At 43.2% G+C, this 126,984-nt stretch overlaps 3 protein-coding genes across 3 annotated transcripts; 1 reads left to right on the top strand and 2 right to left on the bottom strand.

Moving 5' to 3' along the window:
• The first annotated feature begins 19,273 nt into the window (after positions 1-19,273).
• LOC147614345 (actin-85C-like) lies at positions 19,274-27,651 on the top strand. The gene is made up of 2 exons (XM_086780508.1): positions 19,274-19,577; positions 27,122-27,651. Exons 1-2 carry the CDS (start codon positions 19,274-19,276, stop codon positions 27,649-27,651), a joined length of 834 nt encoding a protein of 277 aa, XP_086636634.1.
• A 4,805-nt stretch (positions 27,652-32,456) lies between these two features.
• On the bottom strand, positions 32,457-34,126 carry LOC147614346 (uncharacterized). The gene is made up of 3 exons (XM_086780442.1): positions 33,441-34,126; positions 33,234-33,326; positions 32,457-33,115 (listed from the first exon to the last, which is right to left on the bottom strand). Exons 1-3 carry the CDS (start codon positions 33,553-33,555, stop codon positions 32,742-32,744), a joined length of 582 nt encoding a protein of 193 aa, XP_086636568.1. The 5' UTR covers positions 33,556-34,126; the 3' UTR covers positions 32,457-32,741.
• Positions 34,127-53,740: 19,614 nt separating this feature from the next.
• On the bottom strand, positions 53,741-120,168 carry LOC147614347 (transcription factor E2FB-like). Its single transcript, XM_086780899.1, has 14 exons — positions 119,548-120,168; positions 56,945-57,143; positions 56,787-56,846; positions 56,620-56,705; positions 56,359-56,447; positions 56,152-56,203; positions 55,951-56,003; positions 55,771-55,821; positions 55,423-55,471; positions 55,205-55,270; positions 55,009-55,085; positions 54,666-54,885; positions 54,461-54,527; positions 53,741-54,336 (listed from the first exon to the last, which is right to left on the bottom strand). Exons 1-14 carry the CDS (start codon positions 119,824-119,826, stop codon positions 54,221-54,223), a joined length of 1,464 nt encoding a protein of 487 aa, XP_086637025.1. The 5' UTR covers positions 119,827-120,168; the 3' UTR covers positions 53,741-54,220.
• Positions 120,169-126,984: the final 6,816 nt, after the last annotated feature.

Below are 126,984 nucleotides of genomic sequence, written 5' to 3' on the forward strand. Positions count from 1 at the left end.
GAAGGTATGGATGGATTTTGCATCTCAATTATTGGATCATTATCCATTATGGGTGGGGATGTATTTTGAAATAGCTATGAACAATGCAAGGCTGCCATGTAAACGACTATGCATAGTCGATAGCTCCTACCTATCACATAATGTGTATCAAGAAAAGGTGTACAAAATCATTTCATTACTTAGAGAGAAGATGCCTACTATGACTTGGACTTAGCATGGAGAAACTTTACAAGACGGATGCAATCTATCATTATAGAGTATGGCAAATGATATAGGGGACATCAAAGAGAGAAAATTAACCGATGTAAAGTGGATGTACAAGCTTTGCATGAGGTTACACAAACAAGGCAATTGAATCAAAAGGAGGAAGAAAAGTTGTTAAATGCACATTATATAATAGATTGCAATAATCGGAGGGAATTAAAAAAGTGACAAATACAAGCAAGACAAAAGCCTTTACTAGATAAAGGTTTCTCGTCAAAAATAACTTTTCAAAAGCTTGCATGCTAAGAGACAAAAGCAAAGCATATATCATGTGCAAAAGCCTAACGGTCAGTGGACCAATGATATAAATGATCTGGAAAGGGAATGTGTGGCACATTTCTAATATGTCTTTGTTGCAACAAGGGACTTCTCGCGGGAAGAGTTGAAAGCGAAACCTAGGATGCTTATAAATGTGACCAATTCTTAATCAACAAGAAGTTGCACAGATGGAATCCCCTTCTCACGAACAATATGCTCTTGCTAAACTAGATAGATGAAAGTAACCGAGATGGGATGGATTCGCTATGGAAATCTTTCAACATTTTTGAGAAGAATCGAAAGACATTGTATTAGCAATAATAAATGGTGCATGGTTACAAAAAGTGATGTCTGCTTCCACGAGAGCCTTGTGAAATAGTATCCAAAAATGAATGTATGCCTAAATTTGTGTGATTGAAGACCTATCACTTTAATGCCAATGCTGTACTAATTGGTAACAAAGATGATCTCCAATAAAATAGCCAATGTGCTTAACAAATGCTTGCATCCTACCCAATAGGGTTCAATCCTAGACAAAAAATAACATACAACATTTGTAATGCTTGTGGGGAAATGGAGTACGCCAAATATTATAGTCAAGAGGTGTTACTATTGCAAGTAGATGTTGCCAAATCATTGGATACAGTGCACTGGGACTTTATTGTTGACACCATGAAACGTCTGGGATTTAGTCCAAAAATGAGAGAAATCATCTATTGGTTGTATGCAGGCAACATAGCTGGATGTATCATTAGCAAATGATTATCATCACCTTCGACTTTGGGAAGATCGTTTATGCAAGGCTGCCCCCCACTGAGCTCCATGTTGAATGCAATTACCACGCACCCTCTACTGATGTACATGGATATTCTTACTACGAAGGAGAATTACATACTCGTATTTTTTTCTTCTTGCCTGACAGATACTTGAAGGAAGTTAACAGTGATTATGGATGTTCTACAGACCTAAAATGCACGACGACGAGCTGAATATCTTAAATGCACATTACCATGTACTGGCTCAGAAAAGTACCATGATAATAACTTTAATGAAACAATGACAACCATGGACACGAATGTTGATTGTGATGTGTGCATGTTACAAGGTTGATTCTTTGGGCATTGGAATCTCTTATTGGGATATCTTGGTAGGTCAAGTACAAGGAAAAATCCCAAGCTATCCCTACTCTTCCAAATTGGTGCAAAACTGGAAGTTTGTACACATTTGCATTGGACACATAGACCAATGCCTCCTAGAAACACACTTGTAGCTAAAAATGTGCATTGGAGCAAAGAATTGATATTGTCATTGGTTGTGGTTGAACTAGGAAAAGTTCATTTTTAGCACAAAAAGGAACTTACAGAGTAGGAGATGTCATATCAAATGAAGGCAAACCATTATCATTTCCACAAGCACGAAGCCGGTGGCAATTTGGAGCCCATTATTGTCCTATATGGAGACGACTTGTTGCTCAACTAGCAAGACATGGGGATATGTCGTAGATATCCGTTGGGAAACGACAAGATGATTAGCTACTAAAGGACAACCAAGACCATGCCATATTAAAGAGTCTCCTCTTTGTGGACTAACGGCAAGGACATATAGATCACTACTTTCACAACCATGAATAAGAGAACATGCAAATCGAGGGTAGCATATGAACCAATCCCTAGGGTGGTGTAAAGGTAATTTGAAAAAGGTATGGTAAAGCAAATTGCCTTTAAAACAAAAAGTTTTTCTATGGAGATGAGATGCCTCATGGAAATGCTCTCAATAAAAGAGTAATTGGCAAAGCGAAAAATTGCAACTCCAAATTGTTTGTGTTGTCATCATCAAACGAAAAGTACTTATCATTTGCTATTGGCATGCAGCACTGACACAAGGGATTACCTGAATCATCTATCTTCAAACATGCAAACAAGATTCCCCTGGATGACATTTGGAAAAATGTTTCGAATGTTTGGAAGATATCCTTCCAAACTACAAGAACATGCTCTTTTCTTTGACTAGGCAACATATTAGGCTATATGGACCACTTCATATCGATTACAATGCGTTTGAACAAACTTGGAACAATCATAATTACAAGGTGTTTGCACAACCTCATATCTACAAATATGTAGACCTCCATCAATCAACGCACGAATGATTACATGGTAATTTCAAGCTATAGCAAATTCATCAATAGGACAATGAAATGTTTTTCCGTTGTTTTTAGATGTGCTTTAATGAAAGACTCTTGCTTTGAGGATTCTCGAATGTAAGATTTGACACTGATTTCACAAAGAAGTGTACCACACACACACACACACACACACATATATATGTATATATATATATACACACACATGTATGTATATATGTATATATGTATATACATACATGTATGTATGTATATATGTATGTATATGTATATGCACATATATAGACATAAGTACAAATATGGGCGCCAAATTTTGTTTGGGTATTAATTAATTAGTTTACAAGGAGAAGTGATGGGACCTTAGTGAGAGGGCCTTGGGCAAAAAAATCGAGTCTTAGACTTGTAAGAAGGGGGTTGGTGTGAAGGCAACCTTCTGGATTCTTCCATGGAGGCAATAAAAATGGACTCAAGGAGGCTTTTGAACCCGAGGCCAAGAGCCCTCTGACGAAGAGAGAGAAATAAAGAAAGAAAGATATATTAAGCGTCTACTAAAGACCTAATGGGCCTATAAGACCAAAGTGATACAATAATATCCATGGCATATCTCATCATGGAATGGAAAATAAAATAGAAAGAAAACATAAACATAGCTATCTCACTGGGGTGATACAAAACTGTCCATGGAAACTCATCATGGAATACTAAGAACATAGAAACATGAGAGCAACATCAGCTCTGAGTAGATGGTATACCACTCTCCAAAATATCAAGCATGGGGCTAATGAGTATGGCCGAGAGGTCTCCCTCAGCTATGTCACGTGGAAAGGTAGCTCGATGGCGGTTCCACCGCCCTAGATCTGGAGCGAGAGACGGATCAACGATTTGTGAAGTGAAAAAAAAACCACGTTGCTCTTGCAACCGATACAGAGAGACAGTGTTTGGTATATGCAATATATAACATGAGAGCGAGAGAGATTCGAACAAGCACCATAATGTCTTTTAAAAAAGAGTTACAATTAAAAGAGAGAGAGTTCTCTTTCCTTGAACCTGCCATAAAGAGAGAGAGAGAGAGAGAGAGAGAGAGAGAGAGAGAGAGAGAGAGAGAGAGAGAGAGAGAGAGAGAGAGAGAGAGAGAGAGAGAGAGAGAGCACAAATGTAGAGACTGACAGACTAAATCGTTTTCAAGTCTGAGCTAGTAAAAGAAAAATCATATTAATATATGTATATGCATATGCATATGCATATACTAAGGCTGATTCTAAGGTCATAACCTTAACATGTGTTAATTAATAAGACGATAGCTCACATTAATTAATTAATAAGACGATAGCTCACATTAATTAATTAATTAATAAGAGATGTAGACTAATATATACACACACACACACACACACACACACACACACACACACACACACACACACACACATACACACACACACATACACACACACATATAAAGACATAAGTACATATTAATACGCACAAAACCATGTCCAACACACATATATACATACATACATAAGTAAGTATATATACACAAAAGAGACCACACAAGGTCATAGAGAAATTGATTTTTTGGATTTTGTGCAAGTTTGGCTCGTTTTACTTTTTTTTTCTTTGGGATCAGAGTGACGCCTCGTATATACATTATGAATATGCCACACACATGTATATACATGCACACATGCAAGATATGTGTTTGTCTATAATCACACGTGTATTCATATACGTATTTACATGTACATGTACATGTATGTATATGTATATGTATGTGTGTACAATGATGTGTGTGTGAATGCGTATGCATACATGTTTGTGTATGTACATGTATAAATATAAATATATGTATGTATAAATATAAATATATGTATATATATAAATATAAATATATGTATGTATGTACACACAAACACTCTCTCACATATATATGTGCATGTGCACACACTGGTATATTCGCACATGTGTACACATATACATATGTTCATAATTAAGACATATATACTTATATACATACATAATTAATATATGTATATATGTGCACACACAATACATATATATGTTGGGCACGTCATGAGAATATTTGCATGTTTACAAAATCATAGTTGATTATTATCAACTCTCTTATCTTCAAAAAGATCATTGGCCCTAACGAAAATATCTATTTTAAGGAAAATCTCTTCATCTTCGAATTGCGTAGGACTAGAAGATGCATCTATGTTGATCTTTAAATCTTCTAGCTTTGGCCTTGGTTTCTCATTTGATACTGGCTCTTCGTCAATATATATATATATATATATATATACAAGTGTGTGTACGTGTGTATAAATAGAAGTGTGTGTATATATATCACTACTATAGGATGCTTGACGGTGAGTTCCGACATCTCCACATAGTCTGAATTTTGTCTGAATATGGGTCTAAATTTTCGTCTATAATATCGTTGAAATATTGGTCTAAATATTGTCGATAATATTGGTCTAAAATATTGTCTATAATATTGATTGAATAAGCGTTGACAACTACGTCAAAAATTTATTTTTCCCCAATGTTTTCTCTACTAGCCTTTTTTGTATTTAAATCAATATATATATATATATTCTCACTTTTGGTATACATAAATACATATAAGCATACATGAAACCAACAAAAAGAGGAAAGTTGGGCACGTCATGAGAATATTTGTATGTTTACAAAATCATAGTTATGAACTATCTTATCTTCAAAAAGATCATTGGCCACAATGAAAAGATCAATTTCAAGAAAAATCCCTTCATCTTCAAATTGCATAGGACTAGAAGATGCATCTATGTTGGTCTTTAAATCTTCTAGCTCTGGCCTTGGTTCCTCATTTGTTTTACTGGCTCTTCATCAATATCACCACCTGCAGTATTTGAGGCATCTCTTGTGTCTAATTTTATGATCTCTATACCTTCGTTTAGCCCTTGCTCTTGTTGTACTTCGATATGCAAAGTAACTTGCTCTTGTTGGTGGGGTCTTGCACCAATCTCTACTTCATCTTTTGTTATTTTCATGTCTTTATATATTTGTTTACTGCGTGGCGACACTTGGATTACAAACCATCATCGACGATCTCTTGGGTCCTCCTTAAAGATCACTTGCTCACAATGCTCCGGTAGGATAAATGTGTCCTTTTGGTTTTTCCATATCTTTGTGGAGGCCACTTGAACTAATCTAGATTTGTCTCTTCAAGCGGTTACATGTGTTGTGACTATCTTGAACCACTTAACATTAGAGATAAACATATGAAACTTTATAAAGACAACCTTGATGATAGCTTGGATAGTTCCAAAAGTGGAGTGCACATGCGTGTGCACATGTTAGCATGCAAAAGAATATGTGTGCAGTGCTGCACAAGGAAATGTGTGGTGAAAGTGTGCGTACGTGTAGGCAAAGGGGTGCGTGCTTTTCATGTGCACGTGTGATGTGTGAAGGTGGTGGTGTGTGTGTGTGGCTGAATAAATGTGCATGTGTGTGGGTTCCCTTGTGAAAGTGAATATTTGTACATGTGCAGTGTAATTGGGAATACAAATGTGGGTACACACAAGTTATGGGCATGTGCGCAAGAGGTGCAAGTGAGGGGTGCACCTACCAATGTATGGGCATGTGCGCAAGTACGTATGCAAAGGGGCATGCATGCACGATTGTATGTGCATAGGGTGAAAATGGGAGCGTAGTACACGTGCATGATGTGTGCACAGGGCAAAGGGAATGCGAGTGTGTGTATGTAAATACGTATAAGCATATATAAAACCAACAAAAAGAGGAAAGTTGGGCATGCCATGGGAATATTTACATGTTTACAAAATCATAGTTGATCATTATCAACTCTCTCATCTTCAAAAAGATCATTGGCCACAAAAAGATCTATTTCAAGGAAAATCCCTCCATCTTTGAATCAATGTAGGACTATAAGATGCATCTATGTTGGCCTCTAAATCTTCGAGCTCTGGCCTTGGTTTTGTCATTTGTTTCTAGCTCTTCGTCATATCACCACGTGTAGTGTTTGAGGCATCTCTTGTGTCTAATTTTTTTTATCTCTATACCTTTATCTAGCCCTTGATCTTGTTGTACTTCGATATGCAAAGTAACTTGCTCTTGTTTGGTTGGGGCCTGTACCAATCTTTGCTTCATCTTCTACTATTTCCATGTCTTCATATATTTGTTTACTGCGTGGTGACACTTGGATTACAAACCACCATTGATGATCCCTTGGGTCCTCCTTAAAAGATCACTTGATCACAATGCTTTGGTAGTACAAATGTGTACTTTTGGTTTGTCCATATCTTTGTGGAGTCCACTTGAACTAATCTGGATTTGTCTTTTCGTACGGTTGCATGTGCTCCTATTGTTAATAACTTGAACCACTTAACATCAAAGATAAACATACGAAACTTTCTAAAGAAAACTTTGATAATATCTTGGATGGTTCCAAAAGTGGGGTGCACATGCTTGTATGTACACTTGTGCACTAAGCACAAAGGTGGGTGTACATGCAAATGCAGATATGTGGAGAAAATGTGTGTGCACATGTGTATAAATGGCTAGGTGTGCAAGTGAATGTGTACGTGCAAGCACAAACGCATGTGCATGTGCATATTTTTAGTTGTTTTTAACTTTTCTTCTTAAGTTCTTGGTTTTTTATATTTTCTTTTCATTCCTGATGAAGGTTGTAACTGTACACTTGAGAAGGGGGACTATGTTATATGTATGTACACATTGGCTTAGGGTATGAGGCTTATTGTGTGAGGCTTATTGTGTGCATGCTCAATGAGAATCACTTTCCATCAGTGATGAAACCTTAGATACCACCGTGCCTACCTTTGGTGGTGTGCTTATCAAACATTGGCCTTCCATGTGGCTAGTTAATGTTGTGGTGAGGCATACGGTGGTGTCATGGGGGGTCATAGGGATTCCTCTAGGATTGGTTCATCAAAAATTATAAACGTCTATGATGCATCCACCACTATGCACGGATTTGGTGGCACAACCAAAGCTTTCCTCGCCTACTTCATTTTGGTAGTTTTGGCATGCACGTCGAGAGGCCACTTTGCTCTCTATTTTTTCTTTGACTTTGGGGGTGGTGTTGGAGGTAGGACCTTGGGTCTCCACACCCACTTGGATTTGACGTTCGAGGGTACATTTACGTTGGGGGTTCAAAGGCGCGTGTTTCTTTGATTTTGGCACCGAGATGTGGGGGTTTCCTTCATTGAATCTTTGTGCTTCTAGTAGTTTTATTAAGATCCAATGAGACACACATGTTTCTTTGATTTTGGCACCAAGATGTGGGGGTTTCCTTCGTGGAATCCTTATGCTTCTAGCTATTCTATCAATCAATGTGGGGTGGTGCTTGGTACTAAGGTCATCGCTTGGATCTTTTTGGTTTCAGGGGGTTAAGCGAAATGATGAGGTTTTTAGGACCCATACGAATAGGATCCCTTCGTAGAAGCTTTGCACTTCTATCAACTCGACGAAGATCCAATGAGCCTCAGGGTTTGAGTAGAAGTCTATGGCATGGGGATCTCGCTTTTGGCCTATCTCTGCTTTTGGTTAGGATTTGGTCCAAATGGTGGTTTTGCTAGGTCTTTGTAGGGACATTGTACTTTCCTTGGCTAGCCAAGGTACTCTTGGGTACCCATTCCTTCTTGGTGAAGGGTTGTTGAGGTTAAGGTTTGGGGGGCTCTTGCTTTTGGGGGGCTAGCCAAGGTAATCTTGGGTACCCATTCCTTCTTGGTGAAGGGTTGTTGAGGTTAAGGTTTGGGGGGCTCTTGCTTTTGGCAGATCTCCCCTTCTGGTTAGGCTTTGGTCTAAATAGTGATTGTTGCTAGGTCTTTGCAGGGGCATCACACTTTTCATGGCTAGCCAAGGTACTCTTGGGTAACCATTCCTTCTTAATGATCTCCTTGAAGGGTTGCTGAGGTTAAGGTTTAAGGAGTGGTCTTCATCTTTATTTGCAAGGTTTTAGTTCTCCCATAGAGTTAGAGGGAGTGGCTGCCATGGCAAGGCAAGAATGCTATGCAGTGTTAGAGGTTACCTCTGAAATGGTGGCTTGGAGGACGAGGCTTGAGATGGTAGCCTGTAAGTGGAGGATAAGGCTTGAGATGGTAGCCTGTAAGGGGAGAATAAGGCTTGAGATGGTAGTGTTAGAGGTTACTTGAGATGGTGGCTTGTAAGGGGAGGACAAGGCTTGAGATGGTGGCTTGTAAGGGGAGGACAAGGATTGAGATGGTGGCTTGTAAGGGGAGGACAAGGCTTGAGATGGTATCCTATAAGTGGAGGACAAGATTGGGATGTTGAAAGGTTTGAGGTGACCTTGTTCACAAAGGTATGATAACCATTCTAAAGGGGAGCTCAAGCATTGTGGTCCTTCTTTGCCACAACTAATGACGATACAATCCATGGCCTCTCCAGGATGCTGCTCTCCCTCATGGTACCTGTGAGGGTCACATAAAACTTGCATGGTGCATGTTTAGATCCAATAAGAAACTCCACTTCAAAACAACCAGTGGTCATGGATTAGGAATTATTTACCACAAAAAGAAACTCAATTCATACTAGAAAAAAAAGACACACACATATACCATTATAATTTTGCCAACCTACAAAACAATACCAAACATCACTAAACACATCAAAGGCTCTCAAATAGCCACATTACATCACTGGTGCATAGTCAAAGTATCATATCCACATCACACCATAACCACAAATTCTATGATAAATTTCTCATCACAACGTAGCCACAAGCATAGCAAATATTATTAGACAAAATCCTATCACATATACTATCATAAAATCTTGGCAGAGTGACATCATGAATCCAAAACATGTCTATGAGATCATGAGATTAAAAAGTCTACGAGATTAATGTAGCCAAGCATAAGAAATACTATCAAATAAAATCATGTCACATATCTCAACAAAACGACATCACAAAATCCTATCACAAGTACTATCATGAATCTTGACAAAATGACATCATCAACCCAAAACATATCTATCAGCAGATGGGGCAAAAAGCCTATGAGATCATGGGTCATAAAAGCTATCGCTATCCTTAATCCCCTCATCTTGCCCAGGCAACATGCACTTTGTATTGAACTCTTTGAGATGGGCATCAAAAACCATAGTGTCATAATCGACACACAAACAATGCTGTCCCATCTCTCTGCAAACAACCCCAAGTCCTCCGCATCTTGCACCTGCAAATATGTCAATAATAGATTCTCCTTCCACAATGAAGGTGGAAATCAACCATTTGCAAAAGGAACTCAAATATGATATTGGCATGTATACTATAAAAAAAGACTAATACAAATATAGCATTATAATCTTCCGCTAACCTATAAAACTCCAAAGCACGCTCTTTGCAGGACCACGAAGTCTACCTTGACCATGATATGTGGCTAATAGAGGCTCCATAATTACTCCACTATTGTCCTCCTCGAATATCTTTTGGTCAATACCCTCTCCGCAAATTCTATCATAGAAGGGTTTATTGCCCTTCCTATAGAACATCCCAATCACAAGCCCCTCCACCTACGGAGGATATAAAGTAATAAATAACCATTTGCACATGTATGTTTTGAAAGATACCTTTTGAGAGGGATTCTCGCTGACTAAGGAGTGCAGCTTATCCTTTGTTAATCTAACCAACTCCTTCTATTGTTTCCAATTGTAGTTAAACAAGATTGAGAAAAAGTCTGGCCCATTGCTTGGATTTGCAATTACAAGCATCTTACATAGAAATAAAACATCAATTTTGTGTCTGCATGATCACACAAAGACAATTGAAGGAGGTAATTATCACCTTATAGGGCACATTCTTTAAATGTCCTTTCCACCTTGGCTATTGCCGCACTCTTCCTATCAATGATAGAGGTGTCAATGGTCGTGTCTCTAGAAATCTTCTCAAGCTCTTTCTCCATAGAAGCATAAAACTCATTCTACCAATTCAAATACACAAGAAGTTCTTTACTTAACCATAAAGAAACCTTTCAATGTTTAAAACATGAAGATTACCTTCCAAACTAGTTGGGCCAATGTAGCCACTGGGTTGGGGAATTGTAATGTGAAGTAGACTTCCTTCCGTTGTGTCAGTTGACACCTCTAAATGCTCAGACCACTCTCACCACACAAGGATCCAACCTTATAAGCACTCAATTGACAAACAATTGAGTCATGGCTGCCATAGAAACACCATCAAAACAACCCTTTTGACTTTTGGCTACTGAAAGCCCCCAGACTATCAGACCAGTCTCATAAGCACTTCACACCCACTTAGATAGATCAGGGCAAGCCCTCTATACCCACAGCTGATAGTTTTGATGCTTAGCTGATTCAGCCTGACTCTATCCTCACCTTTGAAGATGACTAACTTAGTTCCGACACAACAAATAATAGATTTGTCCTCACAAGGGTTTTCTCCTCCATCATCTCAGCCACCAACACAACACAAATAAAGCTCCATGGCAAAGAACTCAATAGCAACCACCTCTGATTGTCCTCCCAAGTTAGCAGCACTGACCTCCAAAAGCTCTGACCATCTACCCAAAAGCCTCTCTTGACCTCAGCTGACCAAATTCATTCCCAGTGTGACACAAAAATGCTTAGATTCTGCCTCCAAATGTCTCCACTAGTTTCCAATCAAAAATAGATCCTCCAAGATCCTCAGTTGTCCTCTATCATAGTTGACTTGACATATACAACCCCAGGACCTTCCTTCACACTATGCCGACCCTCTAATTGAACCTGTTCGAAATTTTCCTCAGTAGTGTGACACAGAACCGATTGACTCATGAGCCTTAATTGAAACAGAAATCCTCTCCAAATGTCCTTTAACACCCACAAGCCCCTTAGGCACTTTTAAACTTGAAGGGATCTCATATTACAAGCACTCTATTTACTGATGCAGTTGACACACAACCAAACCTATTATTGAACTAACCTAGTTGATGTAGATTTTCACTTGTGGCTTTTTCAATGATAGTAGAAATGGAGCAGACAAAACAGAATATCCAGATGTTCTAAACTTAGTTGCCAAGGTATCGACGCCAACCCCCATTGCTCTAATTCCCTCATTTGGTAGAAGCCTAAACAAAGGAATTCTCAGGGGATCACTTTGACGCTTCTCTCTATGAACCCTTCTATTACCTCTCTCGGGAATCTTTTTCCCGAAGACAAGTGGATGATTTGGAGGTCAATTAGCAACATTGACACTATTTTCCACTATAGGTGCAACATCCTGATTCACCTCCACCTCATGACTCACATTATCTCCCTCATTCTCTTGATTCTCTGCATTGTTTCTCCATTTTTTCCCTCCGAAATAATGGGCATCAAACCACTGTGCTTACGTCTTTTGCTTGAGGTGGATGAGCCCATTGACTCATGGGCAAGATGCCTATGGCATGTCCGTCCCGATCTGAGAGCATAGCTCATAGTGGCCTCTATGGTGTATAAAAAAACCCAAATTATATTTGAAAACATTTCATGCATGAAAAACCTCATGAATGTAACAACAATAAAAATCATCACTTACGTTGAAGATTCTGCTAGGAGGAGATGGAACCAAAGATTCTTGCTAGGAGGAGATGAAACCATTCTTATATGCTTGCTAGGATGATTTGCAAGGTGGAATGAAAAAACTCTCTAAGAAACTTGTAAAGGCAAACACACTTCATATGTATAACAAGTCTAGCTGCATGTGGATACCACCAACTCTTTCCAAATCAAAGTTGAAATTAATAATGCTTACAATTCCAGTTTAATCGTCTGACTAAAATTTGGAAGCTTCATACTGTTTGTTTGATCTAAATAGTTTTTCACCTAGATGTGGAGTTTACTGTTTTAGTGCCCTATCTCTTGGCCCACAACCATCTACTCGTGTGGAGGCACTTTTCCAACTCATTCCAACACCACTTTTCATTGCCTAAAATGGTGCAGATGTATGTTGTCTCCCTTGGTTTCAACTTGCCTTCTTAGGGGCTTGGAACCCCTTCAGAGGCAGCATGGACCTAATTCTACTATTATAGACATAACTAAGTTAGGTAAGCTTTATGATTCTTGGGCTCAATGTAAATTGATTTTAGAGTGCTTTCAGTAGTGGTCGCTATTATTGCTGACTTCAAATTGAAATAAGATAATCATAAGATTACCTACCCTGAGGGGAACCTATTTTCTTATCTCCAGTTTACAGGATTGAATAGGTTATGTGCAAGATGGTGAACAAGATAACTACCATATGGTTGCCTAACCTCCTGAAAAAACTATGATGAAAACATATTCGCTTATTATCTCTAGTTAACAGAATTGGATAGGTTTTATGGTGTTTGAGGGTTTTCATGGACTTATATGAGCCCGATGGATGTAGGAGCCTTTTTTATCTACAATGTGCCTAGCATGAACCCTATGGATGTAGGTACCCATTTTATCTACTATAAGACATCAACAATGCATGTCTTCAAAGTATTTCAACAATCGACAATCGAACTGCAGAAACCATAATAGAGATATAATATATTAACATTAATCGAGCCCCTGCTCTTGGGGTAGTCGAGCGGGCTACCAATTGGAGATGAAGAGCTCTGTGGTCTCTTGAGGCTAAGGCCAAGCCAATGGATAGGATGGCCACCTGTGGTTGGTGCTCATGTGCATGGAGAGAGCCATTGATGAGCACTAGAGAACATTGGATGGACAGGCTGGAGCACCTAAGGCTAAGCTCTATGTGCCTAAGGGGTTGGTAGCCACCTTTTTTGCACACCATAAATTGATGATGTACTTGACATGTATTACAACTCCTAGCATGTTAAAAAAAAACCTATACTACATGATGGCTACAAGCCAATGGCATGATTGAAGCATTATAATAAAGATTATGGCGGTCTTAGATTATCATTTAACCTTGGTAGTTTTTTTAGTCTCCTTGGATAGATCCCTTGAGCCCACCTGAAGGCAGCTTGAGCTTGCGTGAGCCTATGTGATTCAAAAATTTGTGATATAGCTTTAGTTCATTTCTAAATACTATTAAATCTTATCACATTAAGCTTTATAAATACTATAAAATCTTATCACATTAAGCTTGTCTTGACCTAATTTATTCTATCACAACTTATCGCCAAGTGGGTGTGTGGAGATGTCCTGAAAGAGATGGAAATACCACTAGATTTAGGAAAGATGCTGGTAAGCTAAGATTTTCTTAAGCAACATGTTTCATCTGTGTATTGCTTCAAGAGCTTCAATGCAATAATTCAATGTGGTATCGAAATGGTTTTAGAGGCATTAACATGTTAGATAGTTCATCTATACTGACAATAGAGTTAAGTGATAGTAGCAATTTTGAAAATGAAGAACTGCAAACAGAGCTAGTTGGTTCATCAACCATGTACATGTTAGTGAGTGACAATAGTACAGGAGATGATATTAGTGAGGATTTCCCTCAATGTCCTCTAACTATCCTGGGGGATAAAGGTAAGCAAGCTCAAACTCACAAGCATGATGAGAAAAGCATTCTCCCTATTTTGCTAAAGCAAAAGGCAACTACCCTTCTTAGGAAGAACCATGGAATATAAAATAACGCTTTATTCAAAGGATTTTTTACTAAAAGAGTTGATCGAGGTACGAGAGCAGCAGAAGGAAACAATAAGATTACATGTACCCATTGCAAAGAAAAAGTCTATTGTATAGACACTTGTGATTAGTTTGTATACTATGCGATGCCTGCTGATCGATCATATACAAGGTTGATGGTGCATGTTAGAGAGCATAAGCTATTCAGCCAAGTCTTCTTAAGTATTCATTGGATGACACAAAGAAATTGGTATATGACGTTGTTAGAATGAATAGGTAGGCAGGTCCCAAGAAGTTTCAAATGACAATTATAAAAGAGCGACTTCTGCAGAGGTATTCTTTAGAGACGAGGATGTAAAGGACTTTGACATGGTGGGTGATAAGGAGTTGGTTGGTGTATTTGATGCAATAGTGCCACTTTTCCAAGAGAAAAGGTATTCTACTAATATATGGTTTTAATATTCCTGTGACTCATTGCATGGATGAAATGTTTTTGACTGCACTATTTTGCAGGCTCAGAAGAATAGTGTCCAACACCAAGAAAAATCACAGCTAGTTGGAAGTGGCTTTGATGCAACTATGTTCCTTTAAAGGTGTGTGGCTTATCCTTTTATTCATGGTAGTAGATTTCCACGCCAAGGACAAGATGACGAATGACGCTTTCTATTCAAGATGTCAACAAAAGTCTTTGCTTCTGGTGTGGACTTGGTAAATAGAATGCGTCAAGATGGCAATGGAGACCTAAAATATGCTTGAGTCATGTTTGATCACACCCATAGAATCTTAGATTGGAATACCATGGGAGCTCATGTTTATGTCCCAAGGTTTGTACATTTTTCCTTTCATTTGGAGTGGATGTTAATATTAATTCATTGGCAACTCTAATATCATCTATTTATTTTTAACATCAATAGTTCTAGAATGATGATGACAATCGCTACATGCGAGATGAAAGAGGAGGATACAACAAGCCAAATTCTATTCTGGGATATGATAAACAACACCATGAAGAAACATGGATTCCCAAAAGCTAACTTTTATGGCTTTATGGCTCATAAAGCTCAAGGAAATTGGTTAGTAGTCAGAGCTGTCTTTAATAATGGTCACACAATGAATGAAATGTCAGTGCGGGAGAGATCATGCCTCTTCCATTGGAAGTAGAGCTCGAATGAGCACACCAAGAATTATATCACACCACGTATGGCGGACGTATTACTTTTTACGTCATATAATTATTTTACGTATTTTAAGTCATGGGCCGGGCTTGTCGGCACCACATGTAAAGGGTAAGGGGATTGGGTGATTGCCGATGAGAGGCGCACCTCAAATTTCATCAGGATAAGGGTTAGGGGGTCGGCCAGCCATGTGTGGGCGCCCATGTGTGAACGGCCAGGTCACATATAAAAGTCAAATGTAACCTAAAACCTCTCATTCTCGGAGTGTTGAATACAAGGAGTGCTCTTGCTTCATCTTCTCCATCTTCTTCCCCAGCGTGTGTGTGTGTGAGAGAGAAAGAGAGAGAGAGAGTGTGTGTGTGTGTGAGAGAGAGAAAGAGAGAGAGTGTGTGTGTGTGTGAGAGAGAGAGTGTGTGTGTAGCGATCGAGCATTGCATGGTGGCACGGTGGCGGCGAGGCGGTAGAGCGATGGCAGTGGCTCCTTTCTCATCGCGGCGCGAGAATCCTTCACACGAACGGCGGTCTAAACGGTGAGTGACACACCATTGCTCCCTGTTTTGAGCTTGCTGGTTTCCTGGTTATGTGCTTTGCAGCCATTCGTGGCTTGCACATGGTGCTTGGTAAGTCCCTAGCTCCTACACGTGCGGCAAGAGCGCATAGCCTCTGAGGAGTAGCTTGTGGGGTAAGATACCTCCAATACATAGCCTTGTTTTAAGGTAGGGAGGGCCCAAGCTTTCTATGAAGATCGCCTAATCGGGAGATAATCCTTAACTATCCGCCGATATATGAATATATTCATGGTCTTGGGGGTCTTACCTAATATATTTTACTTGGAAAGTACCTGACTAGTCAGGTCCACCACTTTAATTACTAAGCCCCCTACCTGACCAATCAGGTCCACCCTACTGCCCACTTTCCAGATTTGGAATACATTTATCTATGAGGTTTTTTAATTACTAAGCACATTGTTAATACATATACATCACATAACGAGGTTCCTTACTTTAATTCCCTTCATTGGTTTCTTTATCCCTTAATGCCAACAAATCGTGTAAAAAATAATACATTTATAATCATGAACCTGAATTAGAGTAAGAGAGTTACAACACAATCTAGAAAACATTCCTCGGTTTACTGAGTTACATATAGTCTTAGCATTGTGACCATCGGGCGATAAATTCACATATTACTAAGGTGAAATGTCCCATCACTCACCTACACTAACGTGAAACCTATCAAGATCAGGTTTGCAATCATAGAAGGAACCCTTGCTCTGCCCTATGGTTATCCCTAAGAGAATACGTCCTTTGGATTATTTTACAAAAAAATTAGAATATATTACCAGTCTTGTTATAATATAACATCCATATTTCAAGCAACAATCCATGCAATAAAATAAACATTCTCACATAAGAAAAATAACCCTTTCTTTCTTCTCTTTATTTAGTCAAAAACTTCCTAGCTAAATGCATAAGATAATCCTTTCTTAATCCAAAACTTCTAGGGTTTGGTCCGGATAAAAGAGAAAAAAAATAAAAGGTAGTTTATTTTTTCTTATACTATCCTATGTGGATAGAGGGAGTGGAAGCGATATGAGAGAGAGAGAGAGAGAGAGAGAGAGAGAGAGAGAGAGAGAGAGAGCGGTGAGGGAGAGGGAGAGAGAGTGTGGGAGAGAGCGAGTGAGGGAGAGGGACCAACAATAGCGAGAGCGGGTGAGGGAGAGGGAGTGAGTATGGGAGAGGTTGGTGAGAGACTGAGAGATCAGGATTTTAAATAGGGGAGAAGGGAGAGGGGCTGGTATGTGTGCGTGTGTGTGAGAAAGAGAGATAAGAAGTCTAGGAGAGGGGAAATGGCATGGCTAGCCTGTGGGAGAAGAAGACAAGCGGGAGAGGGAGAGTTGCAAAATCATAAGTGGTGGGGAGAAAACAACGAGGGAGAGATAGAATAACGTGGGGGGGGGTGGTCAGCAGGGTGTTGACTGTCTCGTCCCTTTTATATATATATAAAAGGTCAGCAGGGTGATGACCGCCTCCTCCCTTATGTGTGTGTATGTGTGTGTGTGTGTGTGTGTGTGTATAACATGGGGAGAGATAGAATAACATGGGGGGGGGGTGGTCAGCATCCTCTATATATATATATATATATATATTTATATATGGTGGGGAGGGGAGGTTCTCACACAAGCCAGGGAGAGAAAATCGAGAATTTTACATCATCCCCCCCTTAAACAAATCAAGATGTCCTATCTCGAAAATAGGTAGGGAAAATCTTGATACAACTTAGGCCTATCTTCCCAGGTAGCATCTTCTATTGGGAAAATCTTGATACAACTTAGACTCATCTTTTGAGATAGTATCTTGTGCTGAGAAGTCTTTCCACTAAACTAGATGTTCCCTAACGACTCAATTTCTGAGAGTCCTTTCTCTAGAACTAAGAATTTTGTCTGGTTAAATTTCTGAAGTGCTTTGGGATGGCATTACAATTTTCTCATCATCTAGGATATGGTCAGTAAAGATAATACAAGGGAGAGGGAGAGCTTGAGTTCCTTGCAAAAAGCAAAACATACACACAAGAGAGAGAAAGACACAAGAGAGGAATTGATGGATGAATTTTCTTTTATCTTCTTCTCTTCTCTATAACTATACAACTAAATAGATAAGAGTACATACTATAAGAGAAAGTACTCTACTACAATAACATACAATAGTCAGACCATAGTTTGAACTCAAATATATGAGCTAGCACTAACTATGCCATGACTCCAAAGTGGCTGTCACACAACCTATCATCCACCTGGAGGCATATCAAACCATAATCTCACAAACCATGCCAGTGGCATAAGTGCGGAAGAAGCTATCACACAAGTGGGTCATCAATGTCCACATCAGCACTAGTTAAGTTTGATATCTTAACACTCCCCTCCTCAAGCTAAAATCCACACATTGCACTCCAAGTAAGCTCCTAAACGTATGGAGCCTCTGTGTGCCCAGCCACCTGATCCTCTGTGCTTAACATATACCAGAACTACATCACCTACTAGAACCTTCTCCCTCACAAAGTGTGATAATGCACCTCAATTTGCTCTGTGTGCCCAGCCGCCTGATCCTCTGTGCTTAACATATACCAAAACTACATCACCTACTAGAACCTTCTCCCTCACAAAGTGTGATAATGCACCTCAATTTGCTTTGTTCTAGCATGGTATATTGGGTTACTGGCCAACTATATGCTAGTAATTTTGTCATAATAAATAATAACTGCCCTATCCATGAGCTCACTCATATCACCAAGTAGCTTTTAAAACCATCCTACCTCACAAGCTGCCATAGCAGCACTCTTGTAGTTGACAAAGCAATTGTCACCTATTTCTTACTGCTCCAACTCACAGAGTAGCACTCCCAAACAAAAACATAAAACCATTGGTGGTAGACCTTCTATCTACAACACTACCAACCCAATCATCATCTATGTACCCATGTAGCTATATCTAGGTACCAACTACATAAAAAAGTCCATAATCAATTGTGGACTTTATGTACATGAGAATCCATTGAGCAACATCCAAGTGTGGCTTCCGAGGAGCCTGCATAAATTGACTCACCAATTCAACATCATAGCTCATGTCTAGATTAGTAATAGTCATGTAAATCAAGCTACCCACTCTGCACCTTTACATAGTGAGGTCCTCCAAATGATCACATGTATCTATTGGAAAGCTTTGTGCTCTACTCCAATGGCACTGGAATAGGTTTATAGCCTTTCATATCATACTTGGACAACATGTCCAAGCCTTACTACCTCTATAATAACAAAATGCCATAAGGTGATAACCAACTGGGATGACATGGAAAAGATTTGGCACCATACATTCTTTAATGAGCTTCGAGTTGCTCCTGAAGAGCATCCAGTCTTGCTCACTGAAGCTCCTCTCAATCCAAAAGCTAATCGAGAGAAGATGACTCAAATCAAGTTCGATACATTCAATGCACCAGCTACGTATGTTGCTATCCAGGCTGTGCTTTCATTGTATGCCAGTGGAAGGACAACAGGTATTGTGCTGGATTCGGGTGATGGTGTTACGCATACTGTTCCTATCTACGAGGGCTATGCTCTGCCACATGCTATCCTTCGTCTGGATCTTGCAGGCCGTGACTTGATTGGATGCAATGTGTGAAGATTGCTGCGCTTAGCAGAGGCAACAGCTGGAGACATATTTGAAGGTGGCAGCTTACGTGGCAATATAAAAAAAGGAGATATCCGAATTTAAAGCTACAAAAAAGGTGGCGCAGTGTATTGGGAACTAGGGAAATTTCGATAATATAGCTGCAAAAGGGATGCGCGCCCGAATTCCTTGCGGGAAAGAGAGAAAAACCAGAAAGGGGGGCGCATATCGTCAGGGTGTGTGCAGAAAATGGGAAGCAGAGCGTCATCTAACGAGGGATTTTAAAATCAAAACGGCGACTACTGTTTAGGGCTTCTTGGGGTTAGAATTAAAGAGTGAATGGAGTACTATCAAAGGAGATGATCTTCACATTATATGTATTTTGATCCTTGCGCAGTCGGCAGTGAAGCAGCCGTATGGGGAATAGCGAAATCAAAAGAAAAATTCACTTTTTTTTACTTCAGATAAGTGAATTTTATTTTTGTCTATTATTACTTACGATTTGAAAAATCGTATAGCCTATGAAACCTTTAAGGTTTTGGAGAATGAGAAGGTTTTGGTTTTGGAGAATCTTGGAATAACAAAATACAATAAGATTTCTGGGATTTGGGTTTTATTTTCTACTCGATTGGATTTTGGAATGCTAGACATGGAGTTTCCTAAAATCACATGAGTATGTTATAGATATGCCATATGTCATCTTTTGCTTGTGAGTTGTTGGAATCTGAAAGCAGGTTTTTTAGAAGAGAAAGAGACACCTTGAAATGATGGAATTGGTATCACTTGATATATGTGATGTGAATGGTCACATGTATATGGGAATTTTTTGAAGATTATGTTGTGCCTACATGTGATTGGTTTGAGGCATTTGGAAAAAGAAGTCAGGAAATCTATGCTTGGAACTGGACATGCTCTGGATACACAATTTATGTGCAATCATCAGGCTGAATTTGGGGATGTATTGAAGTGAATTGGCACATGTATATGTCATCAAAAATGGAGATGTCTTATGCTCCTTGGAGAGTTATGTGTGTGTGTTTCCTTGTTGGGATTAGAAGCTACTCTCACAGCTAGAAGTCTCGCACTTTCCCAGCGACACCGTCCACGTCACGACAGCTTTGGTGAACCCGACATGAAACTACTGGGGTGAGAGTTAGTGGTGAAATACACAGAGAGGCTATGGCTGAGAATGCTGAGGGGTCAGGGGGTTCATTTTGACCCCGGAGTTATGCAAATGTTTCAGATGTTTACTATGTATATGCAACAGCAGCAAGCTGCTGAGAGGGGACAAATTTCCACGACCAAAGCACTGCAGTCAATTGTGAAAAAGGTGGATCAATTTGATGGTAAGGACATCACAAAGTACCTGCGCAATTACACAAAGGAAATGGAGCTAAACAGGGTGACTGAGGAGGATATGGTTTGAAGCTTTGAGCTGGTATGTGTTCCTGAAATAAGAGAGCGCATAAGAGGATTACAGACAGGACATGGTGGCAGAAATTGGGAAGAGTTCAAGCTTGCTTTAAAGGATGAATATTTCATGGAGGATTCCGAGCGGGTGACCAAACGAACTTTCTTGGAATTGGTCACAAAACCCAAAATGGGAATTTTTGCCACAGAGTTGCTAAAAGAGTTTGAGAAGCGCTATGCCCAGCTGTCAAGGATTGAGCGCACAACCTTGGACAGGGAAAAAACAGAGCTCTTCTTACAAGCAGTTGGGAAAGATCTCCAAGAAAAACTGGAAATTCTCCTTGAGGATAAGGATACAGAGCAAGGACTAAAGAGTGATTGGAATGATGTCGAGGATGCGGTCACCATGCTAGCAAAGCGACAGCGAAGGAGGGATAAAATGGTGATGAGCTCGGCAACTCCTATAACTGCTGTTACCCCTGAGAATCTACCAAAACTAGCTGCTGCAATTCCAAAGGTAGAAGGGCCGATGGAAGAGCTTATTAAGGGCATGTGAGACCTAAAATTGAAGATGTCCAGGATTGAAGAAAAAGGGCTACCATTAGGGCAGGCTTCTATGCAAAGGCCTCAAAGCAAAGAAGGGTTTACATTCAGATGTATATGGTGTGATGACCCAGAACATGCAAAGAAAAACTGTGCTAGCTATAAGGAAGCCCTCAGAAATCAACTTGTGTTTTTCAAAGATGGGAAAATCCACCTTACAGAGACTGGTCTTTCATTAAGCACAAACTTTGGGAAAGGAGGGATGAAAAAGCTGGTTGAGGATATGGCTGCTAGCCATGCCATCTCTATGGTTGAGGCAGCAACCTATGGGTTAAAGGCTGGTCAATCTGAGAATGATGAAGATTATGAGAATGAAGATTTTTGGCCATCAACAATGGAACTAATTGCGTCAAAAAAGGTGTCTAAGCAGGCTTTGCATGAGGCAGGTGACTGTATACGTCTTGAGACTGGCTGGGAAGAGCCTATGGATTCTTTATCTGTTCATGCCTACATTGCAAAATGCCAGAATAATGAGGCACATGTAGAGGAAAAGCGTAAGAGGGAAAATGAGGAAGGAGGGCCATCAAAAAGGGTCACTCGTGGTAGTGAAAAGAAGGATCCTGGGCCATCACATATGCCTCCACCGCATAGCAGACCTCCACAGGAAGTATCAATGGAAGAAGTGCCAGCAAAAATGAAGCATGAGAAGGAGAAGGGTAAAGGGAAAAGTCCACTCTACAAGCTTCAATCTGATATTGAAGCCGCAAAACAGACCTCAAAAAGATGCTTGAAGAGAGGATTCTAAACAGTAGGGTGGAATTTACACTAGGGGATTGGGGATTGCAAAGAAAGAATTCCATGATGAGATAATTGATATTATACGAAGGAAAAGGCAGTCCATAATTGAATCTATTCCATCACAAGGGGAGGCAAGCACTTTCAAGACTCATGGAGTACAGGTACAACAAAAGGAGGAGAGAGAGAATGTGGTGGAATGTAATCACTCTGCTGAAGGGGCACGACAAGTGCGCTTTGCGGATGAGGATGATGAGAAAGAAGTTCTTACAAAGAGTCATTATTCCAGGAGCCATTGGGCAAGAGCAACCATAGAAACCCTTGTCAAGATAGGTGACTTGGAAGAGCCGTATGTTGCTCTAATTGATCATGGGTCTGAAATAAATCTTATGGCTAAAAATCTCTACAACAAATGTAAGTGGCCAATGGATGTAGATCATGGGTGGATGATTAAAGCAGCTAATAACTCATCTGGAGAGCTCTATGCAGCCTGTCCAAATGTAAGGGTAACTATAGGGGATGTGAAAGATGATCAGAACTTCTTTGTTCAGGAGATGTCATCGTATCCCCTCATCCTTGGGCAACCCTACATTACAGCTGTGAGGATGGAAACAAAGGTTTTGGATGATGGTGGCTCGGCATATGTAAGAATAAGGAGTAAAGATGGCAAAAAAGCTGTTCAGTTCTTGACAGTTTGTATTAACCATGAAAGGAACCGTGAGTCTCTTCGAGCCCAGTCACTCCCAAAGATAAACAGAGAATTCATGAACTACAGGGAGATGAGGGATTTTGGCTAGGTGCCATTGTAAAGCGGGATTCCAATGGTACAAGGGAAAAGTGTTCTCGCAAGACTCAATCAATGTAAATAACTTTTCAGCAAATTTTCAGGGATTTTCTAGCTATGGGTCACTGGTCTTTGTAAAAAGCAAGGATTTGAAGCGTGGCATGCGTAGACATGTACAAAATGAACAAAAAAGTCTTGAGCAATGTGGTCTTTTGGAGAAGAATGAGTTTATTTCAGGGGTGCTTGATGAGGTGTCATTTGTGGATACTATGGATGTGCTTTTTGATATGGGAAGAGCATGCTTACAGGGTGGAAATGAGATGATAGAGGTGTCATCTGTGGGGATGTATGATATAATCCGGGAATTTGAGGGGATGGAATGTAAAAACATGAATTGTGAGATGGATGCTCATGTTGATACAAAGTACAAAACAGTTGCAAAGAAGGTGAAACCAGTTGCCTTGCCTTTGTTACCAGGAAGCAAGGAAAAATTAGGTGAAGCCTCTATGCAACCGAATCTCAGAGATCCGAAGAAAATTGGGCATAAGTTTACACAGGAAACCCTAAAAGAGTTGAAGATTGGTGAAAAGGATTTTCTGTTGCTAGTTGAAAAGGAATGCTTTGAGGAGATGCTTGTAGAACATGGGAAAGCCTTTGCTTTTCAGCCGCATGAGATAGGCTGTGTTGATCCAAGTGTAACAGCGCCGATGGTGATCTTCACTGTTCCACATGTGCCCTGGAACTTGCGGCCGATTCCAGTACCAAAGGCTCTCTTGCCAAAGCTGATGGAATTACTAAAAGAAAAGATCAGGATGGGAATTTTGGAGCCATCATGTGCTCCATACTCCAACAGATGGTTTACCGTGCCAAAGAAAAATGGAGCATTGCGCTTCATTCAAGACATGCAACCTGTAAACAAGGTCACAATCAGGAATGTGGGAGCAGGTCCGATTGTGGACGAGTTTGCAGAAGCATTTGCAAGGAAAGCTATATACTCTATGGGTGATCTGTATTCGGGATATGATCAGTTCCAGCTGGATATACAAAGCAGGGACTTGACCACAATGAAAACTCCTTTGGGATTGGTGAGGATGTGTACCTTACCCACAGGGAGCCACCAACTCAGTGGCGCATATGATGAATGGAATGAATAAAGTCTTGCGAGACTTCATACCACAAATAACTATGCCTTTTCTGGATGATGTACCAATAAAGGGCTGTGATGAGAAAGACAAAGATGGGGATTTGGATTCGAAGGGGTGCCGCAAGTTTGTGGCGAATCATATAAAGGATTGTGATATGATTCTATCCAGGCTTGAAGAGGTGAATCTTACTTTATCTGGACTGAAATCAGTGTTTGGGGTTGGTGAAGTGCTAATAGTGGGGCATCTTTGTAGTACTAGTGGACGCCGACCTTGTCCAGCCAAGATAGATGCAATACAAAGAATAAAAGAGATATGCATTAATGTTACAGAGCTGAGGAGATTTCTTGGTGCATGTGTCTTTTATGTTATATGGATCCCACATTATGCACATGTAGCAGATCCTCTTTATCAACTTTTGAGGAAAAATCAAAAAAAATTTGTGGAGTGCAGCACATACTAAAGTTATGCGGAAGCTGAAATATCTGCTCCAATCATCACCTACTCTAAGAAAGGCGGATTATGAGTGTGGCAGGCCTGTGATTGTTACAGTTGATACTAGTCCTACTGGGATAGGATGGGCAGTAGGGCAAGATGATGAGGATGATCACAGGTATGCAATCAGATTTGGAGCAAAGGTATTAAGCATTCGTCAACGAAAATATCCGCAGATCAAGAGAGAGTTATGGGGAATAGTCACTGCTCTAAAATGTGAAAAAGAATATCTTATTGGGGCATCTGTACTTGTGGAAACTGATTGCTTGCCACTTCTTGGGATGATTGCGAGCTGCACCACTCCAGATATTGCTATGCTTAGGTGGATTGCCTATATCAAGTCACTAAATCCTGAGTTTGAGCATATTGCAGGAAAAGACAACCCAGTTTTGCAGATATGCTATCAAGAGCCAGGTATGAAGATGAAGAAGGGATGATTAGTGACATTGATGATGTAGGTACAAAGTTCTACACTACTGCATATGCAAAAGGGAACCATACTTGCCTATCAAATGCACTTGAGTCTTTTACTGAGGAAATGTATGGAGATTGGTTGCTTATTGGTCAATACTTGAGTACTCTGACAAGACAGGAAAATTGGTCTGACTCAAAATTTAAGAGGATCCGCAGAAAAGCATATGGGTATTTTCTAAAGGATGGGTACCTGTGGAAGCATCCTAAGCAGAGGAATGCTATGCCACAGAGAGTCATGTGTGATAAAGAGACTCAAGGGAAGCTCATGAAAGAATTCCATGAGAGTCTCTGGGCTGGACATCGAAGTGTGTGGGCCACCTTTACCAAAATAAAGGAAAGATATTGGTGGAAAGGAATGTACAAGGATATTTCCCAATACGTGGAAACATGCATGGTATGTCAAATGTACTCAAATGTGCGACATCGTGATGGCTTGCAACCAACCTACCCACCTGCCATGCACTACAAATGGGTAGTGGATCTAGTTACAATGCCTTTGGGAATTTGGTAGATGCGGTACATAGCACTTGCAAGAGAAGATTTGACAAATCAGGTAGAAGGGCGTGCTCTTAGAACAAAGAGTACGGAAACAGTATGCAAATTTCTCTTGGAAGATGTGATTTGCCGGTATGGTTGTGTTGGGAAAATAACAGCTGATAGGGGTGAGCTAGATGTTGAAGAAGCAAGGGAATTCTTCTCTAGAATTGGCATCAAACTGTCCCTAACATGTGCTTACAATCCTGAGGGCAATGGTAAAAGTGAGCGAGGACATCCTCCAATCATTAAAGCTTTGGCTAAGGCATGCAGAGGAAGAATGCGAGAGTGGCCAAGGCTGCTACCATATGCTTTGTGGGTTGACCGTACAACTCATAGCTCAGTGACAGGATACATGCCTGCAGAATTAATGTATGGCCAGAAGCCAGTAATGCCAGTTGAAGAAGTAGTTCCGACTTGGAATGTATTGCCCTGGGTGAAAGGATTGAACAGGGAAGACCTCCTTGCATTGCGAATAAGGCAGCTGGAGAGGAGGCCTGAAGATGTAGAGCTTGCTAAAGCTCGTTTGAAAGATGCAAGGTTGAAAAATAAAGAAAGATTTGATAGAAGACACAGACTCCGGCCAAACCTATTGAAGAAGGTGATTGGGTCCTAATGTATGATAGTAGCCTTGACAACCAGTTCACTGTTCAAAGAAAGTTTGCAAAAAGATGGTTTGGCCCTTACATTGTCAAGCATGTGCATGGAAATGCCACGTATACCCTGTGTGAGCTTGATGGAATAGAGATAAAGAATCTTGTAGCAGGCAAAAGGATCAAGATGTTTAAAAGAAGGCATGACAGTGATCCTTTTGATTCACAGGAGACTCAGGATGAGAGGCTTAACAGTGATAGTATGGATATGGTTGAAGACGAAGTGGATGATCTTCCTAGTAATGTAGAAGATGAAGATGACATCCAGTTATATGTGGATCTTGATGATGATTTGGCACATACCAGAGGATGTGCAGGTTTAGAGGGGGTGGATGTCGTGCCATGGCACGTCTATGGTGTGAAACCATGCATATGAGGCCATTAAATGCAAATCCAGATGCATGGGATTAAGTGCCATGACTTGAGTCATTATATGATGCCTAAGTACATATGTTCATATTGTAAATGAGGTTCAATAAGACGAGCTGAGGCTGAGTCAGGTCTCGAAGCTTCTGTACATGAGTGTGGTGTGAATTATGGAGCTTTATGCTTATGGTAGACCTTGTAGTAGGGAACACCCTTCTCGACATGTATGGAAATGTGAGAGCATGTATGATATAAGGTTTGGTTTTCAAGAATGCCCTTTTGAGATATCATGTCTTGGGATACCATGATTCCTCTTCTTATTCGGAATGAGCAGATCAAGGAGGCTCTGGGTTTGCTAGAGATGATGCTCCTAGGGCAGTGTTTCCTAGCATTGTGGGTTGTTCTCGGTGCACTAGTGTTATGGTGGGTATGGGACAGAAAGATGCATATGTTGGTGATGAGGTCCAATCTAAGTGGGGAATATTGACCTTGAAATATCCTATTGAGCATGGTATCGTAACCAACTGGGATGACATGGAAAAGATTTGGCACCATACATTCTTTAATGAGCTTCGAGTTGCTCCTGAAGAGCATCCAGTCTTGCTCACTGAAGCTCCTCTCAATCCAAAAGCTAATCGAGAGAAGATGACTCAAATCAGGTTCGATACATTCAATGCACCAGCTACGTATGTTGCTATCCAGGCTGTGCTTTCATTGTATGCAAGTGGAAGGACAACAGGTATTGTGCTAGATTCGGGTGATAGTGTTACGCATACTGTTCCTATCTACGAGGGCTATGCTCTGCCACATGCTATCCTTCGTCTGGATCTTGCAGGCCGTGACTTGATTGGATGCAACGTGTGAAGATTGCTGCACTTTGCAGAGGCAACAGCTGGAGACATATTTGAAGGTGGCAGCTTACGTGGCAATATCAAAAAAGGAGATATCCGAATTTAAAGCTACAAAAAAGGTGGCGCAGTGTATTGGGAACTAGGGAAATTTCGATAATATAGCTGCAAAAGGGATGCGCGCCTGAATTCCTTGCGAGAAAGAGAGAAAAACCAGAAAGGGGGGCGCATATCGTCAGGGTGTGTGCAGAAAATGGGAAGCAGAGCGTCATCTAACCAGGGATTTTAAAATCAAAACGGCGACTACTGTTTAGGGCTTCTTGGGGTTAGAATTAAAGAGTGAATGGAGTACTATCAAAGGAGATGATCTTCACATTATATGTATTCTGATCCTTGCGCAGTCGGCAGTGAAGCAGCCGTATGGGGAATAGCGAAATCAAAAGAAAAATTCACTTTTTTTTTACTTCAGATAAGTGAATTTTATTTTTGTCTATTATTACTTACGATTTGAAAAATCGTATAGCCTATGAAACCTTTAAGGTTTTGGAGAATGAGAAGGTTTTGGTTTTGGAGAATCTTGGAATAACAAAATACAATAAGATTTCTGGGATTTGGGTTTTATTTTCTACTCGATTGGATTTTGGAATGCTAGACATGGAGTTTCCTAAAATCACATGAGTATGTTATAGATATGCCATATGTCATCTTTTGCTTGTGAGTTGTTGGAATCTGAAAGCAGGTTTTTCAGAAGAGAAAGAGACACCTTGAAATGATGGAATTGGTATCACTTGATATATGTGATGTGAATGGTCACATGTATATGGGAATTTTTTGAAGATTATGTTGTGCCTACATGTGATTGGTTTGAGGCATTGGGAAAAAGAAGTCAGGAAATCTATGCTTGGAACTGGACATGCTCTGGATACACAATTTATGTGCAATCATCAGGCTGAATTTGGGGATGTATTGAAGTGAATTGGCACATGTATATGTCATCAAAAATGGAGATGTCTTATGCTCCTTGGAGAGTTATGTGTGTGTGTTTCCTTGTTGGGATTAGAAGCTACTCTCACAGCTAGAAGTCTTGCACTTTCCCAGCGACACCGTCCACGTCACGACAGCGTTTGTATCTAATGCTGCCATCTCCTCATTCATGGTGTCTTCCCATTTTTAATTTCCAATTGCCTACTCAAAACAAGTGGGCTCTCCAACTCCTATATTGCTTTAACCATGTAAGCATAAGATGAGCTATATATCCATCATATCTCAACCTGTCTCAATAGAGTACCTAACCCTCATAGACCTGCTACACCTGGATCATTGCTAGGTGTCCTCAAAACAACCCTGGTTCTCCTTATACCAAGAGTAACCACAGATGGAATGCCAAGCTCCTCATCAAGGCTCTCCTCAAGGCCATTCCAATTGCCCTCTACCAACCTGACCTTGAGGTTGTAGGCTCACTGGCAACTGAGGACACATTCTATGAATGCTTATATGATAGTCCCAGACACTAGCACCTTACCCCTCCCCGTGGTTTCTTGCTCCTTGTCTAAAAGAAGAAAAACTAGAATTGGGTTTCATGGTGGTAAAGATGCTTCTATAATAGGCTCCTAAAGGAGAGCATGACTCTTGCTTGCACTGTGTGCACTTGCTGTTGGGTGTATTATGTGGGACTCTTGCTTACATTGTGTACGCTTTCTATGGGTGTAGTGTGGTATAGCAAAAGACACATGTCCCATTTGCCATAACTATGATTATTAGGTTGCTTGCTCGTCATAGTCTGCTTCTTGGGATAAGCCACCCCGACACCAAATGTTTAAAATATTATGGTGCAGGACATGGTTTGACTGTTTCCTATGGGAGCAAACCTTGAGGTTCTTGGTCTTGGTCTTGCTTCTTCACACTAGAGCGTCACCCAAAGATAGGGCAATTGCCTCTTGTTTCTAAGTTAGACGGTCCTCAATAATGTTATATGAAGGGATTTTGGGTTTTTAGGTTTGTTGCATCATCCTGTGTCTGATTCGAAAGTTCCTCAACAATGTTATATCAAGGGATTTTATGTTTTTAAAACATATCTATGATTCATGGTTGGTGAATGTGTATAAAAAGATATTAAATAAATACAGAGTTAAATATTGTTGATTCTATATAAGAGAAAAGTGGTGGTGGAGAGCTTTCAAGCATAGAAAAAGTTTTTTTTAGAGAAAAAAGCAAAGACCTAAAAGCTTGTGAAGAAAGCTCACCCCAATAATCAAACACTATGTCAATGAAGGTCCATTGAGGTGTCATTTTTTGCACTAGATCAAGGGTTATCAAAACCTTTGTAGATCTTCCTTGGAAATTTTTTTTGTCACGGTTTAACTCTTCTTCTGACCTCTTGCCTCAAGTAACAAAACAAGAAATTCTACTTTCTTATGTTTTGGATCTTCCATATTATTGTTGAGTCTCTGTCTCTAAACGAATAAGAATGAGAGTAACATATGACCTTGGGCAATGATTTGGTAGTGAAGCAGCATAAAGTTTCTCTCATTATGGAATCCTTAAATATATTCCCAAATTCGAAATGTTTGCATAAGGGTTGACATTAACCTTGTCTAATCTAATTTGGATAATCTGCTACACTATGGGTTTATCACAATATTTTCTCTCATTAGAGAATCTTTGATTATATTTCGAAATCCAAAATCTTTGCATAAGGGTTGACACTAACCCTATCTAGTCTTATTTGGACAATCTACTACTCTATGGGTTTTATCACAATTACATACACATGGGAGCAATTTACCCCTTCATTCTTCCTTGAATAATATAAGACACTTTTGTCTTGTATTTGATCTTCCAACATGTTGCTCTTATATTCCCTAGCCATGTCTATTTCTAGCATTTCATTTCCATGCCAAAGGAATATTAGTAAGGGGTTGGTGTTCTTGATGGATTAGCATACATATCAAGATTAATTAGCCCATGTAAAGGGTATTAATTCCTTTTAAAATGGAACACCACACATAATCTCTTCTCAGTAGGATGAACCCAACCTTTGATCTTTATTATCAGTAATCTTTATATATTCCTATATGATAACCACAAGCTTCTTTGTTCCTTCGGCCATCATTTTTTATTCCTTTGTGAGTTTTTTTGGACATGTTTCATGATACTTATCCTTGATGATGTGGTAGGAGAACTCATCATCCTTGTTGTTATCATAGTAACATAACTTGTCTTCTACTTTCACATATGTTTCAAAGTACATGTTACAAAATTCTTCTAGTTCTTGCATTGTTGTTTATCTCTCCTTATTCTTACATTGTTTTTTATCTATCGTTTAAGCCTACAGTGAAATTAACCCTTTCATCTTTAATATCTTTAGCCATAAAATCAAAGTCCTTATTACTTCATGGAGATTCAAAAGCCGTCCATTTTGAAGTAATTTGATTTTAACTAATTCATTTAGTTTGTTGAAGATATTAGATATAGTTTTAGGCCCTTTTTATGCCAAGGATGAGCTTCTTTGTCTCCCTCATTAGTCTGAACATGAACTTTTTCTTTTTTATTATGTCTTTCCTATGTTGAACCAATGTCTTACCATGTCACATGAGGATACCTCTACCTTTTTTAATTGTTTTGTTTTACTCTGTATGTCTTCATATGCTTTAAGTAAATCTCTAGTTTTTTTGAAACTTTATTCTTTGTTCCTTTTGTTTTGCATCTACTACTCTTGTTGATAATCTTATACATATTATTCTAACCAATATCTAAGGTCACTTGTCCCTTGAAACTTAATTATCAAGTTAATGACACAACTTAGATTCAATAGCTTTTTCCTTGAATATGGAGTATGTAACATCAAAGACCAATTAAAGCAATTTTTAATTTTTGGGAGAGTTTCACCCTAAAACTTCTCTCAAACTTATTAGTATGTTATCTAGTATGTCATACTACTTATTCTTGTTGCCTAAAGCACAAAAAAGAGGGAATTTATTCCCAAATATTAAAAGTGGAATTTTATCCCAATCTATCACAACCATAGTAAATACCTCAAAACTTTCATTAGTGTGAGTTTAGCTTTTTATGGCAGGACATGATTTATATTGTAAACATCACAATCATATCAAGTATATGACACGTTTCATTATTATGAGATCTAACAAGAGGCTAGATTTTTATGTGGTTGGGGACAACTTTTTAAGAAAGGTTCGAGAAATAAGTTTAGATTTTTATATGTAGTTTGGGACAACTTTGCAAGAAAGGTCCAAGGGGCAAGGTCTCGTTATGTGTTTCATAGTTAAAAGTTTTTAGAAGTCAAAAAGTTTGGTGCTATTTTTTGGGCATAGTACGTAAGGAAACAATGTAATATATCCTTTGTATACAATATTTCTTGCCTCATGTGAAGACTAGTGCACCATGTCCACCTTGATGGCACCTCGATTTATTGATGATTTAACTAGCCAGCTGAATTTGGTTATTTGAAAGATGACACAACCCTTTACTAGGCACTCATTTTGTCTCTTCAAATCTCTAATTTAAGAACAATGTTTGGTGGATGTTCATAAATCAATAGAGTATACTTTCATTCTTCAAATCACACCATTAGTCTTTGTTTTCCCTACCCAATATAATCCTATAAATTAACTCTCGATGTGGGGTGCTACTTAATTAACACTTCAGCTCTTAATGACACTACAAAACAAAGAATTTACTCCATGGAAAAATATTAACTGTAGATAACATTTTGAACCTTGTAACTGGTCTTAGTGTGGTCTTTACATGAACTACTGTCTACATAAAGAAAACGAGTTGATTTCTGCATGCTAAATCACCATCTCCGAGTAAGATCTTATAATAGCATAAGTAAGTTGGTTTATACAAATGTGAGTGGGTCACTGCATGTATTCTTATGAGAAGGAAAGATAAATTTGTGAGTGTGTGAGCCTTACAAAAGTGTGATTGCCATGCTATACAAGATGATTACAAAACCAATGAATTATGTGGGAGCATTAGCCCAGAACTCTAGTGAGTAACCATTGCAAAGTGAGGGAGCTCTAGTAGTAGCTCCATGGCAATGACTTGAAAGGGAGAACTACTAATAATGACTTAAAAGAGCGTTGATTAGTAACCTCCAAGGATGTAAGAGATGGTTGCATCCGCGTGGTGTCTTTGCAAAAGCTCATCCGCAGGGTGCCTTTCCTCCTCCTCCTCCTCCTCCTCCACCACCACCACCTCCTCCTCCTCCTCCTTCACCGCCACCTCCTCCGCCTCCTCCTCTTCCTCCTCCTCCTTCACCACCTCCTCCTCCTCCTTCGCCTCCTCTTCTCCCACCTCAATTTTGTCCAAATCTTCGCTCCCAAATCGTGGGCTGCCACGCATCTCTCTTCCCAATTGTGAGTTCTCATGGATTTCTCCCTCTACCTGCTGCAGGGCCTGTACCAACCCTCCGTCTCCCTGCGCCGCTCCCCTCAACCTAGACCTCAACCCTTCCCACACTGCATTGCCAAAACAAGCACCCACCACCACTCACAAACTGAGTCAGGCTCAAGCTATTAAGCAGAAAAATAATTGAGCTAGTTTACGCTGATGTTGATGAGGGGGGTTTAGGTTTACCTGCGGCTTGGTCTTGAAGGGATCCTTCGTGGGAGGACAGAAGAAGGGAAGGTTGCCTGATTTGCAGAAGGCTAGGTTTACTGGCTCCACAGTCTGGGGGAGGAGAAAGCATCAAATTAGTCCAAAAGAATTGTGTGTGGGGGGGAGGGGGTGGGGAGGGTGGGGGGGGGGGGGGGGGGTGAGAGAGAGAGAGAGAGAGAGAGATACCAATGCTAGAGAGACAAACCATAGCCATTATCACAAGGAGAGAAGGTGCAGAGAAGCCCATTTTAGTAGTAGAGTGTGGAGACAGCACACAAGCCCCCCTCTCCTTTGCTTTCATGGGAAGCTCATCCACAAGCCCCTTTTGACAGGGTGGATCAAACCCTTACACAAGAGCAACTCATGATTGTCTTCTCCTTTGTATATATAGAATCTTGGCTTCCCAACAATACAAAAGCCTGTTCCTTTGTTGTGGGCAAAGTAGCCCCCTTGTGTAAAAGGACCCTTTTTCCCAACCCATCCAATGAGCCCACCTTAAGCCAATCAATTCATGTGCCCCTTCTTAGCCTAGTTACCCCTTGGGCATTTTCGCCAGGAAAAATTGTCCTTTCGCGTATTTAGCACCGGTTAAAATTCAAGAAAACCAATTGAATTTATTCTTGCCTTTACAAAAACCGATAAAATTTACAGGTTTTTAGTTATAAAAACCGGTTAATAATTAGTTTTTGAATAGGGGAAACCGATTGTACTCCAACTTGCCTTTTTTAACTGGGAAAAAAGTTTTTCTCTAGAACTACTCTACACCACTCCTTGTAGTGCAACCTTGTATATATTTTCCAAGTCAATGCATTTTTCCCCACATACTTTACTTACTCCCCTAAAATTACTGTTTCCACCCCTTCCCTTCCAAATACCTTTGCCATGCCTTGTCCTTCTCCTCATAAATTTATGACCCCCTTTCCAACATTCTTTAGAAATTAGAAACATGCAATCTTTGCACCACTTATTACTGTTCAATAGTATTTAATATTAGACTCAACCCCTCGTTCCATGGGCCATGACCCATGTATGCTCAACGGTCACTCATTTCTAGTGCACTCTCCCCTAAGACATTAAGATTTCGATGTGGTGAATGGCCTTTCAACTTATTCATGATTGAAAAGGTGTTGGGACAGACACACTGTGGTACTAGAAGCCAAGGTCAAAACAATTGTGGTGGTTATAAATCACTTTATTCTTTATTGTGGTGTATGTCAAGCTAGAAAATGACAACACCATGCCACAATAGTAAACAAAACCCTTAAACAAATAGTCTATGAGTTTTTCACCATGCTTAAACAAAAGTATTTCAAAAAGAAACTTCAATTGATCTAACCTCCATCATGCTTGACAACACCAAGAACATGGCAATTTATTGGTGTAAAATCCAAACAATATCCACCATCAACTTTCCACTAATTTCACCTTTTTAATTATTTCTTATGCTTATGACATGGATCTTGCATGAGAAAAGAGGATCGTTTCCCTATATCTTTTAACTTTAAACTCCAAAATATTAGTCATTTTTAAAGGAAAAAGATATTAACAAAAAATAGACCAAAAATTTAATATTTCTTCAGAATTACAAGCTATCTAAAGTCAAAAACATCCATAAATATAAAAAATACACTTTAAAGGAAAAATACTTTAACAAAATATAGCAAAAAGTTTTTGTATTTATTCATAATTACAAGCTACCTACACATTCATAAATATAAAAAATATTCATGGGCTTAAATTTTTATACTCTTCTCATCATCATTCACCTTTATGGTAGATGCACTTTGCTCACCACCATTAGGTAGTCATAACTCCCTTCTCCTTTCTTCACTATGTCTCATCCATGATGATGGCTTTGTTGTCTCTAGTCTTTTCACTACCAACCACACCCATTTTGCATATAAGTACTCAATGCTCATTATCTTATGTACCCACGTATCTCAATTTCCTCTTCACATATGCAAAAAAGGGACTTCCATTTCTTTTCTTTTTTTGAAAATCATAACGTACTTAGCGAACTTTTCTCATAATTTTTCTATAAACTATTAGTTATCATAATTCCTTCTTATCTTTTTGCTACACTACCATCAAATACAATTTCTCTTCATAAAGTATCAGCATATGAAATTAAAAATTACTCATAATCAAATGGTTTTTTTTTGTTTCATTACTAGAATTAGTGGACATTTGAGAAATTTGTTTTTACAAGGTAAATTGTACATATAAGTGATTCAATATTGCAAGTAAATTACTTAATCCATATCCAAGTGCTCCACCTACTAACAAATCTCATGCCGACTGTATATTTTCTAGACTTCTTTCTCAACCTTTAGAATTTCCCACTAACACTCTCGCCCCCAAAAGGAGTTGCCGGCCGACCCGTCTCCACCATGGCCAACTCAAAAGGTTAGTCACACTCTACCACAAGATACTCTTGAGCCATTTACTGATGATTCTATTCTTAAGTCTTTGTTTACTCTGCACAACAGTATGAGGGTTTAATAAGAGCTGGGAATCAAGTTATTATTCAAAGTGTTAATGCAAATAACACCTTTTGAACCTACTAGGTGAATTTTGCCGGAAGCCTATTTGGATGTTACTCCAACAAAGCAGTCATATGTACCAAACCCTCTCTGAGCACCCAAATCAGAATTAGAAGAGTTATTGCCTTTGGTTGGAGAGGGCACGCTATGTTTAAATGTGGCACAACATACAAAATTGGCAAACCCACACTTGGCAGATCTACTGGAAATCAGAATTGTTACATTTATGATCAGTTTACTGCTTCCACAGGTGGAGAAAGGCACACGAGGGGGTTATACAGCCATTGTCACAGATGATGCCAACCCCAAATCGGAAGATTGCGGTATACAACTGGATTGGAGGAAAGAGAAACTTACCATTCTAGAATATAGCCACCAATATATGTGTGCACCACCAACACAGAGAGTGGACCCTTTGTATACATGCCACTGAAAAGAAGGTGGAAACCATTGGAGTTTCAAGAGGCAAAGCAAAGAGATTCACATGTCTGCTACAACTTCCCTATATTCTTATCACAGCAACATTTACAGATATAATAGAGCAAAGAAAGCAATTGCTGACTTGGATACATGCATGGCACCGCATTCCAGACTTTCCTTGACTTCAGCTGGGCCATCATATGATGTGGATAAGCCATCTTCCTTAACTCTTTTTGTCGTTAATCGGACCATATTTCGTACGTCAATTGTGTATGTTTTGAAATGCTCTGGTACTGAAAGTAGGTCTGGTTTATCCTCATTCTCACTTTTTGTTTTAGCCATAACTTTCCTAGCCTCTCACTTAGCTTTTGCCAAAGCTTTGTTTCATTTTCAGTGTGCCCAGCTTTTGTAAGCTTAGGCATTTCCGGTTCTCGAAGGGTGACTTCCTCCCTATGTTTCCCTTCAAGGGATATATTACTTAATTCCTCACCCCAATCCTCAGAAAACTCGTTGTATACCTTAGTAGCTTCGAGGTATCTAAGCCACTGGGCATCTATGGGTTTTTTTCACTCAAGCAGGGCACTTCGTCAAGCGATATATCGTTTCTGATTTCACCATCTTCGAAGGTGTTGGATGCCGATACGACCTTGTGATCCGGTCCCTTATATGCTAGAAACTTCCTCCTCCGATTCCTCTCATCCATGGGTTGCCAATTGACCATACAAACAGAGGTAGTGGAAACAATCCCAGATTCCATGTATTGGGTTCCTCGAGGTTGCATCACATCTATGGTGGCTACTAGCACATGCATCCAGTTTTCACTAAAATCCGGAGGAGGAAGTGATGCATATATTTTTGCTTCCTCTTCCTCTTTAGAAATTTCCATCGTGGGCTGGCATATCTGTACAAATGTGGTTCGCTCAATTGTTTGTGAACGAATCATTACCAAAGAGCTACCCTTCTATGGGGTGTGCTTTACATGTTCTTAGATCCATCTTTATAATTTGTGAATCCCTTCGAACATACACATGGTCTAATGCCCAATTGTGCACCAATTTGGATTCCTTCATGAAGGGTCTCCCCAATATTATGTCATATGAGTTTGGTTGGCGCAAAAAGTCCATTACTACAAATGTATGATGGTAGCAAAATGTGAAGAGTTTGAGTCACACATTCTCTAAAAGCCCAATGTCTTGAAGATGTTCCATCTACCATTTTAATGATAAGATTTGCTCTTTTTAGATCAGGTTTTTCCAATTTCCCAACATCGTTTTATGATGATGCTAACCCCCGCCCCACCATCCAGGATAGCCAGTGCCTAAATGTGATGAATTGGGATTGTAGCATTAGTGTCATCACTTTCATAATAACGCCCCACTGATTTCTACTTCACCACCATATCCATATCCTGATGGCTCTTCAATCAATACTTGGTTGATTTTAGCCTGTGATGGATGTGGTGGTAGAACAGGTGGTGGCAGAGCTAAAGTGTCCTATACTCAAAACATCCCCCTAGGTAAATAGGAAGGGTTTGGCTGTCCTGCAGCTACAACAATTTGCTTGAGTGGTGCTGGTAAGGCCAATGGGGCTCTAGGTGCCTGCAACTATGCTACGGTTTGGAACCTTGGATATCTGTACATGGAGGTATCATGATTTCCTAATTTTACATAGTGTACACAATAGAGTAATGGCCTTGCTCTTAATTTAGGCATACAGTGGTAGTGTGATTCAATCTGCACATAGTACACTAAATCAAATCTCTATGAGGGTAAAGATGGGTATGCCCATGCCGCCCAAATGTTTCTCTTCCATCCTTCACCTTCAATTTTTCCAATACGGCATTACTGATTTCATCCACAATCATGTTCCCAACTTACTTACTCCGAGTTGTTCCAATCTCTTAGTGACTCGAAACTCGCAAAGTCGTTACTGCTACTACCGAAGATATTTTGACATCTTCTGGTTGTGGCAATTCCAACATATTGTCTTCATATTCAATTGCCAGCTTACAACATGCATCCAGAGTAGCCGGCTAGGCTAATAATAGATAATCATGCATCTTATGGTCTCGGACTCCTCTCCGGAAGCATGGCAATAACTGATCACACATCAGTTAGCCTCCCATAGTTTGCACCTTGAATTCAAGTGCTTAAGCCGAAACACAGTCTCTTGCATTGACTCAATTTCTTTTTGTTTGATGTTGTTCAGTTGTGCCTCAGGACTCCATCTATCACCACCTCTGGAAAAGCTTGGCACAAACACATTCTTAAGCCACATGAAATTAATCTTATCTTCTAGCTTGAGGGTTTGGAACCATTGATGAGCTTTTCCTTCTAGGGTCAGTGAGAGAAGGCATGAATCATGGTTACATCACTTACTGGCCCGCAGGTTTTGCATGTGGACTTAAATATCTCTACATGTTGAATTGGATCCCCATCCCCATAGAATTTTTGTATGAGCTTTGAAATGATATGTGGCTTCATTTGGGATGGTCTAGATTCTAGAGCAATGCCTAGTTCCTTGACCATTCCTCGGTCCATTTTCATAGCCATATTCAACAAATCCGTCCTTGTGGCCATATTAAGATCTATGTTTGGATCCGCCCTTGGTCTTTGAGGAGCTACTCCCCCCTGCCTAGACCTCGTCCTCTTCCAACATTGGCTCTTCTAGGAATTTTCGGTCTATATAGGACGGTTCGGCCACTTCATTCTAGATTGGCTCATCTCATTAGTAGTCTCCGTACACCTTTGTAGAATTAAGAGCTCCATGTCTTGTAAGAACGTGGGATGATGATCATTTGCTCGATGTCCTTCTTAGTGTACAGACGGTCTTCTACTTCACCCATTTCCCTCGGTAGATTATCTCCTTGATCTTGCGCGTTACAAACCCTTCCTCCACTCTTGGCTCTTCATTAATGGGCTCTAAGTTTGGAATTTCTCCCTCACTCCTGCCCATGACTATTTTCGACTCTTTGCCACGTGATTGAAATAGGTTCACATTTCCCATCTCCTTTTGTTTGGCCCTAGCCCTTCGAGTACCGAGCTCTTGTTTCCTTAAGCTCAATTCTCGTAGAGCTGCCGTTCAATTCTCTTCTCATTCAGGGGGTGCCAATGTTAGACAGCCTAGAATTTGAAGGTTGGATTGGTAATTCTTGCCTTGGATACCAAGTCCAGCACTAGTTGACAAACCCTTGCCGGTAGATTGTGCCTCCTAGTTTGGAGACCAAAAAATCCCCACTGGATCTGGTAGGGGAGAGTGGTTTCTCCTCTTTTCCAAACCCATAGTATCGCAACCCTTCTTCCATGGATTCTTCGCTACTAGTCTCAATGGTGGTTAGATTCCTTAAGACACTCAATTGAGTGCTCACTAAGTGGCCTAAACCAACACTCTTTTGATAGGAAGATCTTGGGTGATTTGATACACTATCTTCGGGAGTGAGGCCATCTCTGGATGAGATTTCCAAACCTCAAGTGCATGTGAATATGATTTGATAAGCTAATTTTCTACCCTAATTAAATTATGTTAAGATACTATCAATTTGTTTTTTGAGGCCATGAGAGAACAATTCACAGCGTGAAAAGTCAAAGAACCGTTCATGTTTCGTGAACATATTTCTATACTTTCACATGCCCAAAATTTTTACTTCGGACTCAGAAATCCGCATTACCTTATTATAATTTTTATCAGTCTCTAAAGCACTTCCTTAACCTTAATCTCACAATACCAGGTTCCTAGGCTAGATCTGGTTAAGTCATGAAATTGCAAAAATAGTTCACATCGTGAGTTCCTATCTAGTTCACGTCGTGAAATGAAATTGGTTCACGCCCTGAGATGTGCTGAAACAATTCATGCCGTGAAATGTAAATCATTCACGTCGTGAACTATTTAATGTTTCACGTCGTGAAATATTTTTTGCTAGTTCACGGATTACAATTTTGTCAAACCCATGGTGTTAGAGGTGTCAGGATAAGACAACCTACTTAAGCAAGGTAATCCCGTGAATTGTGGTGCTAATTGCGACGGCGATGATTTGGGGAGTGTTTCATGCCATGAGATTGCAGGGAGTAGTTCACATCGTGAACTGTTCCTGCAGTTTCACGTGGAGAATTCTCGCATCGACAGAGAGGAGTTAGGGTGCAAAATACCTATCTAGATGCTTTCAAAATGATTGTGCCACGCATAAAGAATGTAATACGAGTTCAATACACAACCAATGGCTCCTTATTTTTACGATTTTTGTAGATTTTTTCAAGGAAAGAAAAACAGAGTATCACCCTGCTCGTTCACGTTCATGATTCTGGTGATACAAACATTAAAATTGAAAGAAAAAAACATTGGAGCTTTCCTCCAAGGTCACTCCAATACACAACCACACAAAAAAAACAACCAATTTCTGACAACTTTTCACTTTCACTCAAATCTTATCCATTCATTCCATACACAATGCAATGGCAATGATCCCCCCACACTACTAGAATGCAAAGGCAATGATGAAACTTATGTAATAGGAGCTGAAACTCAAAGAGAATAGAAGAAACAAAGGTGTTTCCCCGACAGCGGTGTCAAAAATGTTATGGGCTACCACATCTCCAAGAAGGAACTCAATGTATTCACCTTTGGAAAGAGGAATAGAACACAACTGTTGTAGGGCACTTACCAATGCTTCTAGCTCGTGTCCCTTGAGATCTCCAAGCTCACTTGAGAAGCTCCAATCCTCCAAGCTCCACCTCCATGTGGTCACCGTAGAGTCGCTCACACCACCACACAAGGCAATCACTCTCTCTCACTCCTCCATACAAGCATACAACATACAAGGATAGAGAAGGCACATGTGCTAGAGTATACTCTCTCAAGACAAAAGCAAGAACTCTCATAGCACAAAAGAGAATTGCGTCCATTCATTATGAGAAAACGCCTTATATACAATTGGCCCTTATCACACTTGGGCGCCCAAAACTTACTTAACTAAGGCCTTGGGTGGTCAATATCTCATAATGTATAACTTTATAGTGCCTTTGCATGACATTAATGTTCTCAAATGGAGGAGCATATTTGTTAATCCAAAATGGGATTAACATCGTGTAAAAGAAAAACTAGAAAAGCACCATATTTAATGGATATGATGACATAGACACTCGCTATGGTTGTAGTTTTTGACAATGATATGACACATTGAATAATCCATCTTATTCTAGAACCAAGAAATCATGATGACAGCCATGAATATTAAGGCATCTTCTCTCCAACTGAGCTCTCAAGCAACTGCCTCTCGTTGGATCCAACTACAAGGGGTATGGCTAGATAGTTTGGGCATGGATAAGTTGGCAGCCTCTAGATGGCGATCATTTCCTGTAGAGCCGTTTTAAAGATAATGAAACGATTTATAATTTTGAGAATGATCTATTTCCTTGGGTGCACTCCAAAAAATGGTACTCTTATAAGTATCATTTAAATACACATTTAAATATAGAGTACTTAAGCAAGAAAATATTCTTATAATACCATCAAGAGATCGAAACACTTGTTCATTTAAACTTTATTTGAAAAGATCACAACTTTTACTTTAGTCCCTCCCATGGATTTTGACTCACTAATTGAACTTCAGATTGAAGAAAACATTTTGGATTTTGTATTTCATTGATTGGACTTTTGGTACATCATTGGTATAATTCCAAATAAATCATTCATCATAACTTTGATATACTTGAAGATCTCCATGTTTAAGACTTTGAATTTGATTCTTCAAGGCTCTTTGAAAGTTTTTGCCTTCAAACTTTACCTTTGTTTATATGTCTCCAAGAGCACCATTAGCACTAATCACATCATTGATGATGATTGAGGACTAATAATTGAATATGAGGGAGAGAAAGTGCTCATGGGCTAGACATATGGTTGTGAGGCTATCACCTATGGATATGGTGTGTCAAATGAGCTCTCCATCTCTTCTATTTATAGTTTTTCAAGGGATATGTCAAGGGTGGCCAAGGGGTGCATTTTCCCAAGATGCAAAAAGGTACGACACAGTGAAGGGGAACCTTTAAGAATTTTCCATGAACAATGTAGAGTGTATCATTCGACAAGCCCTTCACTTCTAAGTGTGAGAAAAATGTGATGATATGGGTAAAAACAGTGAAGTATAGTGGAATAACACTGTTGAGAAACAGTGGGGAATAATGATAGGATAGGCAATAATAGGAATTCTTTATGAAGGAACAATGACTATCAAAGTGTTTATGGATAGGATAGGATGAAGTTAAGGAAGTTTGTAGGTGGATGTAAATATAAAAAATGGAAAACATTGAGGAATAGGGATAGTACAACATAGGGTCATTGTAGTGAAATATACTGTATAGAGGGTCACTGTAGTGAAATATAGGGTATAGAGGGTCACTATAGTGAAATATAGTGACCCTCTATCCATAGTGAAATATAGTGTTGGGTAAATGATGTGAAATATTCAGAAAGGATTGTATTAAGGATACTTATGTGTATGTGGTATATTCTTGTATCATTGTTTATGAGAATAGTCTTAGTATAGGCTCAAAACATTGAGAAAATAGTGGAGGTGTAAGAGAGGTAAGAAGGCATAAGGTTATAATGCAGACTATAGAGAGGAAAAAAAAAGGAATAAGGAGTTTATGTATTACAAATGGATGGAATTTGGCTAAGCATTAGAAATACAATGATGGTTATATTCGCAAAAAAAAAGAGCCAAGTTGTGTGTATGGGACTTGGTTAAGGCAAATATGAACATTTGACATCATAGATGTATTTAAGAAACATTAATGTGTTATTTAAAAAATAAAAAATGTTCAAAAATGTGACTATTTATGGAATTAAAATGATTGGAACAAAATCTATGTTGAGGTAACCTGTCTTTATTAGACAAGAAACCTTCCACTCTTATTTTACTCATCTTACCACAAGAAATTCAAGACATCGTCATTTTTATCTTTTTCATTCTCTATAACCATGCCAAGAAGAAAAGAGAATACAAAATGCTAAAAGGGAAGGGGGAAGTGTCATGCATAAAGAAGGAAGGAGTGGCTAAAAGGTATGCGCCCCCATCCCAACCATCATGCATGCACCTCTTGATATCTATATTATGATTAATGATGATTCCTTTTACATGTAGTAAGGCTCTAGACCTTATTCAAATCAACAAGCCCACAAACATAGAACCACCTAATCACAACCATTTGAAGATATCGAATGAGGTTATGGCTTTAAATGTGTAGACCCACTAATAGCCATGCCTTGTTACATTAATACATGGTTTTTTATGAGAGTTAACCACCAACATATAGTGATTTACTTCAATGAAGAAGGTTTCATCATGCCAACATTTTATCAAATGATGGCGTTATCATTTACTCCTCCACTTAGTTGTGAAGTGTCCCTACGAGCATAAGAAAGAAGAAGAAACTTACTTTGCTACCTTGATGAAGAAGCGTTGATGGCACTGTAGAGCCTCCGAAGACCACCCAAGGATCACCTCAACTAGCACTCATCCCTCCAAAGCATTGATGGCATCGTAGAGCCTCTGAAGACCACCACCCAAGGATCACCTCAACTAGCACCCATCCCTTGCTAGACATGAGCTTGTTTGGCCAAGAGCTTACATCCTTGAAGTTGCTTAAAAACACCATCTTGTCCATTGTGCTTATGAAGATCACCTTGATATAAGATGGGAAGTACATGAAATTACCCTTTGAACCTCTGCCATCGAGCTATGTGCCCACTTATATTGTTTTTTAATTTTTATAACTACTTACAAATATATTGCCATGATGCCACGCATGCCTAAAGAGAGAACATATGAAAGGAGTTGCTACTGAGTCTCCACCTACTAGAAGAAAAGCCAAGATGAGGTTAACTTGGAGTGTTTGAAGGATCCAAGTGATGCAAGAATCTCGTTGACTGAGTTGCTATAGCAATATCCACCACCAATTCTTGAAGAAGAATCTATCATCTTCATGTTGATTTCTTTTAAAGGTTATGGCTGTAAATGTGTAGACCCAATAATAGCCATGCCTTGTTGCATTAATATACATGGTTTTTTATGAGAATGAATTGCCAAAATATAGTGATTTGCATCAACGATGAAGAAGGTTTTACATGCCAAATTACGACATTATCATTAGCTAAGACTTTTACCTTGCCGAGACAAATGTTGTGGGAGCTTCACCGAAGAATCAAATCAACTTCCTAATTTACATGCACTAGCACTACTTTCAATCTGTCACTCCATTGTCACATCGGATACATCCATGGGAATCGGGTGTAAACCTACCTAACGGAGGCAAGAAGAAGTTTCCTCACCTAGTTCACTCAAGTAAGCAGTGGAGAGAAGAAGCTCAAACCATGAGGACTCCCAAATCACTCCCAATAATGCAAGAAATCCATCAAGCAACACATGGATCAATCCAATACATGCAAGAGAAGAAGGGAGAAAAAGAAGAGAGCTCACATGAATTGTATTTCTTGGAGAATGGCTTCTCCTATTGCTTAATATCAAAATTGCTTGTAAAAAAGAGGCTAATATTCACATTTTGCCTTGACTAAAATAGCCAAGGCTTACTAGTCTAACCTATAACAAGTATGTACATCAAGTCTTAGACTTCCTTAATTTCACATTAAGCTTTTGAACATGGGATTAAATGATCCATTGCCCTTTTTACAAAAGTAATCCCATGTTACAAAAGTGATGGTACAATGTCTTACAAAGCGAGGCAATGTTACTAGAGTGGTTAGCATACCCCCCTTCCTAAAGGTGACTACATCCTTGTAATGTTTGGCACATCTTTAAATGTGATAGTGTGGTGCCTTTCAAAGTATTTAATCACATTATAATATTTTAATTATTTTCTAAAGCAAGGGCTTTCATTGAGATTAAATACAAGGGCTTCATGCTTGGCCCATGCCTCTTTTGGCACCATTTCTAATGTGAGTACAATTAGTTTAAAAAGTTGACAAGTAGCTACGATCTAGCGATCACACTTTGCCATAGTACTCGTTGATGAAGTTCTTTATTCTGAGCCGCATTTGTTGTGTTGAGTGGTGGTGTAGGCCCCTCTCAAAGCATGGGTAGTAGTAAAAGGGGTCGACCTTCTTGAATTATAAGAATTTTCTCTAGAACCACTAGACGAGGGATCATCATGAACATCGGGTCCATTTGAATCTCCCTTGGAATGACGGCATAGTACTCCCACATCTATGGGTCCTTTAAGTATGGTCCAAACAAAAACCCTAAAGATCTCTCTAGCTAATAATCATGCAAAACCCTAAAGATCTCTCTAGCTAATAACCATGCATAAACATCTATGGGTCCTTTAAGTATGGACCAAACAAAAACCCTAAAGATCTCTCTAGCTAATAACCATGCATAAACATGCATGAACCAAGCATATACTCATCCACCCGACCACCCCCGAGCCCAAGGGTGCACACATAAATATAATGAAGTATCACATATCTTACCTTAGTATTCCATACTACCAAGAGATATGACTTCACTCCAGCAGCACATAGCTCTAGCTTGAAATGGCAAGAGAGTAGACATAATGCTCTACACAAGAGAACATCCCTTAAGGGTACCCCATGTCCCTAGTATATAGGAGGGCCCTCAAGTGACTCTAGACTCTCCATTTCCATGTGTGACCCTTGGTTGCCTGAGCCTGACCCTAACCTCAACCCAAGGTTAGGCCCTCAAGTGACTCTTGACTCACCATTTCCATGTGTGATCCTTGGTTACCTAACCTTAACCTCAACCCAAGGTTAGAACTAACCCTTGCTCCACTACAGCATGTTCCCATGCTCCCATGTTCACATGCCTAGGGTGGGTTAGCCTCCTAGTATATGCACATATAATGTGCACATAACAGAACCAATCCACAAATGCATCGCCCATGCGTGATTCAATGCACACCACAAATACATTCATTTTGAGTTCCCCAGGCTCAGGCAAAGAACCTTCATGATTTGGGTGAGAGTACACATCCATTTTAAGGCTCTTCATGGCCTGGGTAGGGCACCCTCATACATATACAAAATAAATCATGTGACACTCATGGTCACCCTCATAGCTCAACAAGGCTACGTTAACACCTTTTGTGTCTCTTGGACATGTCAAACGATGGGCTCCTCATGGTCCCATTGTGGTTCCACATGACCACCAAAATGCTAAGTATACCTCCGCTTGGGCACCTTCACAGCAATGTGACCACCACATGCATTTTCATAAGGTGCATGTGAACAGGGGCTTAATTAGGACCCTTTTACACCAACCCATTTTACAAATTAAGGCTTTTTAAAACCTTATCTTTTAGGTGCCAAAAGAGCCGCAGCCGGGGTGGTTCGGTGTGTGTGTGTCTTTGAGGGTGCCTGGGTTCGAAACCCCTGAGCACAGCTCTGGCGGCACTCCTAACCCTTCTTCCCTAAACTTCCTAAATAATAATAATAGATTAGAATATAAAAACTATATCCACTTTTTTTTTTAAAAAAAACCAAACCTTTTAGGTCAAGATTTTCAGTCAGGTGGGATGAAGGTGAGCTCATTGTCCCTGTTGTTAAGCTCGTCGCCTCGTTGTCGTGATATGTGTTGTGGAAGCTTCCTCGCAGACGTATCACATGTTGTTGCTTGCTCTCTCTTGCTTCTACGTAAGCTCCTGTGTTTGCCCAGCTTCGGAGTTTTTGATAGCACTCGATGAGTGGTGTCTCTCCTCTCTTCGTATCTCGTACTGTTGTCACCTCTCCCTGGTGCTTTCATCATCATAAATGAGGTTTTTTGTTGATTATGAACTAATTGCTTCTACTTATTTCCTCTGACGCTACTCACCACAGCGCCTCCTGCAGGCTGGCAAACTTTCTAGTGGGCACCTTGTGTGGTTCTCTTACCTGCGTGCCTCGTCTTTCCTTTGCTACCGTTTGTATCACTCTAGTTGCTTTAGAACACCTTACGTCCACGCTCTTAAAGGCCTTATTGCCTGCTCTCTCATCAACGAAAGCTATTGCCAATGGCTAGGCTTTTGTTACTTACTGTGAGCACACTTGTGTGCTCTTCTTTTCCTATTCTGTGTTAATTCTCTCCTGGTTGATTTAGATCGGCCCCTATGCAATTAACACATTAAACGGGTTCTTTGGCTGCAGACTTACTTTTGTTTGGTTGCATCTCCAAAGTCCTCCTTTTGGGACCAAGCTCCATGAGCTCCCAAGGCTTCTCAAAGCCTTCCATTTGCAAATCCCTTCACAAGGCTCTCACTCTTGGCCTAATCCAAGGTTGCTAACCATCCATTCTTTTGCTTCTTTTTGCTACTTGGAGAGACCATAACTCTCATACAGAGCTTGTTGTCCAAGCTTCAGTTGCACCCTATTATGCAACACCATGTGCTTCCTCACCACATATGCTCAACCTTCTTGAGCACCCAACCAGCACTGTATTTGCAACAATATTGTGATTCTCCCTTCCAAGAATACTTTCACATATGCCCCAATTCATGGGCAATTACTTAAAACAGTTCAGCAACCAACATTAACTTGCAACCATACCAATATTTTTTCCTGTAGCAACTCCTTGAGATTATTGATGATGGTAGCTCCCCCTTCTTCTTAGCATTCCAAATGATGTAGCCTCCACATGATAATAAGTGTGCCATTTTTTCCTCTCTCAAAACACTAAAAAAAAACAGAAGGAAAATACCCACCACAAATATCCTCGGGCTGGCTAAGCCCTGCTTTCATACCATGTTAAGAATATGAGAGTATGCTAAGCCTAATCTAATCACATGATTTCATACCATGTTAAGAATATGAGAGTATGCTAAGCCTAATCTAATCACATGATTAGCATAAAGGTTAAAGAGGCTCAACATAATCAAGATAAGCCATGATGTTAATTAGCATACTAATGCAAAGTAGACAAGAGAGGCACACTCAACCAATCTCTATTGCAATATGTTATCAACCATATAATGAAAGGCTTCTAATATAGATAGCCGCTAGCCCAATCTCCTTTACACATCTTTCGACATTCTTTTATGTGGCTTTCACCATTCACATAATATCTCATGTGGTATTCTTATCTTTCCACAGTACATAAGATAATATTGGTTGGTTCACTTGACAAAGTAGGGTGAGATAGGTGTATTTCTAGTGTAGTCCATGGGTTGGGTCAGGTGGAAGAGAGTGGAGGCGAGGACTATGTTAGAGATGGGTAGTCGAAGGTTAATAGGCTGCTGAGATGGGGGTGGGTGCTTGGGTCGGAAGGAGGTGGGGGGAGAGGAGGTGAAGGGCCTTGCTTAGCTGGGTGTACTTGAGGAGGAGGGTTCATCTTTAGGGCCTCCTTTACTGGTGTCTTGATCCTTTCTTTAGCCTTCTTCTTTTTCTTCATCCCCATACCCATCCTCCTTGCCTTTGGCCTTTGTTATCTTCATCATCTTGGAAAAAATTTGAAGAAAGCTCTTGCTTACTTTTGCCTTCTTTCTCAGTGAGGTTGAGAGGATGATATGCCACATGGATTTCATCAATGGTGGTGGCATTGCCAGTGCTCTGGATGTGTTCAATGTACTTATACACATCTCAAAGAGCTTGAGGATGTTAGCAAGGGGATACAAAGAGTTTGCATTGTCTTGAGAATGGTTGAAAGCACTACGCACACATCTCCTTACATAGGAGATATATGCATAGGGATATCAAGTGTTTGCATTGTATTGAGGATGGTTGAAAGCGCTATGCACACACCTCCTTACATAGGTTTTTAGGATGGTGAGTGTTGTGTCTAGAAGAGTTACATTAATGGGATCCAAAATGGCAAAAGCATATCGGCTGCAAAAAGTTCTCCTCTAGAACATACAATTGTCTACATTAGTAATCAAAAGGCACCATTTGTGCAAGTTGAGTAGGGACTTAGTGGCAGGGAAGACTTGGTTACACAAAAAGAGGGTGGCATGGCATTGAGAAAGAATGGAATGGAAAGTGGCAGGGATGGGATTAGAAAGGAATATGTCAAACTATAAGACATAAAGGGAGATGTTTTTATGGAGAAGATCTAAGGTTTTATAATAGGTAAAGAATCCAAATTTATAACTACTAACATCAAGGTGTTGCTCTGGGTCTTCTAAGCCCTAGCTCATCGTTGTGTCCTCTTTGAGCTCTTTGATTCTGTATTGAGATGCCTCCAAGATTTGGTGTTTCTAGTTAATCAAGGCTTTATAACTACTAACATCAAGGTGTTGCTATGGGTCTTCTAAGCCCTAGCTCATCGTTGTGGCCTCTTTGAGCTCTCTGATTCCCTATTGAGCTACCTCCAAGAGTTGGTCTTTCTAGTTAATCAAGGCTTGATAGGAGGCCTCTTTGTTGTGCCACTTTGCTTTGCCTTCATCATAAAGCTTTTTGTAATCTTCAAGAGTGGCCATTTTCTCATTCTGAGCTCCTATCTCATTACTTCATCTTTGTAATTTAGCTTGGTGGCTTGCCAAACTCTTTAGCATGGCTCTTTGTAGCTTCTTCACATGTGTTGCCAACACTAGATTCTACTTACCCTACTCCTATAGTTTCTCACTTGTTTCTGTCCTACCTAGTCTAGCTGGTGGCTAGACCATCCTTGAAGTCTTGTGCTACTCATAGTCTCAAAAGAATCTAAGCATTCAATTCCATTGACTTGCTTATTGTTTTCTTATAACTTAGGTGGTGGGGTGTGTGTGTGCGTGTGCACGTAAAGTGAAGTGAAGTGTGTGTGGGTGTGTGCATATATGTGTGTGCATACACAAAGTATATGTAAGAGGTGTGTGTGTGCACATGCATGCATACGCGCGCATGTGTGTGCACACGCAAAGTAAAGTGTATGTAAGAGGTGTGTCAATATGAAAGATGTTCAAGTAATGTATGATGATGTGGTGGCATAAACTTTTTGTGGGTGATGTGATGTAGCACATACTTTTGTGTGATGATGTTTTGCACAGTTTTGTGTGGCAATGTGACACAATTTTATGTGATGATATGGCACAAATTATTGGATATGTAGGTGATGATGTGGCACACAGTTTTGTGTGTTGATATGGCACACACGTAGATTTACATGATGTGTCACATTTTTGCGTGTGATGATGTGGCACACTTTTGTGGAGAACCGAGAAACCCAAGGCTCTTCCACTCTCCTCTGTCCCTTCACCTAAGACAATGCTTCCTTGAGCAATCCCTACTGTAAGCTACACAAGGAAAGTAACAATGGAACACATTTCTTCGTCCTACTATGTACATCTCCCTAACTCCCCTCCCTTCCATGCCCATGCTTCACTCTATTCTAATCTTCTAATTTCATCCCCAAGCTTTGTTCCTTCACTCAAGAGAAATCAATGTGAGCTTATCCTACTTATACAAATCTCAAATATTAAGCAAATCCACAAGTTCAACCTAAAACAAACAAGGTAAGAGTTCATATGAGAGCTCGACACTCACAAGTACCATGGAAGCTAGAAATTCCAAAGAAGCATCACATAGAGAGTACTAAGAAGGACCCACAAGAGGAAAAGAGGGAAAGACAAATCCATGTAAAAGTGTATTGAGTGTAAAGATTTTGACTTACATACAAAAGTTATGGACGTTCTCACTTGTCTAGTGCCCATTACTCAGTTGTTCTCTAGTCTAGTCTAGTCTCTAACTCTTTATTCTCTGAGCTGGTCTCCAACTCCTTATCTTCTAAGCTCGTAATTCAACAAATAATACCTAGACACATCCTTGGGCATAGTCTAGTGCCATAATGGGTGTCTAATAATATAACATTTACCTATGTGCATGAAGCTCCAAGCCAAAAATGACTTTCCATTATATGCTGTTGGGTGCTAATCTTTGGGCATTGGGAACCTATCCTTGGTCAATGTAGACCTTGAATCCACCTCTAATCAACATAATTGACCTCTGTATTGGCACTTTACACCATGTAGAACCATCTTAAGATCCCATCCATGAGATAGAGACCATGTGCTTAATTTCTTTGCTAAAGCTTTAACTTCTAGACACATTGTCCTAATAGTTGATCCTTGTATCCATCACACTTATGTTGACTACTTTCATTGTTTATTATTGACCCTTGTTGACTCAATATAATTGATTTTCTCGACCTCAATAAAGAATCATTTTTATACAAAGGAGACCAAGTGGAGATTAGAGGTTACACAACCCTAAGTCCTGGTTAACAAGATTGTGTTGTCTTGTATGTGATTGCATATCAATATCGAACATACCACTTAACCTTGATCGTCAACTCCATGGCATATCATGAACCATCCAAACCTTCCACCTCGTCAACTTAGGTGACGCAAGGATGCGATCATGTTAATGACTATAAGTCAACATGGGTATGCTCGCCCGAACTACCACAATGCAAACTAGCACTCATCTTTTATAAGACAACATTGGGTCATATAAAGAAACCTTACCATCTATGCCTATTGTTAGCAGATAGAGAAAGTCTACGAACTTAACGAACATAGTTACTTAAGACTAGTAATAGAAACCAAATAATTTTGAAGTTTGACTAACCAAGTTTGATTACTCATCATTTCTATATAAGTTATTTTTTACTAAAAGCATATTACAATCATTCCCTTGTAATAGTTCTCTTGCCAACTCTCCTTTCCCCTTCCTGCTTACTTGCATGCTATTGTATCCTTTGCATGCTATTGTATCCTTACTTACTTGATGGATGCTTGTTTGAATAGTGTTATTGTAAGTTTCTCTCTTCCATTAATTGTTTTTTTTTCTTGTCTTCTGTAAAAGTGAACCATCGTCAAGAACCATCTCTTCTTACCTCCATCTAGGCATTGAGAGCTCTCCCTTGCCCCTTTGGCAAAATGCAATCCAATGTGACAATAGAGTGAGAACGTGACAAACGAGCTAGCACACCCACAATGGAAAGTTGCATTTGTGGGTCAAAGGTAAGACCCAATGATACATGCTACGACAAGGCTAAGGCAAGCTCTTGACTTGAACATCACATGTGAAGGTCTACATGACCTTAGGTTAAAGGTTATTTGTATGGTGTGAGTGCTCAAAGTTTATTTGTAAGTAGTGAATGTAAGAAGATGAAAAAGAGAGACTGCAAGTGACAAGAACAATGATGCTGATAAGGTGGACACCTGTGTCACGTGGGTGTATGAGAGATTCATAGATAAATCAAGGTGATTTAAGGATATAAGGAGATAAGCATACAAATGATGATGGGGATCCAAACATCCTCTTTAAGAGCTTTAAATTGATAGAATCTCAATCTCATTTTCAAGTGAATCTCGATGAGAACTGAACTCTTGTTTATGCTCAGTATTGCGTTAAGAAAAACAAGCCCTTCTCCATGAGTCTTAAAAGAACTTTGTAGTATGTTCATGGAAGCAAGATTTTAAACCCTTGAAAGGATAGGAACTCAATATCACAAGTCCATGAATCAACCTTGTCCTTTATCCATAATTTCATCTTAACTAAAAAGAAGGCACGGGTGCAATACGACCATTCATGCATGTGTGTGCCTGTGTGCGCGCGCGCACACATGACCAGGCATGCTTGCAAATATAGGCTTCATACCACCATGTGGGTTTTTGAAACATAAGCACAAGGATATTTTGCACTTGCTACAAAACATTCAATGTCGTTGACATCTAAGAAAAAAGTGAGCATGTCTTGCTTTAGGGGTATGGGAAAATATTCCTACTTAGCACACTTTCACGCGTTCCACTCTCTACACGAGCAGGGGGATGATCGCATACATTAGTGTGACGAGCTATAAGGGGAAGCTCTCACCGATCCATCCTTTGGAAATGAGAATGTTGAATTTTGCTGGGGGATCATGTATAAAAAATGAACATTATGGATGAACATTCTCATTTGACCCTTAGACCAACCATTGGACAGCATATCACAATAATGCTTTATTAAATTCCAACCTAGTTTACCAAACATAAAATCTATCAAAAGCACATCTTGCATATTCACATAGAATACCAAAGCTGTGTTTAGCTTGACCCCAAAAAGTTTTCCACTTTTTTTCCCGAAAGGTCATATTTTATCTTTGAGAAAGTTTTAACCTATTTAAATTTACACGACTTTGATGATGACAAACAAATTCATAAGGATTTTTTTAATCTCAATAGGTGGCACACTACAAATGAAATGGTGGATAAAAAATAAACCCAAAAACGTGTTGGGTTTCAAGTATGACATGAAATTGTCCCTAGAACACACTATAACACGTATGACATGTTCTAATCCTGCTTGATGGAACCTTAGCAATGATATGCTTTCAGGCCACCGCTTCCATGTGAGTTGGAGAGAAAATGGCAGAAAGGGTGCAAGAAAATGAGGGCAATTCCTTTGACCTCTCATAGCTTGCCCAGAAAAATTTTGCAAAACACGATTCCTGCCAAGTGAACTTTGCCACTTTCCCATGACACGATAATTAGTAGCACAAAAGAAAAGAAATGCAGTTAGCTCCGGTTGGATAAGGTGGCAATTAAAACATTGAGCAAGGAAGATGCGTTTTGAACAGAGTTGTTCACATTAGCCCTTTTGAATGCTTCGATGAAAAGGCATACATCGGAACTCCACTGTTGTGCTAATCATAATCATTTGGAACAGGCCATCCAACAGAGCATGAATGAAGAACAATGCCCTGATGCCATATGAGATGCTTTAAAAGACCTGCACAGTTACTGTCACTCGTCTCTCCCGCCAAGCTACAACATTTTGAAGTGCTTAAATATAACCACTTCAAATAAATACATCTAAACCGCATCATCTTCTTATGCTCAACCAATATTTGCTCGTCCTGTCCTTCTTTTATTTTGCAAAAGCCCATAAATCTTTGAAAAGTTCTCACCTTATTACCCATATTGTAGGTTGTTCCAGGGGTGCAGACAGATTAGAGCACATTAATATACAAAAACTCAAAAATCCAGTCACTGGACCAGATTTTTAAGTAAAATGACCCATTTGCATGATTCCAAAATAACTACCAGACTAGCTCCCAGAGGCAACTGCGACAGCACTAGGTGGAGATTGGGGTTGCAACTCGTTTTCAAGGCTGAATTCAGCTGCACTAAGCTTCACATCCTCATCCCACATAAAATTTGGAGCTTTACTATGTCAAGGTCTTCAAATAGGAGAGAACCTCTAGATAAACTGCATAATGATAACTGAGTCAACTAAAACTTGAAATATGAAACTTCTGACATTTTATCTACAAGATATCGAGGATACGATCACTCCTCCACATGTCAGTTATACCAACACCCTCATCAGAGAGAAGCCAGTAGTCAGCATCAGCCTGCAGAAGCAAGATTTGAGGGTACCGATAAGAGAGAAATCATACATACGAGGGTAGACTGATAACCTACACACTTAAAATTTTGTACAAATCTCATCATGCATACATACATACATGGACTAATAAGCTAATACTTACATTCACATCTGACGGTACAATTCTCATGATGCCACCGGCATCTTGAGGACTGGCAAAATCAGAGCATAAAGCCTGGCCATCAAGAGCCTCAGGCTCATCATTATTGTGGGCAGTATCTGAGATCATTGGTACTGCATCACTAGAAGCCCCAACAGTTCGATGGTCCACCTCTTGAGGCACTTCAGCAGCATGCACTTCCTCAAACCTCTCTTCAAAACGGCTGCATGCAGAAAACCAAAATGTTTCCTATATCAATATCATCAAACCACACTTCATATTGGCTACAGAAACTTCCATAAAAGCTTGGCAAGGCAATTAATTGTTTCATCCCCAAAGTGCATACCTCACAAGGTAAACATCAATAGGCCCCATGGCACTTTGCAAGAGTATCTGATAACGCCTTTGAGGATATTCCACAGCCTGCAATTGTAGAATCAGCGCCCAGCCCCTTCTATGTAAGGGATGCCTACAATCCATTACAGGTTCATAGGTCCCAGAATTCACTTCTAACAGTTAAGAAACTTATGCAAGGATGTCACCTCATCAGGATCAGGGACTTCCAATGTGGTGCCATGCGGTGCTTTGATCGCTATCAAAGTTTCGTTCTACACCACAGGCAGAAAAGCAATAACACTTTCATATTCATACAAGTGCAAGCCATAATAAGCAAAGGCAAAACCACAAGCCTTGATAAGGATGTCACAGGGTCACTAAATATTAAGCAGTGCATTTTTTTTTCAGGAAAAACAGTTGTCACCTGAAAGCACGGCAGAGTTTTTATGTCGTCTTCAGTAACATAAAGCCATCTTGAGAAGGGTTGATCAAGTCCAAACAATGCTAATGACATCACTGTCATAGCTCTCAGGATGTGTAGACCTTGCATATGCTTTATAGCTACAGGACTTCATAGTAGCATATCTTGATTCTTCCGGGGTTTTACAGACAACCCCTGCCCATGAAGAGGGGAAATCTCGCCCGCCCATCCCTCAGGGGCAAGGGATTTCCCCCATAAAACCCCTGCAAACCCGATGGTGGTGTGGACAGGACAATATGTAAAAACCAAAGAAAAGGCTGAAAAACGAACAGTGTATAATTCAAAGGATACTGCTTATTGTTTTCATTCTCGCTTATGATCCTCAGTCTCTCCCGTGCCTCCCTGCACAAATCTTCAGGTTAGCTCCAGAATAGCCGCCCACCCCCCCCCCCTCCCCCCACAAAAAAGAAGAAGAAGAAGAAGAAGAAGAAGCAATCAAACAGGACAAGCAATCAACAGGGAAAATGAAACCTGATGCAACTGTCCAGCCTTCTCTCTTCTAAATGTAAACTTTCCAACTCTCCCTGCAAGTACCAACCCAATGAGCGAGCAGGGAAGACACAATTTTGCAATGACACGAGTGTTGTTTGTGTCCTGTTATGGCAATCAACAATGATGACCATTTGAGAATTTCAGTTTAACCCTAAATAATAATAAAGTCTACACTCTAACCTGCAGGAAAGCGGCCTCGTTCATTTCAATTGAGCTGGTGGCATCAAGACCCCTGTATCAAAAGACAACAAAAAAAGATATGAAACACTATCTTTTATTATATATTTGGGTGTCAAATTTCAAACCCACACTCACTCAGACAAGGGCCAGCCGAGATTAAACACTGAATATCAAGTGAAGGTTAAATAAAAGCAACTAGAAGCTTACTTCCAGCGTATCCTGTTTTTAAGCTTCTTTTCAATCAATCCAATACCTTCAAGCACGTTTGTGATATCATAAATCCTGCGTTTTTGTACCTGTGTGGCACATACAACAATACAAGGCAGGCATTACTACATGCACAACATTCAATCCAGCATCACACACACCCCCCCCCCTGTTTAAGCAAATGAAACAACCACTAAGATTCAAAACACCAATAAGAATCTGATACAGAACCAAAGATTGAAGATGAACCAAAAGTTATACATGTAACGTATCAGCAGCTTTGTTCAGGTCAAGGACTCCATCATCTGCTTCCTTCAGCAGATTTATGAACTTCTTTGTAAGTAAACCTGACATAAAACAAACAATTGACTTTCTGTCAATGTACGGGCCAAGGCAAGTGAAGTTGTTTTGAGGGATGTTGCAATTACCAAGAGAGCTATCGTAGCGGCAAGAGCTGACAGGGGTGCGGACCTTACTGGAAGGTGATACTGAAATGTCACAACACAACCGAAACCATGGATGTCAAAAGAGCAGATATTTTGCAGAGTCAAAATGAAATCTGCAATGAAAGCTCAAATATACCTACCTATGTTCGACCCTGGTGTCTGGGGTCCCATGTTTGAATGTCTACCAGATCTAGCCCGGTTAATTTTTCTACCAGCCTGTCCTGAACCTGGTGTTGTTGAAGGGCTTCCATAAGCTTCAGCATCAGGGGGGACCTGATCAGATGGCCACCCATTGGGATCCATATCGAGATCCTTATTCATATGTGGTGTATTCTTCACCTGTTGAACCCCAAAACTCTCATTGTTAACTTAATAATCAACTTTTATATACCTAGATGAATCCAGGAACATGCCCAAATTCACCTTTTAGGTACGTGCATGTTATATACTCATGGTAGTCAATCTACAAGACTATATAACTATCAACTCCATTTTGCATAGTATGGACTAGATACTACGACATCCCCCCACTAACGTCATCAATGACCAATAGTGGGTGTAGAACTCTGCATCAAGATATGGTCTCAATAATCAACTTTTAATTGATTAAGCTATTGGAACAAGGATTCTTTACATGTGGATATATAACCTACTCTATAGGCCCCCAATAGATTTACAGCCCCTTTACCTTAACTGATTTGGAAACCTACCTTTTGGGTTATGAACTAGTTTAGAAACCCATGCATTTTTTTCCCCTTTTTTGGAAAGCCTTGAATACCCAAATTGAGAAGAGAGTGATTTACGAAAGCACACATGTGGGCTGAAGTCTAAAAACTTTTGCTTGTTTATAAAGGGGTGCTTTTTATCTAATGAACCCATAGGCACTTTGTGATTTATCCTCATAGTCTCTTTCTCTCAATTTCCCCTCTCTACACCCTTATGTATCCCTCTTCTTCTTAGTCGTTTGCAGCTACCCACGGGGGAACCTTGGTATGAATGATTCACCCTTTGTCACCTTTCTCTTTGCTAAAAGTTGACACTTTGAAACTCATAGAGTCGATATCAAGCAATAACTTGTAGCTATTTATGCTGCTTGGGTGGACTGGGACCTATCTTGTTTTGCAATCTTACGCAAGGCACTGGATGCTACGACTTTATGTGGATTCTTTATCCGTGTACTCCAGGTTAGGAATAACCATAGCAAAACGGTTGAGGATGCCGGAGTGTAAGGGTGGATTGGGACCTATCTTGTTTTGCAATCTTACACAGGGCACTAGATGCTACGACTTTATGTGGATTCTTTATCCGTGTACTCCAAGTTAGGAATAACCATAGCAGAACGCTTGAGGATGCCGGAGTGTAAGGTTTCTGAGAGACTTGTTTCTGAGTCTGGCCACCCTAGGCAATTCCGAATAGGGTTCCCAAAGAGAGCATGGCTAGCCAGACTCAGAAACATGTCTCTCAGAAACCCCACACTCCAAGCAGTTCCTAATAGGGTTCCCAAAGAAAACGCAAATTTAGGTTTGGGAAGGCTTCACAGAATAAAAAACAAACCCAAGCTTTGGGTGATTCCAATCTGAAGAAAGAAAAGAAAATCCACCAAGGTCTCCGGACTTTCCACGATGACGGGTGTTTTATTTGTGACCATAAGGGTCATATGAGAACGAGTTGCCCGCAGACGAAGAAAGCACCAAAGGCAACTCATGTGACTAAAGATGCAACCAATTTTGGATTGGTCGATTCGTCGGACAATGATTGCGATTCACTGTCTTTCTTAAAAAGTCAATGAAGGATTATTCGAATATCAATGTTCCTTTCACGACCCTTCTCAAAGGACGCGGACAAAAGTCCAATAGTCTTATTACGTGGAATGCGAGGTGTGACAAAGCTTTTCGTACTCTCAAGCTCAAGGTTGAAGGAAGCACCTATTTTAGCCTTACTGGATCATGGCTAACCATTTGTGGTTGAGAGTGACGCCAACGATGACCCGATAGGGACTGCTTTGTTCCAAGGAGGCCGACTTGTGACATTTAAAAGCAAGAAGCTTGATGATAGCCAAGTCAGGTGGCATACTCAAGAGAAAGAATTGTATACAATACACGCATAAGAATTGTATGCAATACACGCATTGAAAATTTGGAGACATTATTTGTATGGATCCAAACTTATTGTCTTGACTGCCCATGAGTCTATCAAGTACATTTGTGATGGACCAGAGTTGAGCGGTAGGAAGTCACAGTGCGCAGAGCTTATGCAAGACTTTGATATGGAGATGTAGTATTGGACGGGCAGTTTGAAACGGGTTGCACATGCTTTGAGTCAGATTGGAGAGGTGAATCTTTTGAGTTTCACCGAGGTTAGTGCTAAATTGTAAGATTCTTTGAGAGTGTTGTGCCGAACCAATGGTCATTTCTGTCGGTATCGGTAGCAAGTTCAAACAAGGAGCTCCATAGTTTTAGACCAAGAATCAGGAGTTTGTACCACCTGTTAGGGTGGCTGGTAATCTGTACACCAAGACATGTAGCTCTATCATGACACTTTGCAAGATATACAACATGATGTATCTGGTCACAATGCCTTGTAAGAAGCTCATGTATTGCTACTCTATCCTGCTTTTACAAGTGGGACTACCAGCGTGCTCCTATTGTAAGAGCACAAATTGGATAGCCACCAATGTGGTAAAACTGCAAAGGGGGTGCATGCATTTCAGTTGTAGCATAGCTTATGCCTCATGTTATTGAATATGGTGTTATCATACCTACGAGAGCACAGTGGATTATGGTCGTACATGAAGGTCAAAATTTGAGCATCTTGAGTATTTATGTACCTAATGTGAGGTGAGAGGGTAGCCTTTTGGGAGACCATCATAGAGCCGCTCCCCCAAGATGGAGGGGATTTCAACATGGTTGAGCAACCCTCGAGCAAAAAGGATGGCCATGAGGGCAAAACACACCCCTTGGAGAGAGAACCACATGGGAGAGATTCATGCTCTCCTAATCAACACAAAGGTAACAATTCGTTTATATTCTTAACAAAAGGATCGAAGTTGCAAATGGATACACAGTGGGTCAACTAAACCATATCGCAAAAAGCAAGGACAAAGAACCTAATTTAACTAAGAAAAACTCTAATCACTCCATTAATCAAGCCTTCTTATTACTTGCTAGAACCAATCCTAGAGACTTTGACATCATGTTAAATTTCACACAAGGGTAGTTCATAGTAGATGATTAGGGCGACATTTTGGAGCTTTCGAAATGATGAAACTCATTTTTTTGTGACTATGATCCAAAATTATCACTTTCATGGGCTCATATGCACCACAATGATAACACCTCAATTGTAATACCTTGACTGCAATAATTGCAATCTCTATCCATCCAACTTGTCACTTTTTTACCATTCATCTAGACTCTTCTTCTATCTTTTACATTTGTCCACTTACATACAACCTTTGTACAAATGAAACAATAAATCTCGTCAACTATATGCACATGCTCCTCCTCATTCATAAACTATCCATCACCATGTTTTCAACATGCAATGGGCTTCAATTTGGGGAACCACTTCATACCTAACGATAGCATTCACTCCCATCAAGGGGGCAACCATCAAGGTGCGCACAAATTCTACGTGCTAGATCAAAAGTTTAGCAGCATACCAATTCATGTGTGAGATAACAACAGGTGACTCTAGCATACCATACCCTATAATTGGCGAGATGACTCCAAAGCAAGCATCAATAGTTTGTATGTTCGAAGTGTGGAGGTTGTGTATGCATGTCACCGTCAAAAAAAAAAGGAATCTACCGTCTTTTGTTGCTTCAACAAGAACGTTAGAGTGTGGTACAAATGGTTTTCTCCTAATCATGCGAGAGAATCATAACTTGGAGCCTCTCCATCCTCCTTCCCAAGGTCTAGACCCCAGAAAGGAACCCATACATCATCACTAATGTCAAAAGGACATCCCTTAGTACCAAGATCTTGGAAACTTGTCTAGAAGCTCAATTTTTCGAGAAGGGCTAGAGCTGCATAACCCCTTGTCAACCTAACCTATGCTACCAGACACATGGTAAAAATCGAGCAAAAGAATGTAACTCCAAAATATACATATGATGTGATATTTTCATCAAAATTTCAATGTAGGTAAAGTGATGCTTGGATATCAGTGTGAGGTGTTAAAAACCATCACCATGGTCTTGCTAAGGTTTAGTTCACTATGATCCACTGTGGAGTATGTCTTACGAAAAACCCAATGTGGAGTATGTCTTCTAGAAACTTGCCTACCCCATGGCTCTATATCCATGTCTCTCGCCAAGGAAGCAAATATCTGACTCTAAAAGAAGTCCAAAAAGTTTCGCCAATTTATGACAAAATCGTGATAATCCTATAGTTGTTCAGATCCAATGGATCCCTAGCCTTGTGGATGGAAGTAATGGCGCTATCGGATCATGAGGGTGCGAACTCCTAGCATAAAGCTCTATTGAACACATGCTCTACGAGTAGTCCCTCAAGGCCTTGGGCTGGCCCATTCCGAAGCTCATGTATGGTTGTAATGACATTAGATACAATAAAAATAATCAATAACAAGTCATGTGGTAAAGCATGGGATGGTTGATTGGACACTTGGTAGAGTTTTTGTGCATGTATGCCCAATCAAAGGGTTAGTGTAGGTGGTCGGTGTTTCACAAGCTTGCACCATCCCTCCCTAATATTCGGAATACTTCATATAGTTCATTTTCACGTCTCGCTAGAAAAGTTCTCTTCTTGCAACGAGCAACGCGTTGAAAAATAAGTTGCGCTTCGCGCCTTACAATCTACCTAGTCACTTGTTCTTACAAGAGATGGGGGTGAGTTAGCTCGACACTCATCATCATACCAACTATTTTGAGGCATGGATCTACACGGAGTCTAATGGTAGTGCAGTATGTGCAATGAAAAGAGCCTTTGATTGACTCATGCAAGGTAGTAGTTAGTGAGAGGTGAGTGTAGAGTGGAGAGATTTGCTCACAGAGTTTGTTGTATATGTCATCTAAGTTGTGATGAAAGTGAACCCATGTGTAGTGAGAGTCGAGTGAAATGGGAGGTAGAATGGGAAAGTGTCCGAGATTGTGAAAGAGAGGTAAATGTCATTGGCAACAAGCAATCCCCGAGGGTAGCGAGCTGACACTTGTAAGAGATGAAAGTGCACAAATCCTGGCAAAATCAAAGGTAAATTGATCGAATGCTCCAAAAATGGGCTCAATGTAGAAAAGCCCCAATTTTTAGACAGCCAATTAGACCAAATTGGGAGAAATGCCCCAATGCCAAGTAAATGTGCTTGTAATACCCAAAATGCCTGCAAATGTCTAAAATAGACCTGCAAATAGTGCCAATTTCTACAAAATCTCCAACTTTTGCATACATAAATGCACAAATCTCATGGAAATCGATGCCAAGAAGGAACAATGCCACAAATGTGAGCTTAATTTTGAAAAGCCCCAAATTTGGCTGACACAAATCTGCTCAATGTTGCGATTTCTGTTGAGAAAATGCCCAAATGTCAAGGTAGACTTCCTGTAAAGCACCTGCACTTGTAAATCCCTTAGACAAACTTGTAAATCTGGCCAAATTCTGCAAAAAAAATCCCTAAAATAGAGTACAATGTACCGTAATGTCTGTGAGACAAGGTAAAATGAGCCAATTTCACTGATTTTGAAGTGGGAAAATGTTTGCACGTGATCAAAATCGGCGGGCAAGTTTAGGGCAACGCTAGTACAATCGGGCGCACAGAGCAGGGTGGCGTTTGCAGGTACAATCGGCACAGGGCGGCGCAGATCTCAAGCGGCACAAGTACAGTCGACACAGGGCGGCGCAGATATGAGGCGGCGTAGGTACAGTCGACGTGTACGATGCAGGGGCGACGACGACGAGCACAGATTTAAAGGTGGCGAACGCAGAACTGAAGGCAACGAACACAGATCTGAAGGCGACTACGCACAACGACGGCGGTTCTGAGGGCGACGGCAAAGGTAGCGACAGGGCAATTGAGGGCAGATGCATAGGACATTAGGGGAAACCCTAACCCTAATGCTCAAAACCCTAATTTAGGATGCAGCCTAATCCTAATGCTCTGATGTGTGCAATAGGCTAAAGCAAGAGGAGAAGCTCAAGGGCAATGGGATAACCCTAACCCTAGCAACACCCTGCTCTGATACCAATGTTGGGTAGGAGGGCAACTAGCCTGCACACACACACACACACACAACCTCAAGCACAGAGAAACGTGAGTGCTCGAAAAGATGTACTCAATAATGGTCTGAAATGAAAGTACAAGTGAGTACGAAAAAGCCTAGGGCTAGGTGCCCAACACACATAAGTGTGTTCACACAGGGAAAAAACCTGTGACCACCACTCACAGGGAAAAAGTGCCAGTGAGTAAGCTGGGTTCACACCTGAACTAGTCGGGAGTGGACATGACCAACACTTCTGTGTGATCAACAAGGACCTTGGTATTGCACCAAGCTCTACTTGTTGGGAGCACACTTGGTCTTCCGTTGGTGTGGTGCACTAGTTGGGGGGGCTCAGACCAAATCAAACACTAAAAATGGAGAGAAGATGTGAGTTGTGTCACGATAAGGATTGTCAATTCTGTTTGTGTAAGCATTGTAATGCAAGGGGTCACCGGAAGACATATTGCACACTATCATTGGAGAATGACTTCAAGCGAATCTTGTGTGCCTTGCACAAATCTAAATCACATAAGAAAGTTAAGAAGGCAATTAAAAATCTAAAGGATTTCATGAGCACATTAAAAGAAGCACACTTATGGCATACGATATGTTGGCTTTGATGATCCAGCTCATCTATGCGAATTGCACAGAGTACATGGAACGCATCCTTCACCTCCGTGGGAAAGTTCAGGTGGACGACCTAACAGACAGCGATGGTGAGTAATTGCAAATGCATCAATTGTTGTACATTGTTTTGAAATATTGTATGAATAAAAACATTAAAAAGAATGTGGCACTTTTCCCTTTGACTGGACACAGGTATTTTCACTGTGTGAACACACTTATGTGTGTTGGGCACTTAGCCCTAGGCTTTTTAGTACTCACTTGTACTTTCATTTCAGATTATTATTGAGTACATCTTTTCCAACACTCTCACGTTTCACTGTGCTTGAGGTTGTGCCTCTGTGTGTGTGTGTGTGTGTGTGTGTGTGTGTGTGTGTGTAGGCTAGCTGCCCTCCTACCCAACATTGGTATCAGAGCAAGGTGCTGCTAGGGTTAGGAATACCCCCATTGCCCTTGAGCTTCTCCTCTTGCTTCAGCCTATTGCACACATCAGAGCATTAGGGTGAGGCTGCATCCTACATTAGGGTTTCTGAGCATTAGGGTTAAGGTTTCCCCTATTGTCCTCTGCATCTGCCCTCAACTGCCCTGCCGTCGCCTCTGTCGTCGCCTCAGACCCGCCGCCGCCGCCTTAAGATCTGCGTTCACCGCCTTTAGATCTGTGTTCGCCATCGTCGCCCCTGCATCGTACGCGTCAACTGTATCTGTGCCGAAACAGATCTGCGCCACCCGAATGTACCTGCAACTGCCGCCCTGCCCTGTGCACCCAACTGTAACAGTGCCGCCCTAAACCTGCCCGCCGATTTTGACCACCTGCAAACATTTTCCCACTTCAAAATTAGTGAAATTGGCTCATTTTACCTGCTAAATTTTGGGACAATTCAACATTAAGCCTAAATTTGCTGCTTTTGATCCTTTTCCATTTGATCTCACAGACATTACAGTACATGTACTCGGTTTTAGGGATTTTTTTGAAGAAATTGGCCAGATTTACAGGTTTGTCTAAGGGATTTACAGGTGCAGGTGCTTTACAGCAAGTCTACCCTGACATTTGGGCATTTTCTCAACAGAAATCGCAACATTGAGCAGATTTATGTTAGCCAAATTTGGGGCTTTTCAAAATTAAGCTCACATTTGTGACATTGCTCCTTCCTGGCATCGATTTCCATGAGATTCGCCACCTTCAAATCTGCGTTCACTGCCTTCAGATCTGCGTTCGCCGCCTTCAGATCTGTGTATGCCGTCGTTGCCCCTGCATCTTACGCGTCGACTGTATCTGCGCCGCCCTTTGTCGACTGTACTTGTGCCACCTCATATCTGCGCCGCCCTATGCCGATTGTACCTACAACCGCCGCTCTGCTCTGTGCGCCCGATTGTATTAGCACCGCCCTAAACTTGCCCGCCGATTTTCACCACCTACAAACATTTTCCCACTTCAAAATCAATGAAATTGGCTCATTTTACCTTGCTAAACTTTCGGACAATTCAACATTAAGCCTACATTTGCAGCTTTTGGTCCTTTTCCTTTTGATCTCACAGACATTACAGTACATTGTACTCAGTTTTAGGGATTCTTTTGCAAAAATTGGCCAGATTTACAGGTTTGTCTAAGGGATTTAGAGGTGCAAGTGCTTTACAGCAAGTCTACCCTGACATTTGGGCATTTTCTCAACAGAAATCGCAACATTGAGCAGATTTGTGTTAGCCAATTTGGGGCTTTTCAAAATTAAGCTCACATATGTGGCATTGCTCCCTTCTGGCATCGATTTCCATGAGATTTGCGCATTTATGTATGCAAAAATTGGGGATTTTGTAGAAATTGGCACTATTTGCAAGTCTATTATACACATATGCAGGCATTTTGGGTATTACAAGCACATTTACTTGGCATTGGGGCATTTCCCCCAATTTGGTCTAATTGGCTGCCTAAAAATTACGACTTTTCTACATTGAGCCTATTTTTGCAGCATTCGACCAATTTACCTTTGATTTTGCCAAGATTTGCGCACTTGCACCTCTTATCGGTGTCAGTTGATCGTGTTTTTCACGGCACGTGTATACATTTGTCATTTGCTGCACTATATATATGCCATTGTGGACACGTTGACAGACTTGCATTATCGTGCAGAACACTTGCAGATTCGGGACATGCATATGTATTTCTCATGGTGAAGGAGTTCCCTTTCAGTCCATTGATTATCCTGCTATTTATCTCCCGCATTCTTACGGTTTTGTTGGGCATTGCCTACTCGTGGTGACTTGTGACAGATTTGCTGTGTTATCATGGCCAACAGTAATAATGACCTCTTTGGAATGCTATCTCAAGAGGACAAGCTCAATGGGGATAACAACCCTATGTGGGCTTATATGATGCGTCATGTATTGGTTGTCAAGAATGTATGGCTATACGTGGATGGCACTGAGGAGCGTCCTCTTGCACCTGCTCTAGCAGAAGGTGAAGTGATTCCCGCTCACCCTCCTGCAAGTCCACCTCCTCGTCCTCCTCCTACTCAGCAACAGCGTACTTGGGATACTAGGGATGCTCATGCCCATGCGTTGATTGCTCTCTCGTGCCGTACGCATATCATTTCGCACATTCGTTCTTGCACCACTGCAAAGGGTGTTTGGGATACCTTGGCAGCGTTGTAATTAGGTCGCAAAGAGGCTCGTGTAGCTTACCTTCGAGGCAAGCTTGAGAACCCCATGCTTGAAGGTGACTCTATCAATCAGTACCTTATGTATGTGAAAGACCTATGAGAGCAACTCATTAACATTGATGAGGTCTTGACAGATGGCTATCTTGTTCAGACAGTTTTACGTAATTCGCCCAACTCTTATCAGACATTTGGCACCACTTTGCGGTTGTTGATTGGCAATGCACCTAATGCGGTCACTTTTGACAACCTTGTGACTCACTTTTGAAATCAAGTTGTTCCAAGAGGAACAACATGATGTTTGTTGAGTCAGCAATGACTGCTCCCTTTCGTGGGAATTGATCTGGGCCTAAACCTAGCCCATCGGATCCTCCCAAGACAGAGGACAAGCCTAAAAAGAAAAAGTGTTGTAATTATTGCAGGAAAACAGGACACACCATAGAGGAATGCAGGAAGCGTATTGAGAGTGAAAAAAAGAAGCAGCTGGAAAAAGAAGAAGCTAGCATCTTCTTCCACTGGTGCAGATCAGGCCAATTTGGCTACACATGTATCAGCCTTGACCCTTACATCTTCATCACCTACAGAGATGTCTTCTGATGCCGTTGCTTTTGATGACTATGCTCTATAGTCTGTACTCCTTGGTATGCATTGTCTGGCGGATGCATTTCAGGGGGGGGATTCTACTTGCCCACATGCAGTTGGTGATGCCTCATGGTCACTTATGCTTGTTGGCCCTTATGCTTGTCTATGCTAGACGCTTTCTCTTATGTGATGTCTACTGGAGATGCCTTTTATGATGTTTCCCTTGCAGCGGGATAGTTTCTACAGTGTTGACATTGTCACTTTCTCACGTGTGATGTTTACTGGGAGTGCCTTCTACACACTTGGCCAGTGTTGGCTTGCTCTCATGGTTTTGACATGTCACATGTATACTATTCATTGTGGGATTATGCATCTTTACACTTGCCATACATGCCACTGATCATGGCATCGCTGAGAGTTTACCCATCCTCTCATAGCATTGGCTATGCCAACCTTGAGCCCTTACTTTCTCCCCATTTTCAACTTTTCCCATTGCTGAGTTTTTACTTTTATCAGCCCTACCATTGCTGATTTTTCCTCATCGGATCCTCCATTGATGAGTTTCCCTCTTGCAGCTTACATTGCATGTCTCACAGGCATGACTTCTAGATCATGTTGCCTTTACACATGGGTATATCTGCTACCTCTTCTTATGCTTATCACTGGTGCAGTTACAAAGCATTGATGTGGATTACATGCAGTTCAGCTTGGCATTTGGATACTTGCCTTCAGGGTGGTATTATGCGATGCCTCTTGATTTGATGCAATTGATGTCCACATGATCTTTGACATGTATTTCAGGTGATGCGTTTATGTACTACTGTGCTCTAGCATTAGCACTATGACATTGGGGATTCTCCTTTTCCCCGTCATATAGTGCTTACTTTTCCCATTGGTAGTGCAGTTCACTCTTATTGTGGAGCATAGTGCATGGCAGCATTCACAGCTTTATCACCGTGCTACTACCTGTTCACACCGTTCACTTGAGGGGGGTTTGTTGGTCATGTCCACTCTCGGCTAGTTCAGGTGTGAATCCAGCTTACTCACGGGTACTTTTTCCCTGTGACTGGACACAGGTTTTTTCCCCGTGTGAACACACTTATGTGTGTTGGGCACTTAGCCCTAGGCTTTTAGTACTCACTTGTATTTTCATTTCAGATTATTATTGAGTACATCTTTTCCAGCCCTCACGTTTCTCTGTGCTTGAGGTTGTGTGTGTGTGTGTGTGTGTGCGCGCGCGCGCGCGCGCGCACTAGCTGCCCTCCTACCCAACAACAAGACTTCCTGATCTTCAATTTTAGTGTTCTTTTTTGTGAAAAAACTCCTTTTTATGTATACTCCCCATTCTCGGACACTTACGCACCATCAATATCTCCCGAGATAGAGTTTAAGAACTCTTTTGCGGGTCCCTAGAATGTGCAACGAGAGAAGATGTAGAGTTTAAAAACTCTTTCTGCTTCCGAGTTGGCCAGACAAACATGCGAGAGTTAAGAAACTCCGTTGAGCTTTTGTCCCTCCTCATCATGATTTGGCATATCGGTTTGAACTTGAAGATTTTATCACCCAAGTCCAAACTTGTGCCTCCCTTGAACCCTACTATTCCAAGAAACATGCATGAGAGAGCATCCCAGCTAATAGAGTTTAAGAACTCTTTTGCGGGTCCCTAGAATGTGCAACGAGAGAAGATGTAGAGTTTAAAAACTCTTTCTGCTTCCGAGTTGGCCAGACAAGCATGCGAGAGTTAAGAAACTCCGTTGAGCTTTTGTCCCTCCTCATCATGATTTGGCATATCGGTTTGAACTTGAAGATTTTATCACCCGAGCCCAAACTTGTGCCTCCCTTGAACCCTACTATTCCAAGAAACATGCATGAGAGAGCATCCCAGCTAATTCCAAGGAAGAGATGACAGCCAAGCGCCAAAAGCAGGAAGCCTCACAGAGGGGAAAGAGCTATGGAGGGGAAGCTCAAAGTCAACCATATTTCCTTGTATTTCTCACAAGGGAGAAAAATATTGCTACCTACTACAAGAGATTGAGAAAGTGAGCAAGCAAGGAACAACTAAAAGGAAACATCACACACAATTCACTCACATGCATGAAAGCTATTACCTTAAGAGAGCATAAGATAACTCAATTATGATAATGTTAGCATTGTTGCCCAAAACTAAAAAAATGATCCTAGGCGATATATATGTATATATATAGTGATCTCCAAGGCAATGCAATCAAAATATGGGATGCAAGGTTGGGCATCCCAGGTAGTCAAGTATGCTAGAGCCTCCGCCATGTGGAAACCAAGTGAGACCTCTAGAGGAGGGCCATATATCCATCCCTTTAAAAAGGATGAGCCAGTAGGTAGCTCCCATGTCTAGGAGAGTCGAGACATCTCCCAAAAAAAGTAGTGAGCTCCCACATTTTGTAATACTCTTTGCCTCCCTGTATCCATGGGATCCAACTCCCGTTGTAAGATGAGAACTCCAAAGCCAAGTAGGACCTAATGACTCTTTGTCCAAGCATTAAAATCTCTTAGGAAGAGAATGTCACCTAGCTTAGAGTAATCCATAATGTCCTCATAAAGGGGAAGGTATGGCGATTATCCATTGGGATACGCACATGAAGATGTCTCTAGCAAGAAGTAGCAAACTGCCATATGCACTATTGTCCCCTGGTAGGCAAAGCCTCATCCACATGTAACGTGCTTCCTTCTCTCTTGACCAATGTAGGAATCCTGCAAAGGTGTGGCATGAATAGGATGAACCCCACTCCTCCACATGCTTTGATCTCCCCTCTGTATATTGACTCCTACTCGTATCCACATACCTGTGGCAAACCTCTCAAGGCTCTATATTTCTTCGAGTGTAAGATGATTCCCCTTCCCCCCTTGTGAATGTCTCTGCAAAGCCTCCAAGATCCGACTATAATGTGTCATTGCACTTCCATGCATGACTATAATGTGCCATTGCACTTCCATGCATAGATGTGAACTCCTCGAAACCCCTCTCCATAGGCGTTTCGGCATACATAGCTATAACAAAACGTGTTTGCTTCCTAAAACGTTTCAAGACATCCAAAACGGTTTCGGTCAACACCTACGAAAACATTTCGGTCAACACCGAAATGTCTAGGGAACATTTCAATCACATCAAGCTAAAATAACATGCATTTAGGCTTTCCCCACATCCATTTTGTATAGCTTTCGGCTCAAAATAGAGATATCACCAATATGGTGGATTGAAATCCACAAACACTGACTTTCTCATGGATACTAACCCTCTCTCCCATTACTATGGTTTAAACTGTTAGCACATTCATCCCCAGTTTCTACCCATTTCTGATGCCCATTTGGTCCCTTTTGTATGGCCCTTGATTGTGGGCTAGCCACCCCTTTTTTTCCATATTTTTTTGGGATTTTTCCTAGCTATTTTGGTATTTTACCAATCGGCCAGCACATATGCTCCAGTCAGCCAACATACCTCACCTATAAATAGGTGGTGCTGGCCTCTCACTTTTCATTCAGTCTTGTGCATATTTTGCTCCCTCACTTATGAGACTATTTGTGTCGCTTGCTTGGGACTGTTTTGCTTCAATATATTCAGCATAGTTGCTCCATCTCTCCCTCCCTCCCTCCCTCTCTCTCTCTCTCTCTCTCTCTCTCTCTCTCTCTCTCTCTCTCTCTCTCTCTCTCTCTCTCTCTCTATTCAGCACACTCTAGTGCTCCTTTGCTTCCGCTCTGTGCACTCTTTCATGGTATCAGAGCGCCGCTGATCTTCAACATTGGATGCTCCCTCCTCTACCTCTTCATATCTTCGTTTTCTGCATGTGGGCAGACCTACGTTTTTTCACCAGATGAAGCTAGCGTTTCAGGTCATTCAAGGGCTGACTCTGTTAGAAGTCATCTCCTATCTAGATTTATACACCAGGGCCTTTGTTGTGGGTGTGCCCGCCCTTATCAGGTGTTTTATCATTTTTTCCTCACTCCCCGTATTTTTCCCATTTTTCCAGTGGTTGGGAGGGTTGCCAGAAGATGCCAGGAGCACTCCAGTGCTGGCCGACTGCATGTTTCTCAGTCGTGGGCTACTGGACTGCTGGCCGACTGTACTTGCTCAGTCGTGGGCACTTTTCTGCTGGCCGACTGCATTTATGCAGTCGTGGACATTTTCAACAGTCGTGGGCACTTCCTATGCTGGCCGACTGCTCTCCCAAGGGCATATATATAGGCCCCCAGCCCCATACCACTATTTGTATCATTCCTCGGGATCTTCTTGTGTATATCAGAGCAGAGTTACACGCCTACATCTCTCTCTCTCTTGTGCTGTTTTTCTGCCTGCGTTTTTGCTCTTGTGTTCCCAAATTTGGTCATCATCTCCGCTACGTATTCTGACATGGTATCAGAGCCTAGGCTCTAGATAGGTCTTGGGATTTGTGTGAGCAAGAGGGGGACTGTTTTGTGGTTGATTGGTGGACTGTTTTGGGCTGATCGGGAAGAGGAGAAGCAAGAGGAAGGCGGGCTGATTTGTTGGACAGCCACTTGCAGGTTTTAGTTCTTCTTTGTTCCCACCCAGCCACCCTTTTCAGAGTACATCCCCGCTATGGCAGATCTGTTTGAGATGGCCGAGAGACATGTGAAGATCCCGACACTCCCCACGTTCCCGGTGGACCGTCAGTTGGACGAGAGCAACTACGGCATATGGAAGGTGATGATGGAATCTGTTCTGGAGTCTTACGACCTCGCCGATTTCGTCGTTGTTGGTGTTCCACGGCCGGAAGTAGAGGAAGGGGAGTTACCGTCAACCCGAAAGGACCGGGAGGCCCAGACACAGATGTGGGATCGTGTCAACGCCAGGGTCCGTTCGTTTATTTTCCTCAACTGCACACCACAGGTAATCAATCATGTAAAGCATATGACACTGGCCAGAGGTATATGGCAGCATTTGGCCTCACTTTACAACAGGGTATCGCCCATGAAGAGGATTTCCTTGGAAGTACAGATGCGGGTTATGAGCCCTGCAAAGTCGTCGACGATGCGGGAGCATATTAACAAGCTGCAGGCTCTTCAGCAGGAAGTTCTTCAGGCTGGGAAGGAGATATCGTCAGAGGACATGGCCATCACGTTGCTGTCACATTTGCCCTCTTCGTACTCAGCATTTTACTTGTCGTTGATTACCAGTGGCAGGCTCAGCACCATCACGTGGGAGGAGCTTGTGCCCATGGTCTTGGACCAAGAGGAACGATTCACGAACCCTCCTCAGGGTGGAGGTTCGGAGGCCTTAACTGGCCAACGATCGAAAGGCCGTAACTCGGGCAAAGGGAAGGCTTCATCGGAGAAGTCTTCTGAGAAGAAGTCCGACGCTGACCGCGAGAAACTGAAGGCAGAGAGGACCTGTAATGATTGTGGCGAGAAAGGCCACTATTGGAGGCAGTGTCCCAAGCGGAAGACCGAGAAGGGTGAAGATTCCTCAATAGCAATCATGAAGACTCCGGCTTTCGTGCACCTGGTGGTGGTGGACACCGATGTTTCATTTTCTTCAGGCAGGGAGGAGATTGGAGGACTCTCCGCAACGGATACTCGGGAGTGGATTCTCGATAGTGGTGCTTCCAGGCACATGACTCCTTCCCGTTCCGGTTTACAGGATTTCTGCAAGCTTTCTGGTCATATTCTTACTGGTGATACGTCCACTATCCCAGTTCACAGCGAGGGCAGGATGGAGATAGTTCCCGATGGCAGAGGGGGGAAGCATTCCTCCCAGGTGTTGTATGTTCCGGCACTTGGTTTTCATCTGTTGTCAGTGCATCAAGTTTGCAAGACTGGCGTACGGGTGGAGTTTGATGAGCATTTTGTTGCTCTCCGGGACAAAGCAACAGGCCAAGTGGTTTGGGAAGGTGGAGTGGAGAATGGAGTTTACAGGCTTTCAGCACTCTCTCCCAGGTCCTCAGGTTTGTGATGAGTGGCAGTCTGGTAATGGCCACTCAAGTGTGGATACGCTGCAGGTGCGGGCTTTCCGAGACCAGGTGGTGGATAGCTTACCAGTAGATGGCAGCAGTTGGCAGGAACTTTCCAGTACTGATGTTGGTAGTTCTTGTGTTCGTCAATCAGAGGAAGCTGAACATGTCACTTATGCTCTGATGTCTCGTAGTGTTCGGGACATAGGACTTCCAGTTGTTGAGGATGTTCTTTCCACGGGGACCTTTCGGAAAGCCAGGCAGGTGACAGGTGCTTACTTGCAGAAGGAGGTGGTTTCTCCACGCTTTGTGGTTCCGGATTCAGAGGGGGTGGTTGACAAGTTTCATCAGGTTTCCAAGACTTGTTTGTGCACCGTAAACAGGTGTTGATCCTTGTGAGCAGTGTGATGTCTCTGTGACTCAGAAGCTGTATGGTTCATTGATCTGGTTGATGGACACCAGATTGGACGGGAGCTTCCTGATGAGGCGGTTGAGCTCATGGTTGCGGATGTCTCTTTGGGAGGCAGGATTGTGTTTCCTGTGGTTTCTGCGACATGCGAAGGATCAGAGACTCTTTTACACAGGAGGGGGATTGTTGGATGGAGTCCGACTCCACGGTTGGAGTGACTCGGTTTGGGGAGGAGATCCGGACACGAGGAGATCTTCTTATGGCCCAGGAGCAATTTTACGGAGCACGAGGAGGTTACATTGCAGGTTTGGGTTTCCACTGGAGGAACCCATGGTCATCCAGAGGCACTTTGTTCGTGAACAGATCGTTGCTGATGACATCCTGCTAGAGTTCTGTTCGACAGAGGACACTACGGTGGACCTCTTCACGAAGTCGCTCTCAGGATTTGCTCAGGCGGCACCCCAGCTCCCAATGGTTGGTTTCACAGCCAGGAGCTGAGAGGGGGTGTTAGAAGTCATCTCCTGTCTAGATTTATACACCAGGGCCTTTGTTGTGGGTGTGCCCGCCCTTATCAGGTGTTTTATCATTTTTTCCTCACTCCCCGTATTTTTCCCCTATTTTTTCCCATTTTTCCAGTGGTTGGGAGGGTTGCCAGAGGATGCCAGGAGCACTCCAGTGCTGGCCGACTCATGGACATTTTTCAGCAGTCGTGGGCACTTCCTATGCTGGCCGACTGCTCTCCCAGGGGCATATATATAGGCCCCCAGCCCCATACCACTATTTGTATCATTCCTCGGGATCTTCTTGTGTATATCAGAGCAGAGTTACACGCCTACATCTCTCTCTCTCTTGTGCTGTTTTTCTGCCTGCGTTTTTGCTCGTGTTCCCAGATTTGGTCATCATCTCCGCTGCGTATTCTGACAGACTCATCCCCAATTCAGTGGGCTGCAGTCCCTCTTCATCAGGGCGTCACTTGGCACGATCTAGGCGGCCTGACAAGGGCGTTTTTTTCCAGACAGTATACCTGCCCTTCTAGCGGCACCTTCCAGGGTTCTCAACAGGCGACTATTTTTCCAGACAGCATACCCGCCCTTCTAGCGGCACCTTCCAGGGTTCTCAGCAGGCGACTATTTTTCCAGGTCTGGGCAGCAACATTGCTGTCCCAACAGGCTGCGTTTCTGACCTGTTTGGGCTTGCTTTTCCACGCCTTGTTCTTGGAGCTTTCTAGGATCCCCTTTCGGCCTTTTCAAAGGGCCTTCTACTAGGCCCTAGGCCAGCACCTGTCCCTTCTGGTTATCTTGTGCCATCCCTCCCCACCCACCCCCCCGATTGTCCTTGTTCTCTGCAGCAGTTCTTGATCTGAGGCTTCAGTGTTTCCATATTCAACCTGTTCTATTGCCCCTTTTACTCTGCGGTTTCAGATTTGCAGCCATGGTTGTTGCGTTTTTCTGAACCGATCTTGCTGGTAGCTCTACCTTCACCTGGGCTTCATCTATTGGACCCGAAGGTACCTTCTCTTCAGCGTTTTTTTCCTCATCGGAGGCGTGGACACTGGTTGACCTGGAATTTCAGGTTTGTAGCCCTTGTTTGGCTGCGTTTTCTTCTCTAGTGGACACAAATCACTTGCAGAGGGGGTCTCTTGTTTGGATTGTGGCTTTGGAGACAGTTTGGTACTTGAGGAGGATTCTGAATTTCAGATTTCAGTCAGCGTTTTTCTGATTTTGGAGCATCTATACCTGTGTCTTGTTCCTGGCCTTCACGATTTCCCGGTTTCTACATGTTCCTTGCCTTCTATTGGCGGTGGAGTGCTATTTTTTGCTGGATAGCAGTGTTTTGGCTGTGTTTTGCTTCCCACAAGAGTTTTTCTACACTCAGAGGGGGCCCATCTCCAGCTACTTCGCTTGAGGATCAATTTGAGACTTTCTTCTGTGACAGGAGTTTACAGTTTTTTGGAGGAGAGCAGTGATCTTTTCAGAGATCCTGAGCAGAGTTTATTTTGTCCGAGCTTGTGTTCTTTGCAGTGTTTGGAGAACAAGGAGGGTGTTTCGCCCTTGCGGTGTGATCCTTTCACATGGATCATTTATTTGTTGCTGATTCTTGGGATCTAGTTCTACTTCTGGAATAGTCTTCTACTATCTGTGATGCTTTTGAGGACTTTGTTACCACTACAGTTTATATTCCTGCTTCCCTTCCTCATTGTGAGGAGTCTACCTCTACCTCTCTTTGTGGTGCTTCTAAGGATGCCCCTTCCCCTGCTAGTTCTGCAAGCTTGTTGTTTTGGAGGATGCTTTTTTGGACCCGGTGGGATGCTTTGGATCTCTGGTTGCTAACCATGCCTGGGCACAGTGGTACTTCCAGAGTTTTTTGGATTTGGATCAGAATCAAGTTCCAGTCCGATGATATCTTTTTTCAGAGAGGGATATGGAGTCCTTTCATCTTGCGATGCCCACCTCAGTGGTGTGTACTTATGTACAGCATTGGGCAACTCATGGTACAAAGTTTGAGCAGATGAACCCCATCTTTTCTGCAAAGTCTTTACATCTTGCGATGCCGACCTTTTCAAAGGATGCTTTCATATAGCATTTGGCTACTCTTGGTACAGAGTTGGAGCAGATTGACTCTATTTCTTTTGAGGTTTCCAATGAGGAGCAGTTTGCTTCTCCCAAGATTGATTATATACAGGATCTGATCTTGGTTGGTTGAGGTTTTTCATACATTCTCCAGGTTGGATACAAGACATTTGACTACGTCGTCGTTTCCTTTCCCCCGTGTCCTCCTTGTTGACGTGGCGTTTTTGTTTCCCTCCCCTAGAAAAATCCATTTTTGTTTCCCTTTTCGTTTCCATTTCCTAGTTTCCCACTCTACTTCCATGTAGCTATCGTCAATCCTCTCCTAGTCTCATAGACCTCGCATCCCCATTTGGGGTGGTGCTTAGCAATGATCACATGACCATCTTAATAGTCCTTTCCCCCGCTTTCCATGCCTCCATGAACCCCTTTGTCATCATAGCTTTCCTTTGCTCTTCCTGCAGTAGTACGAGGTCATCACCAATGAAGAAATTCGTGCCCCATAGCCCAACCCTTTTGCTTTGCTGACTCTCGATGAATCAATGAAGGGCGTTGCCTGTTGGAATAAGTTCTTGCCCTTCTACTCCTCACGTTGCCATGTGGCAGTGTATTATCCCACGTAGAGGCTTGGAGTCTAATTGGCTCGTCTATATAGGGCTAAATAGCCCTTGGTCTCCCCTTATCCCCCACATTTATGGTGGTTCACGTGATCTTCGGGTGAGGGGGGACGTGGCCGGTTATTGGCCTCCGTCCGCGTGCTACGCCTTCACTCTGCGCGTGGTACTCTACGGTTCCGCGTTCTTTCATTGCCTCTATGGCAAGGTTGGTTGCCCACAACACACTAAAGTGGTGGTTTTCCTCAAGGACTGTATGTCCAAAATCCTCAACACTCACGACGCAATGTACACTCAAAACAAACTAAAACAGACTAGAATGTAACCAAAGCACAATGACAAGAATATTGTAAACATTTTTTGCACGAGTGGCCTTTGTGCATCAATGACCAAGGTGGTGCTCCGACCTCAGTCAAGACCTCATGAGGAGCTAATGGTTTACTCTTGAGAAAGCATGGAAGGAAGAAAGACATATAAAGCGTCTACTAAAGACCCAAAGGGCCTATGAGCCCAAAGTGATACAATAATGTCCATGGCATGTTTTTTTTTTCCGGAAAAACGATCCTTCTATTAGTTAATGAGAAAACGCCATAAGGCTACAAAGCTCACCTCGCAAGGAGGGATAAAAAACATAGTGAACACCTGAGCTCCACCCCCGTGGTGGCTGGCCGCTCTCTGGGGGGGCTACCTAGTAGTACATGTAGGAGGTGAGAAAAGCCAAACTGGAGGCCTATAGTGCCAAGTGACATCCTCGCCCCTCGCGGTGAGGAAAGGGCCAGGCTACCAAGTGCGGAGGAAAGCCTTGCGGCGCCCTCTCATGCGATCCGAGTCGCCCTGGAGTTTCCCCCAGTGTCCTCAAAGGTGTGAATGATGTCCACCCAGAGGGCCTGTATGACCTCCACCGGTGGAGTCGCCTGACGGTCAATGGCCTTCTTGCATCGGGCTCTCCATATGTGCCAAGCCGTCATGCTGCTGATCATCTCCCATCTGTGCCCGACCCCCTCCTGAGGGGTTGCCGAAGAGAAGTCTGGCGTCGGAACCACCGCCATCGCCCTGTCAGAGACCTGGATGGTCGCACTGCCAGGGACGTCCTCATATCCAAGGGCCGGACCGCTGTCCGTGGCCCAAGCCACCGCACCCCACGTCACCAACATCTCACCTGGTGAGCCTGCAAAAACCATCCTGAGAGCGCGCTGCCAGACCTGCTGTGCCTGTGGGCAATCCCATAAGCAGTGCCGCTGCGACTCCTGTGCATGGCCGCACCGAGGGCAGGACGCTGGGTGTCTGCCAAATGCTAGCCAAGCCCCCACAGCCAATCCTCTATGCGTTGTGAGCCAGAGAAAAAGCGTCACCTTCCGGGGCCGGAAGCTGGCCCAAAGGCGCTGCCAGAAGTCCTTAAGAAAGGCAGGGGAGAGCCCCTGTCGCTCGCCGCCAATGCTCGGCCGCCGCCGGGGTGCTCGCTATCCTGTGCCTCTGAATCCGCCGCCCCAGCCTCGCTGTGTACTGAAAAAAGGGGATGCCTGGGTAGGGGCCGAGTAGGGATCTCGCCAAAACCACTCACCTGGATCCCACTGAAGGCGAATAAGAGGCCTGCTGTCCCAAGCCCATAATCTCCAAGAACAGTCCTCCCCTATCGAGGCCGGTGAGGGGTCTACATGCCACTGTCTTTGATGAAAGCCGACCACCCGCACCCTCTGAAGAATACAACCCTGGAGCCCATCCAAATCTAGTCGTGTCCTCTGAAGTTGGCCACCCTCTCCCACCTCGAAAGTGAGTGGGGCGACTCTCTCCGCTGTGCCGCAGACCGCTAGAAGGATCTCATGCCGAGTAAAGACACCCATCCACTGTGGAGGTGGAGGGTCCTGTACTGGGGTCCGCCACTCCCGGGGGATGGCCGCCTCAATGTCCTGTCTCATCAACTCTCTGCCCCTCATCCCACTGAGTCTCCTCTCCTGAGCCTCTAGAGGCAGCTGCTGAAAACATATCCAATCGTCTAGGGACTGGGCTGGGCCGGAGCTCAACGGGCCCCACGACACGTGAGACCGCGATCCAACCATATGGCCACTGGGAAGTCGAATCAAGGGGTTCCAGATCAATGGCTGCCTCAGGCGCTCCTCATCGGTGCCCGGGGGAGTCTGAAAGAGTGACGGCCTCAGATGCGCCCAGGCCCTCAGAAGGCTAGCTGCAAAACGCTCCTCGAAGCCAAGGCCCACTCCTCTGGATCGCTGCTCTGTAAAGATCCACCTGATGCTGGGGGTCCAGGGGCCGCTAAGAGAAGGAGTGCGGCTGAGCATCCTGGAAACAAGAAACTCCTTCCACGGCTCAGCGCCTGGCAGGAGGCCACGAACTACCAACTTGCCAAGCAAAGCTCGGCTTTGGCAAATAGGATCAACAATGCCCAGGCCGCCTCTCTCCCTCGGCTGAGTGATCACAGCCCATGCCACCTTGGCCCTGGCGGGCCGCCCGTCGCCACCGGACCAAAGAAAGTTCCTGATGAGCCTCTGCACCTGGCCAATGCACGCCCGAGAGAAGGCCCAGCAAGAAGTGATGTACCACATGGTAGCAAGCAGAACCTGGTTGGCCACAACTACTCGGCCAGCCAGAGATAAACGAGCAGTACTCCAATACAGAAGCTTCTTCCGAATGCTCAGAAGAAGAAGGGGGGCTATCTGCTGCTCCGGAGATATGTCAATGCCCACATAGCATCCCAAATAACGCACTGTAGTGCCGAGGGGCAGCCACTGAAAACCATCAACTGGCCTCCAAGTCGGGGGGGGGGGCATAGAACTGACCCACAACCCACACGACTTGTGCCAGTTGATCAAAGCACCCGAAGCTCTGCAAAACCTGTCCATGGCTGAGGCGAAGCGGCGGAGGTTCTCCTCACCTCCCTGAAGATAGACAGCAATGTCATCCGCAAACTCCGAGTCTAGGAGCTCCTCCGAGGTGCGGATGGGCAGCTGGAGGCCCCGCAAACCTGTATCCTCTGCCGTCAAAAAAGTGCTCATGGCCTCCGCCACAAAAAGAAAAAGAAAGAGCGCCAAGGGGCACCCCTGCCGCACCGAGCGCGAGAGCTGGAACCTCTCTCCGCGCACGCCCTGTATCAGCACCTGGCTATGAGCCGATGAGTAGAGTGCAGAGACCCCACGGATCCACTGAGGGGGGAAGTCCATCCTCTCCATAGTGCCTTCCAAGAAGGCCCAGTCCACGAGATCATATGCCTTCTCGAAGTCGAGAAGGAGCACTGCCAGATCCTCCTGCCGAAATCTAGCCAAAGCCGTAGCCTCCCAGAAAGAGACAATGTTATCCAGAATGCTCCTATCCTGGATGAAGCCTGTCTGCGTGGAGTGGATGATGTCCGGAAGGTGAGGCTGAAGCCGCCTGCTGATCGCCTTAGCTAGGACCTTGTAGGCCGTGCCTAGCAAGGTGATCGGTCTCCACTGTCTAATCTCCAGTCTGTCTCCTCCCTCTTTGGGGATCAAGTGAATCAACCCCTCTGCCATGCTGTCCGGCATGACTCCCGACTCCATAATCTCCTGGAATGCCAATCTGAAGCCCCTATGTAAGAGGCCCCAGTACCTCTGGAAGAAAGCCACTGAGAGACCGTCCTCTCCTGGGCATTTGCCCCGAGGTAATGCCTGAAGAGCCTCCTCCAGTTCCGTATCCGAGAAGGGGGAGAGAAGGGAGTGCTGCAAATGGGCCGGCACAACCGGTCTCGTGAAGCTCCAGAGCCTCTCTCACCCTGTCATCTGCTGGCTCAACAGAGAGAAGATCCCTGTAAAAATCTGTGGCTATCGCCCGAACCCTGGGGGGATCCACCACAACCTGGCCATCAGCCTGCCGAAGACGCCTGAGACCCTCTCGTCTGAAGCGAGGCCCTGTCGCCTCAAAGAAATCTCGAGTCACTCTGTCTCTTTAGGCTGTGTCCAAAACGAAGCCCGAGCATGGAATCGGAACTCCACCCTCCTCTCCTCGATGGATCTGATCTCAGTGCGAGCTGACTCCATCTGCTCTGAGATCCAAGGGCTCGTGGGATCCCTCTCCTGGAGTCTCTGGAGGGACGCTAGACTCCTCCGTAGGCTCCTCTCCTGCTCTCTGAAGGCCTCCAGACGGTCCAAGGCAGCCTGTCTGAGCATCCGACTGATCTCCTACAAGCCACTGGCAAGATCGCTGGCTGCCGATCCTTTCCTGAACTGCAGCTCCTGCCAGACCTGCTCAACTCTGATCGCAATCTCGGGCTCCTCTATGAGACAATCTGGAATCCGGACGCTCTGGCCTCGCTCTCCTCTCATAGGGTCCTCGATCTGGAGAAGCACTGGAAAGTGGTCTGAAAACGAGGAGCCTGCGAGTATGCCCACAGTGCCACCTCTATCACAAGCCCACTCATCAATGTAAAACCTGTCGATGCGGGAAAGGTTAACTCCTGTGGCCCGTCTATCCGAGCGCGATAAAGATAGACTCCCCTGCAACCTGCCAAACTCTGGGAGAGTCCACGGATCCTGGCCTCTCACCTGCAGCACTAGTTCCTCCCAGGCAGCGAGCTCCGGCCCATGAATGGTCTCCTGGCTGCCCCCCATCCTGTCCTCTGCATCCTCCAGCATGTTGCAATCCCCTCCTAGGCACCAGTGGTCTGCCAAGGGGAGGGACTGCCTAATGGTGCTCCAAAACTCGGCTCTCCCGGTCGCCCCATTCGGGGCGTAGAAGTTGAGGAAGCCAATGCGGTCTTCCCCAACCCGAAGGATGATCCACTGCGCTCGACCCTGGACCAGAGTGCCAGAGTCCACAACCTCGGATAGAAGCTACTCGCTGACTGAGATGCATACTCCACCCTGGTTCCCCTGGGAGCCATATGCCGGTGACCAAAAAGTGTGACTCCTGCTTGGCAAGATCTTCCCGCAGGTGCGGGTACACCCGACAGAAAGGTGGTGCTCCTGGATGAAAAGGATATCTATGGGTCCTCCAACGAGAGCCCTCTGGATCTCCTGGCGAAGTCTGCCCTGACCAATGTAGCAGCGATGTCCACCGAGACCCTGGATGTTCCATGAGAGGATCCTCATGGATGAGCTATGGCAAGGGAAGCAACCGCCACTGGCTCACCCCTCTCAGCCGGCCCGGATGATCTGCCCTCCACTCTGTGAGTCTTGGGCGCCGGCTTGGAGGGAGAATAGTCACTGTCTGTCCGGGTGCGGAGTCTCTCCAAAAAGAGGGTGACCTGTCTCTGTGTCCAGCCCCACTCCGCCTTCGCCCTGTCCAGGGCATAGGCGTGAGACCAATCCTCTGCATTTATGTATCTAAAGGTAGGCTACACCCTCGGGGCGGCATGGAGGAGAATCAGTAGCACCGCCTCAACTGAGGTGTGGACCGGATCCGCCTGCCAATCTCCTATACCAAACAAGCTCATGTGGGCTGAGTGTAATCGGATCTGCAATAGGTCCGTGAGCCCCAAGTCACTGAAGTGGTGAGAAAACTCCAGTATCTGATCCCGCAAAACTTCCTCTACAGAGTTGCAATCCCATGCTGTGTCTGGGGCAACACTGAGAGGAAAGGAGAAGGCCACCATGCTGCTCACCACTGAAGGAGAACGAGAGGGATGGCACACCACGCAAACTCGCAAGGGCGCGACCAGTGTCTCGAACGGGCCAGCATCCAACTGGAGGCACCTGAAAAAACCGTAATCCACTGGTAGCCCCATCACTCGCGGGGGCCCCCCAGGGGAGGCTGGAGAGAACTCTGTGGCGGGCGAAGCTAGGATCGCCATCTCCACCGGCCCGGAGTGGCGGTGGAACAGCCGCTGGACTGAACTCTGGCCTACCCAGCTGCGCTGCCCCGGGGCAGTGGGTGGTCTGGCGAAGTATCCTGGAGAGGCCGAGGGAGGGATGGGGGCTCGCGGCGAGGAGGGGGGAGAGCGAGGAGAGGATGGAGAGGCATCTGCCAGAGGATAGGTGTCAGGGGGGCCGCCGGGGGAGGCGGGAGGGGGGGGGGCTGGAGAGGGGGGGTGGAAGGAGTGCTCTCCGGGTGAGGGGAAGGGGAGCCGGGGGTCGCAGAGTGCGGCCCGGGATCCTTAGGAATCTGCTCCAAGGAGGGGGCAGGGCCCCCCGCGGGGGGAGGCGGGAGCGGGGTCTCCACGTGGGAGGCTCCACCAGCGGCCTCAACGGGCACTGAGTCTGAATCCTCGTCCATCGGGGTGGGACCTGCTGGCCGCCTATCCCTGACTGGAGCATAAGTGCGGGTAGGTGCCTGTACGCCAGCTGGAGTCGCCTGTCCGCCAGCCTGTGCTGCCTGCTGCTGGCGTCTGCGACGGTCCCTACGGGCCGGGCGTTTCCGCCGGCGAACCTCCTGCCATCCGCCAACCTCCTGGGTCTGCGCGGTATCCTTCGTCGGGGCCTGCTCGTCAGATGATGGCGCCTGCTGTGGCGAGCCAGGGATGTCCGGTCTCTGAGGTGGATGGCCACCACTCGGGTCTCCTGCAAGAGGTCCAGAGGCGGCATAGCGTGAAGGATGAACCCCCTTGCGGGGACAGGCGCGTGCGAGATGGCCCATCTCCCGACATGTGTAACACTGGCCGGGCAGGCCCGAATACTCCACGCGCTGTATCAGATGTCCTCCAAAAAGACAAGGGAGGAGGATCGTCTTCAGGAGGGACTCCGGTGACGGAACCACAACACGAATGGCCGGGAGTCCTGCTGCCCGAGCAATCACTGAAGCCGCTGTCTGAGGCGTCTCCACCACCTACCCGAACGCCTTGCCAATGGATGACAAGAGGGGCAAGTACTCCCTACGGAGTCCAAGAAAGCAGATAGTGACGGGGAAACCTGTCGCGCCTGCTAGCGGGTCAGAAGCGGGGTCGAAACCATGAGTCCATCGCGCCAGGAACGCCCGGGATGAGCGGAGGGCAATGGGGCTCCGAGCCAGCACCATCTGAGCTGCCTGGGGGGACTCGAAATCCACCTGGTAGTAGCCACGTCCCAAAAAATCTACGCTAACGATCTTGGCGAGCACGCCAACAAGGCTGCCTTGCAAAAGGTCGCGAAGCTCTCTCCGCATCGGACGGCTACCCACTATCTTGCAGACCAAGGAGGAGGCCTCAAGAGCGGATGCTGTGGAAACAAACAACTGAAAATCTTCAGCTGTGAACTCCAGACGGAGACCGAAATCGGCAGGGGTAGTCGGAGCGGCTTCCATGGAGTCCTCCAGAGGGAAAAGGCCAGAAACCGGGGTCACCAACGGGAGGGACACAGCCCTGCGAGGAAAAGGAGAGGCGGAGGGCTACAGGATAGCGGGGGCGGGGCGGGGGGGGGGAGGGGGGAGCTGAGGCGGGGGGGAGCTAGCGGTGGGGGGAGGGGGCGAGACGGAAGGGGAGGAGAGGGAGAAGGCGGAGGGGGGAGAGGTGGCGGGGGAGAGAAGAGAGGCGGAGGAGAAGGAGGCGAGGGGGGTAGAGAGGCGGGGGAAGAGAAGTCGGGGGAAGGAAGCAAGCGGGGGGGGAATGGCGGGGGAGGCAGCGTGGAAGGAGGCGGAGGAGGAGAAGGCGGGGGGGAAAGAAGGCGGGGGAGCGATGGCGGATGCGAGGCAGCAGGCGGGGGAGAGATGGCGAGGAAGGGCGCAATGAAGGAGGCGGGGGAGAGGACGGAGGAGGAAGCGGGGGACTGGCGGGGGGGAGAGGGGGGCGCAACGGCGAGAAGCAGCGGGGGGGTCGTAGGCGAAGTCGTCAGTTCAGATCATTCCTGAGTTATGTCCATGGCATGTTGGACATGTCATCTAGAATTTAATCTCCATTTTATTTCCCATTTTATCCAGATATTTATCTGATGTACTTAGAAATTTTCCCCATATTTTCTCAACTATTTTAGGCATTTTTATCATTCGTGGACATTTGTCCTCCAACCCTAAAGCCGACTGGCTCTACAGATATGTATATAAGCATGGACATTGTTCATTCATATTTCAATCAATACTTTTCAGTTTCTGGCTCAAGTGTTGGATCTCTCTTGGCTGTCTACTCTCTCTCGTGTGATCTCTTTGGGTTCACATATTCTCAAACATAGTTGTCTGCGGGATGCGTACCGCAGCACAAGCACAAAAAGTACGGAACAATGCGAAACTGTTCCCGAAACGGTTTTGACGCCGATGGACGTTTCGGTCCAGCGAAACGGCCGTACCGCCGTACCGTTTCGTACCGTGCGGCAGCGAAACGGTCCTAAAAAAACTGCTTGTTTTTTACCGTTTTTTTGCCCGTTTCTTATCGTTTTTTTCGCCCCTTTTTCCGCACACGTCTCCCGTTAGTTGTAGCCGTTTTTTCATCATGATGGGCCACATGGCCTTGGCCCTTGGATCCCTTTAGGGCCTAGGCTTTCACCTCCATGCTAGTCTCTAGAGCCTTGAGGCTTGGCCCTTGTATAAGAGCTCTCAAGCTCTCTCTCTCTCTCTCTTTCTCAAGGCTCTATCTATCTCCCAAGCTCTGTCTCTCCCCCATATTCATGTATTCATGTACTCATGTACCCCATTTTGACTAGTAGCATTAGCTTCCCACTCTCCCTAGTTGCTTCTTCCAGATGCTCCCTACTGATGTATTGTAGGGCTAGATACTTACCTTCACTTTCTTTTCTTTTCCAGACAGTGTATCAGATGTCACATGGTTGTAACTTTGGTCTCATGGGTCACTTTGGCCTTTTGAAGACGTTAATATAACATTTCATTTCATTTCATTTCTCTCTCAAGGCTCTAACTATCTCCCAAGCTCTCTCTCTCTCTCTCTCTCTCTCTCTCTCTCTCTCTCTCTCTCTCTCTCTCTCTCTCAAGGCCTACTACCTAGAGCTAAGGCTCTAGCCTCTCCCTCTAGGCTCTATCTATCTCATCTTTATTGGGCACATCCCCCCCTCCCCGCCCCCTCTCTCTCTCTCTCTCTCTCTCTCTCTTTTTCGTGAAATGGTGTTTTATATTATATGTAAAATGTACATCAGCCACATGGCTCACACAAAACCTATGGCACCAAACAAAACCCCCACAAAAGATCCTCTAAAGGATCATGACCATGCAAACCTGTACACTAATAAGAAAGCCTCCTAGCCAAATAAGCATCCCAGATAAAAGCATCAAAGATGAGCCAACCGAGCCGCCGTAGACCATAACGAAATAACATCTGCATCCAGTAGCTGAGCTGAGAGAAGAGAAGAAAACTGCCAAAGCAGCAAACCGCGGATACGTAGAATGTGCCCATGTATTCCAGACAAATGAACCCATTCCGTGTAGTCCAAATATGCCAAAGTCCTGTCCATCTAAGGAAATGGAATATCACAAGGTGACTGTCTGAAGTAATGACTTGAGGACAAATCCCAAATATCCACTGATGAGCCGAAACAGTAGACCTCTCTACTGCCTCCCAAACGCGAGAGACAAAAGACCAAATCTGACGGGCCACTGGACAACTCATGAACAGATGCATAACTGTTTCAGTGCATGTCGTGCAGAGGAAGCAAGAGGCCAGTGTAATTTTACGACGGCTCAGCTGATCCCGTGTAAGTAACCCTCCCACCAACATCCTCCAAATGAAAACCTTACCTTGGTAAGGGAGTTTAGACTGCCAACCACGCATAAGAGTTTTCTGCCACCATGATTTAGACTTGTGCAATCCCCACACCTTATTGGCCTTGGCTGAAACCCAATCTTTCTCTGATACAAGCTTATGATAGACCTGGTTAGCTGAGAGTGATATCAAGTCACCAGATTTACATAGTGCCTAATCAAGCCAAGGCTGATCTGCAGATGGCCGAGGCAATGGAGTAAAAGGCTCAACTGCATGCATGATGTCAACCCATAGTGGCTGAAATGTCCGAGGAACCCTGAAGTGTTGCCGAATACGACGAAACGAATATGGCCTATCACTACCAGGTATCACAGCATCTCGGATTCTAACCAAGCCTAGCCTGACCATGCGGTTGAGTCATATGCGTGAAGCATCTCTATCTGGCCAAACAATGACACACGACTCCACAAATGTTTCGAACTGCAAAGAGTTCAAAAGTAGTCTTTCATGACCAGGATCCCACTGAGCCAACAGTAGAACTTCATGCCAAGAAAGGAGAATATGCGATAAAATGTGTGATGAGCGAATACGGACAGGATGAGCCGCATTCACAATGTCCCACCATGAAACCTGCACACGTGTCCGCCCATGTGACAATCCCTCCAACTCAATCAAGTCACGAGCCATGAATACCCAAGGCTGCTCCTGCAAACACATATCCTGAAAAAGCGCCCACCTACGCGCCACCATATGCAAGCGGACATCCAATAAAGCAGCCCCACCCATTCTTTTGGGCGTCGTAATGTGATTCCAAGCTATCCATGTTTGACCCATAATATTTCCTTGCCTCTTCCACAGCATAAATCGAATGGGAGCAACCAAACGGATGAGAGATTTGTGCGTCCAAGGTAGCAAAGGCAAAAAATAGGAAATCATGCTAAGCATAATAACCTAAGCTACCTTAACCCTCACATGCATAGGCCACCCTTGAGCTTTCCAATACACAAATTTATCGGAGATCCGAGCAGAAATCCAAGCAAGAAGCGCTTGGGGATCCACATCCACACCCATCGGATATCCAAGATGACGAACAATGTCTCCTGTATGCACCACACGGCCTTGCCACCCTAATGCCTCAAGATCAAATTCCGTGCATACAATGAGGTCTGATTTTGTTGAGTTTATTTTCAGCCCAGAAGCCAATGCAAAATTATTCCAAGCTTCCATTACTCGATCTATATTGGCTTTTTCGGCCCTGAGAAACATAAAAGTGTCATCCTCAAGGGCTGGAGCAACCAATTGCTTGCCATGAGGGAGATGCAAACCAACCACTTCACCACGCGATGCCATAGCATCTAGGCGAGATAACAAAGGATGAGTGGCAATGGCAAAGAAAAGAGGGCTAAGAGGACAGCCCTGCCGGAGAGAACGGGTGAGAGAAATACCATCCGAAAGTTCTCCATTGAGCATAATCCGCGTGATAGAGCCAGAGCCAAGTAAATGCACCAAATTAGCCATTTTGGGACCAAAGCCCATGGCTGTCATTAACTGAGAAAGGAAAGACCAGCTGACATGATCAAAAGCTTTTTCAAGATCCAGCTGCACCATCACAATCTCTTGCTTCTTTGCCTTGGCATAATCCACTCCAATTTGAACATTAAGAATATTATGCAAAATATTCCTGCCATGCACAAATCCATATTGATATGGATGAACAAGAGTAGGAAGCACCTTCTGCAAGCGATTGGCAAAAATCTTTGTAAAGATTTTATACATAATACCCATAAGTGAGATCGGGCACCATTGAGCCAAAGAAGTAGGCGAAGGGACTTTGGGCAACAAACGAAGTATGTCCAACTTCCAATCGGCAGGCATATATCCCTCCCAAACCCTTTGACAAATAAGCGTCAAAGGCTCTGCAAGCTGATCAGCATATTTTCGGAAAAACTCATTTGTCAAACCATCCCAACCAAGGCTCTTTCCCATGGGAAGTTTGGAGAGAACAGCTTCCACTTCCCCTTGAGTAACAGGAGCATCAAGCTGAACCGCCACATCAGGGTCAACTTGATATCGTACTTCAGTAAACAATGACTCCCTTGCAGCCAGGACAGCCCGTGAGACATCCTCTCGAGGGGCAAGCAAACCTTCATAAAACCTGATGCAATGCTGAATAACCTCAGAAGGTTGAGTAACAAGGTTGCCTTTGGCATCCATCAGCCTAACAATATTCTCACGCATATGTTTTTGATGCAGCTTATCATAGAAGCGATGAGATTGACAGTTAGCATCCCGCAAAGCATCAAGACGTGCAAGTAGTTTAAAGCGAACATATTGTGCTTCCTGCACCCTAGATAGCTCCTTTTTCAGCCATTCTATGGCATCCGCAACTTCAGCATCCATAGAGTCAGTAAACATGAACGCCTGCAAACCCTTTAAAAGCGACTCAAGGAAAGTCACATGCTGTTTTTGTATAGAGGCATTAGCAAGACCATAATGCCGTGCTAATTTCCGAGTGTTGGTAAGGAACACTGGCCAAGCATGATAATCAGCCATGGACACTCTTGTGGAGAAATGTCGTATCAACTGACGCATATAAACATCAAAAACTTCATGCTCCAAAAAAGTGTGATTTAAGCGCAAAGGCAAGCGTCCCAACAAGCCTTTATATGCATCCACAAGATGATAGACCATTTCAAACACAAGCGGCCAATGATCTGACAAAACGTGTTGTTGATCAACCATCATAGTAAGAACCTCTGGCAAAAAGAGATCTTGATGTAAAATATACATCCTTTCCAATCTAGCATAAGTGCCCCGAAACTGTTGTGAGGCATAAGTGTAACCCCTTTCATCTGAATGCAACCAAGACCACATGTCTTGTTTTAGCGACCTTGCTGCAAAAGCTTCCCACGCCTTTCTCTCCGGGCCATCCATTACAGAATGAGGCAACGTGGCTTGCTCCCTGGAGACACACATATTAAAGTCCCCCATCACAAAGCCAGGATGAGAGATTGAAAGAGCACACAAGTCATTCCACAGCAAACGGCGTGCACGAGCATTATTTGGAGCATACACCCCTAACAACCATAAAGGCGTATCATCCCAAACAATCTGTATCACTAGAAATCTTCCATGAACATCTTGAATCACAAGAGAAGGCTGAAACTTCGAACGAACAGCAAACATAACACCTGATTGCGAAGCAGGATGCCGCTGTAGAAAACATGAAACCCCTTATATACATAGGCTTTGCCAGCCAACTTATGCTGCTTATGTTCAACTACACAGAAAACATCCCAACCATGACAAAAAGTTGTACGCCAAAGCCTGAACTGCTTTTGGCGCGAAGAAATACCCTTTACATTCCATTGTACAATTTTCATAAGCCTTCCCAAAAAAGGAATCAACAAGGCCGTGTACTAGGCCCAGGACAATCTGCCAAATCACGAACCTTTTGAAGCATTGCATTTTTAGACATGGTATTTGTGATCTCAGACTGCCCTTGGAGTTCCCGAGCACGTGTCAAAGGGTAATGACCATCCCATGGCGAGATGACCTCACCCTTCGAACCAAACACAAGAGGCAATTGTTGTTGTGCTTCTTTTGTTAGGCGACTTCTAATAGGATAGCGTTCTACTCTATCCACCCCAAGAGACCCTGTACCCTGAGAAAGTTGGCCTCCCGGCCTCTCAATCCTGGTCTGTTTTTTGCTGGGTACCTGAACCCAAAGGGCGACGAGCATATGTATGTAAGGGCCCCTGATGAGTACGCAAAGGCCCCCGCCAAACAACATCTGAGAAATCCCCCCGCGGGGCAACAAATCGTGTCTTTTTACCACGTACTTCCACCCATGGCTGCTCAACCTCATTCTGAACATCCACATGTACATCCATGTGGTGGGCATCATGTGAAGGAGCATCATGCTCATCTTCGACAGGCAACTGCCCATCAAGGATATCCTTTGTAGCAACAACTTGCTCTTTCTTAGGACATTCGGAGACAAAGTGACCCATCTCACCACATTTGAAACAGTGGCCAGCAAATGTATCCCACCTCAATTCATACATTAAAGGTTGCAGCCCAGCCATATTGACACGCAAATGTGTCGGCCTAGGTCTCCCAGTATTCCACAACATGCATAGACGATTTCGGTTTCTAGATGTCATTCGAGGCACCACCAAGACATCACCGATACCTCGCATGAGACCTGGTAAAACACGCCAAAACATTGGTGGAAATTGTTTCACTTCAACCCAAACTGGGCAAGCCTGGCGCAACATATCTTGGTACTCTGCCATAGGCTTCCACGGAACCACATGAACCAACTGCCCATCCAAAAAAAGTGGCACCTGCTCCAAGACTGCCCTACGGGCTTCCGAAGTGCGAAAAAGTATTTCATAAAAGCCTCTCGGACCATCGTAAATCTCCTCAAGTGCCTCAGGCGACACCAAGCGGCCCAGCCATGCTCTAAGACGAGGCAACAATGGAATACGCCCAGTAAAGAAACATATAGCAGCACAATCATGAAAATCTGCTAGCTGTTGTAGCAACAAAGGAGTCTCCATGCATACATCAGCCACACCACTATTATCTACTGCAGCCATTTGCACGCTATTTGCCTTCACATATTCTTGCAGAAGCTCACCAGTGATCTGCAACAAACGTGCAAACTCCGGAGAAGGTGCCTGAGAACTTTCCTCTGCATTCTCTCCAACATTCACCGGAGTATAGCTTGCATCAACATCAAGCCTTTGACGTTTTTGTTGCTCTGAGGCATCTGAAGCATAACCCACATCCTTCTCGATCATCTCCTCAATAAGATCCATGTTAAGGCTATTGGCAGCCATGTCACCAACAGCAGCAGCCGGGTCATCCAAATCCATGTGCAAAAGCAAAGAAAACTCGTTCTCTCAAACCCAAATTCAGCACCTGCTGCAGTGCTGGCTGGAAACTCTTCTGTACCTGCAGTACCTGCTGAAACCCTACTGTACCTGCAGTACTGGCTGGAACTCTTCTGTACCACCTGCTGAAACCCTATTGTACCTGCAAGTCACCTGCTAGAAACCCTACTGTACCTACAGTACCGGCAGCTGGAAACTCTTCTGTACCTGCAGTACTTGCGGAAACTATTGTACCTGGAAGAACCCCTACTGTACTGCAGCACCTGCTGGAAACCCTACTGAACCTGCAGTACTTGCTAGAAACCCTAGTGTACCTGCTGTATTTACAGTAATACCTCTTGTTGCAAGCAGCTCCACTGATAACGAAAGGCGGTGTGTTGTCTTCTGTCTTCCTGGTGTCCGTAGAGTTGACAACAAAGCCTGAACTCTGCAGCTTTCTGGCTCCATGGTGATGCCCTCGCCCCCAAATACTAGCACTCACAAATAACCTTTGCCAAAACGCGAAGTTGTGTGTGTTTATACATACACATATGCATATGTGCGTGTGTATAGACTCTCTCTCTCTCTCTCTCTCTCTCTCTCTCTCTCTCTCTCTCTCTCTCTCTCTCTCTCTCTCTCTCTCTCTCTCCTTGTGTTGCGCCTCCTACTGTGTTGTGCCTGGCACGCTGCTCTGCTGTGCTCGCCTGCTCACGCTACACGCTGGTGGCCTCTCCCTGTTCGCATCCACCCGCCCGTGCTGCGCCTGGCGGCACTGCTCTGCACCCTGCCCGCTAGTCCCTTCGCCTCCCTAATCCCACCCACCCTTACCCTTCGTTAGACCCCTAGGCAGCACATATCTCTCTCTCTCTCTCTCTCTCTCTCTCTCTCTCTCTCTCTCTCTCTCTCTCTCTCTCACCTCCCTACCTGTGGGAAGCGCTGCAGAGTAATCTCGAGGAATGGCTCCGAGTCTCCAAGAGAAGCTCAAGGCCCTCGAGACGGCAATGAAGGCACTAATCAAGGAGAACAAGACGACATCCGATTCCAACCTCAATGAGGTGGAGAACAAATTACACCGGCACATAATGACCAAAGCACGGGTCACGGACCTTGACAAGAGAACACAGCACTCAAGGAGGAGGTGAGGGCATTGAAAGTGGAACTGGTAGCCGTCAAGAACACCGAGAAGGAAGAAGGGGAGATCAATGACAACACTCTCACGGCCATCAAGAAGAGATCTCCAAGGAGATCACAAAGGACATGGAGGGAAAACTTGAAGCCAAGAAATCAATATGGGTTGAAGTGGTGAAGAAGAACATCCGTAAAGAAGTGAGGGAGGAGACTCAAAGGGAAGAACGCCAAATCATTCACACCACCATTGAGGAGGAGAAGATGAGGCATGCCCGCCGCCTCAACATTCAAGTCACAGGTATAGCCGAGACACCCGACTCCACTCCCGAGAAAGATGGACAGCTTCTATGCATGAAGCTCGGCTACAGGGTAGAGGACCCTCTCCCCTTCACCAAAGCATGGAGAGTCAAGAAAGACTCAACACGCAAGCGAGAGACGGAGAGGGTCACCTTCATGAGAAAGAGGGTGATTCTACGAGGATTACAAGGAGATCCCATCTATTTGGATGACGACCTTACAAGGATGCAAATAGAACACAGGAAAACATGCATGCCGAGCGTCCTACAGGCCCAGAAAGAGGGCAAGAGAGCATTCTATCGCGATGGCCGTGTCATCATCGATGGGAAGGCCACCGATTAGCGCCAAGCGGCCTATGGGACATCGGCTATGGAGGATCCAGATTCACAGATACATATAGCAGTTTGGAACTACAATGGAGCACTTTGGACACATCTTGGGAGGATGGAGGAGGTCATGGAGGGACGGGACACTCTATGCTACTTCTCTCCTAGAGGATCGAGATATGCCATGATAGCAGAGGAGGAGAGTAGAGGGGAGGAGGAGGACACAGGGCCATTGGGAGAGTCACCATGTAGCCCTTTCAGATGAGATCATACACTACTCCAACCTGGGGGAAGTCCTCCTTATGGGGGACTTCAATGCACAGACACAGAGCCGACAGTGCGACATTTATGATTTCGAGCACCCCGAGGTGATGCACACACTAGAGGTGGAGGACACGGGAGCTTGCAGGGTGTCAGAGGACATAAGGCCGGATAACACCAGATATGGTCATCACTTACTTGAGCTAGGAGCGCGACACCGTCTCCTTATTTATAACGGGATGAGATAGTGGCAGGATTCAGGAGCACTGACATGCTTTCCACAATCGGGGGGGGGGGGGGACTACATCATGGGGTCCATGGAGACCACACAGGCAGTGACATCTTTCACCATCCCCCCTATCCTATTGGTGCAGATCACATGTACCTCTTACTGTCACTGGCGAGCTCCACACCAGCACCCACACAGCCCACACATGCATCGCATACAACTTTCTACTTCACCCATGACTTAGCAGACATATATGAGCATCATGTATATGACGAGCTATTTCATATGGATCCCCTGTCACATCTAGACACACTCACCACCCAGCTGTCATCTCTACTACATACGGCCGCCACTCATAGCTTCCCCCATCATACACGCGTTGCACACACAGATAGATCTGGGAGCATGCCTCAGAATCGGTGGTATGATGATGAGTGCAGAGAGCTATATAGACACCTCCGTGCCCAGAGAGCACTGGGGACCATTACACAGAGACAGGCGAGCCGATAGATGAGGACCCTCACACGCTGTAAGAGGCGTGCATATGAGGAGGCACAATACTGGGATATATACCACCTACTCATGAGCAGAGATGCAGCCACTGCATGGCGCAAGATGAGAGAGCCTCGCCCTCGTACCCCGATTGAGGATCCACACACATGGCACACACATGCAAAGAGCCTCTACCGTATCCCTCAGCAGCCACCCATACCACAGCCACAAGAGTCCCGCCCTACCACCTCTACTTTCTTTACCGCCTCGATGGTAGAGAGAGCTATCCGCCGGTTACAGCATGGGAGATCCACTGACCACACAAGTATACAGAGTGAGCATCTTATTTATGCAGCTGACACACTGGGACCCTTTGTTGCTCACCTCTTTATTACTAGGGCACTAGTGGAGGGCCTACCAGCTGAGTGGACTATGCACACCATCGTGCCTCTCCACAAAGTGGGAGACATGCTAGACCCCAGCAACTACAGGACTATCATGATTGGTCATACATTGGCCAAACTTTATGGCGCAGTGCAGATATGCCATCAAATCGACTCTCACATAGAGCTTTTGAGGCGTCCAAGCAGCTCGCAAAGAGTGGAGATAGGAGATCATGGTATTCACAGATGATACAGTGGCTCACTCAGCATGGTCTCGACATAGATCACCTGCCACCTTTCCAGTATGATATACATGCACCACACATCCAGCTCTCTCACAGTGAGAGGAACAGAGTCCTTCGGCAAGATTTATGGCAGCGATACACTCAAGAGACTTGGATTACACCCAGTCAGCCTCTACCGCCGAAGATGCTATACTACAGAGATCAGTTAATGCGTATCTCAGCGGATGGATTCATACAGAGACCTGGATACATGGATGTGTACATGCCTCACAGTGCCCGAGTGGCGATTGGCCAGCTCAAAGTGTCATCACACCAACTTGAGATTGAGGCAGGTAGGGCAGCACGGATCCCCAAAGCAGAGAGGATATGCAGACTATGCTAGGAGGAGGTTGAGAGTGAGGAACATTATGTATGCAGATTCAAAGCATAGAGTGTCATTAGAGAGAGATACACCATCATCTTCACTGGACATCCCTCACTCCGCCAGATCATGGAGTCCGTAGACCAGCATAGATTTGGCTAGTTCTTGTTAGAGACAGCGCCACAGAGAGACACTGATATGGACTCATACCACAGGGAGAGGTGGGCGACAACTCCAGCTCACTAATTTCTTCCAGAGATCTATCCCAGTGCCTACCCTGACACAGGAGGGGGTTACACTTCAGCGCACTGCGGACCTCCGAGCCAAACGGAGACCGAGAGCACCAGGCTACCAGACTCCCAGACTACATCAGAGGAAGATCACAGAGATACGGGATCGACATCAACACCATATCCAAGAGCGGCTAGCTCACTTACACTCACACCCGGAGATCATGCTTCGAGGTATTTTTGCCTCGCCATCACCTACGTATCACATATTACACCCCCATTATGGTACTGGTTGGAGCTAGACAGATCTGCATTGCATTCTTGTAAATCCTACACATATAGGTTGCATACTGAGCCTCTAGCAGTAGTGCTCCATCGGCACATATTATGAGATGGAGGCACCTCCATAGTGTACCTTCCAGTTCCAGTTTCATTTTCTAGGTGCCAGTAGTATCATCTTTATTTTTCATTTTCTAGGTTTTTTTATCCAGACATTGTATCAGATCCACCATGATGTAACTTTTGGTCTCATAGGTCATTATGGCCTTTTGAAGACGTTAATATAACATTTCATTTCATTTCATTTCTCTCTCTCTCTCTCTTTAGACTTTGCCACTTTGGCAATGAGGTCCGAAGAAAAGGAAAAGCATGAGGCTTTTGCCTTATACACCACCATCGGTGAGAAACCTACCGGTAATTCGGGGTCATGGAAATGGACGTGTAACTTTTGCAAGAAGGGTTACACAAGTAGCGTCACAAGGCTCCTTGCACATGTGCCAAGCTTGGTGGGGAAGTGGCGCCGTGCAAGGAGATTCCCCAAGAAATTGCGGATGGTATAGTGAAGAAGTACTCGCTCATCCGCAACCAAGGCAAAGTTGAGGCAAACTGCCATCGATGCAAACATTAACAACCTCACCTATGTGAAGGCGACGATGAAAGCCGCGAATGAGGAGATTGCACGCACGTGATAGATTGCAATCTCTCCTTCAATGTGCTCAAGGTTCCACAATGGCACAAAATGGTGAAGGCCATTGCGGAGGTGGGGCCATCCCATGGTGAATGGCATGGTATCACCTACCATGAGATGCGCACCACCGCGCTTGATGATGAGAGGCAAAGGATCAACGACAAACTCACACCCATGCGGGAAGGATGGCCGAAGTATGGTTGCAATTTGATATTTTGGGGCAAAGTTCAACTATTTTGGTAAAAAGGAAAAAAGCATTGCAAATATAGTTGGCCAAGTTCATTAAAAAGGGGCTGAGTCTCTCTCTCTTGGGCATGCGCTTACACCCTCAGCAAGCAACAAACTCTCTCTCTCTCTCTCTCTCTCTCTCTCTCTCTCTCTCTCGCCTGTTGATCGCGCTTGATGATGAGAGGCAAAGGATCAATGACAAACTCACACCCGTGCGGGAAGGATGGGCGAAGTATGGTTGCAATTTGATATTTTGGGGCAAAGTTCAACTATTTTGGTAAAAAGGAAAAATACATTGCAAATATAGTTGGCCAAGTTCATTAAAAAGGTGCTGAGTCTCTCTCTCTTGGGCATGCGCTTACACCCTCAGCAAGCAACAACAAACTCTCTCTCTCTCTCTCTCTCTCTCTCTCTCTCTCTCTCTCTCTCTCTCTCTCTCTCTCTCTCTCTCTCTCTCTCTCTCTCGCGTTGATCTGTCCATTCGGCAACCACCACCAGAAAACAGCCGTACAATCGTACAATTTTCTCCCTCTCCTCCTACACTGGCCGTACACTGCAGCAAGGCTGTCGGATTTTGTTCTCTCTAGCCGTACAGACTGGGCAGCCAACTGCTCTGGCCATACAGGGTAGGGAAACCGTACCACTCGCCTCCCTCTTTGCGCAAGCCGTACAGTGGTGTTGCAGGCTGTACAGCACACACTCTCTTCTCTCTATACTGACTGAACAGGGGTACAACCGCCGACAAAGCCTATCCGTACAGCCGTACAGAGGTTGTACCGACTCACATGTGCGAAACCCACAATGGTCGGTCTTTGGACAGTTTTGGAGGGCTGTTTTTGGACTGTCCTTGGACAGTTTTTGGGGTCTCTTTGTCAGCCTTGGAGTTGAGTTGCTTTGCCAAGTATTTTGGAAAAATCCAGTGTGAAGAACACAAGCACCTTGGTTATTTTGTAATAAGCTTCGATCTCAATAAAAGAAGTACCTAGGGGGGGCCAGTAGTTCCTGCTCAGTGCAGTGTTTATTTATAGTTCTTGTGCTATCTTTTGTCATGTGTTCACTGTTTGAAGGTTAGAAGAGTTATATACCTTCATAAGGTCAAAAAAATCTGAGACTAGCACTCAAAGTCTGCTCTAAGGTATAACAACAAAGAATCACAAAACATAGGAAAGAACCAAACTAAGTCTATATTAAGCTAGAGCAAGAAAGAATTACAAAAAGACTAAACAAGGCCTACTCTAAGTTAAAACAAGCCACTTTTACAAAAAAAGAGCATTGAATTATGAATTAAGTGGGCTTTTCAACTCCCCACTTCTATAAAACTTACTCCGTATCATTTTAAACATTCCAAAAGCTGAAATACCAAAGATAAACTTACTACGATTCATGAAAGAACGAACCTTTTTTGAAATCTTATTGAAACTATAACCTTTTTCGATAAGCAACAAAATAAGATGACATGATTGAGAGATAAAGGCAAATTTAGTAGAGCAAAGACAAGAGAATCTAAAAAGTTGAGAGCAGATAACACCATACTTAGTTGTATCAAAAATATTGGAAGAAAAGTGTGGCATCCGAATGATCTTTAAGTTAGCATATTCAGGTTGTGAGCGTTTGTCATAAATATCTACTATGAGGCCTGAAGATGATTGAGTGATCTTAAGGTCTAAAAAAGCACAACTATCACTATTCGAGGTGCGGTTAAGTTCGCAAAATTCCTTGGGATAGATCCCTCCACGTAAGGAATTTGGACTGATATACAATAACTCTTGAAAGGAAGGAATGTTGAGAACGAAGAGGCCATCTACAAAACGTCTCACATTACCAAGTTTGTGAAGAAAGACTAGACAAGTATTAGCAGAAATAAGGTGTTCCATAAAATCAAACTCATAAGTAAAAAGATAAAAATTAGCAAGAAAGACGGCATAATTGGCACCCATGGGAATACCAATTGCTTGCTTAAATAATCCAAACTTGGGTAGACAAGAGCAAGTAGACTGCAGAAAATAATCAGCACAAGAAACACAGAGAGATGTGTGTAAACTCTTCTCTATACACAAGATCCCGGAGATAACTGAATGAGAAAGTGGAGGAGGATGGGGGGGAATATATACAAGCCCATGAGGGCAATCGGCCAGCTCTGGAAGAGGCCCACGACTCACAAAATGTCCACGACTGCTGAAAAACAGCAGTCTGCCAGCATCTGGTGCCCCACATCTGCTCAGAACAAGTCGGCCAGCACTCAGATAGCCCACGACTGCTACAGATGCAGTCGGCCAGCCTCAGAGTGGTCCTGGCATCACCTGGCAGCCCTCCAGCCACTAGGAAAAAAATGGGAAAAATAGGGAAAAATACGGGGAGTGTGGAAAAATGATATACGGGCGGGCACACCCACAACAGAGGCCCTGGTGTATACAAATAGACAAGAGATGACTTCTAACACCCCCTCTCAGCTCCTGGCTGTGTAACCAACCCCAGGGAGCTGGAGTGCCGCCTGAGCGTAGCCTGAGGTAGAGACTTCGTGAAGAGGTCCGCCGCATTGTCCTCCGTCGAACAATAAAGTAGCAAGATGTCACCCGCCAAGATCTTCTCACGAACAAAGTGATACTGTATCTCTATATGCTTGGTCCGGGCATGGAAAACCGGGTTCCGAGCAATAGCTATACAACTCTGGTTATCACACTGGATGACTGTGGGCTCCCTCTGTGGAAACCCCATCTCGCCAAGCAGCCTCCGCAGCCATACAACCTCACAAGCAGCACCACAAGCAGCCCGATACTCTGCCTCTGTCGAAGAAAGGGCAATAGTCGGCTGCTTCTTGCTGCTCCAAGAAACCGCTCCTGAGCTGAGGGTAAAAGTGTATCCTGAAGTAGATCTCCTCGTGTCTGGATCTCCTCCCCAATCTGAGTCACTCCAACCTTGGAGCTTGACTCCATTCCCTCCTGTGTAAAAGAGTCCCAGATCCTTCGTACTCTACAGATACCGCAAGATCCGCAATCCTGCGTCCCAATGAGTCTTCATGGCGTCTGCATAAAAGAGCTCAACAACCCCACGGAGAAGCTCAAGTCCAATCTGGTGTTCAGCAACCAGATCAATGAACCAACCAACTTCCGGTACTGCGAGGCATCAACTGGCTCACAAGGATCTGTAACGGTTAACTTTGTGTTCGGGTCCATCGGCGAAGTAATAGGCTTGCAGTTCTCCATCCCAAAGGCCTCAAGCAACTCACGAACATACCGCTGCTGAGAGACGAAAAACCCCCGCTGGGTCTGCCAGATCTCCAATCCCAAGAAGAAGTGGAGTAAGCCTAAGTCGGTCATCTCAAACTCCTTTGACAAGGCAGCCTTCGTCACTCCAATGTGCTCCACATGACCGCCGGTGAGAATGAGATCATCCACATAAAGGATGATGAGTGTGACCATGCCGCGTTCCCGAAAGAGATACAGGTTCGGATCTGCAACCGATCTCTGGAATCCAGTCCGAATAAAGAAGGAATCAATCTTCTGATTCCAAGCCCGCGGAGCCTGCTTAAGACCATACCAGGCCTTACGTAACCTGTAAACCATCCCTTCCGATCCTGGAACAATGAAGCCTGGAGGCTGCTCAACGTACACCTCCTCCTGCAGGTCACCATTAAGGAACGCCGATTTTACATCCATCTGGTACACGGGCCACCTCTGAGAAGAAGCAAGGGCAAGAACGGTCTGAATCGTGGTCATCCGCGCTGTCGGTGCAAAGGTATCCTCGTAGTCGATGCCTGGCCGCTGAGCATAACCCTTAGCCACGAGCCTGGCTTTGTGTTTGTCCACCGACCCATCAGCCGCGTACTTGGTCTTAAAGACCCATTTGACACCAATGACTGACCGCTTCGACGGCCTTGGTACCAACTCCCAAGTGTTGTTCTTCTCGATGGCGTCAAGTTCCACCTGCATGGCTTCCCTCCAAGTATCCTGTGAAAGGGCTTCCTTTACGGAAGTGGGCTCTCTATCCCGCATGATACGAGACATAAGAGCATAGTTCACCTAAAGAAGCTCCGCCGTGTTGCTTTTATCTCGAACTCGATGTGATCTTCGAGGGCCGTCCTCTGTGGTCCACTCGGAGGGTAGCTCCGTGACACCTGACTCCCGAAGGGTGTCCATCAACCACCTAGGTACTTGAACAGATCGTGGAGCCTCCTGTGGTCGCGGGGGCTCAACTCCAGCTGCGGGCTCAACCTCCTGTGATGACTGAGGTGGATCAACTGGAGTGATAGACTGGGAATCATCATCAGACTCTGGATCTCCAAGAAGTGGCGGCTCCTCGACGGTGGATGCTGGAACATGCTCGTCAAAGACCACATCTCGGCTGACAACAATCTCGTTCCTCTCTGGATCATACAACCTGTATCCCTTGGAAAGAGAGTTATATCCCACAAATACCAGCTTGCGGGACTTGGAGTCAAGCTTCCCCCTCTGCTTCTTCGGAATATGTACATACGCGTCACTCCCAAAGACACGGAAGTGCGAGACATCGGGTTTCCTGCCAAAATATGCCTCAAATGGAGTCATATGTGGTACAGAAGTCGTCGGAGAGCGGTTAATGGTATGGACAGCTGTCGCCACAGCCTCACCCCACAGTGGACGAGGAAGATCTCGATGCTCCAGCATGGTCCTCGCCATCTCCACCACAGTCCTGTTCTTACGTTCAACAACTCCATTCTCCGAAGGCGATCCGGTATTGGCCAATTCCCTCTTGATGCCATGATCTGCACAAAACCGAAAGAATACAGTCGAGGAGAATTCCCCTCCTTTGTCAGCTCTGAGAGTCTTGACCTGAAATCCAGACTCTTTCTCCACCATCACGTGCCAATCCTTGAACCGAGCAAAAGCCTGGTCCTTCTGTGAAAGAAAGTAGACCCACGTGAATCTGGTACAATCATCAACAAGCAGCATGAAGTAGAGAGATCCTCCCAAGGATGGTATCTGCTGTGGTCCACACAAGTCAGTGTGAATCAACTCCAAAGGTTTCGAAGCCCGCCTGGAAGCCTGCTTCGGAAAGGATTCCCTGTGCTGCTTACCACTTATGCAAGAACTGCAACGTCCTTGCCTACTACCAACATCTGGCAAGCCAACCACCATCTGGTCTCGGAAGGCGCGCCGCAAAGCATCCACATTTAAGTGGCCAAAACGAAAGTGCCACAAGTCTCCGACCTGAGAGCCTGTCAGTGAGGAGAGTGCAGAGAGTTTGTAGATACCGTTCTCCACACCGCCTTCCCAAACAACTTTGCCTGTCTCACGGTCCCTTAGAGCAACTGAATGCTCCTCAAATTCCACCCGAAAGCCAGTCTTGCATACCTCATGCACTGACAAAAGATGAAAGCCCAGAGCAGGGACATAAAGAACACGGGAAGCATGCTTGCCCCCCTTTCCGTCGGGAATGATCTCCATCCAGCCCTCACTATGAATCGGAATAGTGGAGTTATCACCAATAAAGATACGACCTGACTGCCGCTTCAGATCCAGGAAGAAGTCACGGGATGGAGTCATGTGCCTGGAAGCACCACTGTCGAGAATCCATTCCCGAGTATCCTTTGCGGTGAAGCCAGCTGCCTCCTCGCTCGAAGACGATGAATCATCGGAGTCCACCATCTCCAAGTGCACAAATGCCGGAGTCTTCGCAGCTGAGGCTGAGGACTCAGCACTCTTCCCTGTCCGCTTAGGGCACTTCCTCCAGTAGTGGCCTTTCTCGCCACAATCATTACAAGATCTTTCGGCCTTCCGCTTCTCTCGTTCTGGATCAGGTTTCTTCTCGGAAGACTTATCTGGTGAAGCCTTCCCTTTGCCCTTGTTGGTATTACGGCCTTTCGACCGTTGGCCAGTTAAGGCCTCCGAACCTCCGCCGTGAGGAGGGTTCGTGAAACGTTCCTCCTGGTCCAAGACCATTGGCACAAGCTCCTCCCAAGTAATGGTGCTGAGCCTGCCACTCGTGATCAACGAAGAATAGAAAGCGGAATACTGACCAGGCAAGTGGGAAAGTAACGTGATGGCCATATCTTCGGACGATATCTCTTTCCCAGCTTGAAGGACTTCCTGCTGAAGGGCCTGCAGCTTGTTAATGTGTTCCCGCATCGTCGAAGACTTTGCAGGGTTCATAACCCGCATCTGCACTTCCAAGGATATCCGCTTCATGGGTGACACCCTGTTGTACAAAGAAGCCAAGTGCTCCCATATGCCTCTCGCCAGCGTCATGTGCTTCACATGGTTGATCACATGTGGTGTGCAATTGAGGAATATAAATGACCGGACCCTGGCGTTGACACGGTCCCACATCTGTGCCTGTGCCTCTCGGTCCTTCCTTGCGGATAAAACCTCCCCTTCCTCAACTTCCGGCCTTGGCACCCCTTTGATAATAAAATCAACAAGATCATATGACTCCAAAACTGACTCCATCATGACCTTCCAGATGCCATAATTGGACCCGTCCAACTGCCGATCCACTGGGAACGTGGGAAGAGTCGGAATCTTCACGTGCTTCTCTGCCATCTCGAGTAAATCCGCCATCTCGGAGAGTAACCTGAAAGGGAGGGTGGGTGGGAAAAAATCTGAAAATCAGAATATATGCAAGTGGCTGTCCAGCCCCTCTGCCCGCCTTCCTCTTGCACCTTCACTTCCCGTTCAGCCCGAAACAGTCCACCGATCAGCAACCTGTTGCTCCCCCTCTTGCTCAGAAAAACGCCCAAGATCTGCTAGAGTCTAGGGCTCTGATACCATGTCAGAATATGCAGCGGAAAATGATATCCAAACTTGGGTAGACAAGAGCAAGTAGACTGCAGAAAATAATCAGCACAAGAAACACAGAGAGATGTGTGTAAACTCTTCTCTATACACAAGATCCCGGAGATAACTGAATGAGAAAGTGGAGGAGGATGGGGGGGAATATATACAAGCCCATGAGGGCAGTAAGAAAGCTCTGGAAGAGGCCCACGACTCACAAAATGTCCACGACTGCTGAAAAACAGCAGTCGGCCAGCATCTGGTGCCCCACATCTGCTCAGAACAAGTCGGCCAGCACTCAGATAGCCCACAACTGCTACAGATGCAGTCGGCCAGCCTCAGAGTGGTCCTGGCATCACCTGGCAGCCCTCCAGCCACTAGGAAAAAAATGGGAAAAATAGGGAAAAATACGGGGAGTGTGGAAAAATGATATACGGGTGGGCACACCCACAACAGAGGCCCTGGTGTATACAAATAGACAGGAGATGACTTCTAACATAATTGGCACCCATGGGAATACCAATTGCTTGCTTAAATAAAGAGAAGCGTCTCCGCTAGGTATCAAAGCGTAGGCTTTTCCATATTGATCGGGAAAGAGAGAGATTCTTGGGAGGGACTGAGAGAATTCTTCTCTTTATACTAGGGACAAGATAGCACCATTGGGATATGACATCAAAACATTGTTCGAGAACATGAGTGCCCAAAAGGAGTTCTATTCAGAGCAATTGGACAAGCGTCTTGACAGTTGGCTACATGAGAGGCCTTGCTAAGCAAATATTGGCATTACCCATACGTTAATACACTATTGTTTGCAAAGATAGCTCAGGATCGCTCACTTATGGACATTATTGGAGATCTAGCCCAAATGTATGCTAAAGATCCTGCAGACTTGGCTTTTCGATATCTCTGGGAAGACGACGACATTCAACTACAATCAAACGGTGATCTTCTCATCCTAAAAACTCCTAAGCAATACTGAAAAAGCACACTCGAGGATTTGGATGACCAGTCATGCTATGAGAAGAAGAAACCTCGCTTGCTTACTGTGACATCTCCTAAGGAGCAACAGAGGCCTGGAGCTCCTCACCCAGCATCTCGTGAGTCTGAGAAAGGAGTGGCATGTCAAACGAAGCCTCGAGCTACTGTGAAGCTACATGGGTGGTAGCCTACATGTACTGATTGCAGAGCCGAAGGTCACATGACAGTCTTCTGCCACCAACCAAAGATCACGCATTATGACGATGCTGAAGCTTCATCTGAACTTTAGATTAGTAGATCTCAGTCTCACATCAAGGCATAAAATTTTGTACAAGGATGCTAATTTTGCTTACATACAACAGTGTATTTTTACCAGTATCCTTTTTATCAGCTAGGTATCTTTGGCTTTGTACATGCAAGAAATAAATATATATTCAGTTCTAGTTGAATATATTTATATTCACTCTTGCATGTTTGTGCAAGAAGAATCCTCTGTCTATTGCTATGTGTTGCAGGATAGATACTTTGAGCAATTCCGATGTCTATCTTCTTTGGCCTCAAAGCCACTAAACTAGTTTATGATTTTGGTATTCTATGTGATACGAAGTCATTTACCAACAATAAGGATTAGTGGATGTTGACGCTTTTATCACTATGGCTATTTGTTCCTTGTTTCTCGCGATACACTACGTTATTGGCTTCCTGTAGTGGACTTATCAAACTCATGGATATCTCATGGATCGAGGATTTTTCTATGGATTTCTATTGGCAGCCGAAATGGTTGTAAAACGATTGATGGCCGAAATGCCTGTAAAACTATCTGTCGTAGACATGTTTATGGAGAACCAGGATATTTATGCATGTGATTCATTCCCATCTTATGTTCTACACTTGAGCCCACCTCTCCTTTCTAGGTCTATGATCAGAATACCACCACGTAGTGCACGTGGTAGAGTGAACTTGAGCCACCTCTCCTCCAAGGTGTGTGTGGTCAAAGTACCAACACGAAGTGTACGTGGTAGAGTGAACTTGAGCCACCTCTCCTCCAAAGTGTATGTTCTGAGTACCGACATGGAGTGCATGTGGTAGAGTGGACATGACGCTTTGTTGGCTAAGGACTTCTGTCTATGCCATGGGTCATGTGATCTAGCATCTCGTTGGCAAGGGACTGTGTCTACAACAACTGTGGATGAATTCATTCATGAATGTGAACTCATGGAAAAGTTGGTGACTCTATTGAGTGAGTATTTGAGCTCATGGAAGAGTTGGTGACTCTGTCCAGTGAGAAGAGTTAGTGACTCCATTTAGTGAGAGGAGTTGGTGACTCTGATGTCTCACTATCTAAACTCATGGGATCAAGGTGACCCTGTCCATTGAGTATTTCATAAAGTCATGGAAGGGTTCGCGACCCTAGTGAGTGATTTCGGGTTGGTGACCCTGTGAACTCATGCAAGAGTTGGTGACTCTAGTGAGCTCATATCTAGACTCATGGAAGGGTTGGTGACCTTAGTAAATGAAGCCTTGTGGAAGGGGAAACACTGGCAAGCCTGTATGGTTTCATGTCAGTGTTGTTGCCCTAGTGAACCATATGGACATATGAACTTGGGCATGTGTATGGATCATAGGGGTTGTGTCACATGCACTCTGCACTGTAGTGCATGGTGACAAGAAGACTCATCATCATCAGTGCAACATTGTACATTATTTAGTACCTTTTAGGATGATAATTGTCGTACGTCGTGACCCCATTGTAATCCTCAGTCCAAAATAAGTCAAGCACGAGCTAAGGTCATTCTCAACCTTAGACAGTCAGTCAATCAGTCCAAGTCCCTTAACCCACTTGAAGAGATGCATTCATGCATGTAGAGTCAATAGAAACCTTAGGGTTTGCATTAGAAAGCACTCTGCATAATGCATAGCATTCATCCACTGCATTTAGACCATGGCAAAAGCCTTCAGATACCATCTAGCATTCATTAGAATTTACCCAATATTATTCCCATAATTTACAACAATTTTTGGGCATTTTTAAATCATTTATATATTTTAGCTAGGACAGATGCAGTCGGCCAACTTTGTAGCCAGCCAACCAGCATCACAAGTCCATATAAATAGCTGAGCATATATTCCTTTCATTCATTCATATCATAATCAGCATTGAAGAACTCAACGCTTGGAGCCTTCAGCACAAGGAGCATAAGCAATTGCTGAATTCAACACATCAGCCTTCAACGTTTTCCTCATCAGCATCTAAGAGCATCAACGCTTGAGCAATTCAGCCTCCATGCAGTAAAACGCAGCATCTACAGCATTCATAAACATAAACAAATAACTAATAACTAATAAAATAAATAAATAAATATACCTCTCGAACTCAGGGGCCAGCACAGCAACCCAAAGAAGCAATACGTACACTCTCTGTGCTCAGAGGCGACAACTCAACAAGGTAACACACAAAAAGCTCTCTGCTCTCTCACCGGCAGCAGCAATATTGCCATCGCCATCACTCTGAGAAAGCCCACCACTACTGTAGCGATCACGTATATGAGCTGCGATGGCCACTAGCACTTGACGGCTTTTGAAAACAGCACCACACTTGGCATACACAATCACTAAGAGCAACGCCTTGCAGAACTTCTCCTCTCTCTCTGCGCTTCCATTTTTTGATGATCGTGCACGCTCGTCCTTTTACCAGCCAACCTGAGCAACCACGTGCTTCCTAATTTTAGCCCACCAAGAGCACCGCCTATCATAAGGTCGTTTCCCACTAGTAGCCATACACACTGTTGTAATGAAAAAAAAACTTCAAACCTCAAGCACCTACTCCCAAAAAAAAACCATGCATGTACTAGCCTAGCCTACTACAAAGCCATCCACTCTGTACACCTGCCAGGGCATTCAGGGTAAAGCTTTTTTGCATGCTATGCATCCCATATGTACACATGCCCAAAACACTTCACAAAATTTTGCGACATACTTTGACCAACCCCTAGCCTGCTGAATCATTTATGATCAACAGCAAAAAGCATACGACCACGTTTCCCTCTGTCAATCCTTTGAGCATCATACAAGGTAACCAAAACATCTCTATTCCATGTGTTCGAAGAAACATTGTCAATTTCCCAAGACGTAGTTTGCCATTTCACATCCCACAACATAAGATAAGAACCTTAGGAAACAAAGCTCTTGACATACATAGCATCCTGCCTCATTTCAATTCCATAATCACTGATGTGGTCAACGCTATTATTAGAAAACCAGTGAAGCAACTCCTGCTGAGGGTAATAACTGATAAAAGTTTCATCAAGAAAGACCTGATGTGCACATCCCAAAGAACAAAACTCTATAACCTGTTGTCCCATAGCACTTTCTTGTCCATCAACATAAGAAACATTACCATCAAAGCCATCCACTACAGGCAAAACATACTCCCCTTCAAAAGGCACCATTGCCAAAGCATCCACCTCAGTTTTTGTGTGTTCACCTTTATCAAGGCCAATAAGAAATTCATCCATCACAGCATCCATAGTCTCATCCATAGCATCAACATCATTCATAGTCTTCTGGTGTCGCTCCTCCCTCATAGTATCAATTCTGCTCGTGGCTTTCTTAACATTAATGCACATCTGATCATCCAACTCCAACTCGGGTTCATCGTCCTGCAGACTTTCTATATCCCACTCATCCCACAAAGGTACATCATCCAAAGACTCAAAAGCATACTCTTCCACATCACATGCATACATCTGCTCATGATTCACTTGTATCTCAATCATAGCATCCAAAGGAAGTACATAAGGATCTTGAAGGAAATCTGCCTCAAAAAACATATACTCTTCAAGGGCATCCTCTGTTATAAAATCAGTCTCGCTACTTCCTCGCATTCTTCCTGTATGGCCTCCTCTTGTTGGGCAACCTTATCACCAAGCACTTCCTCATCAATAACCAAGGTAGCCATCTCTGCATCTTCCTCACTGGATGAAGTGTCCTCTGTTCCCTCACTAGTAGTGGTACTACTAGTCGTGTCATCAACACTCGAATCTGCTTCATCCTCCTCTTCATCATCAACGGGCTTTTGATTATCCATATTAAATTGCTTTTTGTCCCCTCGCCTGTCATATAGAGTAATGACCCCTTTCCTCCAATCTTGAATAGCTTTCACCACTCTCAGCCATGGTCTTCCCAAAATGATGGAAAATGCACCCATTCCTGCCGACATAACATGACAGTCCACAAGCACCTTTACATCAAAAGCCTGCAGTTCTAATCCCTTGATCACACCTAAGCATTTGACCTTCTGGTGATTGGCCAACCAAATACGGAAACCATACGCTTCAGTAATATGAAGACCCAACCTCTCCACAGTTGTTAGTGTGATTACGCAAATTTGTGCACCACCATCTATGAATGCTTCTCCCAGATTCTTCCCTTTGTGCCATACATCCTCCACAGGACATATATCAAGCAATTCCTCAACAGATAAAACAGTCACTGTCCCTCTGGCAGGTTCTTTCTCTCTCGGGTTCACGAGTCTTTTCCACTGACGTTTCAATTTGGGAGCTAATTCTATCAGTTGCCCAAAAGTAATATTAGCTTTCCTTCCAGCCATGTCCTCCTGCAAATTGTAGCTATCCTGCCCAACCCCTAGTGGAAACTCAGTCACTTGAAACTTCCTACGAGGCTTTCGCTTCCGCTTGACCTTTACATCCCCTCCTTCCTTCGCTTTACCTTTCTTCTTGCAAGGCCCTGCAGCATCCCTGCCTTTCCTTTCCTGTGGCGTCCGTTTCCCCAAAGGCATTACATCAGCTTCCGTCTCCTTCGTCTTCTCAAGGGTGACCACATTCACCACCTTAGTTTTACCCTTCTCCTCATTTGTCAACCCACTGGTCCCTGCTTCACCTTTAATTTCAATTCCATAATCATTTGCCCTATTAGGAATCTAAGAGAGTAAGGGATACATATCACCCCCCATTCGCGGCGGCTTATCACAGTCAGACTTATATGCCCCAATTCACCACAATTCCAACATGTAGGAATAAACCGTCTACCCTGCCAAAACCACGGCCACTTCCATAGCCTGTCTGACCTTCAACCCCTTCCTGAATATAACCTCTGCCTCGGCCACGTCCACCTCTACCTGTGTTCCCTATCATTTTCAAACTCAGATTCTTCATGCAATCCACTATTTGCCTCATGTCCTGTTGAAGCCCTTCATCAGAAGCTGTAACAGCTGTGGGTGCCATCTTTGTCCCCTGTGGTGTAGCATTATTCATTTGAGCTTCTGTTGGTTGCACTCTTTCCAGCACGGTTCTCATCGGTACCGCTTCTACCCTTCTAATTTCAGGCCTCACAACCACTGGAACCATCCCCAGCTGGTTCATCCGTTGCAACTTCCAATCCTTTGATTTGGCAATCTCCACAACATCCTCATAAGATTTGGGCATTTTTAGTTCAACCTTCCAACGAATGCCCCCCTTCTCCCGCAACAAAACGATCCTTCTTTATCATATCCGGATGCACTTGATCCTCTCCCAAAGCCCTACACAAAGTCTCCCACAGCAAGGAGAATTTCTTTACATAATCATCAATTGGCTCCAATTCACCGTGTGTCAACCCTTGCACTTCATGCCAGACTCTATCTGGATCCTCAACCTTCTTGAACCTGTTCAAAAGTGCAGTCTTCAATCCATCCTCGGTCATTGGAATGCGTGGCTCAGCATCCCTTAACGACTCTTCAAAAGTTCTGAACCATGTCCTCGCATCTCCCTTCAAACATATACTCAGCAACCGCAATACCTGTGCCGGCTCGTTGATGTGGTTGCTTATGCACGCAACCTCCATCCTTTCAAGAAAATCTGCTATATCTTCATTAGGACCACCAAAAAACTATAGATACGACATCATGTTAATCCCCAAGCTTCACCTCAAATCCCAAGAAAAACAAGAAAAACACCTTTCCTGAAACCTTCAACTCCTAGGGCATACACCCTTGTAGGCAAAGAAAAATACTTGGCTCTCCTCAGTGGAGGGCACCAAAAAGCTGTGGAGTGGAAAAAAAACAAGGAAAGAGGCCTCTATAGCTTTCCACTCCCCCAACCTTGGAATCACTAGCACAAAACAGGGACACCATAATCAAAGTAAACACCCAACAAACACATATGCTCTCACTGTGTGCATGACGAGGTAATCGAAGGCTGGCACAAGGTGCGCTGTGAGTGTAATCCCGTGGACTACACCACCAAACACGTCAATCACGCCTTCTCCTTCAAATCAACACACACAGGATACAAACACACAAACCATAGCCAAATACATCACCTATATCATCCATCTTTGAATTCCCAACCAACACTTCCATACAAGCTTCTTCCGACACACACAAGCTTTTGCTTCACACCATCTCACATACATGACACCTTCAAATCAACACACAAGATGTATACTCACAAGGCCGTCCCCCATTCATCTTGGCAACATATACCTGGGCCATGGCTGAGAGCAACAGCCCAACAAAACAACACATCTCTGCTCGCTACTACGAGCTGCACCCCAACAAGGTAAACATCTCTTGCGCTACCAGCAGTTGCGCAAACACAACGAACTCAGGGGCCGGCACAGCAACCCAAAGAAGCAATACGCACACACTCTGTGCTCAGAGGCGGCAACTCAACAAAGTAACACACAAAAAGTTCTCTGCTCTCTCAGACACCAGCCGCGCAGCAGCAATATTGCCATCGCCATCACTCTGAGAAAGCCCACCACTACTGTAGCGATCACGTATATGAGCTGCGATGGCCACTAGCACTTGACGGCTTTTGAAAACAGCACCACACTTGGCATACACAATCACTAAGAGCAGCGCCCTGCAGAACTTCTCCTCTCTCTCTGCGCTTCCATTTTTTGATGATCGTGCACGCTCGTCCTTTTACCAGCCGGCCTGAGCAACCACGTGCTTCCTAATTTTAGCCCACCAAGAGCACCGCCTATCAGAAGGTCGTTTCCCACTAGTAGCCATACACACTGCTGTAATGAAAAAAAAACTTCAAACCTCAAGCACCTGCTCCCAGAAAAAAACCATGCATGTACTAGCCTACTACAAAGCCATCCACTCTGTACACCTGCCAGGGCATTCAGGTCAAAGCTTTTTTGCATGCTATGCATCCCATATGTACACAAGCCCAATGATATTATAGATATCTTCGCTGAAGATATTATAGATAACATTCAACAAGATAAAGGGTCTCCAATGACCAAAAGAATTACAAGTCAATTGCTTAGGGACTAGCTTGATAATATAATTTTTTAATTCCCTTCCTCAAATCCCCCTCCCTAAAATCCTTGGCACCAATCCTAGTAACTTGATTCTCAAGTTTGTCCCAAAACTCAAAAGAACTCCACTAATAGCCCATCCCATCCTGGGGTTTTATCCTTTCTCATGCAACTAGACATACTTCTTATTCAATAGGTATTTCAACCCACCTAGCTTGGTCAAAGGAAACCATTTGGTTTACACCTTCTAACGTTATAGGTTTAGCCTCAAACCTAGTGTCTGAGGTGTCTTCATGCATACTCAAATTATTACCCAAATAGCTTACCTTTTTCTCTCTCGAGAAAAAGATCCTTCTATTAGTTATTGAGAAAATAGCCAAAATGTTTAAGTACAAATCCGTCACTAAAGGGAAAATGCAAGTCAAGATGAACAAAGGCCCAAGGATGCCCTTCTCCTCTAGGTAGCTCTAGGAGGAGAGAACACTTTACAAAATTTTACCTAACACCGCCACTACGGCTGTGAAAGAGCCTCCTCTGAACTCTCAAGCTCATCAATCTCCTTGAGAGAACTCATGAGAGCATAATTCACTATGTGATGAGATGTGGAAGCCCAAGATGAACGGCAAGGACCAAGGGTGGTGGTAGAGATGTAGTTATGGAGCTGTGCATCAGTGAGACCAGAATCTCTAAAGAGTTGCTAAACCCACTGAGGTAGGCCAGCCTTCCTCTCGAAGCATGAAGAAGAAGAAGATCCAGCTACAATAGAGGACTCATTCGATGCTACTAGAAGTGGTGATGAGGTAAGCACTGGTGAGGGTAAACCCCCGGAGTCAAAGCAAGACTCGTAGGAGGGACTGGGAGCTGCAAAAGCTGATGCAACGGGAACGGGTGACTGTAAAGAAGCAACTGACACCAAGGTTGCAGTAGGGGGAGGAGGAGGAGCTGGACGTGGAAGAGGTAAAAGATCACTAGCATCTGCAGGGAATGGATCACTAGCATCTGCAGGGAATGGATCATCCAGAAAGTCGAAAGATGCATCAGGTGGAGAGGAATCAATGCCAAACAAGCTCTCATCAAATCGAGCATCACAAGAAATGATGATGTCATCAACCTTCGGATCCTAGAAGCGGTACCCTTTGGATCTCAAACTGTAGCCTGTGAAGATCATCCTCTTTGACTTCAAGGCGAGAGTAGTCCTTTCCTTATCTGGGACATGCCCATAAGCAACATAGCCGAAAAACAAAGGTGAGATACAAAAGGCTTGTGTCTTGTAAAGGCCTCCTCCAGAGTCATCCCCTCAATCGCTTTTGTGAGAGCGATTAACGAGATAAACTGAGGTAGCCACAGCTTCACCCCAGAAAGCAGGAGAGGGAGACCTGCATGATGCAACAAAGCACGAGCCATCTCTTTGACGGTCCGATTCTTTCGTTCCACAACTCCATTCTGCTGAGGAGTGTAAGGAATTGTAGTCTGTCGGTGAATGCCCTTCAAAGCAAGAAAGTCATCAAATGGTACAAACTCACCACCATTATCAGTCTGGAGGAATGAAACTCTACCCCCATACTGATTTTCCACCATCGCGATCCAAGTCCTGAAACTAGCAAAAGCATCTGACTTGCGAGCCAGAAAACATACCCAAACTTTGCAAGTGAAATCATCCACAAGAAGAAGAAAATATCGAGCCCCGCCATGAGACTCAACCTCCATAGGTCCTGCAAGATCTGCATGTATAAGCTTCAGTCTTCGGGTTGCTCGATGAGTGGCCTCCTGTGGAAATGCATCTCGATGATGCTTGCCCCCATCATGCAAGATGAGAAGATGTGTGAGAGACCTGAGATGAGGTAGTCCGTTGACAACCTGCTTAGAATGGAACTTATGTAAGGTAGCAATGGGTACATGACCGAAGCAAGGATGCCACAAACAAGTATCTGCCTCAAAAACCAAAGCCAACATGGGTGAGAAAAGCTAATGAATATGGAAATCAGTATGAGGGATCTAGGAAGAAAAATTAGTGATCTTGTAGAGACCCCCATCATAGACTCCATTGGCAACAACCGAGAGAGTCTTCCTGTCGATTACTTCGATGACCTTATCATCAAAGTACACATCAAGTCCCTTCTGAGAAGCTTTGTATATTGAAAACAGATTTTTGGAATTCGTGGTACATGCAGAACATCATGTAAGGTGGCAGAGAAACCCAAAGAAACATTACCAACACCGGTGACAAGAAGCGAAGAGTTGTCGCCGATACGAACTGAAGAAGAAATAGTCTGGTAATCCTCCAAGATATGGGCCTGATTGGTCATGTGGGCAAAACACCACTATCACCAAACCGCTTCAGGTGTGACACTAACCTCTTCAGGAGAAGTCATATCTATGATCACGAGGAATGAATCCTTTGAAGAAGTGGATGAATCTGTGACTGCCATGTATGCAACTTTGGCAGATCCCTCCTCTAAAACTTTGCCTTTATCTTTGGTGTTGTCCTTGTTAGATGCTTTAGAAGCATCTTGGGCTTTATACTTGGCTTATACTGCTCGAGAATCATCACGACGAGCAAAGCAACAAGCCTCAATATGACCTGTCCTACCACAATAATCACATTCATTGCTTTTGTCCTTGGATTCCTTAGAATCCTGTTTACCCTTGCCTTTGACTTTGTTTTTGTTGTTGTTGTTGTTGTTGTTGTTGTTGTTGTTGTTGTTGTTGTTGTTGTTGTTGTTGTTCCCTTTTCCGCCTTTGCCTTTGCCCTTGTCAGAGGCAACAAAAGCAGACTCTGACTTGCCTTTTCTACGAAGCATGCACTTGTCGTGGAGATAACTCACAACTTCCTCAAAAGGGGGGAGAGGATCACGGAAATAAATATTATCCTTGAAAGAGTCAAAGGAAGCAAGCAACTTACCAAGAAGTTTATGAATGGGATTGTTGATGGTGCTCCCGTACTCCTCAAGTTGCAGCTTGATACGAGAAAACTCTCCAATCTTCTCAATCAGGTTATCTGACTCAGTGATGATAAGCTTCTCCAAATCTAACTCCAATTTGGCCATCTTCACTGTCGAAACTCTCCCATACCTCCTCTAGATCTCTGTCCACATCTAATGAGCATTACTCCAAGAGGAGACAAACTGTGCCTGTATGGATGGAGTCATGCAATGGATGATGATAAGACGAGCCCGAGCATCCAATATGCTTCTCAAAGCACGGTCCACCAAGTGAGGTGTGGAGATAGCAGCCATCCACACACCGGCTCCTTCCAGCAACAATTGAGTGTAGAAAGACAAAGTATGATAGTTGGTTGTGGTAAGCTTCATGGAGTCACTGACTTGGGAAGGATTGTAGGATGGTATGTGGGTAGGAGTGGGAGTAAGACCTGGATGAGAGAAACTCGGAGAGGAAAGATTGGGAATAGGAACCACCTGTGGAGCGGCGGGAGCAGGGGATCCAGGCTGTGATGGTGCTGGAGAATCAACAAGAGAAGGAGCAACAATAGAGAAACCTCGTGAAGCCATGTCCTCTGACAAGAAACCTTCTCTAAAGAAAGGGGCTGAATAAAATCAGCAAGTCCTCCTCTCACGCTGTGCACAGCAAGAAGAAAGGGAGAGAGGGTGGGAAACTGAGAGGAGAGGAAGAACATCTCTCCAAGATGTAGTTCCCTGTCCTCGGTACCTAGAAGAGGGCTTCAGCAATCAGAAAAATCAGCAATCTTTGCTGAAAAATCAGAAATACAACAATCCCAAGTGTCAGATGAAGAAAACACAACACTCTTGAGGAAGCCTCTGCTCCTGAAAGAAACGCAGCACCTTCTACGCTGAAATCTGCAGAAAACGCAGCAAACTGTCGAAGCCTCTGCTTCAAAACAGAAAACGTAGCTTTCTTTTGCTCACAGGTCAGCGTTTTTCTCTGATACCATGAAAGAAAGTGAAGCAAATATAAAACACAGATGTAGGCCCAAGTACAAGACCTATAAATGCTGAAAACTTATGTTTATTGCTGAAATCTGAGCACGAGGGAAGCCCGTAGGTGCTGTACAATGGTGAGAAGCAGTAGCAGCTGCTAATGACCTCAACTGAATGCTGAAAAATGAGATGAGCTAGGGGAAAGGGAGCCAGCCCTTATATATATCCCCACAGGATGCTGGTCAACTAGCTGTAGCAGGCCGACAGCATGGCAATAGCATAAAATGCTACAAAAAATGCCTTAAAATACCCAAAAAAATGGTAGAAAATTTCTAAATAATCTCTGCTAAGATATGCCAATGCAAGGCCTCATAAATGGCCAATACAAGCATGAAAAAAGGTGATGTAGACCCTCTAGAGATGATATAATCCAACAAGAGAGAGAGAGAGAGAGAGAGAGAGAGAGAGAGAGAGCTGAGTATTCACTATATTCTTATAATACAAAAAGGTACATCAGATCTTGCACCCATAGGCTACCTTCCTTGAAAAGGTGTAAATCCAATATCTAATGCCTAGTCTAGTAATCCAATCCTGGCTGGATTGAATGATCAAAAGCGATGGGCAGTATAGGCTTGGAATAACTTGATGGACTGGCCGAATGCTAGTAGGCCAGGTCCTGGACAAGAATCCACCTTTTGTGCTGCAGCAGCCGACAAGTTTTTCTACTCTCTCATATGCTGACCAACAGCAATCCAAAGTCCTCCATCAAACATTCCTTGCCAAATCAGCGACACTTGCTCAAACATCTGGTTCTGATCAATCTTTGTCTTGTTGCCTCTTTAGGAATCAAGACTAGCCTAGGATTAGCCAATGCATGTCTTGCACATGACAAATGGGGATAACAAACCGTAGATAACATGATTCTAATAGTGAATCTTGTCAATAGTACCATCGCAAAGCTCATGCAACTTCTCCCATGGGTCTTTTGTGGATCAAAACATTTTACATGAGTTTCTACCATTCTTTTGTGGTGATTAACTTTGCTTACTAGCCTAAATCTTCAAAGTGCATTCTTGGAAGAGCCTACATAGAAAAAGCTAGATAGATCCATGGGAAGAAACTAGAAACTAGCCCCTCAGAGCAATTTCCCACCTATAGATCAACATTTGGCTTTGATACCATGAAAGAAAGAGCAAACACAAGTTCTATGCAAAAGCACAAACTGTAGAAGGTGAGAATAATTGATTATTGCTGAAAATGAGCACAAGGGAAAGCCCGTAGGTGCTTACAAGCATAAGAAACTTTGATACCATGAAAGAAAGAGCAAACATAGGTTGTAGGCAAAAGCACAAACTATAGAAGGCTGAGAACAGTTGATTATTGCTGAAAATGAGCACGAGGGAAGCCCGTAGGTGCTTACAAGCATAAGAGACAGTCGCAATAGCCAATGATCTACAACAAATATGCAAGAATGAGATGAAAAATCAAGAGAAGGGTGAGTTCCCTATATATCCCTCATATGAGCTGGTAGGCCAATTGTAGCAGGCCGACAACAGTCATGGAGCATAAATATGCCTAAAATAGCCTTAAAAAGGCTCATAAAATGCTAGAAAAATCCTAAATAATGTCTGCTAAATATGCTAATGCAGGGCCTCATAAAAATGACCAGTACAAGCATGAAAAGGTACATGTAGACCGTCTACAGATGATATATATTCCAACAGAACTTTGTTGTGCATTCATTGGACTAATGTTTTGCCAACTAATGCAAGATGCTATTTGGTATGACGGTTGAGTTGTGTTGGGGTTGTTACAATAGAGCTTGTTGCACTTTGTGTTTGGATGTCCTATTGGGATTCAGCTCTTGGACAAAAGTTGGATTGACGGTACGCAATTGGATCTTTGTAGCAAGGTCTACAAGAGGAGTCTAACACTAGCCTAGGTAGAGGCAATAGACTTCAATAGACGCTACAGACAGACGTCTAGATCCGAGGATTCGCTTACATAGACTTATCTCCTTATGTATTTACGAGAATGTGAATCGAACAAAAGGGGGAAAATATGTTACATCCCGACAAGCCTAGGTATAGGGCTAGGGGCGTGTGCTAACCAAGATTAGGGTTAGGGTTGACCAAGGATTAGGGTTAAGGCTTAACTAGGGCATGGGGCCCCGGAAGGTTCACACGTGGACTAAGGGCTCTAGCAAGAAGACACAGCCTCTTTCAAAAATCTCAAAGAATTTGAGGAGGAAGTCCCTAGGACTGCCAATGTCCTGCTGCTCTTGGAGTGCCCTCAACCTCTCGCATATGGATCTTATGACCAAGCCGCGTGGTGCAAGCAAAAAAAGGGAGTACCAAGAGTCTCCTCCCTATCATCTAGATCATGCCATGCAAAGGAGAATCTTTGCATCGCTTAAGATAAGCACAATTTCATCAAAATATAAGCACTTGGCCTACACATTTGCAATCAACCATTTCGAGGATCTCTAAAGATTCTCAAACTTTACCAACTAGTATTATCACCTTGAATTTATGGGTCACACTAGCAATCTACGTAATCAACAATGTTTCCTCTAGCTTGGAGTTAGTTCTAGGTATGAGATTACATCTAATCTTTCATGTATCTCGACTAAAAGAGGTGCTAAAACCTTATGAAAGTTTGATATATGCTCAAGCACCCGATCACTTAGAGGATCTAGCCGTTTACGTAGAAGCAATTCTATGTTTTCCAAGAAAGATTTCACAAAAATTAATCTCTACCAAAGCTATTTATACAAGATGAATGATGAATTTCTATCAAAGGAGGATTCCCTAGAACAACCAAACCTAGAGTAAACCTATGCTCATCCCAACATCACACCTAGATTGGTGGATCCCTGTGGTATGGGACACCCAAGTTGCAATCGAAGATAGAGCAATGCTCATCTAGCCTAAGGCTCAAAAGAAAATCCATAGACTTGGATCTATGGCTAGGTGATGAGCTCCTAGCTCATCCTTTATTGGTCCTTGCTAACCCTTGGTTTGATTCGTAGGTTTGAGCTACAAGGATTTGGTTTGGGTTGGTTTGGGTCTACACACACTAACAAAATTCCCTTGGGTTCCTAATTCAAATCCCTCTTGCAATGTCCCCTCAATTTGATTTTTTACACACGACTTCCCGAATTTCAAAAGCACTTAAGAGTTCTATTGCATTCACATAGAGCTTTTGCACATTTGAAGGTAGTTTCTCATACAATATTTTCTCTTTTTAAGTCTTGGCAATTTCTTTCATGCTTTCAATAATTTCAACTATTGTGCCCCAGTCCATGCAACCTTAGTTGAAGAGATTTGGTGAAAGGGCCAAAAATGGACAAACAAGATTTCTTTGGCAAGAAACATTAAAATCACATATTTATGGGTTCATGCTCCAATGTGCTAAAAATATTTTGGAACTTTAATTCAAAACCAAGTCTGCTAGCACAACATAGAGTGCAGCTTGTGAAGAATTCTATGACAATAAGAAGAAGATGGCAAGCACACCGCATTGAGCCCGTGCACAATCCAAGGCCAAGTCAAATCCATCATTATAATTTATCTCATTGATGAGCTTTGACAGAAAAGCTTGGAGAACCTAGCAACACATTTGAATTGATGAATAGAGAGGAAACTTGATGCATCCAAAAAAAAAGGGGGATGAAGAAGGGAGGAGAGGGCGTCCTAGATATAACAAATTTTCTATCTAAATGAAGGTTAGAATCTACACACAATAACAAAATTCCCTTGGGTTCCTATTTCAAATCCCTACTACATTATTCTCAAATTGCACAATGTCCCCCGATTCGATTTTTTGCACACTTCCCGAATTTCAAAAGCACTTAAGAGTTCTATTGTTGCATTCACATAGTGCTTTTGCACATTTGAAAGTAGTTTCTCATACAATATTTTCTCTTTTTTATGTCTTGACGATTTCTTTCATGGTTTCAATAAATTCAACTATTGTGCCCCAACCCATGCAACCTTTGTTGAAGAGATTTAGTGAAAAGGCCAAAAATGGACAAACAAGATTTCTCTAGCAAGAAACACTAAAATCACATGAGGCTTTTGCCAAACTACAAGAATATTTATGGGTCATGCTCCAATGTATTTTGGAACTTTAATTCAAGACCAATTCTGCTGGCACAACATAGAGTGCAGCTTGTGAAGAATTCTATGACAATAAGAAGAAGATGGCAAGCACACCACATTGAATCCGTGCACAATGCAAGGCAGCCAAAGCAAATAGTCAAAGCCATTATTACAATTGATCTCATTGATGAGCTTTGATGGAAAAGGCTTGAAGAACCTAGCAACGCATCTGCATTGCTGAAGAGAGAGGAAACTCGATGCATCCACAAAAAAAGGGGGAGGAAGAAGGGAGGGGAGGAGGTCCCAGTATGACGAATTTTTTTATCTAAATGAAGGTTAGAATCTATCAAAAAAGGGGGAGGAAGAAGGGAGGGGAGGGGATCATAGATTTGACAAATTTACTAAGACATGGCAAACTGGGACGGCGGGAAGGGGATGTTTGTGTGCGTTCGTGCGTGCGTGTGTGTGTGTGTGTGTGTGTGTGTGTGTGTGTGTGTGTGTGTGTGTGTGTGTGTTGTATTTCCGGGAGGGGAGGGGACAGACGGGGGGTGGATATATCAGACATGGCAATGTTAACCCTAACAGGAAAACGGGCCGAACTTACTTGAAATTGAGTGATGCATTTGTTGGTCTCATAACTAAGGGTGCGGCCCTCACTGGAAATCACGTCTGCAGGCGCTCCTGGCTCCACAAAATGGTGGTAGTCCCCGGGCAGAGCAAACGCAGGCCTTGAAGAGGTGAAGGGGTTGAAGGAGCTCGGAGAGGGGAACTGCTGCAAACCCTGCTTGTTAACAGGTGTGGAAACGCCCCTCCTCGCAGGCATAGACTTGCTAGCTAGCGAGTGCAAACCCGCGCTGCTGTCCCCTGTCGCGATGTCTACCATCGCTCAGACCAAATCCTGACCCTAATCGCATAATCCAGATCTGCTGCAGAAAAACCTGTGTTAGGGCTAAAGGCCAGGGCCAGTTTCGTCTTCTGTACAGGTAAGAGTTAGGGTAATGGGGGGGGGGATCAGGGGGGAGCTACGGCCGAAACCCTAATTTAGCTCAGGGAAGTGAGGGTTTGGGGCATGATGGCGATGATGGTGTGCAGAAGAGCTGATGATGGTGATGGGGGGGGCAAGGCAAGGCAAGGCAAGGCATATGGAGATGGAGATGGGGTTTTTTTGAGGGTAAGGGATAAAAGTTAAAGGCCTGTATGTTTTGAATGCAGAACGCGCGCCTCTTCTTCTCGGCGCGCGAACGGCCTATATTTATTATTAGCCTATTCACTATCTTATGCCCACCAAGGCCCCAAAAATAAATAAATAAAATCAACCCAATAAAATAGTTTTTAAAATTCCATTAAAATTTTAAAATAAAATGCCATAAAAACCCCCACCCTAGTACACGGACTTCCTTGAAATAATTAAAATAAAGTATCATTAAAAAATAATTTAAATAAAGTACCATTAAAAACCTCACACTAGTACCCAAACAAAAACAACCAGGTGAAGTGGAGTGGTTAAAGTGGACGATGTCCCAGCCGGTGGTGCGGGTTCGATTCGCGCTCTCTACGGTGCTGCGCGTCCTTGTAACTGGAGTCCGATGGTATATAAACCGGTGTTTCTCGCCAAATTTTTTTTTTAAAAAAACAACCAGGTGAATGAAACCACTAAATCTCCGCTCTTTAACCACTCCACTACAGCTGTGTTCACGCAAATGGTGCAGGTTCACTCCTTGTTCTCTACAGTGTTGCACGTCCATTTAACTGGAGAGTAGTGGTATATAAAAACCAATAATTAAAACCAAAGAAACCCTTAAATATTTAATGAAAAACCAAGGCATGAACCTTACTCAAATATTCAAGAAAAGCCACTATATCTTTGATGAAAAAAAAGGAGGCTTTTTTGCACAAATTTATTAACATTTTCCACAATTTCAATCTAGGTTTATTAGCACTACCTTGAAGCCACTAATCTTTAATATAAAAACTAATATAGTTCATGCAAAGGTTTCCTAAGGTTTTCAAGACTTGAGATCAAAGTGTGCTTTAGCAATACTCAAAAGGGAAGGCTATTGTGAGTTTGTTTGATACATGTTTATCAAAATCTTTTGGTAATGTTCTTTTGGTAGTGGTTTATGAGCAAATGCACTTGCACCTTTATTGGTAGCACTTGCGTGCAATTCTTTTTCTCCTCTCACAATCACCAATTACAGTGGTGGCACCTAACCTTGAATTACTTTTAGGCCTCTCATAGGATTGTTTCAAATCGTATATTAAGTGCTTTCTTTTTTGTAGCTCCTATAGAGCTTCTTCACTTTGTACTACCCGTTAGAAATTCATCTTTAGAAATTCACCTTTAAATGCTTTTAAAGGTGTAGGGACTATTTGGATGTGTAGAGGACCTAAAAGGCCTTTTGGAAGACGGTATATGACAAGGAGGGAATCTATGGCTATTAATTAAAGAGAATTGCATCTACGACAACATTTTGATGGCATGATTGCTCTTTGTAGTCTAGGACACCCAAGAGATAAAGTGTGAGTCATAAGAAATATAATAAGTACACTTTCAAAGAGTTGACAAAATTTATTCTACATTTTGCCTTAGGTGTCAACAAACTTTGGAAACATTCACACACAAAGCTTGGGCTTGACATATGCATATTCATAGATCATTACCTCTAGTGTTGTTTAAATATGCCTTGAAGTCTCAAAAATGTAGTATTTTGGAGTTTTTTATAGAAGATATTAGAAAGTTTGTTTTTATTAATTTAATCATAAACATATTTACACACGTAAAAATATTAAATCATACTATCTTTCATACAATTACAAACATATTTAACACACACAAACATATTAAATCATACTATCTTTGATACAATTGTAAACATATTTTACACATGTAAAAATATTAAATCTATATTATTTTTCATACAATTTGTGGAAGACATTGGTAGATTTTGGTTGATTAATTTAACCAAAAATATGTTTTATACAATTAAACATATTATATATCTAATACAATTGGTAGATGGAATCCATGTGAACATTTGTTGTCCATGTAATGGCTTCAAGATTGCACAACCCAACATGGAGATAGATTGACTTCATGTGACAGCCTCAAGACTACACAACCCATCATGGAGTCTAGTTATCCATGGCCCAAACTTTGAATACAGTTAAGGAAGCGATAGGAGAGAGTAATGATTTCTTAATACATGAATTAGGGTGCTCTACCCCATCACACCCTTGATTCTCTGCTATTTGCGGTGTGTTGCTAGTGTCACATCATAGTCTTTTTATTGGATCTTGTCCCTCTTACGTGTAGTATTCACCGTCCCCTACTATTCTCTTCTACTATTATGTGTGGATACAGTGATGAAAGTTAACACTCTAGCTCCATCAGCTCTCTAGCAAGCAGCCATCATAAGATATAATTTTAGTTCTCTAGCAAGCAGCCATCATCAGCTCTCTAGCAAGCAGCCATCATAAGATATAATTTTAGTTCAATCTTTTGGCTCAATGAGACCTAGTGTTATTTCAATTATATTATCCATTTGGTGTGTGGCAATACAAGGCCTTATTGTTCTACAATGGCAAGAAGTTAATATCCTTGGTCATGTGGAAACCCTTTCCAAATATTAAGTACTTTAGTTTAGACAAGAATTTGATATCCTTGGTCATGTGGAAACCCTTTTCGAAATCTCAAGTACTTTAGTTTAGGCAAAACAAGGCCTTATTGTTCTACAATGGCAAGAAGTTGGTAATAAAAATAGCCCAAGGAGCTAAGAATAGATGAGCGTACAAAATTGGGCTTGCTTTTCCCACTTTAGGGTATTGTTTTACATATTTTTTATCATATCAAAATCCCTAAGGTTTGTACATATAAAAACCTTTGCCCAAATATAATTGCTAGTGGGCCTTGTTACATAAAATAACTTTGTGCACATTTTCACACATAATAATCTTGTGCACATTTACACATTCCATTAAGCCAATTCCTGCATAAATTAAATTAAATATATTTTTATATGATTATTAATTCATCAAAAATATGATAATATATATATACTTGTAACAGTCCTCCCATTTGAGGAAGCAACTGTCCTGAGTTGTGTAAAAGAAAATGCTACAACAACAAAAATCTCATGCGACACCTAAATTGGTGATCCTCGCACCGATCATCAAATCACAAATAATAATATAAAATAATATGATATAGACAAGATCCCTTATGTGCGACACACACACATTGCTTATCACCTATTTTTGTAAACATATCCCAATTAATTGCCTAGTGTACAATTAATCCCAATATGATACATTGATAGGCACAAACACAACATATATTGACCACTTGTTCCACTATGATGAGAGTATCATTATGTACACATCATCTAGCATGGTGTGAGTTACCACTTGTTACACTCCAATGAGCATGGCACATCAGTTGCATAAACCACTTGTTTCATTTCGACCATGTGCAGTTGTCAAGCATAGTCCACTTGTTTCACTTGACCACAGTATAGTTGTTAAGCATGGCACTACTTGTTACACTTTAACAACATACACCCGTCAAGCATGGTCTCAAGCTATGCTAATACCACTAGGTAATCAGTATTTAATGTGGAGTCACCCATGATACCAATTCACTAGGATGCTAATCAGTATTTAATGCTAATACCACTAGGAGTCACCCATGATACCAATTCACTAGGATGGCACACTAGTGTCCGGGCGTCCCCGTACAACTAAAGGGTGGACATTATGTAACATCCCTCCTGCTTGGATAAGCAACTGACCTCAAATGCTTGTTTGCTTATGTGAGCAAAGGAGATCAATTGTCATATACTATATAAATTCAAGTATGTTTCCTAACAAAATACATTATATCAAGGACTTCTATATGTAATAAATTCTAGTGTCCCATAACACCAGAAACTATCCCACACAAATATAGAGATAAGTATGCATCCGAATCCTTCACATAGGATTAATCTTGTGACCCACACCACAAGATTAATACACATAGTGAGAAATTCATAAAGTATAATTCAAGGTGGAAGGGCCAGTTCCTTTAAGAAGTTCTACTTTTGATGCATAAAAACTCTCCTTGAGTTTACCAAAAAGTGTTAAATAATCAAATGCAATAAATATGTTACCTCAAGACTCTGAGTAGTCGTCGTGGTATTCTTCTTCTTTATCTTCATCGATCATATTGAGTCCTAATGAAATGAACTTCAACTTCCATGGACAATTTGATGCGATGTGTCCAATCTTGTTACACCTATAATACTTCTTGGAATCATGTTTATTAGCTTATTGTGAATCATCTATCTTAGTGTTAATACCTGTGTTATGGTCATTAAAAGATGTGTCAAATGATTTTGGAGAGGTTTTAGGGTTCAAAGATGTTGATGCCGAGGTTTGGGTAGTCATTATTTTCTTAGAAAAATCATTTTTCTTTTCACAATTCAAGGCTAGAGAAATAGTTATGCTAAGAGAATGTGGTCGAAACATATTTACCTCAGATCGAATTGTAGGTTTCAAACCTGCTATGAACTTTCTTCTTTGATCCTTAGTACGAACCTTCTCGATTACTTGTATTTGTAATAAAGTTTGCCAAAACTTGTCCACATAAGTTGATATATTCTCTGTGTTAAGCTGTCTGAATGTAGACCATCGTTGTCGAGTCTTAGCTTTATATTGTGAAGGTAGGAAATGTTTCTTTAAGAGTTTTTGTAACTTTTTCCATGTTAAAGGTCTATGTTCACCTTGTTTGATCACATTCCACCATATAAGGCAGCACTTTCGAGATCAAGTGATTACAAGCACATCTAATTTTATCATTTTCTAATAACTTTTCGCCAAAGAAATAATCATCTAGTTGGCTAATCCATGCAATAAGAACTTTAGCATCCTTCTTGCCATCATAATTTTGGAAAGTGAATGGCTTTTGACTGATTCGTGAGTCTTTCTTAGAATTTTGAGCACGCAATGTAGATTAAATAGTGCATCCAACTTGATCACTTTCCTCCTCATCTAAGTCGTAGGAATTTGCAGCATCGCATTTGCGTTTGGTACGCTTGACTTGACGCTCTAATTTGCGTTGGAGTTCTCGTTCACTGGCAATTTGTTCTTAAAGTGCTAAGATTTGTTCTTGTACTATGGGCGGAATGAGTACAGCAGCCATTGCAACTAAATTAAGACGAAGAGTTTTAACTTATAAATCAATCACGAAATGATGGGTTCAATTCCGTCCTCTAAAAGATTTGAGATTTTTGAATTTGTTGCCTTTTGTGGAGAGCGATGAATTCTCTCGAAGTGACGAGGATAAGATTTTTAAAGCCTTAAACTTGCTTTAAAAGAAGCTATGGGGTTTCTCTCTTCTCTAAGAGAAACTATGAAGTTTCTCTCTTTGAATATTTGGTCACAAGAATGTACTAAAAGAGAGAGAGGTAGATGGGATAAGGTATGTCTATATATATGTATATATATACATATATACATATATATGTATATACATATATACATATATATGTATATATATATATACATATATATGTATGTATGTATGTATGTATATATATACATACATACATACATACATACATACATACATACATACATATATATATATATATATATATATATATATATATATATGTATGTATGTTTATATATTTATATATATACATATACATAAATATATATATATGTATATATATTTATATATATACATCTACATCTATCTTAGTGTAAATACCTGTGTTATGGTCATTAAAAGATGTGTCAAATGATTTTGGAGAGGTTTTAGGGTTCAAAGATGTTGATGCCGAGGTTTGGGTAGTCATTATTTTCTTAGAAATATCATTTTTATTTTCACAATTCAAGGTTAGAGAAATAGTTATGCTAAGAGAATGTGGTCGAAACATATTTACCTCAGATCGAATTGTAGGTTTCAAACCTGCTATGAACTTTCTTCTTTGATCCTTGGTGCAAACCTTCTCGATTACTTGTATTTGTAATAAAGTTTGCCAAAACTTGTCCACATAAGTTGATATATTCTCTATGTTAAGCTGTCTGAATGTAGACCATTGTTGTCGAGTCTTAGCTTTGTATTGTGAAGGCAGGAAATGTTTCTTTAAGAGTTTTTGTAACTTTTTCCATGTTGAAGGTCTATGTTCACCTTGTTTGATCACATTCCACCGTATAAGGCAGCACTTTCGATCAAGTGATTACAAGCACATTTAATTTTATCATTTTCTAATAACTTTTCGCCAAAGAAATAATCATCTAGTTGGCTAATCCATGCAATAAGAACTTTAGCATCCTTCTTGCCATCATAATTTTGGAAAGTGAATGGCTTTTGACTGATTCGTGAGTCTTTCTTAGAATTTTGAGCACGCAATGTAGATTAAATAGTGCATCCAACTTGATCACTTTCCTCCTCATCTAAGTCGTAGGAATTTGCAGCATCGCATTTGCGTTTGGTACGCTTGACTTGACGCTCTAATTTGCGTTGGAGTTCTCGTTCACTGGCAATTTGTTCTTAAAGTGCTAAGATTTGTTCTTGTACTATGGGCGGAATGAGTACAGCAGCCATTGCAACTAAATTAAGACGAAGAGTTTTAACTTATAAATCAATCACGAAATGATGGGTTCAATTCCGTCCTCTAAAAGATTTGAGATTTTTGAATTTGTTGCCTTTTGTGGAGAGCGATGAATTCTCTCGAAAAGTTTTCTTTTGAAGTGATGAGGATAAGATTTTTAAAGCCTTAAACTTGCTTTAAAAGAAGCTATGGGGTTTCTCTCTACTCTAAGAGAAACTATGAAGTTTCTCTCTTTGAATATTTGGTCACAAGAATGCACTAAAAGAGAGAGAGGTAGATGGGATAAGGTATGTCTATATATATGTATATATATACATATATACATATATATGTATATATATATATATACATATATATGTATGTATGTATGTATGTATATATATACATACATACATACATACATACATACATACATACATACATATATATATATATATATATAT

The sequence above is a fragment of the Cibotium barometz genome, chromosome 42 (genome assembly GCF_041138505.1).
Source record: "Cibotium barometz isolate CiBa-2024 chromosome 42, ASM4113850v1, whole genome shotgun sequence".
In the NCBI taxonomy this organism is placed as follows: domain Eukaryota; kingdom Viridiplantae; phylum Streptophyta; class Polypodiopsida; order Cyatheales; family Cibotiaceae; genus Cibotium; species Cibotium barometz.

Excerpts from the sequence above, each read along its gene's own strand:
- LOC147614345 (XM_086780508.1), top strand. The coding sequence starts at position 19,274 with ATGGAAAAGATTTGGCACCATACATTCTTTAATGAGCTTCGAGTTGCT. Across the intron at positions 19,578-27,121 it reads TCGTCTGGATCTTGCAGGCC|ATCAAGGAGGCTCTGGGTTT; the intron begins GTGACTTGATTG and ends CGGAATGAGCAG.
- LOC147614346 (XM_086780442.1), bottom strand. The coding sequence starts at position 33,555 with ATGAAAGCAAAGGAGAGGGGGGCTTGTGTGCTGTCTCCACACTCTACT. Across the intron at positions 33,327-33,440 it reads GGTTTGTCTCTCTAGCATTG|ACTGTGGAGCCAGTAAACCT; the intron begins GTATCTCTCTCT and ends CTCCTCCCCCAG. Across the intron at positions 33,116-33,233 it reads CCTTCAAGACCAAGCCGCAG|TGTGGGAAGGGTTGAGGTCT; the intron begins GTAAACCTAAAC and ends TTGGCAATGCAG.
- LOC147614347 (XM_086780899.1), bottom strand. The coding sequence starts at position 119,826 with ATGGTAGACATCGCGACAGGGGACAGCAGCGCGGGTTTGCACTCGCTA. Across the intron at positions 56,204-56,358 it reads AAAAACAGGATACGCTGGAA|GGGTCTTGATGCCACCAGCT; the intron begins GTAAGCTTCTAG and ends CTTTTGATACAG. Across the intron at positions 54,528-54,665 it reads TTGTACCGTCAGATGTGAAT|GCTGATGCTGACTACTGGCT; the intron begins GTAAGTATTAGC and ends TTGCTTCTGCAG.